Source organism: Aquarana catesbeiana, linkage group LG01, assembly GCF_042186555.1.
Source record: "Aquarana catesbeiana isolate 2022-GZ linkage group LG01, ASM4218655v1, whole genome shotgun sequence".
In the NCBI taxonomy this organism is placed as follows: Eukaryota; Metazoa; Chordata; class Amphibia; order Anura; family Ranidae; genus Aquarana; species Aquarana catesbeiana.
In genome coordinates this window covers 510,921,412-511,065,590 of record NC_133324.1, presented here as the reverse complement: position 1 = coordinate 511,065,590, position 144,179 = coordinate 510,921,412, and the positions used below count along the sequence as shown (strand labels likewise).

At 43.0% G+C, this 144,179-nt stretch overlaps 1 protein-coding gene across 1 annotated transcript; it reads left to right on the top strand.

Moving 5' to 3' along the window:
- The first annotated feature begins 63,410 nt into the window (after nt 1–63,410).
- SPMAP2 (sperm microtubule associated protein 2) lies at nt 63,411–136,789 on the top strand. Its single transcript, XM_073592200.1, has 7 exons — nt 63,411–63,552; nt 64,279–64,374; nt 117,089–117,135; nt 126,900–126,966; nt 127,461–127,587; nt 130,187–130,364; nt 136,436–136,789. The coding sequence occupies exons 2-7, from the start codon at nt 64,286–64,288 to the stop codon at nt 136,681–136,683; spliced, it is 756 nt and encodes a 251-aa protein (XP_073448301.1). The 5' UTR covers nt 63,411–63,552; nt 64,279–64,285; the 3' UTR covers nt 136,684–136,789.
- Nucleotides 136,790–144,179: the final 7,390 nt, after the last annotated feature.

Genomic DNA, 144,179 nt, shown 5'->3' with positions numbered 1-144,179 from the left:
TCTCCAGTGGAAATCCCCATCAGCTCCAACCCTAACCTTGTGGAAAAAATTAATTAATATCAACTTACCACTGTACAAAGCCACCTATTTAGCGAGAGGATGCCCTAGGTCTGGGATATTTGGGTAGAGGACCTGTCTACCAATACTGACCCTGACTCTCCTAATTAGTGGATTATGTTATAAACGATCAGGTGGACATGTATACTGTATGTAATTGAACCCACGTCCAACCCACACGTCTAATAATTGTGACTTCCATCTTATTACATGTGGCTTAAAACAACCCCTGAGCAGCTGATACCTACAATATTCTAACAATCTCAGTAGTTACTGGAGCATGTAGTTTTGTTCTAGTGCCAATAACGGCATTACTGTTAAGAGTTTTTTTTTTGGGTTGTTTTTGTTTTTTGTTGTTTTTTTATATATATGTTTATTTTATTATGATGTACTGTATTTTCCGGCGTATAAGATGACCTTTTACACTTAAAAAAATGGCCAAAAAGCAGAGGTAGTGTTATACGCCGGGTATAAAATGCAGCTGGCTGTATGTCTCCCCGCCAAATGTGCGGTAATACTGTATGTAGCTTTGGCTACATACAGTATGCACCACTGAGTCAGTCCCAGCTAGCTATGTATTCTATTAAAGAATACAGAGCCTGCTCAGATTGGAGTAACAACCTCTGCCAATCCGAGCAGGCTACATACAGAGAGGCATGGGCTGATGATGTTACAGCCTCTGCCAATCCGAGCAGGTGTTGTATTCATTAATAGAATACATCGCTCGCCGTGATTGGCTCAGGGTGGCTTGGCTCCAGCAAGAAGAAGGAAAGAAGGAAATAAAGGAAGTATGTAGCCTTGGAAGGGGGATCATCTTATACAGTGAGTATAGGCAAAAATTGTAGAAAAACAGTAAAATTAGGGGGTCATCTTATACACCCGGTAGCCTTATACATCGGAAAATACGGTATGTAGACCGAGCCTGGGTATGCCCAATAGGCTCTGTTTTGTATCTCAACTTGAAACCCAATAAAAAGAATTTTCAAAAAAATGGCGTTGGGATCCCCCAGGCCCCCAGGCACTATATACTCTGAACTGCAGTATATATACTATACAGCCCGCCCTATATATTCTGCAGAAAATTGGGTCTTGGGTGTTGGTGGTACCAGAACACTGTAAGTCCTCACAGTTATGCCCCGTACACACGGTCGGATTTTCCGACGGAAAATGTGTGATAGGACCTTGTTGTCGGAAATTCCGACCGTGTGTAGGCTCCATCACACATTTTCCATCGGATTTTCCGACACACAAAGTTTGAGAGCAGGATATAAAATTTTCCGAAAACAAAATTGTCGGAAATTCCGATCGTGTGTACACAAATCTGACGGACAAAGTGCCACGCATGCTCAGAATAAATAAAGAGATGAAAGCTATTGGCCACTGCCCCATTTATAGTCCCGACGTACGTGTTTTACGTCACCGCGTTTAGAACGATCGGATTTTCCGACAACTTTGTGTGACCGTGTGTATGCAAGACAAGTTTGAGCCAACATCCGTCGGAAAAAATCCTAGGATTTTGTTGTCGGAATGTCCGAACTAAGTCCGACCGTGTGTACGGGGCACTACTCTTGTTGGGTGCAGGAACGGGCCCTTCTGTGAAATATTATATCAAAAATTGTAATTACATGCCCCTGTTAAACAGGGGCAGAAAAATTGGGCCTTTGGTGGTGGTAGTGCCACAACACTGTAAGCCCTCACAGTTAGTTTTGTTGGGTGCAGGAACAGGCCCTGCGTTGAAATATATCAAAGACTGTAAATACATGCCCCTGTTAAACAGTGGCAGAAAAATTGGGCCTTGGGTGGTGGTGCCCTAAACCAAAAATATTGTTGGAAGCTAGCATCAAGATTGAAGAGGAATATGATAGTGAGCATAGGAAGTCTTCAAGGGATCCCACATCCATAGCAAATTCAATCAGTTACATCAGAATCAGGTGCTTGGTAGCTGCTGATCCAAGACTGATTAATTTTTATGAATGAGCCTATCAATGGAGTCTGTGGACAGGCACACTCTTTGATCCGTTACAAACCCTCCAGCAGCACTGAATGTGCATTCAGAAAGCATGCTGGATGCAGGACAGGTCAGTAGCTCAATTGCATATTGAGCAAGTTCTGGACAGTGGTCCATCCTCAAGACCCAGTAACCCAGTGGATACTCTGTTGGAAAGGTCTCCAAGTCTGCTCTTGCCCGTAGATATTCCTGCACCATGTAATACAAACCCTGGCGATAGTTGCTTGAACCGATCAGACCTTGGCACTGAGGAGTGTAAAATTGTTTAAAGGCATTGGTCAGCCGGCCACCTTCTCCATCACTCTTCCTCTGACTGAACGAAGCCTCATCAACACGTTGTCCCGCACCAGGAAATTGTAACCTCCCAGGAACTGGAAATGCATTGCACAAACCTTTCTTCAAGGCCTCCTGAAGATGTTTCATCCTCTATTCCCTCTGCAAAGGCAGGATGAGTTCTGCAACCTTACCCTTGTAACGTGGATCAAGAAGGGTTGCCAGCCAGTAATGACCCCTCTCCTTGATATCACAAATCCTAGAGTCCTTTCGCAGGCTTTGCAGAATCAGGGAGGCCATGCAGCGTAAGTTTGCAGAGGCATTTGATTCTGAGTTTCTCTGGGTCACTAAGGATCACATGATCCATAACTTCCTCCTCCCAGCCAAGTACAACTTCTTGGGTTTCTGGGGACTATAAACCATCCCTTGAAGACTGCTGCTGAGTGTTATCCTCTACATCCATGCTGACACAATCCTCCTCCTCTTCTTCCTGTGTGTTTGGCGGGCCCGCAGGAATGCTATCTGGATAAAGGGGGCCTTGAGAGGTAAGGAAGCCCTCTTCCTCCCACTGTTCTGCCTCAAGTGCCCTGTCCATGATTCCACGAAGAGTGAGCTCCAACAGGACAACTAGAGGGACAGTGTCACTGATGCATGCATTGTTGCTGCTCACCATCCCTGTGGTCTCCTTAAATGGTGACAGGACAGTGCATGCATCCTTGATCAGTAGCCACTGGTGTGGCGAAAAGAAGCCACACTCCCCTGACCCTGTCCTGGTGCCATACTCGCACAGGTACTCATTGATGGTCCTCTGCTGTGTGTGCAGCCACTGCAGCATTACCAATGTTGAGTTCCACCTGGTGGGCATGTCACAAATGAGGCGGTTGGTGTGCAGGTTGCATTCCCTTTGAATGCCAGCCAGCCGAGCACTGGCATTGTATGACCCGGCGGAAATGACCACAGACTTTTCTGGCCTGCCTCAGGAGATCCTGTAAGCCTGGGTACCTGCTCAAGAACCGCTGCACCACCAAAATCAGGAGGTGTGCCAAACATGGAACATGGGTCAAGTGTCCCTGTCGGAGGATGGAGAGAAGGTTGGTGCCATTGTCGCATATAACCATTCCTGGCTGAAGCTGGCGTGGTGTCAACCACCTCTGAGCTTGCCCCTGCAGAGGTGACAGAATCTCTGCCCTAGTGTGGCTCCTGTCCCCTAGGCAGACGAACTCAAGCACTGCATGGCATCTTTTAGCCTGACTGCTTGCGTAGCCCCTTGAACGCTTACAGAGCACCGCTGGTTCAGAGGACAAATCTGCAGAAGAGGCCATAGAGGAAGAAGAAGAGGAGGGGTGGAGGAGAGAGCTGTTGCAGAATTACCACTAGCATTTTGGAGGTATGTGGCGGAACAAGCTCCAACAACACTGAACCCTGTCCTAGTGCGTCATGAAGGAAAGGTAACGTCCCTGCCCATGCCTGCTGGACCATGAGTTGGTAATATGAACCTTACTGCTGACCACCCTGTCCAACGAGGCCAAAACATTGCCTTCCACATGCCGGTAGAGGGCCGGAATGGCCTTCCGTGAAAAGAAATGACGTTTTGGAACTTGCCACTGAGGTACAGCACATTCCACAAATTCACAAAAGGAGGCAGAGTCTACCAGCTGAAAAGGCAGCAGTTGCAGTGCTAGCAATTTGGCCAAGCTAGCATTTAGACGCAGAGCACGTGGATGGCTGGGACCGTATTTCTTTTTACGGTTCAGCAAGTGGGGTAGGGAAATTTGCCTGTTAAAATCGCATGGTGGTGTACTGCTAGCAGATTGGCTGCAAGTACTTGGTACACCTATTGCTATACCTTCATTTCTCTCAGTGCAGGTTTTTGAGAGGACTGGAGGTATAGTAGGGTTGGAGATCCCATATGAGGAGCAAGGAGAAGTCTGCCTTTTTCTTTGATGTGGGTCTTTCAAGTGCTGTTGCCAATGGACTGCATGACAGGTCATCATATGTCTGGTCAAGCATGTGGTGCCCAAGCGGCTGCTGTTCTGGTCACGGTTGATCCGCTTCAGACATAGGTTGCAAACAGCAACGGTGCAATCTGCTGCACACGTGTCGAAAAAGGCCCACACCAAGGAACTTTTAAAAGTCAGCGGGGAGTCAGCAGTGCCCTGCACCTGTCGAGCTCTGCAGTGTGATGCAATAGGGTGGCTGCCCTTAAGCTGCCCCCTAGAGGAGATCCTGCCTCGTTGGAGTTGTGCCTCCTCCTCCTCTCTTCTCTCAGGCAGCCAAGTACAGTCTGTGACCTCATCATCCCCTCCCTCCTCGTCACTGGAGCAAACTTGGCAGTATGCTGCAGCTGGGGGAACATGACTGCCAGTTTCTTGTCCTTCTGTGGCACTCCCTCTCGGAGGCTCATGTTACTTCCTTCCTCAACCTGGGAACCAACATCTGAGCCTTCAAATCGCTGCGTATCCTCCAGCAGCATGTACCTGACACTGTGGTAGAATAATTCTGGGGACTCCTCCGTGCATGATGGTGGGAATATGGAAGGAGTGACTGTGGACAAGGAGCCAGTGGAATAGGCTGCTTTGGCAGCTGCGTTGGAAGGCAAGCTACTCTAGGCCTGGGTGACAGAAGATGAGGAGGATGAGGACGGCTTTGTTATCCACTCCACCAACCCTTCTGCATGTTCTGGCTCAATAATACGGCCAGCAGCAGAAAAAAAGGACAAGTGTGCCCCACGGCCACCTGCAGAGAATGCACCATGTTCTCAACCACCACTGTTGACTGTAGACACAGAGGCTGCTTGCCCTCTTTTAGTGGCCTGTGAGCGTCTGCCTCTCCTTGGTGGCCTTCCGGACATGATGTATTTTTTGTTTTGCAACACCACACTAAACTGTATTAGATACTGTGTACACTGCCTGTAGTGTATTAGAAACTGTACAACAGCTGCACTGTATTGTATACTGTGTACACCACCAGAAGTGTAGTAGAAACTGTACAGACTGAATTAGATACTGTGTACACCACCTGCCTTGTATTAGAAACTGTACTATAGCTGCACTGTATTGTGTACTGTGTACACCACAAGTGTAGTAGAAACTGTACACACTGCATTAGATATTGTGTACACCACCAGAAAAGTAGTAGAAACTTTACTAAGGCTGCACTGTATTGTGTACTGTGTACACCACCAGAATGTAGTAGCAACTGTACACACTGTATTAGATACTGTGTACACCACCAGAAAAGTGGTAGAAACTGTACTTTTGCTGCATTGTATTGTGTACTGTGTACACCACCAGAGTGTGGTAGAAACTGTACACACTGTATTAGATACTGTGTGCACCACCTGCACTGTATTAGCAACTGTACAATGGCTGCACTGTATTGTATACTGTGTACACCACCAGAAGTGTAGTAAAAACTGTACACACTGTATTAGATACTGTCTACACCACCAGAAAAGTAATAGAAACTGTACTATGGCTGCACTGTATTGTGTACTCTATACACCACCAGAAGTGTAGTAGAAACTGTACACACTATATTAGATACTGTGTACACCACCAGAAAAGTAATAGAAACTGTACTATGGCTGCACTGTGTACATCACAAGAAGTGTAGTAGAAACTGTACACACTGTATTAGATACTGTGTACACTGCCTGCACTGTATTAGCAAGTGTACAATGGCTGCACTGTATTGTATGCGGTGTACACCACCAGAAGTGTAGTAGAAACTGTACAAACTGTATTAGATACTGTGTACACTGCCTGCACTGTATTAGAAACTGTACTATGGCTGCACTGTATTGTGTACTGTGTACACCACCAGAAGTGTAGTAGAAACTGTACACACTGTATTAGATACTGTGTACACCACCAGAAAAGTAGTAGAAAATATTGAGTAAGCACTGAATATATAGTCTATGCTATATGCAGACTGACTGTATATAAATATATATATATATATATATATAATATATATATATATATATATATATATATATATATATATATATGAAATACACTGGCAATAATGGAATAACCTGCCTGCTTAATCTAAATCAAGCTATCTCTCTGTCCACGCCAACAACACTACACACGGCTGCCGTGTAAGCAGCCTTATATAGTGTGGGGCGTGGACTTAGTGCCCCTGAGCCATTTGGCCAATTATGGCTCTCTTAGCAGAGCGCGCTGTGATTGGCCAAAGTATGGAGGTCGGGTGCATGCTTTGGCCAATCATCATACAGCAATGCACTGCGATCTCGCAGTGCATTATGGGGCGTTCCGTGGTGCTCACATTTTCTGCGAACGCCCCATATGTTTGGTTAGTTTTAGAACAACAAACACCCGATGTTCGAGTCGAACTTATGTTCGACTCAATTTGTGGGCTCATCCCTATACAAGTTTTTATAATTGGAGGGTTTTCCATGTATTAAGCAGAGCACACATTAATAATGCACTAAAGATGAATTTGTAAAGGATTTTGTTTACACCCGATCATGTTCTATGTTTTCAAAAAACATTTTATAATCTAAACTGTCTTATTTGAGCTTTTTGAATGTTTTGTGCTTGCTGTCATGTTTACTACAGTATATCAATCCAAATGCTTAGATGATAACTACATGAAAGAAAAAATTGCTATTTCAAAGGTAAACTACACAATTTTGAGAAAAAGAAGTTTGAATAGTTTGAAGCTTGAATACAAATATTAAGTTCCTCAAGAGGTGTATCCTTTTTCAAATATTTGAAGTAGATATGGGAACTAGACTTTTTTTGCGAGTATAAGAATAATACAAACACTACATTTAGCATACTTAGCTCTGTTGGAATTTAAGTTAGCAAACAGAACCTATGAAACTACTTTAGATATTGAAACAAGAAAGACAAAAACAGAACATTTCATAGCTCAACTCACCAACCAGTAAGCCAACTCACCAACAGTCTGCGTTAAAAACAGGGGTTTAGTTAGCACGCATTTGTAAACGCATGCATAAGCTGCAAGGCCTCTATACGACACCCCTGTGTATGCTTGAAGTCCTAACGCTGCTGAATTTATAAGCGTCTCCACAATGGAAGCACATGCATTAAATAGATCATATCGGGGACAGTGTGTCCCCGATATGGTCTGGGGACACACTGTGCACCTTTGCTGCCATTGTGCTCTTGCTGGGTGTCCAGTGTGCTCCTGTTCCTTTAAGGGGGATTGGGCTGTCTCCAGGCCCTCATCTATCCATTTAATGCATGTGTTTCCATTGTGGAGACGCTTATAAATTCAGTAGCGTTAAGACTGCAAGCATGCACAGGGTGCCGTGAAGAGGCCTTGCAGCTTATGCATGCATTTGCAAATGCGTGCTAACTAAACCCCTGTTTTTAACGCAGACTGTTGGACAGGTTAATTTGGTCAGTTGACTGGTTAGTGAGCTGAGCTATGGAATGTTCTGTTTTTGTCTTTCATGTGATAGCCCTTCCATGTGCTCCTTGCTGTGAAGGCCAGTTATAGGTGGGGGCAGAGGCCATTTGTTTGTTACAGATATTGAAACAAAGCCTAACACATTTTGATGAATTATATATACATTCAGTACAGTACACATGTAGAGAAATGGTAAAAAAAAAGATTTAAAAGAGAAGGTTGGGATTAAAAAAAATAAATAAATGATACTCACCTAGCTGGATGCAGCATTGATTTGATGCTGCATCTGTCCCCCGCCGTCCTCTAAGACTGAGAACTTAGCAATCAAAGACTGCTGAATGCTCAGTTCTCAGTCTTTAGTGAGCAGAAAGTCGGCCACTAGGGATGAGCTTCGAGTTTGAGTCGAACTCATGTTCGACTCGAACATCGGCTGTTCGCCAGTTCACCGAACAGCGAACAATTTGGGGTGTTTGCGGCAAATTCAAAAGCCCCGGAACACCCTTTAAAAGTCTATGGGAGAAATCAAAAGTGCTAATTTTAAAGGCTTATATGCATGGTATTGTCATAAAAAGTGTTTGGGGACCTGGGTCCTGCCCCAGGGGACAAGGATCAATGCAAAAAAAAGTTTTAAAAACGGACTTTTTTTGGGAGCAGTGATTTTAATAATGCTTAAAGTGAAACAATAAAAGTGTAATATTCCTTTAAATTTCGTACCTGGGGGGTGTCTATAGCATGCCTGTAAAGCGGCGCATGTTTCTCGTGTCCGACAATACACATAAAAGTTCATTGATAAAAACAGCATGGGAATTCCCCACAGGGGAACCCCGAACCAAAATAATACAAAAAAAATTAAGTGGGGGTCCCCCTAAATTCCATACCAGGCCCTTCAGGTCTCGTATGGATATTAAGGGGAACCCCGGCCAAAATTTTTTTAAAAAATGGCGTGGGGTCCCCCTCAAAATCTATACCAGACCCTTTAGGTCTGGTATGGATTTTAAAGGGAACCCCGCGCCAAAATTAAAAAAAATATGGCATGGGGTCCCCCCCATAAATCCATACCAGACCCTTATCCGAGCATGCAACCTTGCAGGCCGCAGGAAAAGAGGGGGGACTAGAGAGCGCCCCCCCTCCTGAACCGTACCAGGCCACATGCCCTCAACATTGGGAGGGTGCTTTGGGGTAGCCCCCCAAAGCACCTTGTCCCCATGTTGATGAGGACAAGGGCCTCATCCCCACAACCCTTGCCCGGTGGTTGTGGGGGTCTGCGGGCGGGGGGCTTATCGGAATCTGGAAGCCCCCTTTAACAAGGGGACCCCCAGATCCCGGCCCTCCCCCCTGTGTGAAATGGTAAGGGTACCCCTACCATTTCACAAAAAAAGTGTCAAAAATGTTAAAAATGACAAAAGACAGTTTTTGACAATTCCTTTATTTAAATGCTTGTTCTTTCTTCTATCTTCTGTCTTCTTTCTTCTATCTTCTATCTTCCTTCGGTTTCTTCCTCCATCTTCTTCTTCTTCTGGTTCTTCTGGTTCTTCCACCGGTGATCTTCATCTGCGGCGTCTTCTTCCCTTCTTCTCCTCAGGCTGCTCCGCATCCATGATGACATGGAGGAAGGCTCCCGCTGTGTGACGCTTCTCCTCTTCTGACGGTTCTTAAATAACGGGGGCGGGGCCACCCGGTGACCCCGCCCCCTCTGACACACGGGGACTGGACAGGGACTTCCCTGTGGCATTCCCCGTGACGTCAGAGGGGGCGGGGTCACCCGTTACGCATCCTTCATGGATGCGGAGCGGCCAGAGGAGAAGAAGATTAGAAGACGCCGCGGAGGAAGATGCCGGACGAGAACACCAGAGGAAGAACCATAAGAACCATAAGAAGAAGAAGATGGAGGAAGAAACCGAAGGAAGATAGAAGAAAGAAGATAGAAGAAAGAAGATAGAAGAAAGAACAAGCATTTAAATAAAGGAATTGTCAAAAACTGTCTTTTGTCATTTTTAACATTTTTGACACTTTTTTTGTGAAATGGTAGGGGTACCCTTACCATTTCACACAGGGGGGAGGGCCGAGATCTGGGGGTCCCCTTGTTAAAGGGGGCTTCCAGATTCCAATAAGCCCCCTGCCCACAGACACCCACAACCACCGGGCAAGGGTTGGTGGGGATGAGGCCCTTGTCCCCATCAACATGGGGACAAGGTGTTTTGAGGGGCTACCCTAAAGCACCTTCCCAATGTTGAGGGCATGTGGCCTGGTACAGTTCAGGAGGGGGGCCGCTCTCTCTCTCCCCCTCTTTTCCTGCAGCCTGCCAGGTTGCGTGCTCGGATAAGGGTCTAGTATAGATTTTGAGGGGGACCCCACACCATTTTTTTTTTTTTTTTGGCTGGGGTTCCCCTTAATATCCATACCAGACCTGAAGGGCCTGGTATGGAATTTAGGGGGACCCCCACGTCATTTTTTTTTTAAATTTTGGTTCGGGTTCCCCTGTGGGGAATTCCCATGCCGTTTTTATCAATGAACTTTTATGTGTATTGTCGGACCGGCAATTCATTAATAGCCGCAAGTAGTTTTAAATTACTTTTTTTCCTTTGAAATGTCATTTTGCTGTCAGACTGTTCTAAACACGGGAAACATGCGCCCCTTTACAGGCATACTATAGACACCAATTGAATAATACCAATACTACGTATCATGCAAACAGGTAACAAAATATAAAAGGCATGGAAAATTAAAAATGGGTTAAAAATATCATGAGCCCATGTTGAGGCGGGGGTTTAGAGTTGGCTGACACGTTTCGAGGATAACCTCTTCATCAGAGCCTTTTGAGAACCAGGGCGCAGTCTCTATATGCCAGTAGGCCAAAATATCAACATAATGGCTAGTTGGAAAAGACGGCCTGAAATGGGAAATACGATTTTCTGTGTTCCATACCAGTCCACATTCAAGCGTTCTAGGTGGAACAGAGATCAGAAAAGAAATATATATATATGTGTATATAAAATATAAACATGTGTGCACTTATGTACACATGCACAAGCACACACGTATGCACAAATAATGTAAGAAAATATATATGTATATATATATAGAGACAGAATTTCAGCTAGAAATACAGTATGGAGCACATGGCAAGAATTTGTAAAAAAAAAAAAAAAAAACGCATGATGGGTAAAAATGCATAAAACAATAAGTGAATCACCATTCCCCGCCCTGAGCACTTCTCACCTACCCCTGTCCCAATCTGCTTATCCCATCCTCTGCCGACTCGTCATTTCCATAAATTTTTTGTTTCTTTCCTTTTTTTTTTTTTTTATAATAATAAAATAATATTATTATAATAATTTTTCAATTTTTATTTTTATTTTTATTTTTATTTTCATTTCTATTATAACTATATATATTTTTCATTTATTATCATTATTATTATTATTTTTTTCATCATTCATTTTCACTTTTTCCTGTTTTCTTTCCATGCTAATTTCATCATCATTTTCAATTTCATTTTATTTTAATTTTATTTTCCCAACACACATCCCCCCTCCCCATCCCGATGCTCCTGTACACCTGAGTCGCCTGTGTGTGTGTGTGTTCTCATTCGTTCCACATGACACACACCAGACCGGCTCATAATTCTGCCAAGGACTCCGCCTGGAGCTCCTTTCGTCTCCAGGCACTGACAGGAGTCAGATCATGTGACCGCCCTTGGAGCGCACAACCACGCCCACCCGCCTGATGGCGTGCGTTCCATTGCCGGCCACACACACCCCCCTCGTTTCCCATTCATCCCATCCACTTGCAGCCCACGCTCAGGCCCGCCCCCACAACCGGCTTTTAATCTACAAGTAACCATCCTCGTTCTGCATTCCTCCTTTACCTGAGGCAGAGAGACTGCTGCGGACACACTCGTCTGCAGTATTCTCTCATGAGATTTTCACCCCCTTCCATCCTCCTAAAAACTGGACAGCACTTTCCCAGGAGGACACAGGTCGAAAAACCTCTCTTCCACCCAGCCCGTGACAGGTACACAGCCTTTCTATTCACCCAGCTATATGCCATGATGTGACTGCCTGTCAGTGTCCTGAGGGATCTCCCCCAGGTCACAATCCTGGTTTCCTTTAACACCATGCTTCCTCTCTCCCTCCCCCCTTCTTCAGGTCCACACCACCCCACAATCCCCTCTCTACAAATTGAAAGGAGAACACACACACCATCAACTATCACATAGGTAGGTGTGTTTTCACATAAGTCACCAGTTCGTCATCTCCCTACTTACCTTTCTCACTTACCAACATATATATGTCTTTCATACTAAAATAACATTTTTTCAAATAAACACTTTTGGGTCATACATGTATGTGTATGTATGTATATTTATATGTATATATATATATATATATATATATATATATATATGTATGTGTGTGTATGTGTATATATATATATATATATATATATATATATATATATATATATATATATGTATTTATGATATCACTTTCTTGTTTGTTACTTCAAGGTCTATCTTTGACCACTCATCTATGTTACTTCAAGGTCTATCTTTGACCACTCATCTATGTTATTTCTAGACACTAAATACCCTATCAAATTCCGATAGATATTGTTCCTTTACCAATTCTCTGTACACATATGTGCTTCCCGTCCATCAAATTCATTCATCGATCCATGTATTTACATTCACTTATTGTTTTATGCATTTTTACCCATCATGCGTTTTTTTTTTTTGCAAATTCTTGCCATGTGCTCCATACTGTATTTCTAGCTGAAATTCTGTCTCTATATATATATATATATATATATATATATATATATATATATATATATATATATATATATATATACATATATATTTTCTTATATTATTTGTGCATACGTGTGTGCTTGTGCATGTGTACATAAGTGCACACATGTTTATATTTTATATACACATATATATATATATATTTCTTTTCTGATCTCTGTTCCACCTAGAACGCTTGAATGTGGACTGGTATGGAACACAGAAAATCGTATTTCCCATTTCAGGCCGTCTTTTCCAACTAGCCATTATGTTGATATTTTGGCCTACTGGCATATAGAGACTGCGCCCTGGTTCTCAAAAGGCTCTGATGAAGAGGTTATCCTCGAAAGGCGTCAGCCAACTCTAAACCCCCGCCTCAACATGGGCTCATGATATTTTTAACCCATTTTTAATTTTCCATGCCTTTTATATTTTGTTACCTGTTTGCATGATACGTAGTATTGGTATTATTCAATTGCTTTTATTTGCTTCTAATTTCCTTTGAATAAATTTTATATGTTTTGATGTGAGCTATTGATCACGCGCCCTTCATCCATCACTCTCCATATAGCCTTACCTGACCACCCCGGGGTCAATTTCTGGGCAGCGGGACATGCAACACCATCTCTTTTAGCTTTGCTACAGTTCACAATACTACTCTTCTCAAACCCAAACAGACCCTCACAAGCGCAGGAGTAATCTTTCCTTGTCCACAATACTATAGACACCCCCTAGGTACGAAATTTAAAGGAATATTACACTTTTATTGTTTCACTTTAAGCATTATTAAAATCACTGCTCCCGAAAAAACGGCCATTTTTAAAAACTTTTTTTTTGCATTGGTCCATGTCCCCTGGGGCAGGACCCGGGTCCCCAAACACTTTTTATGACAATAACTTGCATATAAGCCTTTAAAATTAGCACTTTTGATTATTCATGTTCGTGTCCCATAGACTGTTCGCAAGTTCTGGTGCGAACCGAACAGGGGGGGTGTTCGGCTCATCCCTACCGGCCACTGTCAGTCACCGCCAGCTCTCTGCTCTGCCCCTCCAGCACTCACCTGAGTGCCTGGTAGGATTACCACTTTTTTTTCAAGCCAAACCCGAACACTTTAGCAGCGCACAGCATTTTTTTTTATTTTTAATATATACTATACGATTGCTATACACCTGGGACACTTTTGGGCACTCCAAAGAGAATAGTAATGCAGCACACATAGTGCCCTCTCACCCTCATGTCAGGTCCTGTTCCGAGACACATTACTGTCTAAATAATGTGTCCGGGTTTCAGATGGACTGAAACCCAGATACATGATCCAAGACCTGGACTGACCAGCTGAATCCCGGACAGGTGGCAACCCTAGTGCCTCGGCTGTTGAGGAGGTGGTAGAGGCTGGCTCAGGCTCTCAACACCACATTTAGAGGCTAAGCTAGCTGCTGGTCAGGCATCTGGGTGGACCCCGACATTAAAGTCAGGATCTCTCCAGGTACTGGACTGGCTGAGTGATGTCAGCTGACAAAATGTTTAGCTTTAGCCCATTGTTGGCTGAATATGGGTCACAGGTATGCAGAACAAAGTGCACTCCTGTGATCTCCAGGAGATGCAGGGCCAAAAGAGCTTAGGACTTCTTCTTTAAATGCAGTTCTTTGCTGCTATTTGAATAGGCTGCCCTACTACAATGCACTGTATGAAAAACAAAAAAATGGAGACCAAGCTCATCTAGAGGAAAGTCCTATAGGGCAGGTCTCGGTGAGGTGGGTAGTGACCCACGTCATCGAACACTAGACCTGTTAGTATAAACTTAGAAAAGAACCATTCCCTGTGTGTAGGCCAAGGCCACCGGGTGGCGATCCTCTGAATACAAAAGCATATATATTCAAAAAAGATAGGGACAAAGGTCCCAAAAGGTATTCTTCAGAAAGGATACAGAAATTGTAAAGGACTAATTTAACTTTATTATTGTACAAAAACAAATAAATACTTGCAAAAATACTTATCTAAAATAATGAAAACATTCCCAAATCCCTCCTCCAAACACATTTAATTAAAATTAAGACAAGAAGGTCTTAATGGAACACCAGTGTCCACAGCAAATCCAGCCATACACATCAGTCACCCATCTCACACACACAGTTCAATCTGATTGTTGTATATTTACCGCAGATAGGCCTGGTAACTCAATAGAGACAAAAGTCACTGTGATATAGATGAGATTAGCCAGCGGTGATTATGCATAGGAAGTTCGTGTGTTCCGCTCAGCATGTAACTTTCACTCAAACTTGTAAAGCAGCAATGCATATGGATTTCAAAATCGCACAATCTGAAAAGTGCAGGTCATTGGTTGCTATGTAAGTATGGATCACAATTGGTTAATCAGGGATAGCATCAGTCAAAGGATGTTCAACAAGTAACTTCCACTCAAACTTGCAAAGCAGCAATGCATATGGATTTCAAAATCGCATAGTTGAAAAAACGCAGGTCATTGGTTGCTATGTAGGTATGGATCACAATTGTTTAATGAGGGATAACATCGGTCAAAGGAAACAGTAACGGTATTAAGGCAGGGGGTTAACCCAATACAGCTCACCGTTCTGATGTCTTGATCCGTATGTCTGTATCCCCTATATTCATACAAATGGACCAGTCGCTCAACGATAGAGACTCATAAGTTACCGGATATACTCAGTCGTGGAGATATTAGATGGATCTTCCTTCCATTTGAAAACAAAAAATGGGTAATAGTCCTTCACAGACCTTCCTTAGAGTTGCTCTCTGTTGAGTAGTCCCAGGTCATCTTTCAACGAGTCATATATATAATACAGATGCTTGCCAAGTTGTCCTAATCACACCAACAAGTGGTTTAAGAGAAGGTTGCTGAGTGCTGGATGGTTAGTGCTGAGCCGAGATTCGGATGGGTGATCTAGGTTCGCCATGTGGATGGACAGGTCGATGTTCACATCACTGGAGACATGTGAGTATGTCTTACTTGCTTACATGTTTCACTTGTAACCCAAGCTTCTTCAGAGCCGACTGGTCCATTTGTATGAATATAGGGGATACAGACATACGGATCAAGACGTCAGAACGGTGAGCTGTATTGGGTTATCCCCCTGCCTTAATACCGTTACTGTTTCCTTTTTTATGCAGCATGCTTTTTTTGAGGAGGGGAAAAATATGGGACATCTCCTGGCTACTATTGCTAAATCTAAACACCATTGGGGATGCTTTAGGTCAGGGGTAGGCAACCTTTGAGAAGTGGAGATCTACCTGAACAACATGAAAGTGATCAAAGATCACTGGGGTTTGGCATCCATTTTTTTTATACTAGCAATGCCTAACTAAATAGTAGGGAAAAACTTAGAAAAATATAATAAAACAAATGTCACTGTAAAATTATACACTAATGCCCTGTACACACAATCGGATTTTCCGACAACAAAACCGTGGATTTTTTTCCGAAGGATGTTGGCTCAAACTTGTCTTGCATACACACGGTCACACAAATGTTGGCACAAAATTCCGAACTTGAGAACGTGGTGACCTACAACACGTACAATGGGACTATAAAGAGAAAGTTCAATAGCCAGTGCGCCACCCTTTGGGCTCCTCCTCCTAATCTTGTGTTTATCTTGTGTTAGTTTGGTGAGAGACGATTCGCGCTTTTCAGCCTCCTGCTTTTCAGTTCATTTCTGCTTTTCAGTTCATTTCTGCTTTTCAGTTTGTGCTTGTGGGTTCGTATCTGTTCTTCAGTGCGTGTTGTCAGTTTGTTTCTGTTTTTCAGTGCGCTCTATTTATAGTTCGCTTCTGTTTTTCAGTGTGTTCTTATCCGCTCGTTTCTGATTTTCAGCTCATTCTTCTCAGGTCTTTTATGATTTTCAGTGTGTTCTGTTAGTTCGTTCTGACCAGCCGACCGTTTTCAAGTCATGTTGCGGGTACGTACTCGTCGTAGAGTTTGTGCTGTGCTTGGGCTTGGTGTTGGAGTTCTTGCTTTGACCCAAGTCCAGTCTATGAACAGGGCGAGGAGAAGTTAATGGACAAAGAATTGGTTGCTCCAGCATGACCAATTCTTGCACATGCCTTTGTTGCGGGAGATCCAGGAGAATAATCCTGATGATTTCAGGAATTATCTCCGGATGACGGATCCCGTTTTTCACCGTCTGTTGGCTTTGCTGTCCCCTTATATTATGAAGCAGGACACCTGCCTGCGGCAAGCCATCACTCCCGGGGAAAAGGCTTGTCGCCACCTTGCAGTACTTGGCGACAGGGAGAAGTCTCCAGGATATTAAGTTCACGACTGGAATCTCCCCCCAGGCTCTGGGAATCATTATTCCAGAGACCTGTTCTGCCATTATTCAGGTCCTGCAGAAGGACTATATTAAGGTAAGTTATATTCTTTAACATCACATTCTATGTTATAATGTTTGCTAATGTATTGTATTTATTTCTTCATTCCATAATTACCATGCTTGTTAATATGCTGTGAATGTCCTCTTTGTCCTCATGCATGCTGTAAGCATTTAATGCTCCTTTTTTGTCCTTCATGCATATTTGCCTTCACTAACCTCCCCAGCATGCTATCCTGGGTCCATACACATCTAGCCTAGTCACTTAACAATGTATTTTGTCAGCTCCACTGTAGTGCTTACCCTAAACACCCCCTAAAATGTGTCTAAATGTTAATTTTGTCCTTAAATTCAGGCAGAGTGCAAAATGTTTTTTTTTGGGGGTGCCCAAACTCATTTGGAACCCTCCTTCCCCCCCAAATGCTAAGTCAACCAATACCAATACTCTATCTGCTGACTTTGCCAAACCCATACACACTATACCTACCTCTTTTGTGGTCATATTTATGGACGAATTCACCAAAGCATGTAGTGCAAGGGCCTGTCTGTACAGTGTGTATTCATATTTTTGGATTATGACACTTCTTACCTGTCCAGTGGGCTGCCAATAGTGTAAGTAAGGAGGGGCTGGCCAAAGTAACACACATTATTTATGCATTCAGCTCTCAATGAAGTGGAGAGGGTTACCTGTCCAAAACATCCCCCCCCTAAAATTTTTACAATGGGCCATCAGAGGGGGGGAGGACTCTGATAAGTGTACCTTATTCTTTTGTGTTTAAATAAATGTTATACTTATGTTGGCCAAGAATGTTTGTGTGTAATCTGCTTGCAATGATATGTGCAAAAGTACTAATTTTTTTTTTTTGACTCCACATTTTCCTTTAAACCCACAGGAATGGCAGACTGTGGCCTCCCAGTTTGCCCAGCAGTGGCACTTTCCCAACTGCGGTGGGGCAATAGATGGTAAACATGTCCACATCGTCCCACCCCCCAACTCGGGGTCATCCTATTATAATTATAAGGGGTATAGTAGTATTGTGTTGTTGGCGGTGGTGTTGGCGATGTATGAATTCCTCTATGTGGACGTGGGGAAGAATGGCCGAATGTCGGATGGTGGAGTCATTGCCCAGACGGAGTTTTACAGACAGCTCCAGAATGGCAGCTTGAAGTTGCCACCTCCAGAAGATAACGTGACGGGACTCCCATTCGTCTTAGTAGTGGATGAAACATTTGACCTGGGGGGCCATCTTATACGGCCGTTCACTATGAGGACCCTCAACCCAGACCAGAGGGTTTTTAACCACTTCAATACTGGGTACTTTCACTCCCTTCCTTCCCAGGCCAATTTTCAGCTTTCAGCGCTCTTGCACTTTCAATAAGAATTGCGCGGTCATGCAACACTGTACCTAAATCATATTTTTATAATTTTGTTCACACAAATAGAGCTTTCTTTTGGTGGTATTTATTCACAAATCAATTTTTTTCTTTGCGATATAAGTGAAAAAAAGAGGAAATTTAGAAAAAAAAATATTTTCTATTTTCTGTTTTTAAAAAAATCCAATAAAATCTAATTTTGTCATAAATTTAAGCCAAAATGTATTCTGCTACATGTCTTTGGTAAAAAAAAATCCTGTTAAGTGTATAATAATTGGCTTGTGTGATCACAGACATATGTACACAGATGATCATGTACAGATGTGCGCAGATGATCACTGACATATGTGTGCAGATGATCACGGACATATGTGTGCAGATGATCATTGAGACATGTTTTCGGTGTTACATATGTGGGAACAGGTGTTTTTACTATGTGGGGACATGTATGTGGGGACAGTATTTTGGGGACACTGCCAATCATAAATGCGCCATGTCCAGGTGACACGAGCGCATCGGGATTGCGCCTCTGCGAGGGGATGCGCGCGATCCCCCCCTCCTTCTGAGGGAGGTTCCTAAACATCCACTCAGAAGGAGGAAGCTCCCACCCGGCCACTGCACATATACGGCCGGGTGGGAGCTTCCTCCTTCTGAGTGGATGTTCAGGAACATCCCTCAGAAGGAGGGGGGATCGCGCACGTGCCCTCGCAGAGGAGCAATCCCGATGCGCTTGTGTCACCTGGTCGTTAATTACCGGCTGGAAAAAAAATAGTGTAGTGCTTTTAAAAAAACGTGACTTAACATATGTATCAAACAGAGGGTGATAAGCCCAAATGATCACTACTAAAAATTAAAAAATATATGCAGATATAGTGAACACTATAACAGATGCTAAATGTCCAAGAAAAAATCCAAGTGGAAAAATTCAGAATGTGATTCAAAATCTCAAGTGGAATCAATATATGGTTCGAAACACTATGTGAATATCCCAACCATGAACCAGGATATATAACTAAAGTGATAAGTACCACCACCGAAAACTGGGAGGCTTACTGGAGCGTTTGAACCCACAAGAGCATATGTTCTGTGAGTCAAACGGGCTTGTGTTCTGTAAACAACCAATAGGAATGGACACTGGAACCCTCAGATGGCTGGAACGGGAACATCCGGCTATCCCTGAGGTGGAAGATATCTATGCAGGTGTGTCTCATAAGAGACGGTGATCAAATGTCAATGGATGTAGTAAAGGTAGTTAAAGGGGGAAGAACAGAAAGGGCCACATAGCGTAATTCTGTTTGGGTACAAAGTAAATTTTAATGAAGCTGGAAAACTTACATTTAGCAGGTAAAAATCAGCACTTTTAAAAACAAATGGCGGCAGTGGAGTCCTTCCCAATGCGTTTCATTAATTACCGGCTGGCCAGAGCCAGAAGAGTGGTTGAAAATGCCTTTGTCATAATGGCCAGTTGGCTTCGCCTATTTCTCACTGCAATCAATATGGCGGAATATAAACTAAATCACATTGTGCTTTCATGCTGCATTTTGCACAACGTTTTACGCAAAAATTCAGCCAACTATGTGGCCTCAGTTGTGACTGAGGCTGGCTCACTGGACTCAAACATGACGGCACTTGAAGCTGGCCGTCCTGGCTTGCCCCCCCAAAGCACCCGCGAAGTACGGCAAAGCTATATGGAGTACTTTTCGGGTAGGGGGGCAATTGATATGCCAGATACAGTTTAAAAACTATGGAAAATAAATTTTTCATAAACTGAACTCATATTTCTTTTGATTTGCTGCTTGTGTTTCTTTTATCTGTCTCCTAGGTTCTCCAATGGCCTTTTTTTGGGGGCATCTTCTTCAATAGTGCAAACGTAACTTATTTGATATTTGTGGTGATAATCTCTTCTTCAGCTAACTATTATGTTGTGCTATAGGTCTGCTACACACACACAATGTTTTTGTTGTTAATGTATGTAATGCATTAATGATAAAAATAATCATCCTTTTCTACTCCATTAATTCATTGTTTGGATTCCCTAAAATGGCCTTATTGGGGCAAATTTTAGAGCACTGTGGGGGTTATTTACTAAAGGCAAATCCACTTTGCACTACAAGTGCACTGAAACTGCACTAAAAGTGCACTTGGAGTGCAAAGTGTATTTGCCTTTTGTAAATAACCCCAGTGTCAGTGTACCTACACCAACTTACTCCAAAAACTGGTATTGAGCATTGAAAGAAGAAGCCACAGATTGTTGAGTATAAAACATTTTACTCCAAGCACATTCACATGTGCATTATAAAAGTTTTTTTTTAACAAACCAACATCTTTGGTGTATAACATGTATGTGTGACAGCATATAGACTTTTTGTGGCTAAACAGGCATGTTTAAAACCATAACATCCACAACTCAGGAACTTACAAAGTTCAACTTTGATAAAGTGAAGGCAATATGAGACATTAGTATGTCAAAACTATGTTGATTTTGCCTTCATCAGATGGGGTCATGTCACCCCTGTAAAAAGCCAAATTTTGAAGATGCACACAAATTGGTACTCAAAAATGTGGATTTCCATCATGATCCCATGCCTAAAATGTGTGTCTTTTTCCTACATCTATTTTGATAGATGTAGGGAAAAGACACACAGTGTGTCAACATGTGCTATCTGCCATCATGGGATATCAATGTACATGTTTTGTGGGTGCAACCCCTTCCTCGCAAGGGGTTGCACCCACAAAACGCATACATTGATATCACATGATGGCTGATAGCACATCTTGACACACTGTGTGCATCTTCAAAATTTGGCTTTCAAATTACTTTAAAATTTTGATAAAAACGTAAAATAAAATATTATATTTTGGCTAAAACATCAATGATGTTGGTGAGTCTTTTTTCAACATCATTGATGCTTTCCTTGACCTTCTCTAATTCACGATTGCACACCATTATTTCGCTGATCAGGATCTGTGCACTTGCACTGTTGAAGTGAGTTTCTTCTTCCACAACATCCACAGCACCTAAAAAAAAGATACACACCATGTATAAATATGCAGGCATACAACTATTACCTGAAGCTGTGGTCTCAGACACTGACCTGTTGTGGTCACTATTTTGCCCACTTCCTGAACCTCTGAATCAACATCCTCACGGTGTGTGGGGATTTCCCCTTCTTCAGGAGTGTGGGGTTTGTGGTGTCCTCAGATGTCCCGATTTTTTCTCCCCTATGTGAATACAAAAAGGTATACTTAGCACACAGATATTTGAGGCAAGAAATAGTAATATGAAACATTGCTTGGAAGTGTCGTCAAATTGTCTGTTTTGGCAGAGTTCCAAGCTGAAGACATGATTTTTTCCCTTTCCAAAGCTGGAATACTTACCTGTTTTGTTAAAGTTTCACACATGGAGAGACCCCTAGTATCCACTGGAGCACCTGCGTGGGACACAATAAAAAGGGTGTTCTGGTGTCCCACATGAGTGCTCCTGCGTCTAGATGTGTAAACAGCTGCTGAGTGTCCTCTCCTTACACTGAATTAAGTTTGCATTTCATTATAGTTACAAACACATCTAGACAACAATGTACTAAACTTCTTTTCATAGAACTAGGCATGAACAAATGTAGTTAACCTGCATCTGCCAAAAACGTCATATTAGTGGTCGAACGAACAATGTTTAATACGAACGATTACTGTGCCCATGAACCTCAAACTTGCCATTTTAAAGTGTACAGCAGTAAAGAAAAGCACATGGAGCAGCACAAAAGTAATAATAATAATAGGAACACACAACAAATACTTACTTTTTAGAAGCAGTTTCCTGATCCTTCTGTACTGATCGTGCTCCCTCAAGTTCAGGTCTGACCAGCGTTTCCTCAATTGCTCCTTGGATCGTCGTACCCCAAAATTCCTGTGCAGACTTCTCACAACTTTAGTCATGATCTTGGCCTTTCTCACATTTGGGTATGGGTAAGGTCCATGCTTCCCATCATAGTCGGCCCTCTTCAAGATGTCCACCATCTCCACATCTCCACCATCTCTACAAAGGACATATTTGAGGCCTTATATCGCCTCCTGGATCGGGACGTTTCTTGCTCTGGCTTTCCTCCTCGTTGCTGCTCTCTGCATGCACCTGCTGTCTCTCCGCCATGTGCCCTCCCACTGCGCCGAAAGAGAAGGGACGGGGAATACACTAGAAAGAAGGTCAGGGACGGAGTTTCACGCATGTGCCGTTTATATAAAGCATAACAGGCGTGCATCGTACGTATGATCTGTGAACGGAGGAAGGAGTAGCGTAAGCAAACAAACAAACAAAGGTACAATTTTAACTTGGGGCATCAGTGGTTAGTGGCCTATACTTGTATATAGGCAATAATGAATCAATTAAATTAGATAAATATATAAATACACAATTATAAATATATAAATATATAAAGTGTCTCTTCAGTATTGCAGCAGCGCTGTGCACCCCAATTGAACAGGGTCTCTTTCTTAATCTAATTCAGAAAGTTCAAACATGGATCTGATAGCCAGAGTCCCACCAATAAATAATCAAGATGTATTCTGTGAGCGTAGTAATCCTTTCACCAAGCGATACACCACGTGCTGGGGTCCCCAATAAAAACTCACTCACCAGAAATCAGATCAATAAAAGCCTTGATTAATAGTAGTAAATCTGCATCAATATCCAAAGCGACCACCAGATGTCAGTATTATTCCCAGTAGTTCCAATAGGATATGTAGAAGAAACAAAAATGCTCACATAGCGTGATACTGCTAAACATCTTTATTTAAACCATCCAAACATCCCCTTAAAACCATGCATACCAAAATTTAATAAACATTGAGCAAAGATAACAAAGTGCACTGTGCCCGATTGTGTCCTCCAGTTGTGAAAACCTGTCAGGAGCACTCCCTGTGTGTAGCCACAGTCACACGCTTCCTGGTTCCTCGGTTGGTGGAGCGCATGAGTCACTTCCTGTGCGACACGTCCCTAACGTTTCGTCACTCTCTGGACTTCTTCTGAGGGCGTGACACACCAGAAAGGAGGCCGGTATTTATATAAGTGGCAGGCGGAACAACCAATCAGCAGAAGCAAACGTTCGAATGACTCACACATCCCCGCCCCTAATGTTAAATACTGTCAGCAATGCGCAACAATAAATATAAAAGTTTTCAGTAATATTTTGAGAGTGAATATTTTAATCAGTTTTAATGAATACCGAAAGTGTGCTTGCTCAGTGATAGCGCTGCGGATCAATGTCCGCGCCGCATACACTGAATGATTGCAGGTATTCAAGGTACTTGTTTTTTATGCATTAGGTCATCTTCCACTAGAACCGGTATTGTCATGCTTAATACGACCTGTGGGAGCAGAATGTCCAGATGATGTTATTTCACGCATTGCTGACAGTATTTAGCATTAGGGGCGGGGATGTGTGAGTCATCCGGACGTTTGTTTCTGCTGATTGGTTGTTCCGCCTGCCACTTATAAATAGTTAGTCAGGTTGAAAAAAGACACAAGTCCAACCAGTTGAACCATAAAAAAAAAAAAAAAAAAAAGCGTACAATCCAATATACCCAATACTATACCCACAGTTGATCCAGAGGAAGGCAAAAAACCCCAGCAGAGCATGCTCCAATTTGCTACAGCAGGGGAAAAAATTCCTTCCTGATTCCAGAGAGGCAATCGGATTTTCCCTGGATCAACTTTACCTATAAATGTCAGTACCCAGTTATATTATGTACATTTAGGAAAGTATCCAGGCCTTTCTTAAAGCAATCTACTGAGCTGGCCAGAACCACCTCTGGAGGGAGTCTATTCCACATTTTCACAGCTCTTACTGTGAAGAAACCTTTCCGTATTTGGAGATTAAATCTCTTTTCCTCCAGTCGTAAAGAGTGCCCCCTTGTCCTCTGTGTTGACCGTAAAGTGAATAACTCAACACCAAGTTCACTATATGGACCCCTTATATATTTGAACATGTTGATCATATCCCCCCTTATTCTCCTCTTCTCAAGAGTGAACAAATTCAGTTCCTCTAATCTTTCCTCATAGCTGAGCTCCCCCATGCCTCTTATCAGTTTGGTTGCCCTTCTCTGCACTTTCTCCAGTTACCCGATATCCTTTTTGAGAACTGGTGCCCAAAACTGAACTGCATATTCCAGATGAGGTCTTACTAATGATTTGAACAGAGGCAAAATGATATCTCTCTCTCTGGAGTCCATACCTCTCTTAATACAAGAAAGGACTTTGCTCGCTTTGGAAACCGCAGCTTGGCATTGCATGCTATTATTGAGCTTATGATCTAGCAAAACCCCCAGATCCTTCTCCACTATGGATTTCCCCAGTTGTACTCCCCCTAGTATGTATGATGCATGCATATTCTTAGCCCCCAAGTGCATAACTTTACATTTCTCAACATTAAACCTCATCTGCCACATAGTCGCCCAATTAGACAGTGCATTGAGGTCGGCTTGTAAATTGGAGACATCCTGTAAGGACGTTATTCCACTGCATAGCTTGGTGTCATCTGCAAAGACAGAAATGTTACTTTTGATCCCAGACCCAATATCATTTATGAAGATATTAAAGAGTAAGGGTCCCAGCACTGAACCTTGGGGTACACCACTGATAACCTTAGACCATTCAGAGTACTAGGGCGTACACACGGTCGGACTTTGTTCGGACATTCCGACAACAAAATCCTAGGATTTTTTTCGACGGATGTTGGCTCAAACTTGTTTTGCCTACACACGGTCGCACAAAGTTGTCGGAATTTCCGATCGCCAAGAACGCGGTGACGTACACCACGTATGACGAGACTAAAAAAGGCCGGTTCAGAACCAGGCGCGGCACCCTTTGGGCTCCTTTTGCTAATCTCGTGTTAGTAAAAGTTTAGTGAGAGACGATTCGCGCTTTTTCAGACTCGTGGCTTTCAGAACGTTTTCTGCCGTTCAGTTTGTGCTTGTGGGTTTTTATCTGCTCTTCAGTGCGTGCAGTCAGTTCGTATCAGAGTTTTCTGTGTGATTTTGCCTGCTCGTTGCTGTTTTTCAGGTCGCTCTTCACAGGCCTTGCTGTTCTTCAGTGCGTTCTGTTACTTCGTTCTGAGCAGCCGACCGTTTTCTAGCCATGTTTCGTATGCGTACTCCTCGTAGAGTTCGTGCTGTGCGGGGGCTTGGTGTTGGGGTCCTGACCTTGACACAAGTCCAGTCCATGAACAGGGTGGGGAGGAGTTCATGGACCAAGAATTGGTTGCTTCGGCGTGACCAGTTCTCTCATATGCCTTTGCTCCGTGAGATCCGTGAGAATAATCCTGATGATTTCAGGAACTTTCTCAGGATGACGGACCCCGTATTTCACCGTTTGTTGGCTTCGCTGACCCCCTATATCAGCAGGCAGGATACCTGCATGAGGCAAGCCATCACTCCGGAGCAGAGGTTGGTCGCTACCTTGCGGTATTTGGCCACAGGGAGAAGCCTGCAGGACTTGAAGTTCTCGACAGGCATCTCCCCCCAGGCTCTGGGGATCATTATCCCAGAGACCTGTTCTGCCATCATCCAGGTCCTGCAGAAGGAGTATATGAAGGTAAGATTTTTATCCTTTTATATCACATTTTATTGTATTGAATGTTTGCTAATATATTGTATTTCTTTCCTCATTCCCTAATTACCATGATTGTAATATGCTGTGAATGTCCCCTTTGTCCTCATGCATGCTGGATTTTTATGTAATTATTATTTTAGGTCCTTCATACATATTTGCCCTTCAATAACCTCCATAGCATGGTGTCTCCTGCCCCTATATTCACCTCATGTAGTCACTTAACAATGTATTTTATCAGCTCCATAGTAGTGCTTTACCCCAAACACCCCCTAAAATGTTTGGAAATGTTATTTTTGACTTAAATTCAGGCAGAGTGCCAGAGGCTTTTTTTTGTGGTGTCCCCAAATAATTTTTAGTAACCCTCCCTCCCCCAACTGCTAAGTCAGCTGATCCCAATTCTCTATCATCAATCATCTATCTGCTGACTTTGCCAAACCCATACACACTATACCCATCTATTTTGTGCTCAGATTTATGGATGAATTCCCCAAAGCATGTAGTGCAAGGGCCTGCCTGTATACTTTGCAATGGTACTGTTTAAAGTTTTTGTATCCTATTATTATTTTGATAGGTAATAGCAGAATGTCCAAATGTCCTCAAATGTGTACAGTGTGTATTTATATCTTTTGTATTATGACACTTCTTACCTGTCCAGTGGTCTGCCAATAGTGTAACTAAGGAGGAGCTGTTCCAAGTAATACCCTGTATTTAGGCATTCATCTCTCAATGAAGTGAAGAGGGTAACCTGTCCAAGAGTTCCCCCCCCATAATGTTAGAAATGGCCCATGAGAGGCGGGGGGAGGGGGAATATGATAGGTGTACCTTATACTTTGGCCTTGTTAAATTCCCCTTAATAAATGCTATCTGGAGGTTGCCCCATAATGTTTGTGTCTAATCTGCTTGCCATGTTTCTGTGAAAAAATAGTAATGTTTATTGTTTTTTCCTCAACAGTTTCCTTCCACGCCACAGGAATGGCAGACTGTGGCCTCCCACTTTGCCCAGCGGTGGGACTTTCCTAACTGCGGAGGGGCAATTGATGGGAAACACGTCCACATCGTCCCACCACCCAACTCGGGGTCGTACTATTATAATTACAAGGGGTTTAATAGTATAGTGATGTTGGCGGTGGTGTCGGCTAATTACGACTTTCTGTATGTGGACGTGGGGAAGAATTACCGGATGTCCGATGGTGGAGTCATCGCCCAGACGGAGTTCTACAGGCGTCTCCAGAATGGCAGCTTGGACTTGCCAGCTCCAGAGGACAATGTGGAAGGTCTCCCATTTGTGTTCGTTGCTGATGAAGCGTTTGCGCTGGGGGACCACCTGATGCGGCCATTCCCGATGAGGACCCTCACCCCGGAAGAGAGAAGAGAGGGTTTTTAATTACCGGCTGGCCAGAGCCCGAAGAATGGTGGAGAACACATTTGGAATCCTGGCCAGCCGGTTCCGACTATTTCTGACACCCATCCATATGGCGGAGTATAAACTGAACCATATAATACTGGCGTGCTGTGTTCTCCATAATTTTTTAAGAAAACATTCTGCCAACTATGCTGGCTCAGTTGGGCCTGAGGCCGGAATCCTACATCCAACAACACTGACGGCGCTTGAAAGCGGCCGTCCTGGCTTGCCCTCCCTGAGTGCCCGTGATGTCCGGTTACGATACATGGAGTTCTTTGCGGGTAGGGGGGCTATCAATATGCCAGACAATATGTGAAGCCTTTTTATAATAAAAAACAAAAGAAATTCTTGGTGGACATTTACTGCTTGTGTTTGTTTTAGCTGACCCTGACAGAAATGTTTTGAGTGCAGAAAATGTCGTGATTGTGTAACCTTATACAAAGCACTGTTGGCTGTTATTTACAAAATGCAAAAACACATTTCACTACAAGTGCACTTGCAACTGCACTGAACCTGCACTTGTAGTGCAAAGTGGATTTGCCCTTAGGAAATAACCCCCATTTTTGCATAAAACAGCTATTACATCACCCCAAAAGTGTTGTAGTGTTGAGACAATAATCCACACATTCTTGAGTAAGCCACTTTTTTATACCTGCACAATCACATGTGCATTTACCAAAGGTTTTTAAAACAAACCAACATGTTTGTTGTATAACAATTTTTGCAGTAGCATTATCAAAAATCGAAATATCAATTTCAGATAAAACAGGCCTGTGTAAAACCAACAAGAAAGCCAAAAAACTTGAACTTACAAAGTTCACATTAGGTAAAACCTGAAGGCTATATCAGACATCAGTATTTAGGAATTGGGTTTGATATAGCGTGTAGATGGGGGGAAATCACCCCTGGAAAAGCCAAATTTGGAAGATGCACACCAATTTATGAATGTCAACATGTGCTATCTGCCATCAGGGGGGATCAAGGGACGTGTTTTGGGGGAACAAGCCCTTCCTCAACGCGACTTTATAATTGAGGAAGGGGTTGCACCCCCAAAACGTGTCCATTGATCTCCCGTGATGGCAGATAGCACATGTTGGCACACTGTGTGCATCCTCCAAATTTGGCTTTTCTAAACATTGCAAAAAATGTTAAAATATTGAACCACAATACAAAAAGTGATTTTGTGGGGTTTAAATTCGCCCCAAAACATCAATGATGTTATTATTTTTTTTAATAACATCATTGATTTTTTGCTGGATGTTTTGCAGTTCGGCATTACACCCCATGATCTCCCCGATCAGGATCTGGGCACTTTCTGAAGTAAAGCGTTGGGGATCCACAACCTCACGATCACCTAAAAAGAGATAAAAAAAAAATAAAATAGGTCTCAAAAATCTGCCACCATCCATCTCGTTTACCTGAGCCTGTGGTCGCAGACACTCACCTGTTGTGGTGCCAATCTCCACCACATCTTCTTCTTCCTCCTGCTCTTCTTCATTTGGGGGTATTTCACCTTCTTCCATAGGTGGGGGGTCTGTGGTCTCCTCGGATGAGGGGTGTCCTCCGAGTCTTTTCTCCCCTATGTAAAACAAAAATGGTATAATTAGCACACAGATATTTGATGGCAGAACTAGAAATAGGAAACATTGCTTGGAAGTGGGGTACAATTGTCTATTTTAGCAGAGTTCCAAGATGTATATTTTTTATTGGCCTTTGTCAAGCTGCAATACTTTACCTGTTTAGTACAAGCTTCACAGATGGAGACCCCCCTATAGTATACACTGGAGCACCTGTGTGGCCCCCCTAATAAAAATGGTGTTCTTGTGTCCCACACTAGTGCTCCAGTGTCCAGATGTGAAAACAGCTGCTCAGTGTCCTCTCCTTACACACAATCTAGTTGGCATTTCATTCTAGTAACAAACCCATCTACACAAACAAATATTTGGCATCCAAGTAGGCCCAAAAAAAATGTGTGAAAATGCATATGGCCTAAACCAGGGGTGTCCAAACTTTTTTCAAAGAGGGCCAGATTTCATGAAGTGAACATGCGTGAGGGCCGACCATTTTGCCTGACTTTTAAAATTAAATGCAAATGAAATATTTTATGCAAAGTTTATTGCAAATGGAATACTATTCATGTCGTAACATTGATGACAATATATGATGATATATAATATATATATCTTCTCTTCTCAGGGTAACAATGAGCTCAGGCGTGTCATGTTTAAAAAAAAAATTATATATATATCTCTTCTTTAGTCTCTGACCAATCCCCAAGCACCTCTCGGTGTAAAGGATGAGCTTGAGCGTTTATTATTTTTTTAAATAATAATCTTTTCTTTAGCCAGCCTAATCCACCAGTGCCTCTCACTGACTGAAAGGATGTGGCCCCCACTTGGAATTTACATATATATCCATCTGTGCCCCCCTAAGTATATCCATCTGTGCCCCCCCAGGTATATCCATCTGTGGCCCCCCCAAGTATATCCATCTGTGGCCCCCAAGTATATCCATCTGTGGCCCCCCCCAAGTATATCCATCTGTGGCCCCCAAGCTCAAGCATGTTATTTTTTTTTACTGTGAATATACTCATCTTCTTTAGCTGAACAAATCCCCGAGCGCCGTGCTCATTGTTAAAAGTCGATGTGCCCGAGCCTGCAAGGAAGAAAGCTGACAGCGCACAGCGCCACCGCCAATCACAGGCACTGTGACATTTCCCCGATCTGCGGACTGCAGATGCAGAGATCGGGAATAGTCACAGTGCTTGTGATTGGCTCTGCGCGCTGTCAGCTTCATAGCGGCTCGGGCACATTGACTTCTGAACACGCCCAGCCACACCCCCCCGGCTCATCAACAATTAGCCCGGCGCTCAGGGATTTGTTCAGCTAAAGAAGATATATTCACAGCAAAAAAAACATAACACGCTCGAGCTTGGGGGGCCACAGATGGATGCATATGTAAATTCCAAGTGGGGGCCACATCAAACCGGAACGCGGGCCGCAAATGGCCCGCGGGCCGGACTTTGGACATGCCTGGCCTAAACAAAGGTGTTCTAGAGGCCGAAAGAAAAATGTTGGATACGAACGAATAATGGGCCCATGAACATTAAAGTTGCCCTTTTAAACGTTACAATTAATAAAAGCATATGGAGCAGAACGAACGGAATAAAGACAGAAAGAATAGGAACACAGCACAACTACTTACTTTTTTGCAGCACTCTCCGGATCTTTCGGTACTGCTCTGGCTCTCTCAACTTCAGGTCCGACCACCGCTTCCTGAGCTGATCTTTCGATCTTCATACCCCGAAATTCATGTGAAGGCTTTTGTTCACTTTAGCAATGATTTTGGCCTTTCGGATGTTGGGGTTGGGGTAAGGCCCATATTTTCCGTCATAGTCGGACTTCCTCATGATGTCGACCATCTCCAACATCTCCCCAAAGGACATATTTGTGGCCTTAAAACGTCTCCTCCTGGATCGGGACGTGCCTGGATCCGGGCTTTCCTCCTCCTCCTCCTCGTTGCTATAATTAGCATGCACCTGCTGTAACTCCGCCATGTGCTCTTCACCCACTGCGCCGAACGAAAAGGGGCGGGGAATAGACTAGAAAGAACGTCAGGGGCGGGCGGAGTTACACGCATGCGCAGTGTGTATAAAGCGTAACACGCGTGCGTATTACGTACGATCTGTGAGCGGAGGAAGGAGCATTGGACGTGCCGATCGTAAGAACGAAGGTAAGAGACAAACTTGTGCCTATACTGGTTCTAGATTGAGGCCTATATTGTAACAAGATTAGGAGAGTTTTGTCTGACATTAGGCTTTGTCTTGTGTTGTGTCTTGCAGTGAACATGGATATCTTAGTGAAAGACAATGACTTCATGTCAGTATTCATAGATATCTTAAGGGAGCTGCCCTGTCTGTGGGAGATTAACCACCCCCATTTCAAGAACCAAGCAAAGAGGAAGGCAGCACTGGTGCAATTGTGTGAAATTGTGAAGCAAGTGATCCCCACAGCAGACATCACCTATTTAAAGATATTAATTGGTTGCCTGAGGAGCACATATCTAAGGGAGCGCAAGAAAGTCCTGGATTCACAGAGATCCGGAGCAGCAGATGACATCTATGTCCCCAGGATGTTGTACTACGACAGGCTGCACTTTCTGGCAGGCCAGACTGAACCCAGGCCATCTCTCTCAAGTCTTCCTTCCACTCTTCCTTCCCCCCCGGCTGAGGCTTCTGACGCCCAACCTGGGCCTTCCAGGCAGCAACATGTGGAGGAGCCCAGATTGAGCCAGGTATAGCATTCCTCTAAATATTTCTGCTTGTCCAATCAATGATGTTAACTAGATGTTAGTTGGGAGTACTAATTTAGGATTGGGATTGATGAAGCAACAACTAAAACCATGTCCTTTTTTCATACACAGGGAAGTCTCAGCCAGGAGGTGGCCGGGCCGAGCCGGCTGGCTGATCTGCAGGTCCCTCCACCCCCCCTGAAAAGAGAAAGTGGCAGTAGGAGGAGTGCCCTAGAGGAGGCTGCTATAGGATTCTTTTGGAGGGCTACAGAGGTCCTGGGAGCACCCCACACCATGGAGGAGAACATTGCTGCCTTCATTGCATATAAAATGCAGAGGATGGAGAAGGGCCAAAAAGTCATGTGTGAGGCCCTCATATCGGAGGCTCTGGAGAAAGGTATGAGGGGCCAAATTACACCTCAGACATACCTTCGCGATGGTCCTCCTCCTCCTCCTGCAGGTCCTCCTCCTCCCCTCTCCTCCAGGTCCCCCCAGTCCTCCTCCAGGTCCTCCCAGTCCTCCTCCTCCTGCAGGTCCTCCTCCTCCTCCTCCTCCTCCTCCAGGTCCTACTCCTCCTCCTGCCACATCTCCAACTGCACAGCCACAGCCCGGAATGAAACGTGGAAGGAAGACCAGACAGTGATTGCCCTGGGTTCAGTCTGGTCGGCCAAAAGATGCAGCCTCTTGTGGTACCACAGCCTGGGGACACAGATGTCATCTGCTGCTATCTGGATCTCTGCAAATTCTTGACCAGACTGCCCTCCCTTACATATGGACTCCTCAGGCCACCAATTTTGATGTTCAAGAATTGATGTCTGCCGTGGGGGTCCCAGGCTTCGCTAATTTCTCATGTTGATCCAGTGTTGCCTCCCTCTTTGTTTGGTTCTGAGCCCTTAATAAAGGATTTTTGTTTGGAATTATACTCTCCTATGTGTTTTACTTCAAAAAGGACAGTTGGTTTGTGAGGATTCAGGTACATATCAAATATACAATGTGAAATGAACAAGGGACACCAACAACAAACAATCTCCTTGAGATTAAATAATAAAAGATATCAATGGTGTTGGGGTAACTTGACACACAAAACACACCCAAAAATATTCTGGAGTAAAAATAAAAATAACATTGAACAAAGATCAGCCTTGGAAAAAATCCAAACATTAAATTAAAAAAAAGGCTTAAAATCCAAAAAAACAAAAAAAAAAATTATAAAACTGTCAGATGTGACAACTAATAACAATATATTCAGGGAATCCCACTAAAAAAACACAAATCAAACTTTGTGAGAAGTGTGTGTGAATATGAGCAGCAAAACTACTTAATTCTTGTCACATTATAAAGAAGAAGAGAGTGCGCTGTATTAAACCATTTCTAACATTGCAGCGTGACGAAAGTGCTGTATCCATTGCGAACGCTAAGTTTACCAGAACGAGCTGTCCCGTCTCGGAATTTCTTCTGAGCATGCGTGGCACTTTGTGCGTCGGAACAGGCCACACACGGTCGGAATTGACGCGATCGGATTTTGTTGTCGGAAAATTTTATCTCCTGCTCTCCAACTTTGTGTGTCGGAAAATCCGATGGAAAATGTCCGATGGCGCCCACACACGGTCGGAATTTCCGACAACATGCTCCGATCGGACATTTTCCATCGGAAAATCCGACCGTGTGTACGGGGCATAAGAATCATTAACCACTACTCTCTGAATTCTGTCTTTTAGCCAGTTTTCTATCCATTTACAAACTGATATTTCCAAGCCTGTAGACTTTAACTTACACATGAGTCGTGTGTGCGGAACTGTATCGAACGCTTTTGCAAAATCCAAGTAAACCACGTCCACAGCCACCCCTCTATCCAAGGTTTTACTTACCTCTTCATAAAAAGAAATCAGTTTTGTCTGACAACTTCTGTCTTTCATGAACCCATGCTGTCTGTTGCTTAAAATGTTTTTTTCCAGCAAGAACTCATCTATGTGGTCTTTTATTAAACGCTCCAGTATCTTCCCGACTATAGAAGTTAAACTAACAGGTCTATAGTTACTTGGTAAAGACTTTTATCCCTTTTTAAATATAGGCACCATGTTCGCCCTGCGCCAATCCAATGGTACCATTCCTGTCATTAATGAGTCCCTAAAAATTAGATACAATGGCTTTGAAATTACAGAGCTCAATTCTTTTAGGATCCGTGGGTGGATGCCATCAGGTCCAGGTGCTTTATCCACCTTTATTCTGTCTAAATATTTCTGGACCATATCCCTTTTGAGCCATTGTGGATCATTGGGGGCTGTGTCAATACCACCCCCATTATGGACATGAGCTTCCCCATGCTCTTTTGTATACACAGAGCTGAAGAAAGTATTTAACCCTTTCATGACTAAGCCTATTTTTGAAATTTGGTGTTTACAAGTTAAAATCCGTATTTTTTGCTAGAAAATTACTTAGAACCCCCAAACATTATATATATTTTTTTAGCAGAGAATCTAGAGAATAAAATGACGATTGTTGCAATATTTTTTATCACACGGTATTTGTGCAGCGGTGTTTTAAACGCAAATTTTTGGAAAAGTGACACTTTCATGAATTTTAAAAAATCCAAACAGTAAAGTTACCCCAATTTTTTTGTATAATGTGAAAGATGATGTTACGCCGAGTAAATAGATACCAAACATGTCACCCTTTATAATTGCACGCACTCGTGGAATGGCGACGAACTACGGTACCTTTGAATTTCCATAGGCGACGCTTTAAAAAATTTTTTACGGTTACCAGGTTTGAGCTACAGAGGAGGTCTAGGGCTAGAATTATTGCTCTCGCTCTGACGATCGCGGCGATACCTCACATGTGTGGTTTGAACACCGTTTACATATGCGGGCGCGACTTCCGTATGCGTTTTCTTCGCTGCGCGAGCTCGCGGGGACAGGGGCACTTTAAAAAAAATTTTTTTTATTTTTTTTATTTATTTTATTTATTTTTGTACTTTATAAATTGTGTTTAAAATTTTTTTTTTTTTTTTTTTACTTTTATTGCTGTCACAAGCAATGTAAACATCCCTTGTGACAGTAATATGTGGTGACAGGTACTCTTTATGGAGGGATGGGGGGTCTAAAAGACCCCCCATCCCTCCTTTACACTTCAAAGTATTCAGATCGCCGAAAATGGCGATTCTGAATACTGTGTACTTTTTTAAATTCGGCGCCATTGGCAGCCGAGTAAACGGGAAGTGACGTCATGACGTCGCTTCCGCATTTACAAGAAGAAGGCTGGAACGAAGCCGCTCGCAGCTTCGTTCCAGTCCGCCCCCAGCCGCCGAAGACAGCGGAACGGACACCGGGCCTCCCGATCGCACGGGAGGCCCGGTAACAGCGGCGGGAGGCGGCGGGACGGGGGGGATGTCCCCTCCCGCTCCTCCGGTATAACAGCCGAGCGGCTTTAGCCGCATCGGTTGTTATACTCGGGTAGCCGATCGCCCGCTGAAAACAACGGTACCGGGATGATGCCTGCAGGTGCGGGCATCATCCCGGTATAACCCCGGAAAGCCGAGGCCGCATATATGCGTTCGGTCGGCGGGAAGGGGTTAATAAATTAGCCTTCTCCTTGTTCCCAGTCACCCACTCTAGATTATTTTGTAAAGGGCCTACATGCTCAGACCTCACCTTTTTACTATTAATATATTTGAAGAATTTTTTGGGGTTTGTCCTACTATTTTTTGCGATCTGTCGTTCATTTTGAATTTTTGCACCCTTGATTTCCTTTTTACATATTCTATAAATACTGGCCTCCTTTCTGGTGTGTCACGCCCTCAGAAGAAGTCCAGGAAGTGACGAAACGTTAGGGACGTGTCGCACAGGAAGTGACTCATGCGCTCCACCAACCGAGGAACCAGGAAGCGTGTGACTGTGGCTACACACAGGGAGCGCTCCTGACAGGTTTTCACGACTGGAGGACGCAATCAGGCACAGTGCACTTTGTTATCTTTGCTCAATGTTTATTAAATTTTGGTACGCATGGTTTTAAGGGGATGTTTGGATGGTTTAAATAAAGATGTTTAGCAGTATCACACTATGTGAGCATTTTTGTTTCTTCCATATCCTATTGGAACTACTGGGAATAATACTGACATCTGGTGGTCGCTTTGGATATTGATGCAGATTTACTACTATTAATCAAGGCTTTTATTGATCTGATTTCTGGTGAGTGAGTTTTCATTGGGGACCCCAGCACGTGGTGTATCGCTTGGTAAAAGGATTACTACCCTCACAGAATACATCTTGATTATTTATTGGTGGGACTCTGGCTATCAGATCCGTGTTTGAACTTTCTGAATTAGATTAAGAAAGAGACCCTGTTCAATTGGGGTGCACAGCGCTGCTGCAATACTGAAGAGATATATATAAAACACAAAGCGCTGTGATGCTAAATAGCTGATAATTACACATAAAACCAAGTGAGGCTGCTATCAAAAGAGAGTGTTTTCAGAGTCACTTAAAAAGAATAAATAATGATATTTGAAGCGCTTCACAATGTGCATGAAAATGAATATATAAGAATAAATATAAATAGTCAAATAAATCCAGCGGTGAGTAAAAATTCCTAAAAAATCCAGCAATCAAAATAGTGTAAAATTATAAAAAAATTATAAAAAATTAGTGACACCAAATGTGTAAAAAAATTCACATAAAAAATCCACATAAAAGTAAATATATAGGGATGTATTCAGAAGGTTCAATTATACAGGTGTAGAATCCTGATTGGTATAGAGCTTTTGATCACTAGCAAAGCTGTTTAAAAACACTTGCTTAACCACTTGCCGACCGGGCCATAGCCGAAAGACGGCAACAGCGCGGTCGGCTAGTTCTGGGTGGACGTCCATGGACGTCCTCCCAGAATACTGCTCTCGCGCGCCCCCTGGGGCGCGCACCCGAGAACTTCCGTGACCGCCGGGTCCAGAGGACCCGGTGCATCACGGATCACGGTAAACGGCCGCTGATCGCGGCCGTTTACCATGTGATCGCTCCGTCAAATGACGGAGCGATCACATGTCAACAGACCGGCGTCATGTCATGACGCCGGTTCCTCCCTCCCCTCTGTGTACCGATCGGTACAGTGCGAGGGGAGAGGGGGAGGGATCGGATGGCAGCACCGCTGTGGGCTGCATGTGTAGTGCACATCCATCCCTCCATGCTCAGCCATCCCTGCATAATACCCTACAATACTCTGCATAATACCCTGCAATACTCTGCATAAAACCCTACAATACTCTGCATAATACCCCGCAATACTCTGCATAATACCCTACAATACTCTGCATAATACCCTGCAATACTCTGCATAATACCCTACAATACTCTGCATAATACCCTGCAATACTCTGCATAATACCCTGCAATACTCTGCATAATACCCTACAATACTCTGCATAATACCCTGCAATACTCTGCATAATACCCCACAATACTCTGCATAATACCCCGCAATACTCTGCAATATACCCGGCACTACTCTGCAATATACCCGGCACTACTCTGCAATATACCCGGCACTACTCTGCAATATACCCGGCACTACTCTGCAATATACCCGGCACTACTCTGCAATATACCTGGCACTACTCTGCAATATACCCGGTACTACTCTGCAATATACCCAGCAATATACCCTGCACTACTCTGCAATATACACAGCAATACTCTGCAATATACCCGGCACTACTCTGCAATATACCCGGCACTACTCTGCAATATACCCAGCAATATACCCTGCAATATACCCTGCACTACTTCGCAATACTCTGCAATATACCCTGCACTACTCCGCAATACTCTGCAATATACCCGGCACTACTCTGCAATATACCCAGCAATACTCTGCAATATACCCCGCAATACTCTGCAATATACCCCGCAATATACCCTGCACTACTCCGCAATACTCTGCAATACCCCGCAATACTCCGCAATTTTTAACCAGTTCCCGCCCACAGTCATATGACGTCCTTGACTTTGAGCGGGGATATCTGAATGATGCCTGCAGCTACAGGCATCATTCAGATATCAGCTTTTTCAGCCGGCAATTCCCTACACCATAAGAATGATCATAGCGGCTGTTCCACTGCTTGATCGTTCTTATGGGAGGCGAGAGGGGACGCCCCCCCCTTCCCGCCACCCTCCGGTGCTTCTACCGACTCACCGCTACGATCAAAGCCAAGATCTTTTTTTTTTTTTTTTTTATTTCAGGCACAGCCTAGAGGTGAGATGTGAGGTCTTATTGACCCCATATCTCACTGTAAAGAGGACCTGTCATGCCATATTCCTATTACATGGGATGTTTACATTCCTTGTAATAGAAATAAAAGTGATCAAAAATTTTTTGGGGGGGGGAAAAAGTGTCAAACTAAAATAAATAAAGTAAAATAAACAATAAAAAAAAAAAAAAAAATTTTTTAAAGCGCCCATGTCCGTGTGCTCGCATGCAGAAGCGAACACATACGTAAGTCCCGCCCACATATGAAAACGGTGTTCAAACCACACATGTGAGGTATCACTGCGAACGTTGGAGCGAGAGCAATAATTTTGGCCCTAGACCTCCTCTGTAACTCAAAACATGTAACCGGTAAAAAATTTTAAAGCGTCACCTATGGAGACTTTTAAGTAGTGACGTTTGGCACCATTCCACGAGAGTGTGCAATTTTGAAGGGTGACATGTTAGGTATCAAATTACTCGGCGTAACTTCATCTTTCACATTATGCAAAAACATTGGGCTAACTTTACTGTTTTGTTTTTTTTTAAAGCACAAAACTGTTTTTTTTCCCAAAAAAACGCGTTCTAAAAATTGCTGCGCAAATACCGTGCGAGATAAAAAGTTGCAACAACCGCCATTGTATTCTCTAGGGTCTTTGCTTAAAAAAATATATATATAATGTTTTGGGGTTCTATGTAATTTTCTAGCAAATAAATTATTTTTACATGTAGGAGAGAAATATAAGAATTGGCCTGGGTGCTCCAGAACGCCTGAAGGTGCTCCGTGCATGTTGGGCCTCTGTATGTGGCCACGCTGTGTAAAAGTCTCACACATGTGGTATTGCCGTACTCGGGAGTAATAGCAGAATGTTTTTTGGGGTGTAATTTGTGGTATGCATATGCGGTGTGTGAGAAATAACCTTCTAATATGACAATTTTGTGAAAAAAAAAAAAAGAAAAAAAAAAATCTTGATTTTGCAAAGAATTGTGGGAAAAGATGACAATTTCAAAAAAACTCATCATGCATCTTTCTAAATACCTTGGAATGTCTTCTTTCCAAGTAGGGGTCATTTGGGAGGTATTTGTACTTTTCTGGCATGTTAGGGTCTCAAGAAATTAGATAGGCCATCAGTACTTCAGGTGTGATCAATTTTCAGATATTGGCACCATAGCTTTTGGACTCTCTAACATTCACAAAGACCAAATAATATACACCAAGTTGTACTTATTTTTACCAAAGATATGTAGCAGTATAAATTTTGGCCAAAATTTATGAAGAAAAATTACTAATTTGCTAAATTTTATAACAGAAACAAAGAAAAATTCATTTTTTTACCAAATTTTCAGTCTTTTTTCTTTTATAGCGCAAAAAATAAAAAACCCAACGGTGATTAAATACCACCAAAAGAAGGCTCTATTTGTGTGAAAAAAAGGACAAAAATTTCATAGGGGTAAAGTGTTGTATGACTGAGTAATTGTCATTCAAAGTGTGAGAGCACCGAAAGCTGAAAATTGGTCTGGTTAGGAAGGGGGTTTAAGTGCCCAGTGGTCAAGTGGTTAATTAAGGTGCTCATTGACCTTCATAGTAACAATGTGCTTTTTGCTTCTATTCACAACCAATGTGAGAATCATAAACAGGCAGATAAGAGAAAAAAACAATCATTGTGCAATAGTTAGGATACCAAGGTACACAGGCAAACTTCAATCCACTCACGTGTGCCTTATAATGATAAGGCATATGCAGGTTTTACTATAGCAGTCAGCCGCCTTAGACAGGAGCAGATTCAGTGCAGTACACTGTGTATACATCCCTATATATTTATTTTTATGTGAATTTTTTATGTGAATTTTTTTACACATTTGGTGTCACTAATTTTTTATAATTTTTTTCATAATTTTACACTATTTTGATTGCTGGATTTTTTAGGAATTTTTACTCACCGCTGGATTTATTTGACTATTTATATTTATATATTCATTTTCATGCACATTGTGAAGCGCTTCAAATATCATTATTTAATACTGAAGAGACACTTTATATATTTATATATTTATAATTGTGTATTTATATATTTATTTAATTTAATTGATTCATTATTGCCTATATACATGTTTTACTATTTAAACAGCTGCTACTAGTCATATAATCATTTATGTGCCGCACATACACCGTTAGAATGTTGTACTAAGCGCAGAGCATTGTTGTTTTTTTGGGACGGGCATATACAACATACATTCATTAGTGGCCTATACTGCTTATAGATTGAGTCCTATATTGGGACAAGATTAGGAGAGTTTAGCCTGACATTAGGGTTTGTCTTGTGTTGTGTCTTGCAGAGAAAATGGATAAATTTACTGACCCGGACCTCCTGCCAAACTTTATAGACAGGTACAGGGAGCTGCCCTGTCTATGGCAAGTCAAAAACAGAGAATACTCCAACAAGCTAAAGAGGAAGGCAGCGCTGGAGCAACTGTTGGAATTGGTGAAGCCGGTGTATCCCACGGCAGACATCAACTATTTGAAGGCCAAAATTGGTGGCCTAAGGAGTACATATAATAGGAAGCGCAAAAAGGTCCAGGATTCCATGAGAGCAGGAGAGCAGGAGCAGCAGCAGCAGCAGATGACGTTTATGTCCCCAGGCTCTGGTACTACGACAGACTGCGTTTTTTGTCAGACCAGACGGAACCCAGTCCATCAATATCTACACTTCCTTCCACACTTCTTTCCACATCAGATGAGGCTTTAGAAGTCCAACATGGGCCTTCCACCCAGGAAGAAGATGTGGAGGAGCCCAGCTTGAGCCAGGTATAGCATTGTTCAACATATTTCTTGTCAAAATTTGAATGATGTTAACTAGATGTTATTGATCACTAATTTCTGATTTAACAAAGTGGTTTACATATCAATAGACAGTAGTAGCCAAAAATGATTGGGACAAGAATGAAAAATGCTGGGGTCAGAATGATAGTCTTTTCTATTTGTTAACATTCAATTTGCAACAGTCATGAGCTCAAAATTGTGTGTGATTGATGACCAAAAAACTAAAACTATGTCCCATTTTCATAGACAAGAAAGTCTCAGCCAGGGGGAGGCTGTGGAAAGTCTCAGCCTGGAGGTGGCCGTGGAAAGTCTCAGCCAGGAGGTGGCGGTAGAAAGCAGCCTGACCGAATCCCAGGTTCCTTCCTTCCGCCTTCCAACAAAAAGGACGAGGAAGGCGAGGAACCTGGAGGAGTCAGTGACTACTTTGATTCGGCAGGCTACTGTGGTCCTCATAACAATCCCTGGTGGCTCAGAGTCCTTTGGCTGTGTGACGGCCAGTAAACTGGAAAGAATGGAGGAGGGACAACGTTTCATCTGTGAGGAGGTAATACTTGAGGCCCTAAACAAGGGGATGAGGGGCCAACTCACAAATAAAAGCCATGTGTGTGAGTTGGACCATACTCCTCCACCACCTCCAGCAACACCACCACTACCTCCAGCAACACCACCACCACCACAGCCATCCAACCCAACACAGCAGCCTGGAAGGAAGCATGGAAGGAAGTGTGGAGAGTGATGGCCTGGGTTTGGTGTGGTCTGGCAAAAGACGCAGGCTGTTGTAAGACTACAGCCTCGGGACATATATGTCATCTGTTGCTTCTCCCGATCTCTCGGAGTCCTGGACCGTATTGTGCTCCCTATTAAATGGACTCCTCAGGTTACCAATTTGGCCTGTCAAATAATTGATGTCTGCCCTGGGGTACAAAGGCTTCACCAATTCCAACTGTTTCTCCGGCGTTGCCTTCCTCTTTATTTTTTTATGACCCCTAATAAATTTTAAATTTTCATTTTGACAAATACTTGGCTATGTGTTTTACATTTCAAAAATACAATGTCAAATTAACAAGGGACACCAACACCAACCAACCTATTTGAGGTAAAAAAATAAAAGATACTAATGGTGTTGTGGTAACTTTACACACAAAACGAAAAAATATATTATGGAGATCACTATAAAAACATTTTTTTTTTTAATTTTTATCTTGGAGATCTGGAGAAATAAAAATAAAAAAAAGGAGATCACTATAAAAAATAAAAAAAAAGATTATTCTGGAGATCTTGATAAAAAAAACAAAACAAAACAAAAACAAAGATTTTTCATGAGATCACGAGAAATACTAAAAAATCCGTTTGTCAGAACTCTGTGTGAATATCAGCAGCATAGCAACTTCATTATTCTAGCATTATAAAGAAGAAGAGAATGCGCTGCAAAAATTTGCAGCGTGACAAATGTGCTATCTCCATTGCGAACGCTGGTTTTACAAGACCGAGCACTTCCATCTCGTACTTGATTCTGATCATGCGTGGACTTTTGTCCGCGGACTTGTGTACGCACGATCGGACTTTCCTGACAACAAAGTTTTGTTGTCAGAAAATTTGAGAGCCTGCTCTCAAACATTTGCATGCGGAAATTCCAACAGCAAATGTTCAATGGAACATACACACGGTCGGACTTTCCGACAACAAGCTCACATCGAACATTTCCCGTTGGAAAGATCGATCATGTGTACGCGGCATTAGCCTACCTTAACAGTGGACAGTGTCAGTCAGTAGGGCAGTGAATGGTGTTTGCAGTGTCAGTAAGGAAAAATACGGTGTCAGTAGAGCAGTGGACTTTGTCAGTAGGACATTGGAAGATGTCAGTCAGTAGAGCAGTCCCTTTCTCTGCATCCTCAGATGCATTGTACAGTGAATGAATGGGAAGTACTCTGAGGCTTCCTGTTCATTTACAAGCTAAAGCATAGTAAACACAGTTTACAGGAGGGGAGTCAGCAGTGTGGAGGGGAAAGGCACCTGGCAGCAAAAAGAAGTATTTACTAGAACTGATCTCCTGTATTTTCCTCTTGCAGCAGCTGAATGCCAGTGGGAGGGAAAGGAGGAAAAGCCAGCTTGCAGCTGCTGCAGGAGGAAAATAGGGAAGATCAGTTCTAGTAAATGCTGCCCCTCCTGTCCGGGTGTGACAAGGAGAACCCACGCCCCCTGGAGCATAGGCGAGGTTACCATTGTGACCCCTGCCACGCCTCAAGCTATGTCCATGCCTCTGGCCACTACAACTAAAGGTGGTCTAGTGGGGGGTGGAAAAATAGGGCTCAACTATGGGGTTTTACCCCCCATACCCCAAAGTTAAACAAGCCCTTACAGCCCTGAGCCCCCTAAAATAGTATTGCATAATTCACAGAGTTTTAAAAACTATTATGCCCAGTTCAGTCTGTCCTGAAGAAGTTAATGCAAGAGAGTCCAATTTTAGTACAGCACAGACCTCTTCTTAATAGGCGTGCTCACAGGGTGTGCCGGCTGTGCCCAGGCACACCCTAATCCCCCCATGCGCATTAGTGTTATCGTTCTGTGTAACAACTGGAACATGGGAAAGATCTCCCTCTTACCGGCTCTGCCATAAGAGAAGTGTTTATCCTTTTCTCTTTCACTGTGCCAGCAGGGAGATCAATGTGCCGGGGTCATATATATGTAGATACATACACATGCATGTGTGTTTGAGCTTAAGGGTGCACACCTAATGCATTAGGCTGCGTGCACCTATGCTCTTCTTCCTGTCTTTCAGCCACTGCTGGCACCGTTCCAGGTAATACTAGCAGGGGTGAGGTAGAATGCAGTTTAAATCACTCCCCATTATCCTGCAGCTGGAACTACAGAAGAGCTATAGGCTGATGCGGCCGCTTTCTCCTTGCGCAGCTGGTGCCAACTCAGCTGCAGTTGAAAAAAGTAGTCCCATTACTCATAAAGGACTGCACTGCGGGGGCGGCAAGCCGTGGTCACCTGGCTGCGATTGACTGGTAGATCGTGATCGATGGGTTGCCGACCCCACCTTAGGTAGTACAGTTATGTCTTCATTAGACATAGCCTTGGTGTTTCATTCTTTTTTTATCAACTTGTAGTAGTAGTTTCCTGTGAGGACTCTGTACTGGTGTTATTTTTTGACTCCATTGAACTAACAGCTATTTCCTCAACAGCACGTTCTATGTTAGACGCTCCTAATACATTGGAAGAGCCGCAAAAAACCCTTTCCGGGTTACCTAATACTAAGGCTCCCCATATTGATGGGTTACCGGGAAAAATATATAAAAAATATGGAGATATCCTGATTCCAGAATTGCTGGCTGTGGTCAATGATGCCTACGATTATGGCACCCTTCCTCCCTCTATGAATGAAGGAGTTATACTACTATTTTTGAAACCTGAGAAAAAAAACTTACACCAGAATTTTATCGACCAATTTCTGTTTTGACATTAGACATAAAACGTCTTGCAAATGTATAGCTATCTAAAATTATTGGAAATTTAATCCATCCAGATCAGGTTGGATTTATACTGACTAGATCTACTGCTCAAAAGTTTAGGAGGTTATTTCTCAATCTTCAAGTCTCATCTACAAATACAAATTATAGGGCTGTTCTGTCATTAGATGTGGCCAAAGCTTTTAATAATATAGAATGGAATTTCCTATGGCATACAATGCTTAACTTTGATTTTGGTCCCCGTTTATTCAATTTACTCAGCTCCTGTGACCCGGGGGTATTATCAGATACCTTTTCCCTTTCTCGTTGAAATTGCCAGGGATGTCCCCTATCCCATCTTCTTTTTGCTTTGGCCTTAGAGACACTTGCTGTTAGACTGTGCTGCGGCCGAGTTGCGGCCTGTGCAGCAGGGAGAAAGAGAGTCATTGCGAACTGGTGCATCCACTGCCAGCCACTTCTGGTCATTCAGCAGCAGTCTGGAGGCTGCTCTCATTACATCCATGCCAGATCCAGTGCCACCCCTTGAGCCAGGCTCAGCAGAGGCTTGCTATGGAGCCCTCATGCTACTTTCCAACACCAAAAGTCAGTGGGACTGGTGAGTGGGCACTTGCCCATCTTCATATAACAAAGGACACTGCATGCAGACACTCTCTGACTAAACTTGTAGGAGAACTTTGCACTACACCTACTCTTTACTGAGCAGCAAAATTTTTCCCCTGCTTGACAGGACATCACCAGCATACTTTACATCACCCTGCTTTTCAGGACACTTCAAGCAATTCATTAACCACTTGCCGAGAATGGCACGGGCAGGCAGAATCATGTACCTGTACGTGATCTGCCTCCCGCGGGCGGGGGGTCCGCTCGGACCCCCCCCGGTGCCCGAGGCGGTCGGCATTTCTCCCCGGGCGATCAGAGGTGAGGGGGAGGCCATCCATTCGTAGCCCCCCTCACGATCGCTCCCGGCCAATGGGATCTTTCCTCTGCTGCTGTATAGTAAACAGCAGCAGAGGAAGTGATGTCATCTCTCCTCGGCTCGGTATTTTCCGTTCCGGCGCAGAGGAGAGAAGACATCAATGTGAGTGCACAACACACACACATACAGTAGAACATGCCAGGCACACATTACACCCCCGATCACCCCCCGATCACCCCCCAATCACCCCTCCCCCCCGTCACACTGACACCAAGCAGTTTTTTTTTCTGATTACTGCATTGGTGTCAGTTTGTGACAGTTAGTGTGGTAGGGCAGTTAGTGTTAGCCCCCTTTAGGTCTAGGATACCCCCCTAACCCCCCTAATAAAGTTTTAACCCCTTGATCACCCCCCGTCGCCAGTTTCACTAAGCGATCATTTTTCTGATCGCTGTATTAGTGTCACTGGTGACGCTAGTTAGGGAAGTAAATATATAGGTTCGCCGTCAGCGTTTTATAGCGTCAGGGACCCCCATATACTACCTAATAAAGGTTTTAACCCCTTGATTGCCCCCTAGTTAACCCTTTCATCAGTGATCACCATATAACTGTTACGGGTGACGCTGGTTAGTTAGTTCATTTTTTATAGTGTCAGGGCACCCGCCGTTTATTACAGAATAAAGGTTTAGCCCCCTGATCGCCTGGCGGTGATATGCGTCGCCCCAGGCAGCGTCAGGCTAGCACCAGTACCGCTAACACCCACGCACGCAGCATACGCCTCCCTTAATGGTATAGTATCTGAACGGATCAATAGCGTCCCCAGCAGTTTAGGGTTCCCAAAAATGCAGCGTTGGCGGGATCAGCCCAGATACCTGCTAGCACCTGTGTTTTGCCCCTCCGCCCGGCCCAGCCCACCCAAGTGCAGTATCGATCGATCACTGTCACTTACAAAACACTAAACGCATAACTGCAGCATTCGCAGAGTCAGGCTTGATCCCTGCGATCGCTAACAGTTTTTTTGGTAGCATTTTGGTGAACTGGCAAGCACCAGCCCCAAGCAGCGTCAGGTTAGCGCCAGTACACCTCCCTTAGTGGTATAGTATTTGAACGGATCAATATCTGATCTGATCAGATCAGTACTAGCGTCCCCAGCAGTTTAGGGTTCCCAAAAACGCAGTGTTAGCGGGATCAGCCCAGATACCTGCTAGCACCTGCTTTTTGCCCCTCCACCCGGCCCAGCCCAGCCCACCCAAGTGCAGTATCGATCGATCACTGTCACTTACAAAACACTAAACGCATAACTGCAGCATTCGCAGAGTCAGGCCTGATCCTTGCGATCGCTAACAGTTTCTTTGGTGTTTTGGTGAACTGGCAAGCACCAGCGGCCTAGTACACCCTGGTTGTAGGCAAACCAGCACTGCAGTAACACTTGGTGACGTGGCGAGTCCCATAAGTGCAGTTCAAGCTGGTGAGGTGGCAAGCACAAGTAGTGTCCCGCTGCCACCAAGAAGAAGACAAACAGGCCCGTCGTGCCCATAGTGCCCTGCTGCATTCGCCAATCCTAATTGGGAACCCACCGCTTCTGCAGCACCCGTACTTCCCCCATTCACATCCCCAACCAAATGCAGTCGGCTGCATGAGAGGCATTTTCTTTATGTCCTCCCGAGTACCCCTACCCAACGAACCCCCCCAAAAAAGATGTCATGTCTGCAGCAAGCGTGGATATAGGCGTGACACCCGCTATTATTGTCCCTCCTGTTCTGACAATCCTGGTCTTTGCATTGGTGAATGTTATGAACGCTACCATACACTAGTTGAGTATTAGCGTAGGGTACAGCATTGCACAGACTAGGCACACTTTCACAGGGTCTCCCAAGATGCCATCTCATTTTGAGAGACCCGAACCTGGAACCGGTTACAGTTATAAAAGTTACAGTTACAAAAAAGAGTGTAAAAAAAAAAAAAACACAAAAAAATATATGAAATAAAAAAAATAGTTGTCGTTTCATTGTTCTCTCTCGCTCTATTCTCTCTCTATTGTTCTGCTCTTTTTTACTGTATTCTATTCTGCAATGTTTTATTGTTATTATGTTTTATCATGTTTGCTTTTCAGGTATGCAATTTTTTATACTTTACCATTTACTGTGTTTTATTGTTAACCATTTTTTTGTCTTCAGGTACGCCATTCACGACTTTGAGTGGTTATACCAAAATGATGCCTGCAGGTTTAGGTATCATCTTGGTAGCATTCTTTTCAGCCAGCGGTCGGCTTTCATGTAAAAGCAATCCTAGCGGCTAATTAGCCTCTAGACTGCTTTTACAAGCTGTGGGAGGGAATGCCCCCCCACCGTCTTCCGTGTTGAGAATGCAGCCGGTGATTCAGCCAGCTGACCATAGAGCTGACCAGAGACCAGAGTGGCTCCAAACATCTCTATGGCCTAAGAAACCGGAAGCTACGAGCATTTCATGACTTAGATTTCGCCGGATGTAAACAGCGCCATTGGGAAATTGGGAAAGCATTTTATCACACCGATCTTGGTCTGGTCAGATGCTTTGAGGGCAGAGGAGAGATCTAGGGTCTAATAGACCCCAATTTTTTTCAAAAAAGAGTACCTGTCACTACCTGTTGCTATCATAGGGGATATTTACATTCCCTGAGATAACAATAAAAATTATTTAAAAAAAAATGAAAGGAACAGTTTAAAAATAAGATAAAAAAGCAAAAAAAATAAAGAAAAAAACAAAAAAAAAAAAAAAAGCACCCCTGTCCCCCCCCTGCTCTCGCACTAAGGCGAACGCAAGCCTCGGTCTGGCGTCAAGTGTAAACAGCAATTGCATCATGCATGTGAGGTATCACTGCGAAGGTAAGATCGAGGGCAGTAATTTTAGCAGTATACCTCCTCTGTAAATCTAAAGTGGTAACCTGTAAAGGCTTTAAAGGCTTTTAAAAATGTATTTATTTTGTTGCCACTACACGTTTTTGCGCAATTTTAAAGCGTGTCATGTTTGGTATCCATGTACTCGGCCTAAGATCATCTTTTTTTATTTCATCAAACATTTGGGCAATATAGTGTGTTTTAGTGCATTAAAATTTAAAAAAGTGTGTTTTTTCCCCAAAAAATGTGTTTGAAAAATCGCTGCGCAAATACTGTGTGAAAAAAAAAAAAAAAAGAAACACCCACCATTTTAATCTGTAGGGCATTTGCTTTAAAAATATATATCATGTTTGGGGGTTCAAAGTAATTTTCTTGCAAAAAAAAAAATAATTTTTTCATGTAAACAAAAAGTGTCAGAAAGGGCTTTGTCTTCAAGTGGTTAGAAGAGTGGGTGATGTGTGACATAAGCTTCTAAATGTTGTGCATAAAATGCCAGGACAGTTCAACCCCCCCCCAAATGACCCCATTTTGGAAAGTAGACACCCCAAGCTATTTGCTGAGAGGCATGTCGAGTCTATGGAATATTTTATATTGTGACACAAGTTGGGGGGAAAAGAAAAAATCTTTTTTTTTTTTTTGCACAAAGTTGTCACTAAATGATATATTGCTCAAACATGCCATGGGAATATGTGAAATTACACCCCAAAATACATTCTGTTGCTTCTCCTGAGTACGGGGATACCACATGTGTGAGACTTTTTGGGAGCCTAGCCGTGTACGGGACCCCGAAAACCAAGCACCACCTTCAGGCTTTCTAAGGGCGTAAATTTTTTATTTCACTCTTCACTGCCTATCACAGTTTCGGAGGCCATGGAATGCCCAGGTGGCACAAACCCCCCTCAAACGACCCTATTTTGGAAAGTAGACACCCCAAGCTATTTGCTGAGAGGTATAGTGAGTATTTTGCAGACCTCACTTTTTGTCACAAAGTTTTAAAAATTGAAAAAAGAAAAAAAACATTTTTTTTTCTTTACTTTCTTCATTTTCAAAAACAAATGAGAGCTGCAAAATACTCACCATGCCTCTCAGCAAATAGCTTGGGGTGTCTACTTTCCAAAACGGGGTCATTTGGGGGGGGGGTTGTGCCACCTGGGCATTCCATGGCCTCCGAAACTGTGATAGGCAGTGAAGAGTGAAATCAAAAATTTACACCCTTAGAAATCCTGAAGGCGGTGATTGGTTTTTGGGGCCCCGTACGCGGCTAGTCTTCCAAAAAGTCCCACACATGTGGTATCCCCGTACTCAGGAGAAGCAGCTAAATGTATTTTGGGGGGCAATTCCACATATGCCCATGGCTTGTGTGAGCAATATATCATTTAGTGACAACTTTGTGCAAAAAAAAAAAAAAAATTTGTCACTTTCCCGCAACTTGTGTCAAAATATAAAATATTCCATGGACTCAACATGCCTCTCAGCAAATAGTTTGGGGTGTCTACTTTCCAAAATAGGGTCATTTGGGGGGGGGGTTGTGCCATCTGGGCATTTTATGGCCTTCAAAACTGTGATAAGCAGTGAGGAGTGAAATCAAAAATTTACGCCCTTAGAAATCCTGAAGGCAGTGATTGGTTTTCGGGGCCCGTACGCGGCTAGGCTCCCAAAAAGTCTCACATATGTGGTATCCCCATACTCAGGAGAAGCAGCTGAATGTAATTTGGGGTGCAATTCCACATATGCCCATGGCCTGTGTGAGCAATATATCATTTAGTGACAACTTTTTGTAAATTTTTTATTTTTTTTGTCATTATTCAATCACTTGGGACAAAAAAAATTAATATTCAATGGGCTCAACATCCCTCTCAGCAATTTCCTTGGGGTGTCTACTTTCCAAAATGGGGTCATTTGGGGGGGTTTTGTACTGCCCTGCCATTTTAGCACCTCAAGAAATGACATAGGTAGTCATAAACAAAAAGCTGTGTAAATTCCAGAAAATGTACCCTACTTTGTAGACGCTATAACTTTGGCGCAAACCAATAAATATACACTTATTGACATTTTTTTACCAAAGACATGTGGCCGAATACATTTTGGCCTAAATGTATGACTAAAATTGAGTTTATTGGATTTTTTTTATAACAAAATGTAGAAAATATCTTTTTTTTTTCAAAATTTTCGGTCTTTTTCCGTTTATAGCACAAAAAATAAATACCACAGAGGTGATCAAATACCGTCAAAAGAAAGCTCTATTTGTGGGAAGAAAGGGAAGCAAATTTCATTTGGGTACAGCATTACATGACCGCGCAATTAGCAGTTAAAGCGGCGCAGTGCCAAATTGTAAAAAGTGCTCTGGTCAGGAAGGGGGTAAATCCTTCCGGGGCTGAAGTGGTTAAAGAACTAGCTGAAGACTGAAGGCCTTCCTTTCTTCTGAGTAACTATACCATATCCCCCCCCCCTCCCACAAGAAATAAAAGGACTATCTACTGAAAAGAGCGGGTCTACAGATTTGAGGGTGATAACATTTGTATTGAACTAAATACAGGATGTATACAGTTCTTTGGGGATTTTGGTGTCATGGGACAGAAGGGAGTGGTCTGTCAAGAACCAAGTAGAATCAAGTTGTTGGTTCCGCAAAGTGTTTATATTATATTGCGATCAGTTATCATTCTTTGACTGTTTCTGCTGTCAGGGCTATTTGTTGTAGTAAATCCTTAGCAAGTGACGATTATATGTTACTGAATTTTGTTGCTAATAATCCTTCAGTAAATAAGATTCAATTGCTTTATTTGACTGCGTGTATTTCTAAGTATCTTTTGTCATCACAAGAATGTTGGAACCCAAAGTTTCAGAGGTGTCACAGGACTTGCAAGGTCAGGGCAATCAGTGGGGTACAGATCCTTTAAGCGGCCCTCATAGGGGCAGCGCTACACTTGGATTTGAAAAATATGCTTTCAGGGGTAGCTTTGATTTTGTCCTGAAATTTTGTGTTATCATAGTGTAATGTATTGTATGTACTCGTAAACGTTACTTTAGGAGACATAAGTGAGTTGTTGCTGCTTTAATTGTTTTGTGTTGATGTTAATCCTATTTTGATTTGGTTTCATTTCTTTTTATTGTCTTGTATGTTTTGTTAAAACTTTAGAAAAAATTTTTAAAAAAGAAGACACTGTAAGGATTGAAGGTTCATTTTATTTTTGATTTCATTTTATTATATTTCAAGTTACACAAACAAATCATAGGTTTTCTAATATGGTTTAGTCGATTTTACACATGGTTTATGCATAGTTTTTAAAGAGGTTGTAAACCCCCATAAAAAAACAAAACAAAAAAAACCCGCAAGACAAAAACATAATGAGCTAGTATGCGGTGCATACTAGCTCATTATGAAATACTTACCTTATAACGAAGCACTGCAGCAGCGCTCGCACACCGCTGACACAGCCGACATCTTCCCTGGTGTTTAGCCTGAGACGCGATGACGTAATTCCCACGCATGCCTGCGGGAGCAGCCGGTCACAGCACAGGCAATGAAAAAAGTCAAGTGCGGCCATTCCTTCAGAGTGCATGCACCAATGACATAATAGCCAGCGTATTTGGTTTTGACATGGCACTGATGAATTGTTGCAGCCCACACGGCTTGGAGTGGTCCTTATCGGTCAGTAGGGCCTTGTCTTTTCTGGTATGAGTTGGTACCAGTACAATAGCTCCCTTTTCTGTACTGCGAGAAATAAAGGAAATCTGCCCAGCTCGGACCGGCAAGCACTGTTGGAGGTGCTCCGATGGACTTGGAGGAGGTGCTTGCAGAATTCTAGGTGAAATATTTCAGGCAGGCTGGAGTACCATTTGTATTGGTCTCGGAAGGTGATAGGACCCCAAACTTCACTCCTGTAGAGAAGGATTGGGGTGATAACGCTATCAAAGATTCTAAGCCAGACTCCTACTGCTGGTTTTAGGTGGTACAATTGTCTTCTGATGGCATAGAAGGCTCTGCATGCCTTGTCTTTTAGTGTCTCTATGGCTGGCTTGAAAATTCCTGATGTGTTCATTTCTAGGCCGAGTTATGTGCAGCTGTTGGTTTCATCAAGCATGCTGTTTAATGTAAAGGAAGGGTTCTTTATTTGCTTTGTGTTCTTTCTTTGGAAGACCATGATTTTTGTTTTGCTTGAGTTGATAGGTAGTGCCCATGTGGCTCTGTATTTCCCCAGCACTTCCAGGCTGTCAAGTAGGCCTTTCTCTGTTGGTGACAGAAGTAGGAGGTCACCCGCATACAGCAGGAACTTCACCTCGGTGTCATGTAATGTTAGTCTAATGTCAGCTGCTGTTAACTGCTGCTAAACTCAGTATGGAAAAGCTGTTAAATGGACGTTTTTCACTGTCGTTTATCAGCTGTCAGTTTCCAGCATTCAGAAGAGGTTTTCAACTGCCTCGGCTCTCGTGTACATGAGGCCTTACTCTCACTTTTATAACTACTCCTTAGCAAAGGGGCCTTGTCTATTTCCCCTACTCTTTTGTTAAGACCTGTACCAACTTGTCTTTATTGTATCACATATCTACTAGTCTATTAATGAGGATGTCTGTTTGTTCCATTCCATAGAATCTGTCATCCTATCACAAATTCTTCTGATTTTAAATAATTGTCCTTTAGATATCACATTTTTCCATCTGGGGTGATGACAACCTAGCCTGCAAGATCTAGTCTTTTTTAGGTCACAGGGATCTTTGTATGCTAAAACTCACTTTAAAGATACTGACAGGATACTGTCAGTATCTTTAAAGTGAGTTTTAGCATACAAAGATCCCTGTGACCTAAAAAAGACTAGATCTTGCAGGCTAGGTTCACACATGTCTGTGCAAATTTCATCTCCGTTTTCACAGCGAATGTCCAAAGCAGCTGCTGTTGTGGAAATTTTATTAAGATGTATTTAATATGTATTGTCACAGTGTCTCCCAGTGTTAGTTCTCCTGCAGCCCGCTCTCAAGAGCGGGCTGGGGCAGACTGACGCCAGTTGAGACCCGTTTTGGTAGTGAAAAGCTTCTTGCAAGATGTAGAGAAGTATTTGCAGAGTGTGGATATGTCCAACAGCGAAGGGGCCCTGTTCAATGCACAGACGATAGTCTGGGGGGATGTGTTCACTCTGAAAATACATTATCGGTTATGGGGGAATGTGCGCTCGTGTCTCTTGTGTGTCTGATCAGCACATAGAGAGGCTATGGCGTGTTCCTGCAGATAATCTCCCATCCTCAGGAATGGTAGTATAATCCGGATAAGCGTTGTTCTCTGAACAATGCAAAATAAGGATTCACGCAAATGGTAAAAACGGGAGTCTTTGCGTGCGTTGTGGTCAGGGACAGTGTTCATGATTTCAAGGCCAGCCATGTGGCTTTCTTTGTCTAGCTGAAGATGATGGCTTACAGAGACAGGGGGTGGGAAATCATACACACTGCCACTGCCCAGACATGCCCATAATAAACTCCCCTAATCATTGTTCATTGGTTGAGATTTGTATTACTTCTCCTGTTTGAAGGAATGCCTGTGCCTGATTGGCCGATAGTGAGGCAACCAAGCTCTATTGTTATATAAATAAAGATTGCTCCCATTATCAGTAAGTCTGCCTTTGGAGCTAAGGATGTGAGGATGGTGGTCATGTCTGTTTTACTCAAGAAACAGGGGTTTACTAAGATGCATTATACCAAATGGCTGAAAGGGCACTTTATTAGTGCAGAAGACATGGATTACACGCAGCAAAGAGTGGAATTTCCACGACACTGCTCAGCGGTTCAGCTGTGATTTAGATGCGGTCCGGGAAGCCGGCCGCTACATCTTTCACAACGGATGATTCGTCAGCTGTAAGCAGGTTTTCCCTCTGACAGCTAAATGTGAAAAAAGGAACTTTGCCGGCATTAAAAAATTATAAAAAAAAAAACAATTGTAAAAAAAACAATCCATACCAGGCCCTTTCGGGTCTGGTACGAATTTTAAGGGGAACCTTTAGATCTGGTATGGATTTTGAGGGAAATCCCCATGCCAAAATGTAAAAAAAAATGGTGTGGGGTCTCCCCCAAAATCCATACTAGACCCTTTTCAGAGCATGCAGCCTGACAGGCCAGGAAAGGGGGGAGACGAGCGAGTGCCCCCCCCCTCCTCAACCATACCTGGCCACATGCCCCCAACATGCCCACCCCAAAGCATCTTGTCCCGATGTTGATGGGGACAAGGGTCTCTTCCCCACAATCTGCCTGGTGGTTGTGGGGGTCTGCAGGCAGGTGACTTATCAGAATCTGGATGGGGGCCCTCAGATCCCAGCCCTCCCTATGTGAATGTGTATTAGGTACATCGTACCCCTTCTCATTAACCTAAAAAGGGTCAAAAAGAAGTAAAAACACAGAGATGAGAACCCTACCAGGCCACATGCCCTCAACATGGGGGGAATGGGTGAGCCCCCCAAAGCACCTTGCCCCCATGTTGATGGGGACAAGGGTCTCTTCCCAACCACCCTGGCTGGTGGATGTTGGGATCTGTGGGCGGGGGGCTTAACGGAATCTGGAAGCCCCCCTTTAAGAAGGGGCCCCCAGATCCCGCCTCCCATGTAAATGGGTATCGGGTACATTTTAAAAAAAATTGGCAGGAGGGTCCCCTCCGAATCCATACTAGACCCGAAGGGCCTGGTATGGACCTGGGGGAGCCCATGCCATTTTTTTTTTGCGATTTATTTTTTTGCTGTCAATTTTTTTTTACATTCAGCCATTGTTAAGAACGTGGCGGTTGGCTTCTCGGCCTCCTGCTTAGCAACCAGCTATACACCGTGTTAAAATAAAATAAAAACCGCAAAACACATCAAAAAACGCATCATAAACACAACAGCATTTTTGGTGGCTCCATTGAAGTTTATTACCCGTAAATTGCGGGAAAAAAGCCCCCGACCCTTTCCAAAACCGCATGGGCCACAAAATGCATATGTGTTAACTTGTACCATAGGAAACCATGTTAAATGGACTGTAGTGCGTTTCTGCAAACTGCAAAACGCACTAAAAAAGCATAGGTGTGACCCTAGGGTGATTCACAGCAACCAAACTGCACTCATGTGTCTTTTCTTTCGACTGCCCTCTTAGTAAGAGGTGTGTACTGCTTACTTTGAGTTAATGTATTGTACTTCATACTCCAAACTGCAATTTTCAAAAGAAAAGGGGAGACGCTTACCAAAATACAGATTGTTCCACATGGTTAAACAACTGTGTTTAACCAGGAGCAACTGACTTTGGAGAGTGTAAATCAGGGGTGTTGTCTTGGGCCTAGGGGTGTTGAATATAATTGTAACATCGATGCATCGCAATTCGGGTGTCCACGATGCGGCATCGATGCTACGGCCGGCATAATCGATTGGTGGGTGACGTCATCTGGAGTTGCCCCTCCCCTCCTGGGAGAAGCGCCCCCATCATACTCTACAAGTTTTAAAATAACTGTGTCTTAACGAATTCCCTCTTATAATACATAAAGTGCCCCACTGTTCAAGTGTACATGCCTTTTAAAAAATATGCAGCGCTATGAAGCATATTTCAGACTGTTCCTCGGCACTCATGTGACTGCCCGGCGCACAGCTCTCCTCTCTCCATCTAACAGCTACACCATCCCTCTGCCTCTGATCCCAACATCCCTCTGCCTCTGATCCCAACATCCCCCCTCTGCCTCTGATCCCAACATCCCTCTGCCACTGGAGAAAAATTTAGTTTTTCTGACTGCTTGAATTATCAGATAAAAAGTTTTTAACCATGCACTGTAATCATGATGCATCGTGATGCATCATGGAATCGAATCGAATCGTGGACAGGATAATCGTAATCGAATCGTGAAGATGCGCACCCCTACTTGAGCCACACATAAAATACACTAACAATAAGGATAGATGATGAGCAGCAAAAGTTAATGATCACTGATATAGATAATGTACCTACCTAAAAATGTATATTTCATTTTTTTTAATAAACTAATGCTGGCCATACACTATTCGAAAAATTGGCCAAACCCATTTTCAAAAAACGAACATTCGGCATGAGAGCAAACGATAGTGCCATCATACCATCATGTAATGACCGATAAATCGTTCAGTGGACATAAATTAATCAATTTTTTGCTTGTATCTTTAATATACCTAGTGCAAACATTAGTGCACATTAACCTTTCAATTTATGGTTCGTTCCGCAGGAAATTTCCAAACTTGTCCATCATTTTTTCGTCTCAAAAACGTCCCAACGATTTTCGATTTTGTGCCCATTAACTGGCCAAAGAACGAACGAACTGGCCAAATGACCGAATTTTGGCTGATTTTTCGTATAGTGTATGGCCAGCATAACGCATCAATATCTGGTTTGATGGATGTAGTAGCAATTCTCAGAGAATTCTCAAGGTGCTCATCAGATATTTTGGTTCTAATTTTTCCCTTTGTCTGCTTCATTCTTGTAAACAGTTGCATACAAATATAGGTACTGCCAAAAACTGATGACATTAAAAAAGGCGTGATTGTGAAGAGCAGGATACTTTTCTTTGATAAGATAAAACGTATAAAAGTCCAGAAAAGAGAAACTGCTAAATTTTCCTTTGGCTGCATGTGTTCGCTAAGTGTAAACACATTTTTACAAAAAAATCCACAAAAATTTAAAATATTTAAGTAATACCGAGATTTTATGTTGGGCTATATTTATAGACGTCTTGGACCACTTATGCAGGTTGGACACCCCTGGTCTAAATAAGTTGGATTGGGGGGTTTTATATAGTGAGTAGCTCCCCTTTTCTTTCAAAAGTTACAGTTCGGAATTCTAAGAGTGGCCTGCAACTGCTGGGTGACTCCTCCTGGAGTCGAAGTTTGTTGAAGAGCCTAGCCTGCAGCAAATGATTGGATTTTGTTCTCTACTGTACTTTATAGTTGTTCAGATGTACTAAACCTGATACTTCAAAACTAAAAGACAAAATTAACACACAATGGTTTGTTTTTTCTAAATATCAAAAGGCTAGGTTGAGGAACCTCATTACAACCATTAAAGTGGTTGTAAACCCCTACACACTACTTTTACCTACAGGTAAGCCTATAATGCAAATATCAATATTGAAACTATAAACATGTAGCTAGTGCTATTAACAATTTGTTTAAGTTCGTGGGGCAGCCTCCACCCCCCTCCTTTGGGTCGAGGAATTCCGCTACTTGGGGGTCCTGATAAGGAAACACCATTCAGACTATATGGGGAAAAATCTGCTCCCTGTCTCCTAGCAACCCCTAAGTCCAAATGTTCGGCATGGGCAAGCCTACCTTTAAATCTACTAGGTTGCATTAACTTACTCAAGATGGTTATATTACCCAAATGTAATTATTTATTTAGGAATTGTCCGATATGGATACCCGCTAGCTTTTTAAAGGTGATAAACAAATGCATAGGTTCCTTCATATGGAGTGGGGCGATACCGCGGCTGGCCCGATCCACACTTTGGCTGCCTGCTCACTTAGGCGGACTAGCCATACCTAACTTTCAAGTCTTTTACTGGGCGGCGGTGTTGGTGGCGGTCCAATGGTGGTACCAGGGGTCTAGGGCTAATGCGGCAATCTGTCTGGAGGCAAACTGCCTGGGGTCACTAGCTGGGCTCTGCAGTTTCCCATACAGAAGACCGGGGGCAAATGAGATGAAACTGGGACCAACCAGGGTGACGTGGCGAGTATGGACTGCTGCCCGGCAATGTTTTCTGCAGCCGGATCAGCGGTCTCCGGCGCAACTTCTGTGGGGTAATCCTGCCCTGTCACACTTTCGCTCCATCCCAGACCCACAGCTGTGGACCAGATATGGTATCACAACATTAAATCACATTATGCCCCAGGGGGCCCTACTGCGGTTTGCGGACCTGAAGGCCAAGCATAATTTGCAAAACTGGATGGAATTTAGATATATGCAACTTAAACATGCCACCAGAGCTCAACTCCCCCGGCCGGTTACACTCAAGGCTGACCCCACAGAGGAACTTCTGGCCCCAGGGGATTTCACCAAGCCTCTCTCTACTCTCTATGGTGCACTACTAGGTAACGACTCCCCCAAAATTGAACGCTTATGGGAAACATGGAATAATGATATACCCTCACTAGATAGGGAAGGATGGGAAGACTGTTTAGAGTATGGCCCTAAATTAGTTATTTCCTCTAGAGATAAGCCAATACAGGTAAAATTCCTGCATAGGATATATTATACGCCCCAAAGACTTCACAAGATGTACCCAGACAAAGACCCCGAGTGTCCCAGATGTAAAGCACATGTAGGTACCTTTTTTCACATGTTCTGGGACTGTCCTATTATCTCCACCTACTGGACAAAGGTATTTAGGGAAGTAAACTCCAGATTGCAACTGTCACTTCCAATGTCACCTGAATTGGCACTGCTGGGGGTTCATGATGACGAGCAACGCTAACATCATTTAAAATTGCTAATCTCATACCTCTTCTTTTATGCCAAAAAAGAAAAACTTCTTAAATGGATCCTGCCGGACCCGCCCTCCACCTCCTCCTAGAGGGCACTGATTAAAGCTGCATTACCTATGTACAGGATTATATACTTGAACCGGGGCTGTCAGTGGAAATATGAAAAAGTATGGGCCCCATGCACCTCTGATTAGTGTACTATTGGGTACCATACATCCGAACATAAGTAACTATCAAGGTATACTAATGGACACCTGTTTAGATTGTAATTACTGTGTATACATATTTTTTGATTGTGAACTCTTGTTGCATATTGTAGCTGTACACTGTCCATTTAAACTTGAATGTGCACAAATGCATTCCATGTATTCTATGCCTATGGGTATGCTGTATACTCAACCTATCTGACAACAACTTGTTTGTAAAAAAACAAAAAAAAAAACAATTTAAGTTAAACAAAAGTCAAAAAACACATTTCTCCATTTACATGAAGGTCAGGTTGATAAAATGTTGTGGAATCTCATATTAGCCAATGTATTTCATATTGTATATATTGATTTGCATATATTTTATTGATAATAATTATTATTATTATTATTCATATTATTATATAGTAGTGGTTTTATCAATATTATTATTCAATAAGTAAAGCAACAATTATTAATCTTTTAATAATGTATACTGTGTTTTCCATAGATTTAGAAAGTCTTCATTTATAAGTGTTGAACTTTAAATGACCTCTGCTTTATGACAAGTACTTGTAAACAGGTGTTCTCGAAAATGTATTAAGATAGTCTACTGGATGAAAGTTCATTAGAATAGATTCAAGTTATGTAGAATGGTCTCAGACAGATAAGAAAACAGGTGGTTAAAATAATTAGGTGGAATACAGGAAAGTTATGTACAGAACATTAATTAAGTTTGACAGGGTCAAACAAAGGTCTGCTTGTGCCCTCATTAAAACTGTTAAAATACATGCATATAGTGAAACATATAAAACATCTGGTGGGGTTATTGAAAGTTAATTGTCTCAAAGTTGTAAATCTGCAAATCCTTAAAGCTAGTTAAATCTTATCAAGATAAGGAGAGTTTGATAACACAGCTGGGTGCCAGACTGTCTCTATACAGGTGTTTTTAATTGGACAAAAACAGTTATAAATCACTTTAATGAACATATAGGAATTTTGGGAATAATTAAGTTTGTCTGGTTGTAGAACAGGTGTCAGATTTATGGTTGGTTACTTTGATGTAGATCTTAGCGACCAATCATAGGTAAGAAAGATAGTTGAGATAAGACTTGTGAAATGGTATATAAATGCAAGCTCTGCAATTGTTAGACAGACAAGTCAGATAGGAGCTCATAAGGCTGAACTCTATGTATGCTGCCCTATTGCACGGGTCATAGAGGTCAGAACCAATGGGCAAGTATCTGTCCTAACTTGTCCCCTCGGACAAGTCAGATAGGAGCTCATAAGGCTGAACTCTGTGTATGCTGCCCTATTGCACGGGTCATAGAGGTCAGAACCAATGGGCAAGTATCTGTCCTAACTTGTCTCCTCGTACGAGTCAGAGAAGACTTCTTAACTTGTTCCAGAATGTGGTCTCAGGTGAATTTCCCTCAAGAACTTGGTCGAGCTGGAACCCAGAACTCTGTGAGGGGACCAGATGAACGGCAGATCGGCTGGTCCCTATCAGGTGAGAGGTTCCCAAGAATTGGCAGTAAAGACCCATTCTGGTTCAAGGTGAGAACAATTCACAATTGTTTAAATTTGGTTAGAGGATAAGAATATTTATATCTAATATGCATGCATTGTAAGAAACTGTATAAATTAGACCTGTATATTGTAATATTTTGAACATAAACCTGTATGTTATCAGCTGTTAATAAACCTGCATTGCTGAAGTTCTGCCTGGTTCGATACTTTACTATTCTACTTCAATAACCCAGCCAGCACAGAGTTCCCCCATACATCAGAGTGTGCGGAATGCCCCCTTACAGTGCAAGAGAACACTTCCATAAAGGGGAATGCTGCAGATCATGATCTAAAGGGGAACTCTGATATAAGGGGGGCTCTGGTGACCAGAGACCTCCTTACATCAGAGTCCACTGAGTTCCCTTTTACATCAGAGTTCCCACTTACATTAGGGTCTGCAGCATTGCCCTTTACATCAAAGTTTCCCTTCACATCAGCATCCACAGAGTTCCCCCTTGCACTGTAAGGGAGAATCCTGCAGACTGATGTAAAGGGAAATGCTGGGAACTCTAATGTGGGCGACTCTGGTGACCAGAGACCACCTTCTGCAGAGTGAATGCACTACGGTGGGGGAGGTCCTGATATAAAGGTGAACCTTTATATCAGTGCCCCCTTACATTATTGTGTTCACTCCCCCTTAGAACAGTGACCCCCCCTCAGACTGGCCTGGCGGCGCTGTCACTGAACTCCTCTCAGGTGCACAGTCAATCAGGTGCAAACCTCCTCTCAGGTGCTCAGTCAATCAGCTCCAGCTCGGTGGCTCTGATTTTATCCCATAGTCTTCTCTGCACAGTCCACACACGTCTGACTTCTCCCTTGACCCCCTTCCCGACAGCGCTCCCACTCTTTACTTCTATCCAGACTCCCCCCTCAGAGACTGCAGACATGATAAAAGACAAGAGATGGTCAGAGATTGCAGACATGATACAAGAGATGGTTAGAGGCTGCAGACATGATACAGGACTTCTGTCACCTTATTCTTCAATACTGCCCCCAATTTGTGTCACCTTCTTCTTCATTACTGTCCCCTCAGTTGTTGTTCCCCTGTATCACCTTCATATCCCCCAGTTGTCAGCTTCATGTATTACTGTCCCCCAGTTGTCAGCTTCATGTATTACTGTCTCCCTGACCCCCACTTGTCAGCTTCATGTATTACTGCCCCCCCCCCCCGGCCCCACTTGTCAGCTTCATTTATTACTGTCAACCGGGCCGCCACTTGTTAGCTTCATGTATTACTGTCCCCCCAACCCTCACTTGTCAGCTTCATGTATTACTGTCCCCCCAACCCCCACTTGTCAGCTTCATGTATTACTGTCCCCCCGACCCCCACTTATCAGCTTCATTTATTACTGTCCCCCGACCCCCACTTGTCAGCTTCATGTATTTCTGTCCCCCCAACCTCCACTTGTCAGCTTCATGTATTACTGTCCCTCACTTGTCAGCTTCATGTATTACTGTCTGTCCCCCAGGGCCCCAGTGCCCCAACTTGTTTCACCTTCTCCAACTCCAATCCGATTCCATTTCCTCTCCTCACCTTCTAATCTGGACTGGTGAGTGCTGGTGGTGGTCCACTGGTCCAGGCCAGGGCCCTTCAGGCAGTGAAAGTCAGGCACTGCGCCATGGATCTGAGCCAGCCCAGTCAACATTGCAGAATATCGCTGGGCCAGAGAAGGAGGGGGGACTCACTGGGTGGAGACTGGAGACAGAGTGAAGAAGATCAGTGAGTCCCTGGCTGCAAGTCACTCCGTCTGGGCGCTGTGGCCGGAAAAGGAGAAGAGGTGGGTGAACTCGAAGCGCAGCACTAGGCACAGGCCTCGCTCCTCTGGGCCTCACTCTGAGACTCTGATTGTGATGTCAATGGTTGCTAGACGCCAGGTGGGGCAGTCCTAGCAAACAGTTCCGGTAATCAGCTAGTAGGGTGGCTGTGTGTCCTCATTTCATTCCAGGACACTGTATTGTGTCCGGGACACAGGACACACATGTGAATTGCGGGATACTCCCGGACACCCTGCAGAAGGATGCGGCTGCTAACGGGAACATTGTGCCTGCTGTGGAAAAAGTGCAGGAATGCCGTTCCCATGCGTTCCTGCAGGACTCGAGGCTGTTTTAATTGGCCAGTACGGGATTATGAAGAAGAATGCGAGCAGGCAGGAAGGTTTATTTTATTTCAGAGGAGACCTTGCATGTCTTTTTTTTTTTGTGCTAAATTGCCTGCTTGCTCATAAGTTTTTAAATGTTGCCTTTAGTTCCACTTTAGGATTTAGTTTTCATTCATCCCCATATAGTGGTCATCTGAAATCTATTTGGTTGCTACAGCATACTGGACATCATTGTCCTCTGCTTTTAAATATAAGCAGCTAAGCCCAAAAGTTTCTTGTGGTAGAGTATATACTCACTGGGGTTGATTTACTAAAAGGCAAATAGACAATGTACTTTCCAAGTACAGTTGCTCCAGAGCTTAGTAAATGAGGTAAAGCTTCACTTTGTAAAGAATATCCAATCACATACAGGGAAAATAAAAAAACATTATTTTTGCTTGAGGAAAAAAGAAAGGGACTTTGGACTTTGTAGGCACAGTAACACCAAATATATAGCAAAAATAATTTATTGAAAAAAACACATATAAATAGAGCACCAGTTAAAAAACACAAATCACATAAATACACAAAGATATTCAGTAAAGCTGTTGCTATACAAAACCATCTAGATACATGATAACTCGGACACGAGGATGACCATCCAGAGTAGATACAGGTCCGAGAAAATGGCTGGATAGCAGATCAGCGGAAGGTTACTTATCATATACAAATCAAAGAAATGCTCAACATTATTTTTGCTTGCACATTATTGGATGATGGAAGTCAGAGCTTCCCTTCATTTACTAAACTCTGGAGAAACCACACTTGCAAAGTGCACAGACTATTGGTATTTAGTAAATCCACACCCTATTGTTAACAGTGTGTAAACGTATTCCATTGTGTCTGCAATGCATTTGAAAACATGAGCTAAGACCAAACCACACAAGTCATGGCAACCAAAGAGCAATTAACTGTTTGTAGTGCAAGCTAAAAAAAATAACCTTACTACAGTTATCATAAAGTTTAATCTCCAAAAAAATCTTGTCACCTTCTTAAAAAATCATATTTTTGGTGCAAATTTTATACCCACATCTTTTGTCTTGCAAAGGAGCATGCATACCAAAACTGTCACAAATCCAGCCTCTGTTCCTAATCATAAGTATATATAAATAGATTTGTAACAATGTACAAAGTACTGTATGTCTTCTTATTTAGTTTTCACCTAAATGTCATTTTGTTACCATATTTTGCTTGTCATGCCTATCCTGCTTTGTCACATGACACCCTGGTGCTCTCCATGTGACATTTATTAGTTCCCCTGGAAACCAGAGCATACTCAGTCTCTTAGCAACAGAAAAAGTGGAGAGAAGGCTAGACTGAGAACATGAGAACATCCAGGCACTGATGAATAGGGTAAGTTCTTGTACCATAAACATTGAGTACTTGTATATAGTTTATTTATGCAAATTGGTATTATGTGCGCTATGTTTCTTCTTTTTAGATACTGCCATAGAAAGCTCACTAGATGTCTGTCTGGCAAGTACATAAAGCATTGACAGATAAGGAAGTTACTGTGTAAATACAATTATTGAATGTCACAGACAGCTGAGCTAACAAAACAGGGTGATCTACATTGAGTTTAGGACATGTACATAAACTTTTCATTGCAATGTAAAATTAGGCACTACAAGGTGCCTGCACATTCTTTTTTTTTCTTCTTGTGCGTAGATTTAAAATTCATCTCCAAGTCAAAGCTCACACCTGCACAATGTTGTGTGCCTCTTTATTAAATTAGTAAGCGTTTGATGCCATGGTGGAGATGGTTTGCAGAGTTTAGACTTGAGGCTGCAGTCAAAATTTGAATGCTAGCACACCAGGGGTTGGGGAGCCCAGGAGATTTAGGAATACAATAGGAAAGGAACCTACTTCCCAGTGCCTGCGTATTATGCTGCTTTAATAACTTCACGGTAGAATAATTATCACCTTACAAAGTAATTATTTTTAGCTATAGAGTATAGGATATGTTACAAAGCAGCTCAGTTCCCCTAAGTGGCTCCTAATACCTTTTGTATAGGATTTATGCTGTCACATTAACCCTTTCTCCGTTTCTTCTAACTGGTTCTACCACTTGTCTTTTAGATTCAGTATGTGTGCAGCTCGGGTCTCTGGGTCTCTAGAAAGTAGTCTGGACATTCTTGCTCGACCAAAGGCAAATTTCCTGAAATACAAAGACAAGTGAGTGATAGACAATTAAGGTTTACTAAATGATATATAAAAATAATATATCTATATCTATATATATATATATATATATATATATATATATATATATATATATATATATATATATATATATATAAATAAGATAACATTGCAGCACAAGTTTAAAACATATTATTTTTTAAATTTATGATGCCCTTGCAGAGGTATCAATAGTGAGAAAGTGGTGGTTTTTGGTGCTTTTTCTTACATTTCCCACTCCTCTTGCAGTTACAGCCTATCCATGGAGCCATAGGTCTCAACACTTTTGTGTGCCTGGTTATTACCAAGAATATGGGCTCATTCAAACAGGCAAATAGGCTTGTCCTCTGTGCAGAGCTGCTGGCAGATGCATGTGCATCTACCTTGGAGCTGCATGCAAGCAGCCAATAGAAGTGGATGCAGATGCAGTGGCTGCACAGATACAATCGCATGTCAAAGTTTGACATGCGGGCAAGAGTAGGTGCACGGATCTGTGCACATGCATCTGCCAGCGGCTCTGAAGGAGCCCTAAGTCTCCACCTAGGCTATTCGGATCGAATACCTAGGCTATTCGGATCATGGACGGAATCGCCACGCTTATGCTTACTATTCCAGGACCGCGGCAAAACACCAAATACGTTTGCAAAGCCATTATTTCTTAATTGGAACCCCAAATGCGGGGCGATTTTTCTGCAATTGTGGAGCGAAAAAATTGTGCTACAATTGCAGCAAAAAACGCTACCGCAAACGCTTCTGGCTCTGTGCCAAAATTTGGTACATGAATTTCTTTTGGAGCCGAGGGAGGCCCATTCAAATGAATGGTGCCACTCCAGAATCACTCAACTAAAAAAACAAAACATGCAAGTATATAGTCTTACACTTGGGTAATTGCCAGCTTTCCTTTTTTATGTGCCTTTATGGTAGTTGTTGACTGTTTAATATCTACATGCATAGATGGGTCCGCCCAGCTGAGACACTGAACCTCTTTATGACTGGAGCGTGCTGGTGCCAGCTATAATAATGAAAATCTGAAGTCCTCTGCACAACACCCCCACCCCATACGCCGCAACTGTAATCCCCTGGTGCTGGTTCTGCTCTTCTGTTGTACTATAGTTTCCATTAATGGAAAGTGATCTGGGAATGGAGGACGGGTGGATGAATGAAAGGTCCACCTCCTCCATTCATAGATCAGTTTTATTGAAGAAAACTATAGTACAACTTATATGAATGGAGGAGAAAGGAGTGGGCATAATCAGCATAATCAGCCCTCTTGATAAGTTCCTGTCACAGGTACAACACTGGTATCTACCCCCAGAACCACAAGATTATGGCTGCGGAATATGGGCGGGGTCTAGAGAATTTTGTATTTCCACTATTACAGCTGGTACCAACACAAGGGACACTTTAGATTAGGGATCGACCAATATCGTTTATTCGTTGCCGATGTGATACCAATATTTTGGCCAGCTCTCCTGCAGATAGCCGATATTATTGGCCAATATTTTGTACATTGGAATTTTTCAGAAATAACACCAAATATTATTCAAAAATCAAGTATAAACTGAACATGTTTATTAAAAATTAAATATTAATGACTGGTTCTTCACACCATACCTGCATGAAAAATGATGTGAGAGGAAAACACACACAGATTTCAAAACTGGCATCTCTGTCTGCAGTGCACCATGATGCGATGAACGAGGTCTAAAAGTAAACAACTGCGGAAAATAAAGTGCTTGAAAAACAATAACTTCTTAAATGGCTTCCCAAAACATAGAACAAGTATAACTGACTGTTACTGTTGCATGCAGTGCAAAAAGCTAGACAGTGGACAGGACACACATCAGCTTCCATGTTTTACTGTCAAGAGTGATTGTCTAACATGCACAGCTGCACCAGATTCTGAGTGCTCCAATTTTAGTAAATCTGCCCCACTGCACTGCCAGTCTGACACTACTACACTTTCTTCAATACTCCCAGTTAAGTAGAACAATATTATAGTGCAGAAGGCATAACATTTCAGCAAGTAAACCTGTTAAACAGGTTCTGTTTTTTTCATATATTGCTGACACTTCACTGAAAACACGTTCACTTGGTGCAGATGAAGGAGGAGCAGAGAGGTATCTTCTAGCCTGAGAGGCAAGTCTTTTGTAGCGTGACTCATTTTCATACATGCCCGATTTTTGGACCCTCGTCCCGATTTAAGCTTGTCCCGATTATTTTTCAGGGATTTTGCTTTTGTCCTGGGAAAATTGGGAATGTTTTTGGCTAAAAACGGCAGCGGGCTACACAAGGATGGCCGCCGCCATTGCCACGAGTATTGTTTCCCCTTGCGTTCAGTGGAGAGGAGAGGGCAGACAATCGGCTTCTTTCTTCAGTGGCTACAGGGATTGGAGACCCTTCCCCTCTCCACTGAACACAACAGGAAGAGATTAGCCGTCGCCAACCCTCCGCCCCCCGTGGAGCAACATGTGACCGCTGGCTGGGGAGCCCCGGTCCTTCCATCACTGATGGTCCTGGTTCTCCCTGGCCTTTCCGTAGACAAGGCTCTCCAGCTTGGCCTAGGTCGGCCCCACATCCTCCCGCACCGCAGGTACTACATGCGGCATGACAGATCTTCTGGACACAGCTGCTACACGTGACCTCCAGACTGGGTTTCCAGCCTCCCCAGTATGTCGCTGGTGCCCTTCCATGCTCCACCAGGCAGTGTTTAGTGTAGTGGGTATTGTAGTAATTAGTGTAGTGTAGTGGGTGTTGTAGTGTAGTGGGTGTTGTAGTAATCAGTGTAGTGTAGTGGGTGTTGTAGTAATCAGTGTAGTGTAGTGGATGGTGTAGTGTAGTGGGTGTTGTAGTAATCAGTGTAGTGTAGTGGGTGGTGTAGTGGGTGTTGTAGTAATCAGCGTAGTGTAGTGGGTGTTCGTAGTGTAGTGGGTGTTGTAGTAATCAGTGTAGTGTAGTGGGTGTTGTAGTGTAGTGGGTGTTGTAGTAATCAGTGTAGTGTAGTGGGTGTTCTAGTAATCAGTGTAGTGTAGAGAGTGTTGTAGTAATCAGTGTAGTGTAGTGGGTGGTGTAGTGGTAATCAGTGTAGTGTAGTGGGTGTTGTAGTGGACAGTGTAGTATAGTGGGTATTGTAGTGTAGTGGACAGGTAGGTAAATATACTGTTCAGTATAGAAATTAGGTAGGTCAGTGTAGTGGACAGATAGGTAAGTGAAATGGTCAGTCTAGTAATCATGTAGGTCAGTGTAGAGGTTAATACAGGAATCGGGTAGGTCAGTGTAGGAATCAGGCTGGTAAGTACTACTGTAGGAAGGCAAGGTACTCAGGGAGTGCTAAAAGTCTGTAGGTTAGGGGGTGCAAATTTCTTGCCTTGCACCGGGCGCTGACAACCCACGCTATGCCACTGCTGCTGGGGGCACCTGATGTAAGGACGGACTCTTCTGGGGGTACCTGATGCAAGGAGGGACTCTGCTGGGGGCACCTCATGCAAGGAGGGACTCTGCTGGGGCACCTGATGCAAGGAGGGATTCTGCTGGGGGCACCTGATGCAAGGAGGGACTCTGCTGGGGGCACCTGATGCAAGGAGGGGACTCTGCTGGGGGCACCTGATGCAAGTAGGGGACTCTGCTGGGGGCACCTGATGCAAGGAGGGACTCTGCTGGGGGCACCTGATGCAAGGAGGGACTCTGCTGGGGGCACATGATGCAAGGAGGGACTCTGCTGGGGGCACCTAATGCAAGGACGGACTCTGCTGGGGGCACTTGATGCAAGGATGGACTCTGCTGGGGGCATCTGATGCAAGGACGGACTCTGCTGGGGGCACCTGATGCAAGGACAGACTCTGCTGGGGACACCTAATGCAAGGACAGACTCTGCTGGGGACACCTGATGCAAGGACGACTCTGCTGGTGGCAGGCGACGTGGCAGGTGACACGCTCAGGGGTCCCACTGATTCTGCATTATGGTGAGTTGAATGATTTAATTTCATATTACAATGTAATAATAGAAATAATGCGTTTCAATCATCCTGACACCATAACAACCATGGTGCCGGGTTGATTGAAGCGATAATACCAGGTGTTTGGAGTATCTTTATCTGCTGATTGTTAAACTCTGGGATACACATATTTCTATTGTGGTGTAGGATCTGGGGTTGCTGTCCCTCCATCCCTCTCCCCCCTTTCCCTCTCCATCCCTCATTTATCTCAGACTCTAACCACACCCCCTTGAGCCATGCCCATTTAAGCCACGTTCACTATTTTACGTAAACCACACCCATTTTTCGCCACAGCGAGCCACATTTTTAGTTTTTCTCTATGTCACGCTTACAAACGCATGCCCCCATCCCTAATTATAATGCCACTCCGCCTATAGCCAAAAAAAGTCCCTAAAAATTTTTTTACAATGTTGGCAACTATGCATTTTCTTTCCACCACTAAAGTGGATCACTACTTCTTCTATCAATTACTGGTTCCTTCAAATAGAGATGAAGTTCATCATTCAGGCTGATTATTGATGCACATTCAGAAGAATCCTCCGCATGGGGCCCCAATAACATGCTGAACATGGCATCATGGCATCAGAAGATTCTCTTCTGCTCGTTGTCTTTTTTGACATTTGTCTGTTTTTGTAGCATCCTGCTCTTCCACATTAGTAACATGCTCTTCACTTGACCTTTCGGCAGGAACCTCCAGCAGCTCTTGTTGATCTTCTGTCAGCCATTGTTTTTCCTTGGCTAATACATCATCAGAAGAGAAAGCATGATGCTTGTATTGAGGATCCAAAAGACATGCCAGCACAATATTTTTATTCTCTTCATGCTTCTCAAAGTGTTTGGTGAGGCTGTCCTTCGTGACCTGCCTTAATGTTTTAATACCACAAGTGCACTCTCACACATGGGATGACAGATGAGTTGTAATCACTCACCTCTAGTGTCACTTCCCCTATGGGGAGGAGGGTCTCAATGACATTGGCTACAATGTCCCACTGATCAGCAGTAGGGATGAGCCGAATACCCCCCAGTTCGGTTGGCAGCAGAACATGCGAACAGGCAAAAAATTTGTTTGAAGGCGCGAACACCGTTAAAGTCTATGGGACACGAACGTGAAAAATGCAAATTTTAAGGGTTAATATGCAAGTTATTTTCATAAAAAGTGTTTGGGGACCCGGGTCCTGCCCCAGGGGACATGTATCAATGCAAAAAAAAAATTTTAAAAACAGCCCTTTTTTCGGGAGCAGTGATTTTAATAATGCTTAAAGTGAAACAATAAAAGTGAAATATTCCTTTAAATTTCGTACCTGGGGGTGACTATAGTATGCCTGTAAAATGGCGCATTTTTCCCGTGTTTAGAACAGTTCCTGCACAAAATGACAAAAGTCATCTAAATCTACTAGCGGCTATAATGAATTGTCGGGTCTTGGCAATACATATAAAAGTCATTGGAAAAAACTCCATGGGATCCCCCCCAGTCCATTACCAGGCCCTTTGGGTCTGGTATGAATATTAAGGGGAACCCCGAACCAAAATTTAAAAGAAAAATTGGGAGGGTCCCCCTAAATTCCATACCAGACCCATAAGGGGAACCCTGCGCCAATTTTTTAAAATAAAATGGCGTAGGGGTCCCCCTCAAAATCCATACCAGACCTGAAGGATCTGGTATGGATTTTAAGGGGGACCCCGCACCAAAATTTTTTAAAAAATGGCGTGGGGGTCCCCCCAAAAATCCATACCAGGCCCTTTATCCGAGCACGCAACCTGGCAGGCCACAGGAAAAGAGGGGGGGCGAGAGAGCACCCCCCCCGGAACCGTACCAGGCCACATGCCCTGAACATGGGAGGGTGCTTGTCCCCATGTTGATGGGGACAAGGGCCTCACCCCCACAACCCTTGCCCGGTGGTTGTGGGGGTCTGCGGGCGGGGGGCTTATCAGAATCTGGAAGCCCCCTTTAACAATGGGACCCCCAGATGCTGCCCTCCCTGTTTGAAATCGTAACGGGTACATTGTACCCATACCATTTCACAAAAAAAGTGTCAAAATGTTAAAAAACCACAAGACACATCTTCGGACAAGTCCTTTATTAAAAAAAAATAAATAAAAATGTCCCACGAAGTCCATTCATCTTCTTCTCGCGCTCTGCCGACGGACCGAAAAAAATAAGAATAAAAAAGATCCGCCTCTATGGGAAGCACCCGCCTTATGACACTTCAGCGCATGACAGCACCCTCCCTATGTTGAGGGCATGTGGCCTGGTACGGTTCAGGAGGGGGGGGCGCTCTCTCGCCCCCCTCTTTTCCTGCGGCCTGCCAGGTTGCGTGCTCGCTTAAGGGTCTGGTATGGATTTTGAGGGGGACCCCTATGCCATCTAAAAAAAAATTGGCGCAGGGTTCCCCTTAATAACCATACCAAACCTGAAGGGCCTGGTATGGAATTTGGGAGGACCCCCACACAATTTTTTTTTTTAATTTTGGTTTGGGCTCCCCTTAACCGCTTCAATACAGGGCATTTTCACCCCCTTCCTTCCCAGACCAATTTTTAGTTTTCAGCGCTGTCGCACTTTAAACGACAATTGCGCGGTCGTGCGACGTTGTACCCAAACAAAATTGACGTCCTTTTTCCCCACAAATAGAGCTTTCTTTTGGTGGTATTTGATCACCTCTCTGGTTTTTATTTTTTGCGCTATAAACAAAAGAAGAGAGACAATTTTTAAAAAAAACACAATATTTTTTACTTTTTGCTATAATAAATATCTCAATTTAAAAAAAAAAAAAAACTAATTTTTTCCTCAGTTTCAGCCGATACGTATTCTTCTACATATATTTGGTAAAAAAAATCGCAATAAGCGTATATTAATTGGTTTGCGCAAAAGTTATAGCGTCTACAAAATACGGGATAGATTTATGGCATTTTTTTAAAAAATTTATTTATTTATTTTTTTTTACTAGTAATAGCGGCGATCTGCGATTTTTTTTTCGTGACTGCGACATTATGGCGGACACATCGGACCTTTTTGACACATTTTTGGGACCATTCACATTTATACAGCGATCAATGCTACAAAATTGCATTGATTACTGTATAAATGTGACAGGCAGGGAAGGGGTTAACCACTAGGGGGACACAAGGGGTTAATTATGTTTCCTAGGGGAGTGATTCTAACTGTAGGGGGAGGGGACGCACAAGGGGAGGAGACCAATCAGTGTTCCGCTGTACTGGGAACACAGATCGGTCTCCTCTCAACTGACAGGACGTGGATCTGTGTGTTTACACACACAGATCCACGGTCCGGCCCGGTTAACGGGCAATCGCGGGTACCCGGCGGCAATCGCGGCCGCCGGGCACACACACCGGGTCCCAAGTAATGCCGCAGGCACGCACGCCCCCTAGACGGCCGGGAATCCCAGGACGTCATATGACGGCCACCCAGGATGGGACGTCATATGACTATGGCCTGGTAATGAAGTGGTTAATATTAATACCAGACCCAAAGGGCCTGGTAATGGACTGAGGGCGATCCCATGCCGTTTTTTTCAATGACTTTTGATTGTATTGCTGAGACCCTACAATTCATTATAGCCTCTAATAGTTTTAAATGACATTTTTTCCTTTAGAAATGTAATTTTGTGCAGGGACTGTTCTAAACATGGGAAACATGCGCCCCTTTACAGGCATACTATAGACACCCCCAGGTAAAAAATTTAAAGGAATATTTCACTTTTATTGTTTCACTTTAAGCATTAATAAAATCACTGCTCCTGAAAAAACATCAGTTTTTAAGACTTTTTTTGCATTGATCCATGTCCCCTGGGGCAGGACCCAGGTCCCCAAACACTTTTTATGACAATACAATGCATAAAAGCCTTTAAAATTAGCACTTTTGATTTCTCCAATAGACAATTCATTATAGCCGCGAGTAGTTTTAAAGGACTTTTTTCCTTTAGAAATGTAATTTTTGTGCAGGGACTGTTCTAAACACGGGAAACATGCGCCACTTCACAGGCATATTATAGTCACACCCCCCCCCCCCCCCCAAGTACGAAATTTAAAGGAATTATTAAAATCACTGCTCCCGAAAAAAGGGCAGTTTTTAAAACTTTTTTTGCATTGATACATGTCCCCTGGGGCAGGACCCAGGTCTCCAAACACTTTTTATGACAATATCACGCATATTTTAAGATGAAACAATCAGCGCCACAAGTAAAAAATATTGTGACGTTTAAATAAGATAACCTAATAATAAACGTGCACACCTGCTAAACATTCCAAGTGGTACACCACACTAATTTCAAAATAGATAGTAAATATACAAATGTTTAAAAATATATATAAATATAAAGTGCAAATCTCTAAAATAAATAAATCCTACATATAAATGAATAGTCCATAAAATGAAAAAATGAAGAAATAAAACATGAAAAACTCTTCTTGTGATCAGTGTATCCACACAATTCCACCACAGTGATTGTTTGTCCTCAAAAGGAGTGCACACCACCACCAGTAAAAATGCGCGCTCACCTCCCAGATGAGTCAAAACTCATATGCGGATCTCCCCACAAGCTCTTTGCTCTCACTTCCTCTTCCCAATTTTAGAGATTTGCACTTTATATTTATATATATTTTTACACATAGCGCTACAAATACCATGCATATAAGCCTTTAAAATTAGCACTTTTGATTTCTCACATAGACTTTTAAAGGGTGTTCTAATTTGCCGCGAACACCCCAAATTGTTTGCTATTCGTTGAACAGGCGAACACCCGATGTTCAAGTCGAACTTACGTTTGACTCGAATATTGGGCTCATCCCTAGCCAGCACTAGGACAACTATATCCTCCATGTTCTCCTGAATAGATGCTCAGAGCTCTCTTCTGTTCCAGCATTCTTTGAAGCATGTGAAGAGTTGAATTCCAACATGTTGGAACAGCCTTAGGCTGTTTTTGGGTAGGCCAAAGTCTGCCTGAATGCACCTTAGTCTCTGCTTGGCAAGGACTGAATGGTGGAAATGGCCTGTGCACCTCTTCAGCATGCCAATTATATCTATCAAAGCTCTTTGGCTTGACAGACCATCATTTACCACAAGTTGCAGGGTGTGTGCCATGCAGCTGAGGCCTGACACTTCAGCAAGCCTCATTCCTTTCACCATGTTTGCGCTGCTGTAATGAAGCACAAGCATCACTCGGTCTTTGTTTATTCTCGTCTTTATTCTCCTGTTATTCTGTTTATTCTCCAGTCTTCAAGCATGCCTAGAAACATTTTTCTAAAGTACTCCCCAGTGTGGGATCCTTGCATCACCTTTGTATTCAACACTAATTGCCTTTTTGTCCATCCGCTGTCAATGAAGTGGCATGTAAGACTAATTAGTGACTCTGTTGGTCCTGACCAGTAGTCAGTCGTGAATGAAAGTCAGTTGCCAGCATTCTCTGGTTGCAGCATAGCCTTTACTTTCTCAACTACTTTTTGGTGAATCTTTTCTTGTATTTTGGTTCGATAATACTTTTCACTCTTCAGTGGGTACCTTGGCTCAGCTATGGACATCAACCGCTGAAATCCAGAGTCAGACACCATTGTAAATGGCTGGTTATCCATAACCATCATCACCATCATTTTGTGCAGTAAGATAAAAAGCCTTCTGTGTGTAGCAGCCCCCCTAAAACTTACCTGAGATCCCTCTCTGTTCAGCCGTCTGAGATTCTTCTTCCTGATTGCCTGAGACACAGCAGTGGCGCCATTGGCAAAGTCAGCTAGCCAATCAGGGGTAAGAGGGGGCGGGGCCGGGTCAGGCTCCATGTCTGAATGGACACACAGCTGTGACTCGGCTCAGGTACCCCATAGCAAGCTGCTTGCTGCGGGGGCACTGAACAGGAGGGAGGAGCCAGGATCACAGAGTGACTCGAGAACAGGAGGATCCGGGCTGCTCTGTGCAAATCCACTGCAACAAGGCAGGTAAGTATAACATGTTTATTTATTAGGAAAAAAACAAGACTTTATAATCACTTTAAAGCGGGATTCCGGCCAGCTAGAACAAAATTTTAAAGTCAGCAGCTACAAACACTGTAGCTGCTGACTTTAAATAAGTAGACTTACCTGTCCTGGGTGCCCACGATGTCGGCCACCCGAGGCCAAACCGTCCCTCGGCTCTCGGGTCCCGGGACCACCATCCTAGGTAAGGGAAACAGGCAGTGGAGCCTTGCGGCTTCACTGCCAGTTTCCTACTGCGCACGCGCGAGCGGCGCAGCGATCTGTGAATGGCCCCGTGGTGTTCTAGGAACACACACAGTTCCCAGAAGACAACGGGGCCGCTCACCGAGGAGAAGAACACGCCGGGGAATAGGAAGACGCAGATCAGGAAGACTGCCTAGCAACAAGGGTTTAGGTAAGTATAAAATTATTTTTTTTCCAAATGTTTTTTTTTTTTAATTTTTTTAGGAATTTTGGTGGCATTTTTATTTCCAGGGTGGCCCTCCGCTTTAAGAACAACTTATTTAAAATAGTTGGTGACTGCTTGGCAACCAGAAATTGTTGAGACATTAAACGCTTTGGTGAGGAGTATGTAATGCAGAGTACAGCTAACAAGATCCAGCAGTTATGGCTTTGTAATGTTCAACATATAGTGTAAAGTGCACTGGTCAGCATTATGTATTGTACAGAACTACTTTTTGAGTGGAGCAGTCAGAAGCTCCAATGTAATGTAGAGCACAGCTTACAAATTGCAGCAATCATGACTATGTAAAATATTACACAGTATAAAAAGTGCAGTGTTCAGCAGTATTTAATATACAGAACTACTTACCGAGTACAGCAGTTAGGAGTATGCAAAAACAGAACATCTTACAGAGTGCAGCACTAAGGCGCAAAATTGCGCTGAATTGCAGCTGCGGGGGGGGGGGGGGGGGGGGTTGAAGCACCTGATTAGAGCCATAGGCTCTAATAGGTGCCAAAAAAGGTGACCTGCGAGCGCCATGCTACTCGGCTGTGTTAGAAAACACACTAACACTAAACTAACACTAAACTGCCTCTCCGCCAATCAAGTGCTCGGATCTGTTACCCGTCACCTGATTGGCTGAAACAATAGGCGCTGTGATTGGACACCAGGCATCCAATCATAGCAGAGGACGGGAAGAGCAGACGGGAGAAGACATCGAGGAGCTGTCCCACCGAGACAGGTGAGTGCAGACGGCGGGCTAGCGGGAGGCACACTGGCAGCATTTGATATGGCACAGTGGCTGCACAGTGGCTGCGTTTGATGGGGCACAGTGGGAGCAATTGATGGGCACAATGGCGGCAATTGATGGGCACAGTGGGAGCAATTGATGGGCACATTGGCAGCAATTGATGGGCACATTGGGAGCAATTGATGGGCACAGTGGCGGCAATTGATGGGCACAAGTGGATGCATATGATGGGCACAAGTGGCTGCATATGATGGGCACAAGTGGCTGCGTTTGATGGGCACAGTGGCTGCGTTTGATGGGCACAATGGCTGCATTTGATGGGCACAAGTGGCTGCATATGATGGGCACAAGTGGCTGCATATAATGGGCACAAGTGGCTGCATATAATGGGCACAGTGGCTGCATTTGATGGGCACAGTGAGGCTGCAATTGATGGGGGGGGTTCAGTATTTTTAAGTTTGTTTGTGCCCCCCAAAAAATTTTGAGCACCAGCCGCCACTGGTCAGAAATGTAATGTAATGTACAGCACAGCTTACAGAATGTTATAGTTAAGGTGTATGTAATGTAAAACACAGCTTACAGAGTACAGCGATCTGAAGCACAGTTTGAATGAGGCTGAGATCCTGACGTCATCCATTCCGTTTCTCCAGCTCATCCAATCAGAGAATGCCTCGTAATAATTGAATAAAATACAAGATGGCTGAATGGTGGAGGTCCCAAGTGAGCAACCACCTGTGTTGTTTGAGCAGTACCTGGAAGAGATCAGCGCTGGCCATATGTAGCATAAACGACATACTTCTGCATCTGCAGTGCCCCTCTGGATTTCAGAAGCTAAGCGTTAAGCTTGCCCAATAAGTTATTAAAAACAGATAATTCCTGGAGTTCGGCTTTATAGGAAAACAGAATATTTTCAATAAGCCCACTTTTTGAAGAATTTGCATTAAAACTGTTTTATTCTTTCATGTTTTAAATTATGTAGATTAGCCACTTGGGGCTCATCTCCCAGTGTCCAAAAAGCTTACTTCCTTTACCACCAGCTGAGTTGAGCCTACCAATAAGCCCCTGCATATTACTTTGCCACCACTTGTGCTAAAACGGTAATAAACTCTTAAAATAATAGCCAGCCCCCCTGCAGGTTGATGCCATGTGCTAGTATGCACCACATACTAGCACATTATGGTAGACTTCTCTTTTAAACTGATTCCTTCAGCAGTGAGCTGTCACCGCTGCAAGGCTTCCATTTTCACTCGGTCTTTCTTTCCGGGTCCGTGCTCTCCAGCCGTGTAAATAGCCAGGCTACGATATTCATTGTATCTACAGATAAGACTTATAAGCTTACCTGTAGGTTCAAACAAAAGGTGCAAGTCTACTACCACTAACCACTTAAAGAGGTGTCCCCCCCGAAAAATTAAAAGTCAGCAGCTACTGCTGCGCTTTCTAAATGGCCCAGTGGCGGAAGAAGGAAGAGGGGGGCCAAACTTTCGAGGGACAGTGCAGCGGCGCCGTCTCCAGAAGTGGGGAAGGGGCACCTGTCAAAAACAGGTCCCCGTTCCCCCCCGAAAGGTGCCAAATATGGCACCAGAGGGGGGAGGAGACAGATAAGCGGAAGTTCCGCTTTTGAGTGGAACTCCGCTTTGTGGACAAAGTCTATTTCTGACATTTGTTGTTTACAAGTTAAAATCAGTATTTTTTGCTAAAAAAATTCTTAGAACCCCCAAACATTATATAACATTCTATATATATATATATATATATATATATATATATATACATACATACAGTGGGGACGGAAAGTATTCAGACCCCCTTAAATTTTTCACTCTTTGTTATATTGCAGCCGTTTGCTAAAATCATTTAAGTTCATTTTTTTCCTCATTAATGTACACACAGCACCCCATATTGACAGAAAAACACAGAATTGTTGACATTTTAGCAGATTTATTAAAAAAGAAAAACTGAAATATCACATGGTCCTAAGTATTCAGACCCTTTGCTGTGACACTCATATATTTAACTCAGGTGCTGTCCATTTCTTCTGATCATTCTTGAGATGGTTCTACACCTTCATTTGAGTCCAGCTGTGTTTGATTATACTGATTGGACTTGATTAGGAAAGCCACACACCTGTCTATATAAGACCTTACAGCTCACAGTGCATGTCAGAGCAAATGAGAATCATGAGGTCAAAGGAACTGCCTGAAGAGCTCAGAGACAGAATTGTGGCAAGGCACAGATCTGGCCAAGGTTACAAAAAATTTCTGCTGCACTTAAGGTTCCTAAGAGCACAGTGGCCTCCAAAATCCTTAAATGGAAGACATTTGGGATGACCAGAACCCTTCCTAGAGCTGGCCGTCCGGCCAAACTGAGCTATCGGGGGAGAAGAGCCTTGGTGAGAGAGGTAAAGAAGAACCCAAAGATCACTGTGGCTGAGCTCCAGAGATGCAGTCGGGAGATGGGAGAAAGTTGTAGAATGTCAACCATCCCTGCAGCCCTCCACCAGGGCTTTATGGTAGAGTGGCCCGACGGAAGCCTCTCCTCAGTGCAAGACACATGAATGCCTGCATGGAGTTTGCTAAAAAAACACCTGAAGGACTCCAAGATGGTGAGAAATAAGATTCTCTTGTCTGATGAGACCAAGATAGAACTTTTTGGCCTTAATTCTAAGTGGTATGTGTGGAGAAAACCAGGCACTGCTCATCACCTGTCCAATGCAGTCCCAACAGTGAAGCATGGTGGTGGCAGCATCATGCTGTGGGGGTGTCTTTCAGCTGCAGGGACAGGACGACTGGTTGCAATCAAGGGAAAGAAAAGATGAATGCAGCCAAGTACAGGGATATCCTGGATGAAAACTTTCTCCAGAGTGCTCAGGACCTCAGACTGGGCCGAAGGTTTACCTTCCAACAAGACAATGACCCTATGCACACAGCTAAAATAACGAAGGAGTGGTTTCAGAACAACTCCGTGAATGTTCTTAAATGGCCCAGCCAGAGCCCTGACTTAAACCAACTTGAGCATCTCTGGAGAGACCTAAAAATGGCTGTCCACCAACGTTTACCATCCAACCTGACAGAACTGGAGAGGCTCTGCAAGGAGGAATGGCAGAGGATCCCCAAATCCAGGTGTGAAAAACTTGTTGCATCTTTCCCAGAAAGACTCATGGCTGTATTAGATCAAAAGGGTGCTTCTACTAAATACTGAGCAAAGGGTCTGAATACTTAGGACCATGTGATATTTCAGTTTTTCTTTTTTAATAAATCTGCAAAAATGTCAACAATTCTTTGTTTTTCTGTCAATATGGGGTGCTGTGTGTACATTAATGAGGAAAAAAACGAAATTAAATGATTTTAGTAAATGGCTGCAATATAACAAAGAGTGAAAAATTTAAGGGGGTCGTAATACTTTTATATACAGATAGATAGATAGATAGATAGATAGATAGATAGATAGATAGATAGATAGATAGATAGATAGATAGATAGATAGATAGATAGATAGATAGATAGATAGATAGATAGAAAGAGATATAGATATATATAGTTTGTTTTATAGCAGAGACCCAAGAGAATAAAATAGAGATCGTTGCAATACTTTATGTCCCACCGTATTTGTGCAGCGTTCTTACAAACGCATTTTTGGGGTGGAAATAGACTTTTTTGAATTAGAAAATAAGAGAATAGTAAAGTTAGCCCATTTTTTTTTGTATAGTGTAAAAGATGATGTTACGCCAAATAAATTGATAGCTAACACGTCATGCTTTAAAATTGCACACGCTGGTGGAATGGCGACAAACTACAGTATTTAAGAATCTTCATAGGCGACGATTTAAAGATTTCTAGATGTTACCTTTTTAGAGTTACAGAGTAGATCTAGTGCTAAAATTATCGCTCTCGCTCTAACGATTGCGGGGATACCTCACATGTGTGGTTTGAACACCATTTACATATGTGGGCGCGACTTGCATATACATTTTCTTCTGCGAGCAACCTAAGAGGGGCGGGGAGCTTTAAATTTTTTTTTTTTTTAATGTATTTTACTTTTTATTTTTTGTTTTTACACTGTCCCTTTAAAAAAAAAAAAAAAAAAACATTTTTTGATCACTTTTATTCCTATTACAAGGAATGTAAACATCCCTTGTAATAGAAATAAGCAGGACAGGGCCTCTTTAATGTGAGATCCTTTTGAGAAATGTCCTTTTATGTTTACACATAAAAAAAATGGGCCTTTTAAGACCAGAGGGCAGAAGTGACGTTTGACGTCACTCCGGTCCTCCAAGGGCATAGAGTAGAGTGGGGGCCATCTTGTCGTCACTCGACTTCTTGCCCGTCACTCCACTGGATCGGATCGGCTGCTGACCTCTCCGGTAAGGAACCACAATTTGACCCCACTAACAATTGGGAATCAAATTTTGATCCATGTACAGTATATGCAAGCTAGTTGTATTGATCGGCTGGAAAATTTTCTCTCGATCAGGACCGCCAGCTAACGCCGACAGTGCTGATCAGTGTATCCTGACAGCAGGGAAATCTCCCCGCTGTCAAAATACAATGACCCAGCAGGAGGGATTCCCCCTTCCACATGGAGTGTGTGGATGGAGGAATCAAGTAATTTTCTTTTGTTAAGCCCGCTGGTTGAATGAAAAAAAAAATGACTGGTGTATAGCCAGCCTTAAAGGAACAATTTTATTCATGTGAATTGTGTGACTCAAATCACCAAATAACTGTTTGCTGTTATCAGTGGGCTACTGTGTGATGATTGTGTGTAGCCATGAATGGTCACAGGCCGATTTTCGGGAGATTTCAGTCGCACAGCTTGTTGCTAAATTCTATATTAGGTTACTTGAATTTCCCAGAGCTTTGTGTTTATACAGTATATTGTATTTTTGCACATTACACTACTTGACTACACTGCAATGTTTTGGCTGCCCATTCATTTCTTGTTTTTGCACTGTTTGTTTCCCTAACAGATCCAAGTATTTTAACCCCGATTGTTTCAGAATTGTTCTTCGTGCCATTCAGCACTAATCACATTTAAAACCTACACTGTTAAATATAAATACCAGCCATTGGATTGACAATAACAGTTATTATTTGTTGCCAGGTACTTATTATTTCTTATTATTTGTCATTTAATTACAGCTTATTAATTGCAGATCCCCTAAAGAGCATGATAAGGCTGTAATTACAGGTGACCCTTACTAACAAGCATTCGAAATGCCAGCATGCTGGGAAAACCTGTAATTACTGTGTCACTCTCTTGTATACCCATTCTTCATCAACCCCCACCTTGTTCTCAGCAAACCCAGGAGCTCTCAAATTGCTGTCAGCACTGGTCACCAATAAGCAACAAAGTAACTTTTACAATAGCATTTGTTTACTCCATTTATTATAGATGCAGCCTGGAGTCAGTTAAAGGAGAGCTATGATCACAGCACACATTTTCATTTTTATAAAATCATCATTGTAATATCAATACAAACAATTGTTATATTTGACAATCCAATATGAATTTACTTGAAAAATCTTCTCTTTTTGTGTTGTGCCTAGGGTTGCCACCTTTTCTTCAAGCCAAACCCAAACACTTTATTGGCCTGGGACACCTATGGGTACCCCAAGGAGAGTAGTATTGCAGTGCGCATAGCGTGCCGCAGCGAACAGTGGGTGTGGCCAAATTGCTCTTGCTGACATCATCGCCCTGCCCCCCCAGTGATGCTGGAACTGCCACCAGACAGCCGCCTGCAGCTTCTGGGCGGCAACAGATTTGTGTGTGACTATCTTGGTTACTTGGGGAGCCACAACCCGGTCTGAATAATGTGTCCAGGTTTCAGTGCGCCTGAACCCGGACACGTGATTCAAAACCCGGACTGTCCGGGTGAATCCCGTACAGGTGGCAACCCTAGTTGTGCCTGTCTGCTGGCCATCTCTTTACACAACTTCCTGGGCTCCCTGCATGCTTTATAGCTTCGCCTCTGCTGTTAACTCTCTATTTATAAGGACTAAATATCCCATGGTACCTTGCTGCCTGCAAGCAGTGATTCCTAGGGACGTATATAAGGCCATGGTATAGGGTGGCCCAAATTCCCCCCAGAGTATCCACAGCACTTTCCTTCTTACATGACACAGCCGAGGAAGAGCTTTTCCTCACTTTGAACTACCTGGTCCGGTAGATGGATTTCATGAAAGGGGGAGAGCTGTGCTGATGTTGGGGGAGGGAGAGATCTGTACCAGAAGAAGCTGTACTGGTGGGGGGGGGGGGATTGTACTGGTTGGGGGGGACTGTACTGGAGAGATCTGTACAGGTGGTAGAGGATCTTTACCAGTGGGAGGGGAGATCTGTACTGGGGGGAGATTTGGGCTTTAAGAGAAAGGTATTTTTTTGTTGTACTCTGCCTACTGACCTGTGTGTTATGCATTCCTGAACCCTGCACTCATTGTGTTACAAAGCCTGTTACATTTGCTTGTGGCACAGTAATTAAAAAAATGAGCGTACAAGAACTGTGTTATATGTCATGTGTGAGTGGGCTACAATTTTATGCCTCTCCCATTATTTGTGCAATTTTGCCACAGATTTGCCTCAGTGCGCTCAGTTTGCCACCTACTTATCTTACTCTGGGTGCTGATGGCAGAAGCAACCCCCAAGAATAAAAATTATCTATAGCCCTGGTGATTTCTGTACTGACTCGGCCTCCTGAAACTACATTCCTGAGCATCTCCTGTAGTTCAGACAGGGACACAGCAGGCCCCATTCACAGGGCATATTAAATACTCGTGGCACATAATTGAAGCCCTTTGATGAAGTCACATGAGCAGTGACGCAACGCGTCAGTGAGGAGCCAGGTGTCGTCACTTCCGGTCGCGACCGAGACCGGAAGCACTCAGTTGTATTGCTGTTCTTCGTTTTTTTATATGTAAGTTACTGCATGTGCTGGATGTTAATAAAATCTTTTTAATTACTACACATTGGAGCCACCCTTCTTCTATTTTACTATATGCCCTCACTGCTGAGCCCGAAGATCGAAGGTGTCTGCTGAATATCAGAAGGTCGATTGTTTTGTGGAAGTCAGTGTCTCTAGTTGATCTGAGCCCAACTTGGCCCATAGGGGCTGGGGGAACGGGTGGCACACTGCCGATAGGGATTGGATGAAGTGGACATTGATCGTCCTTTTTGCACATCGATTGTTTTTTGCACTTTGCCGTTTTGTTTTACATATGAACTGTTTTGAAGATACTGTACACATTTTGTTGGATATTGTATCACATCACTGTTTGGGATTTATTTATTCACTTAGCCCCGGTTCACACAGGGGCGACTTGTCAGGCGACTTAGCCGCCTGACAAGTCGCATCCCGTTCTGTACTACGGAACCGTTCTAATAGGAGCGACGCAAGTCGCTCCGACTTAGAAAAAGGTTCCTGTGGTATTTTTGGGGCGACTTCAGGCGACTTGCATTGACTTCTGTACAGAAGTCGTTTTCCAAGTCGCCGCTGAAGTCGTGTGCAGGTCGCCTCGGTGAGTCGACCTGCAAGTTGTGTTGCCCCTGTGTGAACCGGCACTTACAGCAATCTATTAGCGGATTATTTTCTGGACACTCATTGGCCACTTATTTGGTCACCTAGGTTATTGTTTGAACTTTAAAGATTTATTTTGTTTTTATATTGCAACAATATTGTGTTGATTTATTTGCTAAATTTTGCACATTATTATTAGGCTTCATTATTATTCATTATTATTATTATTATTCATTATTGCCTTTGATCACTTTTTGTTATCACCGCCAGGTGATTGGATTTGCACATTTATTATTTATTTCTTATAACTATTGAAGATTCACTGATTTATACTAATTAGGTTAGTTAGCGCCACATAATTTATATTTTTATTCTATTTCTGCTGTGTGGAAACACTTTTATATGTTGGCGGCTTCTCCTTTTTACCTTTAGTATTATTTATTTATGTGGTTTTACCCCCCTTTCCGCTACATAATTTTGAGGATGTAAATGTGTGGGATTCTTCACAAAGCAAGTACAATTACAATATGGTAATGAATATATGATTTAAAAGTTTGACTATAGACACCCTTTAATATGTATCTATGGTCAAACTTTAAAATCATTAACCGCTTGCAGCTAGCAAGGTACCACAGGATTTGTAGCCCTTGGAAATTGAAAGTAAAGCCAATGAATGAGTAGAGTGAAAGCTATAATGCCTGTAGGGAATCCAGAACTTTGTGGAACGAGATGGCCAGGAGATAGGCAGCACTCACAATATGAAAGGAGATTTTTCAAGTAAGCTTAAATTAGATTGTCAAAAAGAACTATTGTTTGTATTACTAATGGTCATGTTACAAACTGAAAGTGTATGCAGTGACTATACTGTAGATTGTAGAACCCCTTTAAATATACAGTATATAGCCTACAGTGATGTAGAACCTTGACACCCCAGATGTTTTGGAATTACATTTCCCATGATGCTCATGCACTCTGCAGTGTAGTTGAGCATCATGGGAAATGTAGTTCCAAATCATCTGGGGTGCCAAGGTTTGTCACCACTGTCCTAGGTCGTATGACAACTGTGAGTTAAATGTTTATATATCCAAAGCTAATATTTTATTTTAAAGTGATACCAGTGGTTTTAATTACCCTCCATTTTTTAAAACATCTTGTAGGATCTTCAAACCATTAATATTATTGTTCCATACCACTTATATGTATTTTTTCTGTTGTTGTAATAAACTACATCAGGTTATTATTGTGCTGTAGTATGCTTATTCCTAGTGGCGGTTTAGACCCACTACAACGTATTTGCTTATGTGATGTGGTATTTTCCACTACCCCTCTCTTGTTTAGCACTAGTTAGTTCAGTTTTATCTAGGCCCTCCCTGTTTCTTCCATGTCCCCTCAGTCAGCATTAGTGCTTCACAGAGACGGGACTTAGGAAAGTCATTGTTCTCTTACACTTCAAAAAACTGGTAAAAATCTTCTGTACTACAGTTATGTGAAGGAAAATTGCATTGGATGCATTTTCTGTGTCTTATTGAAGAGTAGGGATGAGCTGTCGAACAGCAAACAATTTGGGGTGTTCGCGGCAAAAAATGTTAAAAATGACAAGAGACAGTTTTTGACAAGTCCTTTATTTAAATGCTTCTTCTTTCTTCTATCTTCCTTCGGTTTCTTCCTCCATCTTCTTCTTTTTCTGGTTCCTCTGGTTCTTCCTCCGGTGTTCTTGTCCGGCATCTTCCTCCACGGCGTCGGTGTCTTCTTCCCTTCTTCTTCTTGGGCCGCTCCGCATCCATGATGGCATGGAGGGAGGCTCCCGCTGTGTTACGCTTCTCTTTTCATCTTCTTCTCTTCTTCTCTTCATCTTCTTGTCTTCATCTTCTTTTCGGGCTGCTCCGCATCCATGATGGCATGGAGGGAGGCTCCCGCTGTGTGACGCTTCTCCTCTTCTGACGGTTCTTAAATAACGGGGGGGGGGGCACCCGGTGACCCCGCCCCCCTCTGACGCACGGGGACTTGACGGGACTTCCCTGTGGCATTCCCCGTGACGTCAGAGGGGGGCTGGGGTCACCCATTATGTAACCCCGCCCCCTTCTGTGTATTGTCGGACCGGCAATTCATTAATAGCCGCAAGTAGTTTTAAATGACTTTTTTTCCTTTGAAATGTCATTTTGCTGTCAGACTGTTCTAAAAACGGGAAACATGCGCCCCTTTACAGGCATACTATAGACACCCCCCAGGTATGAATTTAATGGGATATTACACTTTTCTTGTTTCACTTTAAGTATTATTAAAGCGGGATTCCACTGTCTCTGATTTGTTGTTTTTTTGGCACAATGACAAATATTAAGATTTAAGAATAAGTAACTCACGTTTTCTGATTTTAAAGATCTTTGCTGTCCGTTTTCTCCATAAAAAGAAACTTATAAAATATGCTCATCACGGTTTTCATCTTGCCTGTGGGCATGTGAAGCCCACAGGCATCCTCTTCCGGGATACGGTGCTGCTGATCGACCAGCATGCACCGCCCGTTCTATTCACGATCTCGCGCATGCGCAGTAGAGGGAAATCGGAGCGCCGTCAACAGCTTCGGTTGCCATCACAAGAAGCAGCGTTGTAGGAAGTCCCACCCCGTTGTGATAGCCCTCAGCGCTTCCTAGTGCCTCCTGGGAAATGGTGACACACATCTCCCAGGAGCACTAGCGAACGGTGGAGCAGAGGGAAGTGACGTCTTAAGCCCAGGCAATAGAAGAGGCAGATTTCGAGGGACCACATAGCAACAAGAAAAACAAGGTAAGTGAAATTTTTTTTTTATCCAATTCATTATTTGTGCTGGATTTCCAGCACAGTAAAGCATTTTATGTTTTATGGGTGGAACACCACTTTAAAATCACTGCTTCCGAAAAAAAACAGCCGTTTTTAAAACTTTTTTTTGCAGTGATCCATGTCCCCTGGGGCAGGACCCAGGTCCCCAAACACTTTTTATGACAATAACTTGCATTTAAGCCTTTAAAATTAGCACTTTTGATTATTCATGTTCGTGTCCCATAGACTTTAACAGTGTTCGCGTGTTCGAACAAATTTTTTGCCTGTTCGCAAGTTCTGGTGCGAACCAAACAGGGTTGTGTTCGGCTCATCTCTATTGAAGAGTTAAGCTGGGTGGCAAAAAGTCAGCAGGTGACCATACTGTCTGGACAGACTGGGTCTAAGGAGGACTGCCACATCATAAAGTGGCATTTGAAACAGAACAGATCTTGACTAATACACCAGCAAACCTCGACCAGGTGTAGCAAAAAATGTGAAGATGTTAGGGGAGGACAAATCCCATTCTTGCCCTTTTTTTGGGCTTTTGAACCACTGTGTGTTTTTTATCATTTTCTTTTACATATATTTACAAATATTTTATCTCTGCATTGTGTAAAAAGGCTGTTTTATCCTGTATGCACAGATCCTCCCCCTCCTGTGCTGTCTATCTGGGGAAAACCAGCTAACACAGGCAGAGTAGCCAACCTGCACATGCTCAGTTGTGTCTTTTATGCTGGAGAGAACAGTTACTTGTTTTTAAAGATAGCCAGGTCACATGATATTGACATCACACATGTGGGCGTGTATACAGCCTACAGTGAAAATCTCCTCTTTCCTGAACTCTCAGCAGTGGAGAAACTGTGCAGTTTATCATGTAACTGTGGTATATAGATCATCCAAAAAGGTATATAGTGGCAATATTTTAAAGTAAAAAGAAGATTTATAAGCTGTGGGCACTGTGGGGGGGCGGATGAACTATTTTCATATTACTGCGTTTAGTAACACTTTAGAGTTAGAGTAACAATTGCTCAGTGGGGGGAGTTTGGGAGGGGAGGGTGGGATGGAGGTGATGGGTAGAAGGTAAGGGGAAAACCACTGTTATTTTGCCTAAGAATATAATCAAGGTCAGAGCCACATAAGGCCCCGAAGGACGAGGAGGATTTAATTATTAAGTCTGTGCAATTTCAGTGCAAAGTACTTTCAACTTTTTATCCTTTCAACTTTCTTCCACTAGTAACAGATGCTTGCACTTGGCTTCAGTGGGTGACTTTTAAAGGCTTTAAGCATCTTAATCTTTTTTAACCACTTCAATACCAACATGTTTATTCATTTCCAAAATATTGTTGCAAAAAAAGAGATCACCCTGGGGTGTCCACTTTCCAAAAAGGGGTCATTTTGGGGGTGTATTTGCTGTCCTGGCATTTTTACTTTAACAGAAAGTAAAGAGGATTTTTTCCCCAAATATTTGTTTATTTTCTTTTACATATTAAAAAATGTAAAACCCAGCTGTTATTAAACACTTCAATACTGGGCATTTTCACTCCCTTCCTGCCCAGGCCAATTTTCAGCTTTCAGCGCTGTCGCACTTTGAATGACAATTGTGCGGTCATGCAACACTGTACTTTCACACAAATAGAGCTTCCTTTTGGTGGTATATATTGAAAAGGAATTTTTTTGCTAACTAAATGAAAAAACACAGAAAAGTTTGAGAAAAATTAATTTTTCTTTGTTTCTGTTATAAAATATTGCAAATGAATAATCTTTCTTTATAAATATAGGCCAAACGGTATTCTGCGACATTTCTTTGGTGAAGATAATCCAAATCAGTGTATTTTATTTGGTCTGTAGGAAAGATATAGAGTCCACAAACTATGGTATATACTGTTTATCTAAAAATCAATCAGTCCTGATGTACTGACAGCCTTTTTATTCAGCCATCTCATTTCTTGAGGCCCAAAAACATCAGGACAGTATAGGTATTACCCAAATTACCCCTTTTTTGGAAAATAGACAGTCCAGGGTATTTAGTAAGCGGTGAGTTTATTATTTTAAAAATTAGGATATTAAAAAGTTTTTTTCACAATTTTTTTTTTTACATACTGTCACCAGTGCAGTACAGCATCATCATATACCTGGTGTGGATGTGATCGAGGACACTGACTGGTGACAACATGTAACAAAAAAAAATAAAAAATAAATGTTTTGGTTTTTTTTTATGATTTTTTTAAACACACTGTGACCAGAGCAATACAGTGTTACCATAATAACACTGTAGTGCTCTGGTGAAGTGAACAGGATTTTTATTTTTTTTTACACATTACCATTGCTTATACCAGTGAATTTCACTGTTATAAGCAACCATTTTTACTGAATGAAATGGATTCATTCAGTTTTTACTATTGTGGTTAGCTGTGATTGGCCACAGCTAATCACATGGTACAGGTAGGCTGTCATTGAGCCCTCTCTGTACCATGTGATCACTGTGACCAATCACAGAAATCAACACAATACTATATGATGAATCTAAGCCATTTATCGTGTACAATTGTCATGTGATCTGCTGTGTTTGGTCAAAGGGATCACATGGTACCAGCATACACTGATCTGTCATCCGCTGTGTCCCGTGGACACAGAGGGTGACAGATCACACCACAGCGCAGCCTGTTCCGGAAGGATGTCATATGATGTTAAATACCACCAGAAAAAAATCTTTATTTATCTTAAAAAATGATATAAAAATATTTAAATAGAATGTTCTATGAATGATTGTCAGTCCATACTATCACAGGACTGAAAATTTAAATATGGCCTGGTGTAACATGCAAGTCCCCAAAATATTGGGCAGTTGCAGCCTCAGAACCTGGGTACCCTGCAAGGGGTACAAAGCAAGTGCTTCAGATGCCAAGCAACTGTGGATGCTCAGAGGGGATTTGACCCCATTATCTACACCCCTGAATCCACCAGCCCCTTTGTCTCTACTGCATTGTGTAGTGAATTCGGGACTTGTGGAGGGAACCACAGCATGTAGTAGAGGATCGGACATCTGATACACCTGGTGTTGTCAAAGTATTGAAATAATGCGCTGGAAGCTTGTTGTTTGTAGAAATAGCTTTCCTTTTTGGAGAAATGTCATAACATATCTTACAGCATGTCTTTATTGTGGAACAGGAACTGAATACAAACAAGTGCACTGAACTAAGATGGTACATCCTGTCATATCATAGAATACACAAACTATAACTATATTTCTACAGCGCCACCTGCTGCATAGATGGGTATAATGCATACAGTATTGTCAGTTTATTAGCAACCATGCTGTTGTTCTTTCCAACACCCCTTCTCAACAGCATGTGCTTTGTTTAATTACATTCAGCTTCTTCTGGAAATAATTATGATGTTCCTTCAACAAAGGCTTGGTGAGTGCATCGGCAGTCATCTCCTCTGATGGGCAGTATTGATTGTCAATAACACCTTGCTCTTGATTGTCCCTTAGTAGGTGATACTTGACATTGATGTGTTTGGTCCTAGGATTGATCCTTTCTGAGTGCGAAAGCTTTATACATCCCTGGTTGTCTTAAAAAATGGGAATTGATTTTGATATCTCTATCCTAATGTCCACAAAAAGTTGACAAATCCATATTTCTTCTTGACAAGCGTGTGCTGCTGCAATGTACTCTGCTTCAGTTGAAGTTAGAGTGACAGTTGCTTGCTTTCGGCTAGACCAACTTATGGTTCCTTGCCCATACTGGAAGATTAATCCACTTGTGAATTTGTGGCCTGTACAGTCTCCCGCCCAATCAGCAGCCACATATCCGACCAGTTTTGGATTGAATGTTGCTGGTAACGGTAACTTCATCTGAATTGTTCCTTTGAGGTACTGCATCACTCTTTTTACTGTGTTCTAGTCATGCTGATAGGGAGCTGAAACTTTCCTGCATAGTATGCCCACTGCTGCGGCTGTTTCTGGTCTTGTCACAGTGGCAACATATAGCAGCTTACCGATTGCTCTGCGATACGTGTCATTGTGTGGTAGCAAGTTTTCTGCTTAATTGTTCTTTTGATAGCCTGGTTTCATAGGAGTTTTCACTTCCTTTGCATCTTGCAGATAAGGATGTATATCCATCTGTCTTCTTAATTCTTGAAGTAGAGACAGGGGTCTGCTTTACTTCTTGAGAATCCCTCTCTGGTAAGGACTTTGTTCACTTTTTCATTCCACATCCTTGCAGATTGCTTAAAGGGCTTGTAAAGGTTTGTTTGTGTTACGTACCATGTGGTAGAGTCTGACTTTGTAGAAGGAGACCTCTCTTACAGCCCTGGCTCTGGAGCCACTGAAGTGGGAACAGTAGACTCGAGAGCGCAGTGAGGTAGGAATGCCTGTTTGTGGTGTAGGCACGGATGGATGATGAGCCACCAGATAGGTCCGGATGCTGATGTCAGCGGTGGCAGGTGCCGGTCAGCGACCTGGAATCTGGCAGGTACAGACTGGAGCAGAGTGAGACAAGCCAGGTCAAACACAGGTAATCAAATAGAACTGATCAATAGGCTGGAGCAGAGTGAGACAAGCCGGGTCAAACACAGGAAATCAGACAGGTAGGGTTGAGGCTGAAGCAGTGTCAGATGAACAAGTAGAGGTCGGCAACAGGGTGTCAGCAAGGAAGTCCTTATAGCAGGGTCAAGGCAAGCCAAGGTCAGCGTTGGAGAAATTGGGTAAGTCAAACAGAGCCGGGTAAATACAGGTGATCAGAAGGCAGGTACAGGTTTAGAGGAATCACTAGCTACAGATCAAACAGCACTGCACTTGTGCATCTGCTGTCCTTTTAAAGGCCCAAATAACGTCTAATGCGTGTGCACAGAGACGCGTCCGGCGCGCACCTCCGTCTTGTCACAGCAGATCCCTGAGTTTGTTTTTTTAAACAACAAAAATGTTATACTTACCTCTTCGGTGCAAGGGTTTCTGTCCTGGCTCCTCCCCACATCGAGTGCCCCCTCGGAGACCCGCATTCCAAGGGGGCACTCATACGCGCGCGCTCTCAAGCTTTTTTTTTTTAAATAACAAACATGTTATACTTACCTCCTCTGTGCAAGGGTTTCTGTCCTGGCTCCCCCCCGCATTAAGTGCCCCCTCAGAGACCCGCATTCCAAGGGGGCACCCGCTGGGGGGTGCGCTCCCGAGTCTATTGTCACAGAAATCAGGACTCAGCCCCGCCCCCCGGCTCCAGTGTCACTAGATTTGATTGACAGAAACGGAAGCTAATGGCTGCTGCTGCTATCAATCTATCCAATGAGGACCCGAGACAGCGGCTGGAGCTGCTGGGCTCATTCTTGTCGCTGGAAAGATCGGGTTCAGGTAAGTAAAAGGGGGGCTCTGGGGGGCTGCTGCACTACAGAAGGTTTTTCACCTTAATACATAGAATGCATTAAGGTGAAAAACCCCTTTAAGACCATAGATGCTCTTCTGAAGTTTACACACAAGGTTGTCTCCTTGCTCAAACCCTGGTGGTTGCTCCATGTAGAGATCTTCCTTAATGTCTCCATATAGGAAAGCAGTTTTAATGTCTAGGTGTTTGACTTGCATACCCTTACCTGCTGTAATGCTAAGAAGTGCTCTGATGGTGGAGTGTTTCATGACGGGAGCAAATGTTTCATCGTAATCTTTACCAAATTGCCTGGCTTTGTATTTGTGGATATTCCCTTCTGCGTCTTTCTTTATTTGAAGAGTCCACTTGCTTCCTATAGTTTTGTGGTTAGGCGGGAGCTTTGTGAGTGTCCAGGTTTTATTTTCTTGAAGTGACTTTAGTTCTTTTTCTGCTGCCTTTCTCCATTTATTGGCTTCATGTTTTGGCAGTTTCTCTATGTCTTCCCAGGATGTTGGTTCAAGTATGCTGTGTGCTTTGACAGTGTATGACAGCTGGTGGGGTGGTATCCCCTTTGTAGTCCGAGTGGATCTTCTAACTTTTGGCAGTTCAGCAGGATCTGGTAGGAAACATGATTTAGGCATTGTGAGTTCCACCTCTTGTTCTGATTCCTGCACAGATTCACTTTGGTTGACCTTTTCTTCTGGTTTGCTTGGCATATTCACATCACAGCTTTCAGAGATTGGCATTTCTGATGATGGGCTCTCATCAAAATAAACACTATTGTCACTTTGTAAGTCTTTGGGTGTAGGATTCTGCAACCCTTATGCCGCGTACACACGATCTGACTTTCCGTCAGAATAGACTCCGACGGTCTTTCCGAAGGAGTTCCGCTGAAACAGCCTTGCCTACACACGATCACACCAAAGTCCAATCGTTTTGAATGCGATGACGTACGACGGAACTAGAAAAAGGAAGTTCAATAGCCAGTAGCCAATAGCTGCCCTTGCGTTGTTTTAAGTCCGTTGGACTAGCATACAGACGAGCGGTTTTCCCGATAGGAACTGATTCCTTTGGAAAGATTTGAAACATGTTCTATTTCTAGGTCCATCAGAATTTTAGAAAGAAAAAGACAGATGAAGCCCACACACGATCGGAGTGATTCCGTCGGACCTATTCTGCCGGAAAGTCCGGTCGTGTGTACGCGGCATTAGTTTGTTTACTGTAACCTACTAGAATGCCCTCTTTGGCTCTGTTCTCCAGCTTGGATCGCTTTTCACTTGGAATATAGGCATATGTTTTACATCCAAACACTCTGATGTGCCCTATGCTAGGCTTTGATCCATGCCACATTTTGAATGGAGTACTTTTAATGGCTCCTGAGGGTAGTCTGTTATGTAGGTAGGTTGCAGTCGTGACTGCTTCTCCCCAGTACTTGTGAGGTAGGTTGGCATCCGACAGCATGCACCTGGCCATTTCTGTAAGAGTGTGATTTTTCCTTTCTGCTACATCATTTTGTTCAGGATTATATGGTGTGGTTGTCTGGTGTACTATTCCTTGTCTCTTCAGATATGAGGCCACTTCTTTGCTTATGTATTCTGCCCCATTGTCAGTGAGTATTGTTCCTGGTTTCTGTTGGAATTAGACATGGCAACAGACTCTTGAAGTTTCTCTTATGTTTCATTCTTGTGCTTCATCAGATAAGTGGTTGTGTACCTGGAATAGTCATCAATTAAAGTCAGTAGATATCTGTTTCTGCCTGACGCGGGAGTTTTAATTGGACCACATACATCACTGTGTATGAGCTGCAGGGGGTGGGTGTTTTTTCTTTGAGAAGCCTGTGGAAGGGAAGCCCATGTGGCTTTTGCTTCGATACAGCATTTGCATTTCATGAGCACTTTGCAAGGCATTATTGTCAAATCTTCTGATAAGCCTCTCTTTATAATGTCCTGTATAGCTTCTGGACTTCTGTGCCCCAGACACCTGTGCCATAAGTGAATAAATTTGCTTCGTAGGTCATTAGAGACTATATTGGCTTGCTGGTCTGTGGTGATGGGCCTGTATAAGTGATCATCCAGTTTTACTTTTGCGAGGAATCACTTATTATTGTGAATTGTGCATTCATCACCTTGGAACTTAACTGCGAGACCGTTGTTTGCAAGACTTTTCACTGATAGAAAGCTGTCTTCTAGTTCTGGAACATACAGCAATTTCTTTAGAAGTATACTCTGCTTGCCTTGTGGTGTAATGCAGTTCAGGAAGCCCTGGCCTTTACCTTCTGAGGTGATGCTTTTCCTGTTTGCTAGGAAAACTTTGTCTTTTGCACTGTAATCAATGTTTGTGAAGCAGGTCCCATTGCTAGTCATGTGGCTTGTCGCTCCTGAGTCTATGCACCAGCCGCGTGGCTTGCTGCTCTGTGTCACATTAACGGTGCCACTCCATGACGTGTCTTCAGTTTCCTTTTTGATTGCTTTGACTCTTTCTTTTGTGGATTGCCTTAGCTTTCGCTACTCGGCTTTCCAGATAGAACAGTCCTTTTTTAGGTGACCGGTCCTTTTACAGCGAAAACAGGTTCTGCTTTCTTTGTGCCTTTGTACATCTTAAAGCTTTGTCATCATGGAACGTATTTTATTTCCTTCTATCATATTCATCAATTTATGTGCCTTTGACATATTTCAGTGTAAGCTCCTGCTCGGGTCAGGTTTCTAAAGCGTTAATAAGAGCAGTATAGGTCTCTGGAAGGCTGCAGAGGAGCAAGGCAACAATATGGTTATCTTTGATGTCCTCTCCAATGGTGCGCAGCTGCTCTATGATCTCTAGCATAGCTTTCAGGTAGTCACACATGTAGTGATATGATATGCTGGCCTTCTTCTAGTCTCATCTTGTATAGCTTTCTTAGTAGAAATAGCTAGCTGTTTAGACTTGAACGCTCATGCAGTTTTTGTAATAGAGTCCACATACCTTTGGCCGTTTTCTCTATTCTTATGCGGATAAGCTGGTCATCTTCCACTAATAAGCTTATAGTTGCCCTTGCCTGTCTGTCTTTTCTATCCCAGTCCTCTGTCTCTCTGTTTGTGGGTCTGTCTGTTATTAGCACTTACCACAAGTCACCCTTACCTAGAATAATTTCTAGTTTAAACTCCCACAGCTGGTAATTGGCATTGTTCAGCTTTTCAATTGCAAACCTCACATCTAAACCAATTGCCATGATGTTTCAGCAGCTTGCATACAGTACTCACTGATTTGCAGAATTATTTCCAGTGCCTGGGTGCTGCAGGGTTTGCTGCTGGGTTATCCTCTCCAATGCTTCTGGGTTCTGCTCGGGACCTGGGACCCATAACCTGTTGTCAGAGTATTGCAATAATGTGCTGGAAGCTTGTTGTTTTTATGGAGAAATATCATACCATATCTTACAGCATGTCTTTATCATAGAACAGGAACTGAATACAAACAAGTGCAATGAATTTAGATAGACGGTGCGTCCTGTCATATCATAGAATACATGAACTATACACTATAATACTATAGCGCCACCTGCTGCATAGATAGGTTTAAAGCATACAGTATTGTCAGTTTATTAGCAACCATATTGTTGTTCTTTCCAACCATGAAGTGTGTCTGATATGTATATTCTGTCAAGAAGCTGTGGCTCTTGAACAGAGCAATATCAGGGGGATGGGCAGGGGTACATATATTAGTTCTATTCTTTTGCAGTTGGCAAAATGTATTATGTCACATGCTTCTCCAAAATGGTAAGTTGTGTACAAGCTTTCCAATTAAAGCAGTTTTAAACCCAAATGCAAATATTTATCATATTGCAGCTTAACAATTCTTAGATGTACTGGCTGAATTACACTCACCGGCCACTTTATTAGGTACACCTGTTCAGGTGATTGGTAACACCTCATTTACACTACAGCTGCTAAATGGAAGTTCAGGAGCAGTTGGGCGTTTTTTTCAGCTCTGGTCTTCTCATGCAATTTTCTACATCTTCGGAGCCTCAGCAACATCAGGAGCATTTCCTCACACATGCTCATGATGGGATCCATAGTAAAAAGCACACTGCTCTCTTCTCCCACAGAATGGCTGAAATAGTTAATAATTTACTTGTTTTTCATGCATTGTGGGCATTTGGGAGAGTCTCCTGAGGTTAGATTTAAAAAACGCTTCTAACCTCAAATGCTCATAACTGCTGCTAAACTTGCATAAATCCAATATGTAAAAGCAGTAAAATGGACAGTTTTCATCGTCAGTTTCCAGCTGCCAAGTTTCCAGTGTTCAGAAAAGGTTTTCAACTCCCCTGTGTACGTGAGCCCTAGCCCTAATCAGTTAATCACATGGCAGCAACTCAATGCATTTATTCATCTAGACATGGCGAAGACAACTTGCTGAAGTTCAAACCGAGCATCAGCATGGGGAAGAAAGGGGATTTAGGTGACTTTGAACGTGGCATGGTTGCTGGTGCCAGACGGGCAAGTATTAAAAAAAACTGCTGATCTACTGGTATTTTCACGCACAACCATCTCTAGGGTTTACAGAGAATGGTCAGAAAAAGAGAAAATATCTAGTGAGCGTCAGTTGCTTGGAGGAAAATGCATTTTTGATGTCAGAGGAGAATAAGTAGACTGATTCAAGATGATAGAAAAGCAGTAGTAACTCAAATAACCACAGAACCTTGAAGCAGATGGGCTACAGCAGCAGAAGACCACACCGGGTGCCACTCCTGTCAGCTAAGAACAGGAAACTGAGGCTCACAAACTTGGACAATAGAAGGTTGGAAAAACGTTGCCTGTTCCGATGAGTCTCGATTTCAGCTGCTACATGCAGATGGTAGGGTCAGAATTTGGCGTAAACAACATGAAATTCTGGATCCATCCTGCCTTGTAGCAACGGTTGAGGCTGGTGGTGGTGGTGTAATGGTGTGGAGGATATTTTCTTGGCACACTTTGGGCCCCTTAGTACCAATTGAGCATTGTTTAAATGCCACGGCCTATTTGAGTATTGTTGCTGACCATGTCCATCCTTTTATGACTACAGTGTACCCATCTTCTGATGGCTACTTCCAACAGGATAATGCACCATGTCACAAAGCTTAAATCATCTCACTACTGGTTTATTGAACATGACAATGAGTCCAATGGCCTTCAGTCATCAGATCATAATCCAATAGAGCACCTTTGGGATGTGATGGAATGGGAGATTTGCATCATGGATGTGCAGCTGAAAAATCTGTAGCAACTGCATGATGCTATCATGTCAATGTGGACCAAAAACTGAGGAATGTTTCCAACACATTGTTGAATCTCTATGCCACAAAGAAATAAGGCAGTTCTGAAAGCAAAAATGGGTCCAATGGGTGTAGTTTTCTTTTTTAGACTTTTTTTTTACTTTTCCAAATGTATCAGTTACAGTGATGAGAGGTGTGTTACTGGCCAGATCACCAGGGGAACAAAGGAAAAAAAGCCTAAGAAAGGGGTTTAATACCACTTTAAGTAAATTTCATGTAACGTTATTACAAAAATAAAGGGCTTAAACTTATTTCTTAATGAGAAAGGATATGGATAGGATAGGATAAGGATATGTAGCAAAATAATAAAAAAGTTAAACCAGTATGCATCTCCTTATTTTTTTTTATTATAATTATTTTTATAGACCAAGTGGGAATTTTTTTTGTTTGTTGTTGTTTAGAAAATCTATGCACTTGGTTTTGGAACATTCACACAGATATGAAATTCCTTTGTATTTATATTCCCCACATGGCAACAGGAAAAATGTAAACATAAAACAGTAATGCATAATGCAACAAATCAATAGGTATAAGGTATTAGTTAAAAATTACTATTCATAGGGTTAGTTTTTTTACTGCTCTGCCATACAATATCAAACGGTACCAGTCAGACAATACATTTTTTTTTCTGAAACTATGTAAGTTGCAGCATGTGTTTTATCATTTTTCATACTAAAGGTATTCTGTGACCATGTGTGACCTATGAACCATAAAAAACTTAAATTTTTTAAGAATCAGAATGCTGTAAGACTTTACAAACGACTCCCTAACCTTTTTTTCCTTTAGGCTGGGTTCACACTAGAACGCACCAATTTCAGCCTGGATTTTTGGCTGAACTCGGACCTGAAACGGACCAAAAGATGCACAGGACTCCTGTGCAATTTGCACCGGAGCCGCTGCGGAGATGTATGAACCGGCTTCATAGAGAGCTGGTCACAATCTCCTGTTATGCAAATTGAATGTAGGGAAACCCGCATCTAATTCGCAATAGTGTGAATCCAGCCTAAAATGTACAGAGACTTTGGGCTCAGTTCACAAAGTTGACACACACAAATAAGGATTTTTTTCAAAAAATGTTATTATTTTCAGCTGAATCCAATGGCGCTTGAAAATCAGTCACGTGGCTAAAAAGAAAGATCCTTGTGTTGAAGCCTTGTGTATAAAGCCTGTTGGCCTACTGCACTTGGCCTTTTTAGGGCTCGTCTATGCCCCATACACACGATCGGAAATTCCACCAGCAAAGGTCCGATGTGAGCCTTTGGTCGGAAATTCCGACCGTGTGTATGCTCCATCGGACTTTTGCTGGCGGAATTTCTGCCAGCAAAAGGTTGAGAGCAGGTTTTCTATTTTTCCATTGGAAAAAGTTCCTATCGGAAATTCCATGCGTCTGTATGCAATTCCGACGCGCAAAAAAACATGCATGCTTAAAATCATTGCTTCGTATGGCACTTTCCTTTTCTAGTGCAGTCGTACGTGTTGTATGTCACTGCGTTCTTGACGGACGAAAGTTCAGAGAACTTTTGTGTGACCGTGTGTATGCAAGCCAAGCTTGAGCGGAATTGCGTCGGAAAAACCATCCAAGGTTTTTCCGACAAAAATTCAGATCGTGTGTACAGGGCATTACACTTGCTTCAACTTTAGCACACAATAATGCGCCTACATCTTCAACATGCTTTTTTGATGTGTTTTTGATGCTTCTGTAATGCTTCGGTGATGCTTTTTTGAAGCTTTAATGGAGCTTTGCAAATGCCCTGTGTATGTTGATTTTCTATTTAGTGTAAATGAGCCCTTACTGTCTGATAGCTCCTGAATTTTGTGACAGCTGAGGTATTTTCATTTTTTGCTCCTAAGCTATTTAAACAGTTAAAAACATGGGGGGTATCTGCGCTACCAAAACAGCTAATATCCAATACAGAATAGAAATCAACCAGCACAATCTGTTTGTTTCACAAATAAAAGCATAAAAAAAGTCCACATGTGGTGCTAGAAAAATAAAACAGTCCTTAATAAAGAAAGGTAAAGATGAAATCCCAGCACCAGCTTCAGTGTGTAATATCAGCACCACAGTGACGATCAAATCTCTTTACCAGAAGGGAAGTGGTAACAGGCATATACCAAGATCTAATCAACAGCTCCCACTCCAATCACTTCATGAAAAGCTCACACCGTAGTAGCTTGTTTTAAAGGCTTGCATCAAACACCATTAATCACCTCTCTGGATGGGAAAGTCGGCTAGGTCTTCAGGTAACCTGGCTCACTCGTGTAATCACTCACAATCATGAGGACGATGTCACGAATAAAATAATAATGATGCAGCACATAGTGAGGTCCGTATGAAATTGTTAAAACAATTTATATAGTTTGTACTTACATCAAAGAAGTAAAAACATTAGCGTGTATATATTCATGAACTGCCGTGGCTCTCTGCGTGCTTGTGTCTCCTATGCTCGACTGACGCCTTTCGTCCAATGGGATATCGTCACAGAAATGGCCTTCCCACACAAGCACGCCTATTTATGTAAATTCCGGGTCTAGCAGAAATCGTCGGCTGGAATGCATCACATGACATTTTCACATTGCTGGAGGATCCCCATAATTCATAAAAAATTATATTACTGAAAAAGATAATACGTTACTAAAAAAAAATATATATATATATATATATATATATATATATATATATATATATATATATATATATATATATATATATATAATGCATTCCTAAAAATCTTCAATATGGACCATAAAGAGAGCATCCAGCAGGTGAAAATACCCCACCTAATGGACATTAATAGAGCTACAACTCACTCTACATGGAAAAAAGGCATATTAAAACATACTCGTTAACAGTGAGAAACTAAATTAAACATTTACTTAACCATTGTTAGTAAAACAATTTACATCCCAGTTCACATTTAATTTGAAGGAAACGTAACATTTTAAATCATAAATCCAGTGTGTCTCCAATTGTGAAGTCTCCCTTCTAACAAAACTCCCCCTCCAATGGGGGGGGGGGGTGAATCTATCAATAGCAATAAAGGTAGTACCTGCTGGATTTTTATTGTGGAATTCCAGATAGTGTTTCAAAATACTATGTTTGGGAAATTCCTTTTTAATGTTGGCTACATGTTTCTTGATCCTGACATTCATGGCCCTGATAATGCGGCCAACATATTGTAGGCCACAAGGACAGATCAACATGTAGACAACATTCTGGGATGTACAGTTGATAAACGTTTTAATGTCATACACCCTAGATGTTACATGGGATCTAAATGGGCACATTTTTTCTGTCCTGGACTTTATTCAGATGACATATGGCACATTTCCGGCATGGGAAAAGAACTTTTAATTTTTGAAAAAAGGAAACCCTATTAGGGGCATCCAAAACATTAGGTGCAACCTGAAGCCTCAAAGGTGGAACACCTTTGAAAATAACTTGAGGGACGGGGGAGATGGGCGGAGCCTAGCAGAGCAGACATGCATTGTTAGAGCTCCGCACCGCTGAGGAGAGAAGAGAAGGACAAAGCGGAGCCTGCAGGCTCAAAAGGTATCCATTTGAACCTTTTTGCCCCAGGGAACAAACTGTGAAAGTTTGGGCAGGAAATATGGTACTGGGAGGAAACCGTGGCAGAAATAAAAATCACCTCACAAAGAGCTCACAGGCACTCACTGCAACTAAAGCAGCTCCAGTCACCTCACAAGATACAGCATCAGGGCGCTCTCACAGACAGAAAATGTCACAGCAAGACTCTCCATTTGAGTCAGATACAGAACAAATCCTCTCACAAACTTCTCCACAAGCCTCCTCAGCATCCCCAGTAATATTATTACAATTTGAAAAGATGCTTCATAAGGCTTTAAAACAAACCTCAGACCAAATAACAAAAAGCCTAACCAAAGAAATAAGAGAGCTGGGAAACCGCACCGCAGCCTTAGAAATAAAAATGGATGAAATTGAAATTACAACCCAAGTAAATATAACAGAATTGGAACAATTAAAAGAAGAGAATTTAATACTTCAAACTAAGCTCGAAGATTACGAAAATAGAGCCAGACGTTCAAACTTGCGCATAAGGGGAATACCTGAAACTGTGACAGACCTGCAATCTACTATTACTGCTCTATTACAAGAACTAAAGCCAGATATCCCTATTGAACGTTTAGAACTGGACAGAGTACACAGAGCCCTCACAGCCAAAAAGAAAGATGGACCCCCACGTGATATAATCACAAAATTTCATTATTACAGAACGAAAGAACAAATACTAATTGCTGCAAGAGAAAAAAAGGAACTTAATTTTCAAGGACACAATTATCAAATTTTTGCTGACCTATCCCAACTTACTATTACTAAAAGACGATCCATGAAACCCCAACTAATGGAACTGCAACGCCATAACATTATGTATCAATGGGGCTTCCCCTTTTCAGTCAGATTTAACTACCAAGGTACAATTTACAGAAGCAGATCAGCAGATGAACTACAACAAACCCTTTTAAAATTAAATCTGACAGAACCCACAAGCAGCAACTCTCCCACACGCAGAAGAATGGCATCATCTTCACCTTCAGGCAGCACTCAGAAAATTTCAGAACAAAATGGGAATCATCATTCTTACAAAAGAGGCCGTTATGCCACATCATCCATGGACCAAGAAGATTCAATGGACTGACATCCTAATTCCTGATATCTCCTTATTTATTATACTAAGGGATGGTTCTCTATAAAAAACCTGTATTTATAACTGAATGTAACTGCATTCTGATAGTCACACACTGTGTGGGATCATGTTACATTCCAGTTATATTTCTTATTACTTCTGATTCATATAGCCTTAGAATATATAAGTGAAATAAGGAAATTCTTGTTCAGTTATATATTATCAGGTAATAACAATAGATTTATTACTTTTTAGGACAAATATGTTCAATAATCCAGAAGTAATGGAAGTTTTTTCTTTCTTTTCTTAAAACAAATATATTATTACCTAACTAGTTCCTAGAATTATGTTTTTGTTTATTCTAATCTGAAGCAATACAACCTCAATTTTATGAGTTAACATATCTAAACAGTTACATATGAATAAAATATGTAATTGTTTACTCTAAAAGGGTTAAAATCCCAAAATAATTCAAACTATCTTCATCAATACCAAAGTTATTAACAGTACCTTTCTAACTGAATTATTTAGCCTAGGGCAAGACTAACCATATACAACCACCCTGGAATAAATAATTTCAACAAAAACTATATTCTGCACTCCAATTAATGAAACATCATTTTGATGTCTTTTGACATAGCCCTTCTCTCCTGTAAGCAGAAGATCCGTGTACCCCCATTAGCCCTCCTCATTCTCCCAACCATATTATGTGGGAGTGTGACGAAGGCACTTATTCCCCTGAGAGAGATATTTATTCTCTTTCACGGGTAAATTGTGATTACTTGCAAAAAATAATTTATACAATGTATCATCTAATCTCATATGTTTTTTGTTTACTCTTTACTCCAGAATTCACTGGTTTCTTTTCTATCTATTCATCTCTTCAGTCCACACAGGTTGATCTGCGCAGTCAGCTCTGCATAACAAAAAGTAAGTCAAAACTATTTGATCTGTTGCCATGGCACCACTGAATATACTTTCCCTGAATGTTCAGGGAATAAATGTCCCTCAAAAAAGGACCAAAGCCTTCCGTACTTTCCATAACAAGAAGGCTTACATAGTATGCCTCCAAGAAACACACTTCACCAAAGATTCTACTCCAAAATATATTTCTCCTTTTTATCAACAAATTTACACGGCTTCTGCCTGTACCAAGCAAAGGGGAACTCTAATTGCATTTCACCGATCCACACCATTCACCTTATCATCAGAAATTAAAGACCCAGAAGGTAGATACCTGATACTCATGGGTTATATAATGGATACAGCAATCACGGTGATTTCCTACTACGCTCCTAACAAACAACCTACACCATTCCTCTCACATATATTACAAGTGATTAATACACACAAAATAGGAACAGTGATAATGTGTGGGGATTCGAACCAGGTCCTCCTCCCATTTCTAGATAAATCACCTTTTACACCATCCAAAATAACCTCTAGATTACCTTTTTCTCAACTTCTTTCCAAATACAATCTGGTAGATTCGTGGAGAGAAAGTAACCCAATGAAAAAGAAATTCACTTATTTCTCGCACCCTCATCAAACCTTCACCAGAATAGATCATATTTTTCTAACAATAGGAATGATACCAGAAATTATTGCATCAGATATAATTCCGATTCCGTGGTCTGACCATAATGCAGTATACACTACTATAGCCTCAGCCATACCAAAAGCGCATGACCCAATGTGGTACTTACCGGACATAATGCTCAAACACCCACTACATCAGATGGCCATTGAACAAGCTTTAAAGGAATACATATCAATTAATAATACAACAGACATCTCCCCAATAACACTGTGGGAAGCTCATAAGCCTGTCTTGCGTGGTACAATACAAAGACAAATGGCACTATTTAAACGGGAACGCAAAAATCTAGCAAAAAAACTAGAACTCAATTTTAATGCAGCCTACATATCATTTCAAGATAATCCATCTCAGAGTACAAAATCTCATCTGGAAAAATCTAGATTGGAATACGATCTATTTCTCACTGAGTCAGTTGATAAATCCCTCAAACGCTCCAAACACAATTTCTACATGAATACAAACAAACCAGGTACATATTTGGCTCGGGCATTAAATTCAACTAACAAATCTTTCAAACCAATACGTTTGAAATTATCAAAAAATGTTTACACTTGTAATCCAGTTAAAATAGTCCATAAATTTCACTCACATCTCGCAACTTTATACAAGACAAACAATGAATTTAATCCTACAGAGGCTGAATCCTTCTCAAAAATAACCTTACCTGAGTTATCTCAGAATCAAAAAAGCAGTTTGGATGAGCCTATAACTATAGATGAAGTTGCTAACGCCATAAAAGACCTAAAACTTAACAAAAGACCAGGCCCAGACGGCTACTCGGCTTTATACTATAAAACATTCTCAGAAATACTCTCTCCCATTCTCACTGAAACTTTTAACAAACTTCTAGATGGACATTCTTTTCGGCAAGAAACACTTATGGCAATTGTTTGTATGATCCCAAAACCCCTTTCTGATGATACTTTCTGTGTGAATTATCGCCTATCTCTCTGTTAAACCTCGATATTAAATTATTAGCAAAAATAATAGCAAAACACCTCAATAGCATTATAGGAAAATTAATACATAGAGATCAAGTAGGCTTCATGCCAAATAGACAGGCAGGCGATAATATACGCAGGGCAGTGTTATTGGCACATATTGCTAAAAAACGGAAAATCCCTTTATGTTTTCTATCTCTCGATATTAAGAGGGCATTTGACACAGTATCCTGGCAATATATGCAATATTCATTACAAAAATGGGGTTTTGGACCCCACTTTTTAACATGTATCAAAGCATTATATAATAAACCCAAAGGCTATATAAAATATGCTGGATACAAATCTGAAGCCTTTAATATCGAAAGAGGTACCCGACAGGGTTGCCCATTATCTCCCTTATTATTTTCCCTTATACTCGAACCCATGGCCCAATACATCAGAACAAACCAAACTATAACTGGCATTGAAGTAGGAGGTATTACACACAAATTATGTATATTTGCAGACGATATATTACTTTTTCTATCATCACCACAGGTCTCTGGTCCTAACTTATTACCAGCTCTTGATGGATTTGCAGCCCTATCCGGCCTTATGATTAATCCTAAGAAATGCCTAGTGCTTAATATTTCACTCACAAACATGGAATTGATCCCGGCTAGGGCTGCACTCCCATTCACATGGGCAGAAAAATCAATCCCATATCTTGGAATTCATTTAACAGCATCTCATTCTGACTTATTCTCAACCAATTATCCTCCTGTATTAAGACAGATCACAAATCTAATAAAACAATGGTCGCAACTTCCTTTATCCTGGATAGGGAAGATTAATGCAATCAAAATGACTATTCTACCCAAATTGCTTTATCTATTCAGAGTCCTCCCTATTCCAATTCCTTCCTATTTTTTGAGAATAGTACAAAAAAGAGCAACTTCGTTTATATGGGGCTCTTCTAAACCACGTATACCTATACACACACTACATCTTCCCAAAAATAAAGGAGGCCTGGGATACCCTAATTTTACTAACTACTACAGAGCAGCACATTTGGCCAGTCTGTCCAAATACCATGCAAAACAGGAAATCCCATTATGGGTATTTATAGAGGCTTCAGAAAATGACCCTCTATTAATATCAAATTTATTATGGCTTGATCCTAAAGACCGCTTTAAAATTCATAATCCCATAACTAAACACTTCTTATCTCTCTGGGATAAACTAAAAACCAAATATCAGTTACAATCTCCACACAATCCTCTCCTTTCTTTTATCAGAAATCCGGTCTTTTATCCGGCATGGATCTACCCAAATTCTTTTAAAGCTTGGACAACATCAGGCATTCAGACACTAAATGACTTCATAGCATCTAAATCATTCCTTTCATTCCCATCGCTTAGAGAAAAATATGATCTACCAAACTCTGAGATATTTAGATACCTCCAAATCAAAAATTTCTATACACCATTCCTAAAGGGGGATACACCATTATCCCAATTATCCATTTTTGAATCAATCTGTACAAAAGATCCATTTGCTAAAGGTACAATTTCATCACTTTATAATCAATTATATGGAGTAGCAAATCTTAATAGACCCTCTTACGTTCAGAGGTGGGAGGAGGACCTGGGACGAACTTTAGAAGACACGGACTGGTCTAACATATGGCTCACATCTAACTCATCTTCACCCAACATCTTAGCACTGGAGACAAATTATAAAGTCCTAACTCGCTGGTACCTTGTACCCGCTAGAGTGGCAAAATATTCACCTAATACCTCAGCTCTTTGTTTTCGAGGATGCCCAGAAATAGGCACATATTTACACATATGGTGGACGTGCCCAGTAATCCAAACCTTCTGGAAGGAAGTCTTCGTGATTGCATCTAAAATATTAAAAAAAATAATACAACCAGATCCATATTTAACTTTACTTAATCTAAAACTGGAATGGTTAACACTCTCTCAATTCAAACTTATGATCCAACTAATAACGGCTGCAAAACAAACAGTGGCCAAGGCATGGAAATCTCCTACATTGGTACTAGCAGAAACAATTCACAGAATGAATAATACAATGTCCCATGCTAAGATGGTAGCCATCGATCAAAAACAAATTCCAAAATTTGAAAAACTTTGGCATCCTTGGATAAAACAACAGTTCCTGTCAAACTTCAATGACTCTGTCCTGTTGCCATGGTAACAGATTAAATGACTTACAGAGACACCCATTCTAAAGCTTCAAAGAGAACTAAAAAGAATAATAAACTGACGAGCGGGACAACCTTGTGGACCATACCTCTACCTTTCAACCCTTTTTCTTCTTTCTCTTTCCTTTTCTCCACCTTACGATTAAAGCTCGTTATCAGAATTTGTTTGACCTATATACACTCTACTTGTAAACAATATGTATAGTAGGTATAAATCATTTAAATACCTACAAAAGTAACTAAGGAAATGATATATATCTTTAATTTAGGTTTACGTGAACCCAATGTTTAATATTTGAAATTTCATGATATTTACCTATATAAACCCTACTGTAAAACAATGAGCTTACTTTATAGATCCTTGTAAACTTACTTTATGTATCTTTATAACATTGTATACTCAATAAACTTCTTTTGACAAGGAAAATAACTTGAGGGCGGTATGGAAGAACCAGACCTAGCAACCTATCATTTTTCAATACCCTTCAGTGTTTAGACATAATTTTTTTTAAATCATAATATAGGTGGGAGTATGTGGTTACAAATGAAAAATTATGATCATTCTGATTTGCCTTAGGTTTTAAAGTGTCACCCAGCATTACATTTCTCCATATTTCCCACTTCTACGGTAACCTTATCTAGTTCCTCAGATCTATAACCCTTATCTATAAACCTTGTCTGTAGAAGGAAGGCCTGTTCAAAAAATTCATTCTTAATAGTACAATTCCGCCTAAGTCGGATGAATTGGCTCTTGGGCACTGATTTTAGCCACATGGGATGATGGCAACTCCCCTGCCCAGTAAGGCCGATCCGGTCAGTACTTTTAAAGTATGTTGAGGTAATTGGAGAACCTCCCCTAACCTCGATATTAACCAGTTACCAACCGGCCCATAGCCGAATGACGGCTGCAGGGCGGTTGGATAACTCTGGGTGGACGTACTATGACGTCCTCCCAGAATTCCCCTCCCGCGCGCTCCCTGGGGCGCGCACCCGAACACATCCGTGACAGCCGGGTCCAGGGGACCCGGCGCATCACGGATCCCGGTAAATGGCCGCTGATCGCGGCCGTTTACCATGTGATCGCGCCGTCAAACGACGGCGCGATCACATGTAAACAGACCGGCGTCATCTGATGACGCCGGTTCCTCTCCTCCCCTCCTGTGTACCGATCGGTACACAGTGAGCGGGGAGGGGGATGGATGGATGTCTGCAGCGCTGTGGGCTGTATGTGTAGTGCCCACAGCGCTGCACAGAGACATCCATCCATCCATGCTCAGCCATCCCTCACTACTAATGCTGTGCAATACTCTGCAATACCCCCACAATACTCTGCAATACCCCCACAATACTCTGCAATGCTGTGCAATACTCTGCAATACCCCCACAATACTCTGCAATGCTGTGCAATACTCTGCAATACCCCCACAATACTCTGCAATACCCCCACAATACTCTGCAATACCCCCACAATACTCTGCAATGCTGTGCAATACTCTGCAATGCCCCCACAATACTCTGCAATGCTGTGCAATACTCTGCAATGCCCCCACAATACTCTGCAATGCTGTGCAATACTCTGCAATGCCCCCACAATACTCTGCAATGCTGTGCAATACTCTGCAATGCCCCCACAATACTCTGCAATGCTGTGCAATACTCTGCAATGCCCCCACAATACTCTGCAATGCTGTGCAATACTCTGCAATGCCCCCACAATACTCTGCAATGCCCCCGCCATACTCTGCCATGCCCCCGCCATACTCTGCCATGCCCCCGCCATACCCCGCAATACCCCGCCATACTCCGCCATACCCCGCCATACCCCGCCATACCCCGCCATACCCCGCCATACTCCGCAATACCCCGCCATACCCCGCCATACTCCACCATACTCCGCAATACCCCGCCATACCCTGCCATGCTGAGCCATGCTCAGCTGTACTCGCCCTCTGTATGTGGCCAGGCTGTGGAAGTCTCACACATGGGGTATCGCCGTACTCAGGAGGAGCAGGAGAATCTATTTTGGGGTGTCATTTTTGGCATGTACATGTTATGTGGTAGAAATATTGTATAAATGGACAACTTTGTGTTAAAAAAAAAAAAAGCGTTTTAACCACTTCCCGCCCGCCGGCCGTCATACAACGTCCTTGACTTTGTGCGGAGATATCTGAATGATGGTTGCAGCTACAGGCATCATTCAGATATCAGCTTTTTCAGCCGGCGATTCCCTACACCATGAGAATGATCATAGCAGCTGTTCCACTGCTTGATCGTTCTTACGGGAGGCGAGAGGGGACGACCCCCTTCCCGCCGCCTTGCGGTGCTTCTACCGACTCACCGCTACGATCGAAGCCAGGATCTTTTTTTTTTTTTTTTTTTTAATTTCAGGCTTCCCAGCCTAGAGGTGAGATGTGGGGTCTTATTGACCCATATCTCACTGTAAAGAGGACCTGTCATGCCATATTCCTATTACAAGGATGTTTATATTCCTTGTAATAGGAATAAAAGTGGTCAAAAATTTTTTTTTTTGGGAATAAAGCAACAAACTAAAATAAATAAAGTAAAATGAACAATAAAAAAAAAAAAAAATTTTTAAAGCGCCCCTGTCCCTGTGTGCTCGCATGCAGAAGCGAACGCATATGTAAGTCCCGCCCACATATGAAAACGGTGTTCAAACCACACATGTGAGGTATCGCTGCGATCGGTAGAGCGAGAGCAATAATTTTGGCCCTAGACCTCCTCTGTAACTCAAAACATGTAACCAGTAAAAAATTTTAAAGCGTCGCCTATGGGGATTTTTGAGTAGCAAAGTTTGGCGCCATTCCACAAGCGCGTGCAATTTTGAAGGGTGACATGTTGGGTATCTATTTACTCGGCGTAACTTCATCTTTCACATTATGCAAAAACATTGGGCTAACTTTACTGTTTTGGTTTTTGTAAAGCACAAAACAGTTTTTTTTCCAAAAAAAACGCGTTAAAAAAATTGCTGCGCAAATACCGTGCGAGATAAAAAGTTGCAACGACCGCCATTGTATTCTCTAGGGTCTTTGCTAAAAAATCATATATAATGTTTTGGGGTTCTAAGTAATTTTCTAGCTAATAAATGATGATTTTTACATGTAGGAGAGAAATGTCAGAATTGGCCTGGGTGCTCCAGAATGCCTGAAGGTGCTCCCCTGCATGTTGGGCCTCTGTATGTGGCCACGCTGTGTAAAAGTCTCACACATGTGGTATCACCATACTCGGGAGTAATAGCAGAATGTGTTTTGTGGTGTAATATGTGGTATGCATATGCGGTCTGTGAGAAATACCCTGATAATATGACAATTTTGTGGAAAAAAAAAAAAGTAAAAAAAAAACCTTGATTTTGCAAAGAATTGTGGGAAAAAATGACAACTTCAAAAAACTCACCATGCATCTTTCTAAATACCTTGGAATGTCTTCTTTCCAAAAAGGGGTCATTTGGGGGGTATTTGTACTTTTCTGGCATGTTAGGGTTTCAAGAAATGAGATAGGCCGTCAGTACTTCAGGTGTGATCAATTTTCAGATATTCGCACCATAGCTTTTGGACTCTATACCTTTCAAAAAGACCAAATAATATCCACCGATTTGGGTTATTTTTACCAAAGATATGTAGCGGTATAAATTTTGGCCAAAATATATGAAGAAAAATTACTAATTTGCAAAATATTATAACAGAAATGAAGAAAAATGTATTTTTTTACAGATTTTTCGGTCTTTTTTCTTTTACGGCGCAAAAAATAAAGAACCCAGCAGTGATTAAATACCACCAAAAGAAAGCTCTATTTGTGTGAAAAAAAGGACAAAAATTTCATAAAGATACAGTGTTGCATGACTGAGTAATTGTCATTCAAAATGTGAGAGCACCAAAAGCTGAAAATTGGTCTGGTTAGGAAGGGGGTTTAAGTGCCCAGTTGTCAAGTGGTTAAGGTAAAAAAAAAAATAATTTTGGTTTGACTGGCCTCAAATTGCAAAGAAATGCCCAAAAGGCTGCTATTGAGCTGCACCATGAACGTCTCAAGCGACGTCAAGTCGCCATCCGACAGGAGGAGGTTGTCTATATATCTCCCCCAAAAGACTAGTTCAGGTTTCCTGTTGGTAAAAACAACGTCCTCCTCCCACTTAGCCATGGATTGCTGGATTTATGATTTAAAATGTTACGTTCCCTTTGGATTAAATGTGGACTGGGACGTAAATAGTTTTATTAACAATGGTTATGTAAATGTTTAATTTAGTTTCTCACTGTTAATGAGTATGTCTAATATGCCTTTTTTCCATATAGAGTGGGTGGTAGTTCTATTAATGTCTATTAGGTGGGGTGTTTTCACCTGCTGGATGCTCTCTTTATGGTTCATATTGAAGATTTTTAGGAATGTATTATAGGAATGTATTATATGTACATATATATATTTTTTAGTAACATAGTTTCTATTTTAGTAATATATTTTTTTATTACTATTGGGGATCCTCCAGCAATGTGAAATAGTATCCCCTTATAATTATCTCCGGGAGTGTGAGCACATATGAGATTGTGGGAGTCTCTTGCTTTCCACCTCTTAGTATGTTTATTTCCTGTTCTAGTCGGGGGGAGCGCAATTGCGGTCACGTGATGCGTTCCAGCCGACGATTTCTGGTAGATTCGATACCCAGAAGTTACATAAATAGGCGTTCTTGTGTAGGAAGGCCACTGCTCAGATGATGTCCCATTGGACGAAACGCGTCAGCCGAGCATAGGAGACACAATCACGCTAAGAGCCGCGGCGGTTCATGAATATATACATGCTAATGTTTTTTCTTCTTTGATGTAAGTATAATCTAAATAAATCGTTTTAACAATTTTATATGGGCTTTACTATGTGCTGCATCATTATTATTTTACTGGTGACATCATCCTCATGATTGAGAGTGATTACATGAGTGAGCCAGGTTACCTGAAGTCCTAGCCGACTTTCCCATCCAGAGAAGTGAATAATGGTGTTTGATGCAAGCCTTTCCAACAAGCTGCAACGGCGTGAGTCTTTCATGACTGAAATGTCTAGGTTTCATGCCTACCTAGACATTCTGGGGGGGTTTACTTAAACTGGTGAGCACAAAGTCTGGTGCAACTGTGCATAGTAACCAATCAGCTTCTACGTTTTATTTTCAAAGCTTAAAGTGATTCTAAAGTCTCGTTTTTTTTCTATTAAATTAACAAACATGTTATACTTACCTGCTCTGTGCAGGGGTTTTGCACAGAGCAACCCCAAGCCTCCTCTTCTCGGGTCCCTGGCTGTAGCTCCTGGCCCCTCCCTCCTGTCAAGTGCCCCCAAAGCAAGCAGTTTGCTATGGGGGCACTTGAACCAGGCTGCAGCTCTGTCTATCCTCTGTCATTCAGACACGGAGCTGTGGTTTGGCCCCACCCCCTCTGTCTCCTGATTGGCTAACTGAGTTTGATTGACAGCAGCGGAAGCCAATGACACTGCTGTGTCTGAGGAGGGAGAGTCCCGGACGGACGATTCACTTGTGAACATCGCTGGATAGAGATGGGGCTCAGGTAAGTATTGGGGGGCTGGGGGGGCTGCTGCACAGAGAATGCATTAAGATAAAAAACCTTCTGGCTGAGTTCACACCGCAGCATGGAGTGGCTCACAGCAGGGGTCCGGTGCACCCCTGTTCACCGTTTCACAGTTTCAGATCCGATTTCAGTCTGAATTTTTGTCTGAACTCGGACCTGAAACGGACCAGAAGAGGCACAGGACTCCTGTGCAATTGACACCAGAGCCGCTCCGGAGATGTGTGAACCAGCTACATAGAGAGCCGGTCACAGTCTCCCAACATGCGAATTGGATGCAATTTAACAAGCTGAAGTTAGAAGTTGATTGATTACTATGCACAGCTGCACTTGATTCTGTGTGCAACAGTTTTAGTAATTCTCCCCTGTGTGTGCAGTTTTTAAGTTTGCAGAAAGCACAAAAGTCCATTTAACATGATTTTCTATGGTACACATTCACATGTATGTGATTTTGTGTGTAATAGACTTCAATGGACCCTCACCAAAAATGCAAGTGTTGTGTTTTTACATGCGTTTTGCGTTTTTTTTTTTTTGTCTTCATAACAAACTGATTATAGTTGGTTGTTAAAGCGGAGTTCCAACCACATTATACACTCCTGACCATCCAACACTAATGTGTACCCTTTAAACTAATTGGCATTTTTTTTTTCTTTTTTGGGGCCACTTACTTAATTTCTTTTTTCACCTCCTCCTTAGTGGCCATGGACCCACACATCATTTCCAGCTTTGCAATGTCTCCTGGGAGATGTGTCATCAATTCCAGGGGGCAATAGGCAAACCCGACCTACAAGCTGTTATACTGCTCGTGCCGCACTGCGCATGCACGAGATCAGTAGGTGCATGCTGGGTAGCCAGCATGCACGGAATCCAGGAAGTAATACACTGCGGCTTCAGATGCCCACACAGGAGATGGCTGCGGCTTGCTGGGACTTTCTAAAGTAAGAAAACAACACTGCACATACACAAAATGGCCCTTAGTTTACAGGATACCTTTAGTAGATTACACTAAGCATCAATATTATAGGGATATGTTTATCTAAAAAGTTACATTTCGGCCGGAATACCGCTTTAAGGTTCCCCGCTGACAGCTGAGTGTAAAAACAAGAATTGGTGGTGTTCTATTGGATGGTGCCCGCTATCGAGAAGTGCCCGGGACGGTGCATATGCGCCATAGGGAGCATACCTATGATCAGCTGTTGCGATGGCGAGACGGCGCCTGCGCACAATAGCCAACGGAAGACATTTTTGTGTCAGATTGTGCCCCGTGCTGCCGAGGCGTGTTCATGACGGTGAGGGGCAGATTAGTACATGATGGGGGCGGAAAATTAAATCATGGGCAGTGCTGCAAAACACATCTTTTTCTGCTATTCTTCCTGGACGCTTGCGGGGCGTGTTTAGCCAACTGAAGGGCGTGTTTTTCTATCAGAAAAATATGTGTTTAGCAGCACTGCCCATCATTTAATAATCCGCCCCATCATATACAAATCCGTCCCTCACCGACATGAACACACCTCGCCAGCGCGGGGCACAATCTGACACAAAAATTTCTTCCGTTGGTTAATGTGCGCAGACACTGTCTCACCGTCACAACAGCTGATCGTAAAATGTTGTGGTGCTCCCTACGGCGCATGCGCGGAGCATGCGTCGTTCGTCCCAGGCACATCTCGATAGCAGCCACTATTCAATAGAGCACTGGCAATAAAAAAATCTGCAAAAAAACTACATGGGTCCCTCCCAATCCACACCAGGTCCTTCAGGTCTGGTATGGATTTTGAGGTGAACCCCACACCTAAATTTAAAAAAGAAATGGCATGGTGCCCCCCCCCAAAATCCATACTAGACCCTTTTTTGAGCATGAAGCCCGGCAGGTCAGGAAAGGGAGGGGACGAGCGAGTCCCACCTGAACCATACCAGGCCACATGCCCTCAACATGAGGGGGTGCTTTGGGGCAGGGGGGCTTAGCCCCCCAAAGCACCTTGTCCCCATAATGATGGGGAAAAGGGCCTCTTCCCCGACAACCCTGGCTTATTCAGGATCTGGAAGCCCCTTTAACAAGGGGGAGCCCAGATCCCACCTCCCCTATGTGAATGAGTATGGGGTAGATAGTATCCCTATCCATAGTACCCCTATCCATGGCGGGAGCCTTTAACATGAGCGGAGCTTTTTTTCTTTTTTTTCTGGTCGGCGGTGGCATCGCTTGTTGTGATTGTCAATGGATCTACACCGGGGGGACATTTTTTTTTTATTTTTTAATAAATGACTTGTCAAAAACTCATGCTTTACTCACTTTTTACACTTTTTTGGTGAATGGGTAGGGATATTATCTACCCCATACTCATTCACTTAGGGGGGCGAGATCTGGGGGCCCCCTTGTTAAACCCCCACAACCACCAGCCAGGGTTGTGGGGAAGAGGCCCTTGCCCCATCAACATGGGGACAAGGTGCTTTGGGGGGGCTGAGCCCCCCTGCCCCGAGGCACCCCCCCATATTGAGGGCATGTAGCCTGGTATGGTTCAGGAGGGGGGGCTTCTTGCTTGGCCCCTGCCTTTCCTGTCCTGCCAGGCTGCATGCTCGGATAAGGGTCTGGTATAGATTTTAGGGGGGACCCGGCGCCATTTTAAAAAAAAATTGCCATGGGATTCCCTTCAAAATCCATACAAGACCCGAAAGGCTTGGTATGGTTTGGGGGGGACCCCACACCATTTTTTCCTGATTTTCCTATTGCCGGCAATTCTTGTTTTTACATTCACCTGTCAGCAGGGAACCCTGCTGGCAGCTGATGACTCATTGGTTATTAAGGATGCGGCGGTCGCCTTTTCAGGTCCACTCCTTAACAACCAGCTATACACAATTTGTTATGGAGAGAAATAAAAAAAAACACAAAACGCATCCAAATGAAGTAAATATCGAGAAAAAACAGTCAGTGCAAAAACACCACCTAAGATAATCTAAGCAGCTGAACACTAAAGGCAAATATATAAACCCTTTCAAACATGTAAAAAATAAAAACAGTGCAGCGCTAATAAAATGATTTGTAAACTAAAACTATAGATGCATGACATAAGTCCATATAATCTTCTGTTACCCTCTACCCTCTTCCCAATAGCAATGGGCTCCGCTATGCGGAACCTACTATGTATCCTTTCTGCTCTGACAGCTACCACTACTGAGTGCAGACTGCCTTAAAGAGGTGCCCAATTTTCCATCCAAGATTCCATCCATAGCCACTTCTTGTGGTGAATGCCTGTGTGACCCATCTGTTAGCTCAGGGGTCCATTTTACAAGGTGAGCGGTTTGGCTAGTAGGTGGTGGGAGCACGGAATAAGGAGCACTTCAGTATTTGCATGAAGCACCCTTATCACCTCAGATGATTTTTCCTCTCTATCAAATCTAGGTTCACTTTCTTCCTAACAGAAGATTATATGGACTTATGTCATGCATCTATAGTTTTAGTTTACAAATCATTTTATTAGCGCTGCACTGTTTTTATTTTTTATTTTTTAAAACGCATGCAAAAACACATGTTCAAAAACGCACCTTAAAAATGCATCAAACGCAACCACATATATGTGAACTTAGGGTTAGAAACTGATTTCCCACTCAGAGAAACTGCCTTAACAACTGGATTTCATTGCTAATTTACATCATCTATCTCCTTTTATTGGTCAGCTAGGCAATCCCAACCTGAACCTGATTTAAGATTTCAGCTGGTCTGAAAGTATGATGGACAAATGGCAATTACACATATGGCTATTGTAAAATAATTGGGAAATACGTAATCATGTTCACAAATTTGCAATGTTGCTGATGTAAATCAGCTCAACATTGGAAAGTTAACACTGTCAGGTCTTTATTGCTGTCTGTGTTCCCATTAGGAAGATACATGTAATAAATAAATACATTCTCTCAGTTTGTCCTGGAGACCATTGTTACTGGCACTGAAAGTGAAAGAGAAAGCTAAATTTTAATTAGGTTGACACCAGAACTGGAAATAGTGAAATCTTTTAGAGGGAATTAAGCCATGTACAATTCTAGGAGTAGAACTGTACACATGCACATGTGGGGCTGCTTTTGCTGGAAACTAGCCATGCTGTCTTGCTCCATCTCCCTGACAGCTCACTAGGTAAAAAACAATGGAAAAAAGCCTGAAAAGAGAAAACGCCTCCCTGCTCCCATATCCCCTGCCCCCCCCCCCCCCGCACTTATTTTGCTGCCCTTTTTTTATATGAGGCTTTTTTGTCTTTCATTTTATTTTATGGTTAATTCAAAGTCAGTGGCTACTTTTATCTGCTACTCCATCCATTATGGCTGTTTTTCTTGCTACAAGGCTTCTCTTTAGAAATGTGCTTTTGTTTCAGGTAGTAGTACAATCTGCTCTTGGAGCTGCCTTATGGTTGCATCATTCCACTGCATCGCTTCAAAGGAACAAAAAAGTGCAAGAACATTGTGCAACTAATCCACCTCACAATTTTTCATTCACATTTACCACACATTTCTATCCCCATAGATAAAATAAATGTTAGGCATACCCCAGTTAGGCTTATTACCTTGATTCAAAACTGTCTCATTGCTGGCTGATTTTACACTGTTATTTCCTCTGCAGTATACTAATTTGTAATAGTAGTAATAAAGCCCCAGTGTGTGATCTTTGTCTCTAGTAAATTTTGACCTTAGCCTTGCCTATTAAAATTGCCCTGCAGCTGGCCTACACCGCTGTATTATCTGCAGTATCTTTTTTATTGTAGCAAAACACCTGCTGGAGTCTCCGGTACATTTTAGCTATATCTCCCTCAATAAAAAAATGTTGTGCTGCTGGGCAATTTTACACTGCTGTATCATCTGGGGTCTCTTAATTCTTAATGAGAGCTTGGTAGAAATTGGAAGTCGCAGTACAGTTTTTGCAGTGAGAACAGGGATGGTCACAGCAAACTACTGAACATTTTCTATTTGCCAGTCATAACAAGCCTATGCTATGCGTGATGACAAAGTATGGGGTCTATTTATAAGACATTTGCTTTGCGATTGTCTCAAAAATTGTGCAAGTTTAATGAACATTGCTAGTAATGTTTGTAATATGTGTTTGTTAGTTTCCTTGTTGCCTTTCACTGCCTGAATGTAAAATTCCCTAAAATTTGGTCCTAACAGGAAAATAGCTTTAAGTACCTTTGACAGCGAGAGTTAACATTTATCAATAGAGACTAGTCGAACACTATAGGCTAAGAATATTCAACCAGCAAGGGAAATAATATGAGGGAGACTTCTGCACTGTGTACAGTCTATAAAGAATATTGTGTAAATGGCCGACCAAATGGGTGTTAGGCCAATAGAACCTCCAGCTGCAGTGTGAAGTGAAATATTTAGCAGTGGTATTATTACCACTGCTAAATGTGACAGCTTTCTCCTAGTCGATTATCAAGAGCATTTAGACCAGCATCAGAGCAATGTCTTACTGCATGAGGCTACTGAGGGAGCGATTCCATAGGAACACACACAGGCATCAGTTTTAAAGATCCTTCCACCAACAATAAGGGGTTGATTTACTAAGGGGTTTGATTCTATATTTGACTGTTTCAAATACACAGAAGAATATATGTTCATTTTTGCTTCCAGGCCATCTGTTTACTGGCAAGACAAGCCAAAAATGTCTCCTACTTGTGGTAAGTCAAGTGTTTGTTATCTTCTCCATTATCGATCTCTAACTCCATGTTATCCATCTTTAACACACTTGTATCCCTCTAGGATGTGCATCTTTCTGCACATGCACAAAAGACAGCATATAAAAGGGCTTTATGTCAATATAGCTAGATACATAATCTAAGCACATTGAGGCTGACTTGCTAAAGAAATAGAGGACAATTACTTAGCAAAGTACGTGTCCACTGAGATTAGAATGGAGATAAGCTTGGGCGTCCTCCAAACTCATCTCTAGCCAAACTCTGAACTCATGTTCCTTTTTTATTCCAGTGAGCTGCAGGATGTGTCATTGCCACTTCACAGTTCACGTAAACAAAGAGGTAGGGTGCTGACTGGGAATGACCACAGCTCATTGGAGTAATGACGTCACTGTGGTTACCCAATGAAGATGGCCAAAGACCAGCATGCTGGCCTCAGAATGGGATAGGTAGCATTGAAGGAGAGGTAAGTTTAGCTCCGATTTAAGGTGTCCTTTTATGAAACTGTGGTAAAATACCGCTATTCAGTTCTCAGGCATTCTCAGAGGAGATCGCTCTCCTCTGAGTGCCTGTTTATGTTGGTCTGTAGCTCGCTTCTCATGTTGAGTTGAGAAGCGATCTACAAACGCCAGGAACTACTGAGAACGGCTCCTCTCACTGTAATCTCGCGTGATGTAGCGGGATTACAGTAATAGGAAGTGTAAAATACTAAAGTTGAACACGAATCAGCACACATTATTCCCCAACATATTAATAAAATAATAAAGTTAAATTCCCCCTACACAATATACATTAACCTAATTATTAAAAAACATTGTTTTTATCAATATTTAAAGATCATACATGTGCCTATTTAAATGTGAATGGTGTATAGTAAATGAATATAATCCACATATGTAATGCAGCTATACACCATTCATAAAAAAGGAAAATACATCTATAATCATTAAAAAATAAATTTAATAAACTATACCAATATAAATATTTATTAATAAATTAAAATAAATTAAAATAAAATATATTTCATAATTGATAAATACCCGTATAACTGTAATAGAACATGCCATGGGTAAAACCATATTTCAGGGTTTACAAAATTTTATTTACTAATAAATTAAAAAAAATAAAAATGATATAAAAATGACATTAATAATAGCATTTAAATGCAGGTAGAATAATATATATACATATATATATATTTATATATATATATATATATATATATATATATATATATATATAAAAAGAATCGTTAACAGTTATTTACAATATATATATATTTTATGTCAAACAAACCCCCCTATATCTCACATTTTTGAAAATATTTTATCATATCTTTTCATGTGACAACACTGAATAAATGAAACACTACAATGTAAAGTAGTGAGTGTACAGCTTGTATAACAGTGAAAATTTGCTGTCCCCTCGAAATACCTCAACACACAGCCGTTATTGTCTAAACCGCTGAAAAGAAAAGTGAGTAGACCCCTAAATGAAAATGTCCAAATTGGGCCCAAAGTGTCAATATTTTGTGTGGCTACCATTATTTTCCAGCACTGCCTTAACCCTCTTGGGCATTTTCTTTTGAAAGGAAATGCTCTTTTTATGGAAAAAGTTTTTCGTTTGTTCTTGTGAGGAGACAAATGCACCTGTTAACAATCAGCCGTTCCAACCACTTTAAATGATGAAAATTGATTAGTTGAAAACATGTTACTAGATGTGGATTAATTGATTCCAGCCTGATTGAATATAACTAATTATCTTGTGTGTATATATACCATGTGATGTATGTAACCAATTGCAATCATACGATTGTGAGAAAGGGCGTTATCTGTCAAAGCCCGAAACGACGCAGCCAGCTGCATCTGGTGTTTGTTCGATGTCTTTGATACTCATGTAATTTATTACGGAAATAAATTATTTGTGCAGCAATGCCTGCTTTTCGTTTCTATACATATGTATATACACTATAATTTCCTAACCTGCTGGTTTTGAGGTGTGTAATGGTGGGGAAGATGTGCTCTGACTGTTCGGTGAAAGAAAGAAGTTAAAAGACTTCCTGCGTTCTCCAGAATACTCAGTCAGCTTTGCACTTCTCTCTCTGATTCTCCACCTCTGAGATGGTGAATCAGAAAGTAAGAATTCTGCCACAGATTGCCAGTGAGGTGCTGAGATTGCACCTTCATACACTAGCCGTTTCTGTGACAGTCAGTTACAGATTCTCACTGTGCTGCAATAATCAGTGGAGAACATGTTCTCCGCTGATTACCTCAGTTTCATACACTGGTAATGACCTGAGATAAGCGGCGAGACTTGGGATCGCCGCTGATCTCAGTTTCATAAAAGGACACCTTAGTGTTATTTCTGTGGTATATTGTGGCCCTAGCAGGGCTTTAGTTACACAATAAGCTAACCTAGACACACCAGCATAATGGCATCTTTTTGCAAACTTTCATCATCACCTTTTATAATGCTAGTTGCAATAATTATAGCTATTCAAGGATTTGATTTATACTCACTATTTTATGTTGTGCAACTGTACAGACCAATAAACAAGAAGGAGAGTTGCTATTTTATGACTGAACTACAGTGAGTGGTTTGACTCTTCTAAATATCCCCTGCACCCCCTTCCCCTTTTCCTAAATCTAGCCACAAATGGCCAGAAATGCTAAGACGATTGAGACAAGTGGAATAAAACAAGAAAAAAAAAATGCCAGTTTGCCTTTTCTAATCTTGCTGACCTAGACACTGGCCCACAAGTGCCATGACTAAGGGATGTGCCATATTGTGAGGCTCCTTAAATTAACATTACACTACCCACAAACCTTTCTCGCAAATGACCAGACGACACAATACTCACTTTTTTGGAGTCGAATGGCCATAGCAGCCTTTTTATTACAACAAAATAAAAATTTCCAAACATATAACTTAATGCATATAAAACAATTTTAATAACATTAACCAATATACATCTTTATCAACTTTTTTGATCTAGAGATCTTTGAAGGCCAAGTATAAATTCCACAAACTAGTTGTATCGGTACACCCATGAAAAGGCCCCACGCCGTGCATTACGCAAGCTCAGGGACAACCAGCTACTTCCTTCCAGATACAACCATTAAATCCCATTCTAAGGGAAAGGTCGCCCATACCTCCGTATGGGCCCAACCCTCTCCCAAAACTCCATTATTTTCAGCACCACCTTCAAAGACCCCATAGACCTCCCGCTGCTACGACATGAACAGAAAAAACCCTCCTTAACCTTACAAAACCCACAGAAAACACAAATGCCCAATAAAATACCCCAACTAATCCTCCATCCAACACCTCAAACTTTAATTAAAAAAGGGGAGGGAGGGCGGGAAATTACCTCTCCCCCAGGACTTTCTCTCCCTACTGCGTGCCTCACCTAAAGCTCTTCCCCCCAAAATTAACTAAAACTCCCCCCCACTGTCCTTCCCCCTGAAACCTATGCCTCCGCCTCACTGTCCCCACCCCAGTCATGCTGGCCCTCCCCCAAGTTTCACATGTCTCCAGGCCATTACTTGACTAAGGGATGTGCCATATTGTGAGGCTCCTTAAATTAACATTACACTACCCATCAACATTTCTCGCAAATGACCAGACGACGCAATGCTCACTTTTTTGGAGTCGAATGGCCATAGCAACAAAATAAAATTTTCCAACAATTTCCAAACATACAGTATAACTTAATGCATATAAAACAATTTTAATAACATTAACCAATATACTGTACATCTTTATCAACTTTTTTGATCTAGAGATCTTTGAAGGCCAAGTATAAATTCCACAAACTAGTTGTATCGGTACACCAATGAAAAGGCCCCACGCCCTGCATTACGCAAGCTCAGGGACAACCAGCTACTTCCTTCCAGATACAACCATTAAATCCCATTGTAAGAGAAAGGTCGCCCATACCTCCGTATGGGCCCAACCCTCTCCCAAAACTCCATTATTTTCAGCACCACCTTCAAAGACCCCATAGACCTCCCGCCACAGCACACACACGTGACACCTTACGTGCGTGTCGCCCTCCACACCCGAACCGCCCGCTGCAAACCATCTTGCAAACCCAGCTGCCACAGGTCAATACCTATAGCATTCAGGTGCACACCATCTGAGCGTAAAAAACGCCATGTTTCCTCCTCCAAGTCCCGGTGGCAAACCGCTAAACCCCCATTCCTTATAAAAAACTTTGTGACCGCTTTATTCACTTTGACCCAGGCTCTGTTCAAACCTGCAACAGAGCGAGCCAAACGCCACGCCGTTCTGGCCACAATATCCAACCATACAAAAATCGTCTCTGGGAAAAATGATTGGAGCCGCAGCAAATCAAATTTGATGTCCCTGATCAATTCCCTGGCACACTGTAAACCCAGGTCATTACCCCCCACATGCAATAAAACCACATCAGGGGGGCGGTCCAATCTAGCGAACCTTTGCATTTCCGGTACCACCCTGGACCACAGCATGCCCAGGAATCCAATCCATCGCACTATCCCTTCCTCCCCCGACAAACCCAACAACCTGCCATCCTTCCTAACATCTGCCCTCCTGGCCCGCCAATACACATACGAGTGTCCAAGTATCCACACCAGGCAGGTTGCTGAATCTGAAAGAAAAGAAACAGAAAAGAGGGATAGGGAAAGTTAAAAACACACCATCCTGTTCCCCAATAACTGACCCGCTTGCAACCTAAAATGTAATAGAAGAAAAAATTGGGGAGAGAGAGAGAGGAGCCCCAACAGTAACCCCCCAACCCCCCCCCCCCCCCCCCGTGACATAAAAATTCTCCCTTTTTTTTTTTTTTTTTAATTGTTACAATAAATTTGGTCGAACGTATAATTGAAACCTCGATGATTCCCAACGTCCAATACGCTGTACCACCTTATCATCCAAACCCCGCCGTACCGCCTCGGTAGCCGCACCGATGCGAAACGAGTGAGAAGAATAATTTTTTGCCTCCAAACCCGCAGCCCCCAAACATTTTCTGAAAACCGCTTGAAATTGAAAACGGGACACAACTGTCCCATCTTCATGACGGAAGAAAATCCCCCCGCCGCTCGGCCTAATTTTGCAAAACTCCCCCACAGCCACCACCGGACATATCGGGGAGCCCGGAATCAACCTCAACTCCACCTAAGCCCCTTTTCCCAATTGATCAGTCTTGGATCTTCTTAGGAACACCCCCATCGCATCCCCTTGCACCCACACATCATGAACATCCAGACCCCCGTCCCCTTTTTTATTCCTGCTCACCAGCTCACCCACCCGAAAAAGCCCCGAAAAAAGCCAAGGTAAACACGGCCCGAAACAACACCCACTCAAAACAAGACACACAAACCCTTTCCAACTGTTCCACTACCTCCCCCAAAACCACGAAAGACACTGGGCGTCTGGTATCAGCTGCCGTTCGACCAGCGCGATATCTACGCATAGCACGCCGAACCATAAAAGCCTTAGTAGCATCTCGTTGACCTGCCAACTGAAACATAAAGGCCAACCCAGCCAACTTACGGGACATAGAAGCCAATATCCCGCTCTCGAAATTCCGACCTATAAAATAAAGCAGCATATGCACTCTACCTTCCTCATCCGCACAGTCTCCTACCTCTCGCACCAAATCATCCCATTCCAACCACACCTTGCTGTATGCCTGCCAGGTAGCTGCAGAAACCGAACTACGGATCAATAATTGCTCAGTGGCAAAACGACGCTCCATAACCTCTCGGGGCAAGGAATCCCATGTGCATCCGCTTCCGGCGCCAGTTGACGAAAACTGTCCCACTGGAAACGAGATAACACATCAGCCACTGAGTTATCAATGCCCGTAACATGCACAGCAGTCACAAAACAGTTAATACATAAACAAAGCAAAACCAAATAACCTTACAACCGTCGGGGACGACGCAGTATTATTATTGATAGCCTGTATCACCCCCAGATTATCGCAATGAAAACACACACGGCGATTCCGAAATTCTTCCCCCCACAGCTCCACTGCCAGCACTATGGGAAACAGCTCCAACACCGCCAAATTGCAAACTAATCCATCCTTCCTCCAGGATTCCGGCCATTCCCCAGCGCTCCACCTCCCTTGGTAAAAAACCCCAAATCCTCCAGAACCTGCCGCATCCGTAAACAATTCCAAGTCAACATTGGAAACTACCCTTTCCAACCACAGAGAGCGTCCATTATAAGACGCTAGAAAAGAATCCCACACCTTCAAATCCTCCTTTAGATCCAGCCCGAGACGAATGTAATGATGCGGAGCACGGATACCGGCCGTGGCTGCCGCCAGGCGCCTGCAGAAAACACGCCCCATGGGCATGAGGCGGCAAGCAAAATTCAACTTGCCAAGCAGGGATTGTAAAGCTCGAAGCTGAATCTTCCGAACCCTTAAAGCCCCAGCCACCTCCTGCCTCAAACCTTCCAGTTTGTCCAAGGACAAACGGCACTCCATGGCCACCGTATCAATAACGATACCCAAAAAACACAACTCCGTAGCTGGACCCGCCGTCTTATCTTCTGCCAACGGCACCCCAAAATTTCAAAACAGATGTTGAATTGTGTCCAACAGTGACACACATACCGTGCTCCCTGCAGGCCCTATACACAAAAAAATCATCCAAATAATGGATGACGGATGACAGGCCAGACACATCCCGAACTGCTCATTCCAAAAAAGAGCTAAACTGCTCGAACAAAGAACATGTGATAGCACACCCCATGAGCAAACACCGATCAACAAAAGATTGACCCTGCCACCGACATCCCAACAAACGGCAGCAATCAGGGTGAACGGGCAAGAGGCGAAAAGCAGCCTCTATATCCGTTTTCGCTAATAAGGCCCCTTTTCCCAAACGCTGAACCCAGGCGACTGCCGTATCAAACGACGTATAGGACACCATACAGAGGCCTGGATCAATAGAATCATTCACTGATCCCCCCCCACGGGTGGGACAAATGATGAATGAGCCGAAATGTATTCGTCTTCTTCTTGGAACAACACCCAAAGGGGATATAACCAAATCGGGTACCGGCGAAAACTCAAACGGGCCGGCCATCCGATCCAACGAAACTTCTTTCAACAATTTTTCCGTAACTACCCCAGGGTGTTCCTTAGCCGACTTTAGATTATCCGCCATCGGCGGAATCACCTGAAGCCAGCTATGCAATTTGAACCCCTCCGTAAACCCTAACTCCAAAAGCGCAGCCGCATCCCGATCAGGATAACGCCTTAGAAAAGGAACCATCCTTTTTACCATCAATGGCGTCCTCCCTTTTTCCAACATCCCCACCTTTTCCACGTCCCTGTTTAAAGCACCTGGGACTGGGAATGTGAACCCCCACACGCGGAACACTCATGCCGGAAACGACACTTGGCTCCGAACTTACATGTGCCTGCATTAAATTGCAGCAGAAACCCATGCGACTACCGGCCGGTTGTCCGGCAGCGCCCGAACCCCCGCCCCACCTTGAAAGGGAGGTACCGCACTTCTCGGAGAGGACATAAGCTTCATCCAAAGACTAATGTCCTTATGGTCCCACCGCAAAGCAGGGCAGACCGCCTTCCTCTGCCTGAACTGCTCATCATAGCGCAGCCAAGCCGTCCCCCCATACACCCTTTGTGCTTCCCCGATTGAATCAAGGTAGCAAAAGAGCGGCGAGCAGTTTTCCGGCGCTTTTTCCCCAATCACGCTCGCCAAAATCGCAAACGCTTGCAACCAGTTTGCAAACGTGCGTGCAATCAATCTGTAACGCCACTTTTCCTCCTCCTCTTTTTTGCTCTCGTCAGGTTTAACTTTGTCCAAGTTAAACTTTTCTAAGGGGAGCAAAGAGAAAATTTCAACATACTCACCTTTCCAAATGCGCTCCTTTACCTCAGTCTTCAAATGAGCACCCAAGGGGCCCTCAAAACAGACGTACACTTCGCACTTGGCGGCGTCCGCCAAGTGCACCCCATCTAAGCCCGCTGTCCCTTTTCCAACCGCCACAACATCACTGGCCGCCGCCGTTGCACCCGCCCCCACCACCAGCACTGCCGGCGGGACCACCGGATTGGCCACCCCTACAGCATTTGTACTTCCGGCCAACACCTCAGGGGCCGGCCCAGCCTGCCCTGCACCAGGCCCCCTGCAGCCCATGCCGCCACAGGGGAAGCATCCGCTACCGGCCGTGTACCAGCCTCACAGCGCGCCAACACCTCACGCAACCCCGCCAACAAAGTGTGCACCACCCCCACTTCACACGCACCCGGTACACCCACGGACAGCGAACCACTACCCTGACCTAAACCGCCAGCACCAACCACTGGACCCACGGCTCCCCCAGTACCCCCGTCCCTGCCCCCCGAAGCCCCCTTGCTAAGGACAGGAGAAGAAAAAGAAACAGAAAGGTTCTCACCTGGCTGTTGCTGCCGCACCGGACATCCAGCCGTGTCGCCCGTTCCACATGCCGCCTCTTGGATCGTGCTCTCCTCCTGTTTGTCCAACTCTCCCTCCGACAGACTGTCTTGGGAACTCCCGGCCCCTCTGTGAGCAGTGTCTGTAGGCCGCACCGTCGGATTCCTCGTCGCTGCCGAGCACCCTGTAGTGACGACCTCACCATGCGCCGCACCAATCTGCATCTCAGGTTCCCGATGGCTGCCACGCAGAGCTGCAGGCCAGGCAGAAGAAGCCCGCTTAGCCGCCAATCCGGACCGCACATCGCCCTGGTCCCCACGATGCCGCTGTGCTATATCTGCCGTCCTCCTCCTCCCTCTCCCTTCAGGATTACAGGTCCCGGCTGATCCATGTGACTGGCCAGCACCCGTTGAGGCATCTCTCCCCCGCCGAGCCGCCCTCCGCTCAGGTGTAGAACCCAGAGAGGCGGCCGCCATCTTTCTGTTATCCAGGGGGGGGAGCAGGGCCAGCCGACAGGCTCCCCCCCGAGGCCGCCATGTTTGAGGATTCCTCCTGGCCACTCCACCATCCACTGCCTGCTTCTTCTTGGCAGGCGGCGCCTCCTCCTGTACCGCGCCGCCGCTCCGATCCCTGGCACACTCCAGCGGCGGACTAAAACACTCAGGAGGCCTAGACCTCCTAGCACGTGACCGCTCCGGAGGAGGGGGGCTGACGGGCGCGCTGGAGGGTGCCTGGCTGGGGGCCTGCAGCAAGCTAGAAACTGTAGCCTGCAGCCAGTCAGCACCTCTCGCCGCCGTCTCTTCCCACAACCGCTGAAATAGCCGCTCCAAGTCCCCCATGGTCAGTGCTCTAAAAAACTCGGGATCGCAATCAGAAATTACCTCTCCCCCAGGACTTTGTCTCCCTACTGCATGCCTCACCTAAAGCTCCTCCCCCCAAAATTAACTAAAACTCCCCCCACTGTCCTTCCTCCTGAAACCTATGCTTCCACCTCACTGTCCCCAACCCAGTCATGCTGGCCCTCCCCCAAGTTCCACATGTCTCTGGGCCATTACTTTATAGTAAATCCAGCCCTGGCCCCAGGCAATAATTACTGAAGCCCTGTATGCAAACGGTCCAAATGTATACATGCACTATGCACACCTTGAAGTTTTTTCTGCTTTTACCTACATTTTTTGACTAAATTAAAATACATTTGAAGCTTTGGGCAGCAGCCTGTACATAGCAGATGTGTTGACAGAAGTGATGACTAACAAAGCTGTAAATATGTATTTCCACTAAAAGACAACATGCCAATCTCCTTTTATTATTTGTTTTCAACAGGTCTGACAGCAAGACAGGAGGAGCTGGCAAAGCACAAAACAGTGAGCAATATGTATAAAGAAGACAGGTAATACGAACAGCCATGGGAGCTGGATAATGAATTTAGGACAGTGTGGCTAATTTACTAAAGGAGTTGGGATTCTTCACTCAATAAATTGAAAAAAGATTGACTTTAATTATTCAATTGTGTGAACAGCAAGTTCCTGTGTTTTTTTATTTTTATTTTGGCTGAACATGATTGGGTATTCAAAATTTGCACAGCTATAATTTATCGAGTGAAGATTCTCAACTATTTTGGTAAATCTTTGTCAATGTGTCAAATTGCTATAGCTGAGTTACAAAGGAGAGATTGTAGTGCTTTATGACTGAGAGACTGGGTGATTGTTAGAAAATATGTGTGTATTGAATATTGTTCCGTTCAATAGAGATAAGTTTGCACCATCTGTTACTGCATTTGAGAAGCTTTCTTGACATGCATAGAATGGTGGATGAACATATTTATAGGAAAGGAGATCTCTGGAAACAAATTGATACTCTTATTGTATTTTTTTTTTTTTACAGACCATCTCCTATTTGGCCTGTTACCCCAAAAGCACTGCAAGCTGTCCCTTCCCCACGAGTGGAGAGACTTGCAGAGCCAAAGAATGTTAGTCAGTACTGGATGGAAGACCGATCTGTATACAGTATTGTAAGTGCATGGTCTACTAGCATTTTATGAAATATAGGCTCAATTCACAAAACTTTATCACCAGGATAAGGATTTTTATTTTGAGTTTTGACTGTACATTAGGAATCTATCAGCTGTAACATGAACCTTATCCTAGTGTTTTTAGCTTTGTGATCCCTATATGCAGGGCTGGATTTCTAACACCAGACACTGCAAGCCCACAACTTTTGGCTCCATAAGAAACTTCCAGGATCAGATCTTTTATTTAGGACATTTCCTGGTTTTCCAGGTCTTGACCTCTTCACAACCAAGGTCAAAACAAATCTTAACGCCCAAACCCAATTTTACAGCTTTGACATGTGTTAGTATAACTTTACATATCTACAAAAATTAGGAGATCACCGGGATAACTACCCCGGGACCCTACAATGATGGACTATAACAGCCACAGAATGGAGACAAAAAATATAAGTTCTTTATTATCAAATAGATTAAAAAAGGATTTTTTTTTTTTTAAAGCAAGAAAAGTATCCCACTAGGGGAAAAGCATTCACATCCAAAATATATAGCATAAAACCAATATCAACAATTGAGAACAATACAGTCCATACAGTAGTATAGATTGATGCTGTCTGTCTGCACATTCGACACAAACTTGGCTTCTTCAGGACCCAGACAATGACAGATTTAAGGGTTACCTAGAACAATACATTGTTAATAACATGCTTGAATGATTACATGATTTGAATATATAATGCATCATGTGCTCCTACCAATGTGACCCAAGAAAGGACAATCCAGCCCAAGCACCTGGGGCAGGCGTAGAAGTAATCGACAACCAAAACAACGCTGAAGATGTAAAAGGACAGCCGTCCTGGGTAAAGAAATGTATCATATAAATAAAGAACCAAATTGCAATATATATGTATACACATGGTGAGCAGGAGAGTGAGCAATCGACTTACTACATTTGCTTGCTCACTCTCCTGCTCACCATGTGTATACATGAACTTGCATCAAAGTTGCGCCGAAGTTGCACCAAAGTCATACCATGTCGCCTGGAAAAGTCGCACTGTAAATTGCGTGACTTTCAGGTTGCAGCAGTGTGAACCAAGCCTAAGACCCCATTCACACAGGGACGACTTGTCAGGCGACCTAGTCGCCTGACAAGTCGCCTCCCGTTCTGCACTATGGAGCCGTTCTAAGGGGAGCGACGCAAGTCGCTCCGACTTAGAAAAAGGTTCCTGTACGACTTCGGGGGCGACTTGGGGCGACTTGCATAGACTTCTATGCAGAAGTCGTTTTGCAAGTCGCCCGGGCATTCGTTTGCAGGTCGCCTCGCTGAGGCGACCTGCAAGTCGTGTTGCCCCTGTGTGAATGGGGTCTAAAGCTGGCCATACACTTATAGATTATCTGCAGATTTTCTATGGTTAGATGGAAAAATTGCAACACATTTCTCCATGTTCGCTAAACTGTGTGGATGTAGGAATCTCCCACTTTTTCCATCTAACCATAGAAAATCTGCAGATAATCTATAGGTGTATGGCCAGCTTAAGGGGTTGATTTACTAAAACTGGAGCATTCAAAATCTGGTGCAGCTGTGCATGGTAACCAATCAGTTTCTAACTGCAGCTTGTTCAATTAAGCTTTGGCAATAAAACCTAGAAGCTGATTGGTTTCTATGTACAACTGCACCAGATTCTGAGTGCATCAGTTTTAGTAAGGCTGGCCATACATCTATAGATTATCTGCAGATTTTCTATGGTTAGATGGAAAAAGTGGGAGATTCCTCCATCCACACAGTTTAGCGAACATGGAGAGATCTGTTGCACATTTTCTATCTAACCATAGAAAATCTGCAGATAATCTATAGGTGTATTGCCAGCTTTACTCTCCCCCTTACTGACTCTAACTGGCACACTGTGATTGCTTTATTAAACCTGGAGAGTGCAAAATCTGGTGCAGCCCTGCATAGAAACCAATCAGCGTTCAGTTTTTTTTTAATAAGGTAAAGATAAAAGATAATTGGCTACCATGCACAGCTGCCCCAGATTTTGTACTCTCTAGTCTTAGTAAATCAACCCCACTGCCGCTAACACTCACTAAACTAGATCACTAAACTAGATCAAGCCCCCTCACTAAAGGAGAAGTCTGTTGTCTCTTTTCCTTATACAGGGAACGGTTATAGAATGAATGAACGCTATGATAGCAAATTACAGCGATCATGTGATCGAGAGCCTGTTCTTCTGGCTTATTAGTATGAGACCCCAAGCTATGACTGACAGTTTGGTCTCAGTGCTGGGAGTTTGTAATTGAGTACAAGCAGAGGAGCACATACTGTATATCTGGTGCCCAGGAATAAAGCCCACTAGATGTCGCATATATGTGTTATGCGGTCATAAAGGCTCTACATATTGTGATAATGTGTAAATAACCTTACATAAAATGACTATTCCAACTAATGGTGAAAACTAATATGCGATCAATACAGGGAAAATCTGCCTTTTTGCCTCTGCTGGCTATAGGTACATGCCTAATAGTAAATCCAACCTAATTACATGTTATATTGTAAATTTAGAATAATCACTTGCAGCCATTGGTGATTCCATATTTGTTACAGGTAACTGAAGAAGCTAAGAGAGCTTCTGCTAGTGCACGCATTGTTCAGCTAGCCAAGCCAAAGAACCATACAGGCAATGTGATGCCCAGCAGACCAGCAAGTCATCAAGATGAAGAAAAAGAAAGCCCCAGATCTAATAAAACAGTGACTGCTTCAGCTAGAACAGAAGAGTTAGCAGGTAATGTATATATTAATAGACAGAACACATCCCAGCATTGGACCGGCATTCTGTCTATCACAGGCACGGGTCAGGAGGAGGCGGGGCTGTGTCGAGCAGGGTGGAGACAATTGTAATGTAAGCTGTAACAGCGTGCTATCCTGCTCTGTGATCCGGCAGCTCTCCTCTTTCTCCAGTCATGCATTCCTCTGGCCAAGTGAGGCTGCAATAGTGGGCACAGTGAGGCTGCAATAGTGGGTACAGTGTGGCTGCGTTGAGGGGCACAGGTGAGGCTGCACTGATAAAGTTGTTGGTAATATTTATTTTGTAACTTAATTCTGCATAAAACATTTAAGTGTCATTTCATGAGATAATTTATTAAGGGCGTGTTTAGGAGCAGAATTAGGGGCGGGGCAGGGTAGGGGCTGGGCGGGGCACTGGTGGCGAGTAACCCTTAAGACCTGGCTAGTAGCTCAGGACTTGACATTTTGAGTCCTGAGATATATATATATATAGATTGCGCTCTCCTCCCCTACGCTCTAGCAGTGGGCTGTCCTTCAGTGTCCTCACAATCGATGCAGGGTTATGGGCCATGCATTGGACATTTGACTTAAAGGAGAAGTACAGCCAAAGCTCAATTTTCTAGCACAAAATACTGATTGTTACATGTAAACATGTTACATGTAAAGTTCCAGAAAAGGCTTAGTCTTTAAGTGGTTAAAGCCAAACTAAAGGGAGGATACTTACCTTCCCAATGCTAGCGCCAGCATCTTCTTCTGTGTGCCGGGTTTTGGCCATCTTCATTGATCACCGCAAGATAAGCTCACTTCTGCGCAAGCACAGTAACACACAGCATAGGCCTGGCCAATGTAAGGTGAGCTGTGCATGCGGAAGCTCAGGTTACAGTCCAGGGATCACTGTGACCTAGAGGGCTGAACGGCCGCACTCCGCTTTGTCGGCGCTGCCCATTGATTTCAATGGGCAGGGGCGCTTTAGGAACGGTGTATACAACGCTCCTAAAGCTCCTGAAAGAAGCTGCTTACAGGACTTTTTTGAGCGTCCTGCCAGCGCACCACTCCAGTGTGAAAGCCCTTGGGCTTTCACACGAGTGAGAAGAGAGGCGCTTTACAGGTGCTGTTTTTCGCGCCTGTAAAGCGCCCAGTGTGTAAGGGTAGAAAATTGAAGAAAACAGCTGAATGGCCGCACTACGAATGAACTGGCTATGATTAAGCATCTATATTGATGTGAATTGCGTTAGCCATCTGTACCTTTCATCACCATGGTGTAAGAGATTTTGGATCTTCTACACTGTTTTGCCACGAATAAAAGGTGTTATTCGGCCGTTCAGCTGTTTTCTTCAATTTTCTACACCATTGCAGAGCCTGCACCTGAAGTTGTGAGTGGGGAGGGCAGTTATTAGAGACACCAACACTCTTGGATCAGCATCGCTACCTCATATCAGTGTTAAAGGGGTCTAAGACTGGACAATAGCCAACCTTACTAAGCAGTGTTCATAAAAATTGGAAGAAGGAAAAAACTGAAATCAGGTTAGAATTTTCTAGAGGACCTGGTAAAACTGAATTAGGGATGTGATTGCATGCTAGGGGCAACACATATAGTTTTTCCTTTTCCTGTCTTTATAATTTTGGCAACCATTCATGTCAATGGCAGGCTGTACTCTGCAGCAGGGCTGCCTGGGTAGACAAAATACTCCAGCAGCTACGTTGAAGGGGCTCAGACACTTGTGTGTAAGAATCCCTTATATGTTTGCTCTATATTTTTTTTATTGTATTATTATTTTTTGGACTCAGTTTCATTCAGCTTCTACAAAAAATTTAAGCTAAGATATTAGCCATAAACATTACCAGGCACAAATAATATTATATTGGATTAATCTCTTTTATGTACCGTATATACTCGAGTATAAGTCGAAATTTTCAGCCTTTTTTTTTAGGCTGAAAGTGCCCCCGTCGACTTATACTCAAGTCACCGCCATCTGCCTACATGATCAGCGTGTCATGCAGACAGACGGCAGCCAGCGTATGATACATTACATTCGGCGGCCATTCCACTATTCAAAAGCCGTGCCTCCTCCTCGTCTGTGATAGGCAGAACACTCCATTTCCCAGCAGGCAGTGTACAGCCCATCACGGACATTCTCTCATCCTCGTCCATGGTATGGGGATGAGAGAATGTCCGTGATAGGCTGACCGCTGACTACTTGGAAATGGAGTGTTCTGCCTCTCACAGACGAGGAGGAGGTGCGGCTTTTGAATAGTAGAATGGCTGCCGAATGTTATTTTTGACACGCTGATTGGTGGATGCAGAGCAGCACACGAAGGATGAAGATCGCCATACGGAGGCTGCAGATCGGCACATGGAGGCATGCACAGGACACAGGTAGGCTGCACAGGACACAGGTAGGCTGCACAGGACACATGCACAAGACACAGGGACACATGTACAGGACACATGCACAGGATACAGGTAGGCTGCACAGAACACATACACAGGACACATGCAGGCTGCACAGGACACAGGGAGGTATGCAGCTGCAGATGGGCATTGTTGACCCTCTTTTTCCACTTACAGTAGCTGTGCATTTCTCACCCTCGGCTTATACTCGGGTCAATACGTTTTTCCCAGTTTTTTTGTGGTAAATTAGGGGCCTCGGCTTATATTCGGAACAATCTATACTCGAGTATATACGGTATATATCTTAAAAAGCATTGAAACGATTACACATTACATTTAAATGCTTTCATGAAAAAGACTAGTTATGAAATACTATATTATAACAGTTTGTACAATTAGCCATCTATATGGGTGAAGTCAATCAAGCATCAGTGACACTGTTCCTTGTATGCAGACCCGCTGAAGCCAATATCAGCCCAGCATATCTTTGCATTTAAATCACTACGCAGTCACACAAGCATGAAAAAGTTATTTGTGCATGTTGGAAAGCTATTGCAGATATGACCCCTACTAGTCAAGATCGTGCTAGATGTATGGCTGAACCCTTCCTGTTTTCATGTAAAACAGGAGCACAGAAACAGGAAATTACATCATAACCATGTAGTGTAGCATCAGTGTAGCATCCAGTTTTTTATTTTAGATCAGTTTTAAAGGGAATCCCTACTTAGGTTTACTTTAACTCTGCCATGGGTAAAGAAATACATCTAGTGCTTCTGGGTATGAGGATCATGTGGCTTAATGTCAAGTGGTAGTACTGGTGCTTTGCAGTGGTGTAGACATTTTTTTTTCCGTGGTGGTCAGTTCTCTTAAATTATAAGGTTTGGAGGCACTCTTTGACACCTAGAGGAGAAGAATAAGGAGGCACACATAGTGAGTTGCAGTGAATTGTCTAACATTGAGAGGACCTTAACCTAAGTACAGAGTACAGGAATAATGAGTATGTAATGTACAGAGTGCAGGGGTCAGGAAAGGGTAACACAGAGTGCCGTAGTCAGGTGTGTGTAATGAACATAGGGCAAGGGTCTGGGTCAGGAGTATGTAATGTGCGTAGTGTAGGGGTCAGGTGTATGTAATGTACATATTGCAGGGATCAAATATATGCAATGTACAACATGTAGGGTTCAGGAGTGAGTAATGCATTGGGTCAGGCGTATCTAACGTACACAGTGCAGGATTCAGAAATATATACAGTACAGCCTAACTCACAGCCTATAATTCTTTATCCCCACCACCCCTTCGTGCATAACACAGCAGTACACTCATGGTATATACACATAGACATATACACACACATTGTATACACACATACTGTATTCACATATATACAATAACAATATTTACTCACACACAAAACAACTTGCCCCTTTGGTGACATAGCTGACTGGCAGGAAGATGTGAGGGTGCTGAGGAGAAGCAGCATGTAGGGCCATGCCCTGTTTAAGGATGCCCTCCTCATACAGTATCTCACAAAAGTGAGTGCACCGTTCACATTTTTGTAAATAATGTGTTATATCTTTTCATGTGACAACACTCTAGAAATGACACTTTGCCACAATGTAAAGTAGTGAGTGTACAGCTTGTAGTGTAAATTTGCTGTCCCCTTTAAAAAACTCAACACACAGCCATTAATGTCTAAACTGCTGGCAACAAAAGTGAGTACACCTCTAAGTGAAAATGTCCAAATTGGGCCCAATTAACAATTTTCCCTCTCCGGTGTCATGTGACTCGTTAGTGTTACAAGGTCTCAGGTGTGAATGGGGAGCAGGTGTGTTAAATTTGGTGTTATCGCTCTCACGCTGTCATACTGGTCACTGGAAGTTCAACATGGAACCTCATGGCAAAGGACTTTCTGAGGATCTGAAAAAAAGAATTGTTGCTCTACATAAAGATGGCCTAGGCTATAAGAAGATTGCCAAGACCCTGAAATTGAGCTGCAGCACGGTGGCCAAGACCATACAGTGGTTTAACAAGACAGGTTCTATTCAGAACAGGCTTTGCCATGGTCGACCAAGGAAGTTGAGTACACGTGCTCAGCATCATATCCAGAGGTTTTCTTTGGGAAATAGTGCTGCCAGCATTGCTGCAGAGGTTGAAGGGGTGGGACATCAGCCTGTCAGTGCTAAGACCATACGCCGCACACTGCATCAAATTGGTCTGCATGGCTGTTGTCCCAGAAGGAAGCCTCTTCTAAAGATGAAGCACAAGAAAGCCTGCAAACAGTTTGCTAAAGACAAGCAGACTAAGGACATGGATTACTGGAACCATGTCCTGTGGTCTGATGAGACCAAGATAAACGTATTTGGCTCAGATGGTGTCAGGCATGTGTGGTGACAACCAAGTGAGGAGTACAAAGACAAGTGTGTCTTGCTTACAGTCAAGCATGGTGGTGGGAGTGTCATGGTCTGGGGCTGTATGGGTGCTGCCGACACTGGGGAGCTACAGTTCATTGAGGGAACCATGAATGCCAACATGTACTGTGACATACTGAAGCAGAACATGATCCCCTCCCTTCGGAGACTGACCTGCAGGGCAGTATTCCAACATGATAATGACCCCAAACACACCTCCAAGATGACCACTGCCTTCCTAAAGAAGCTGAGGGTAAAGGTAATGGACTGGCCAAGCATGTCTCCAGACCTAAACCCTATTGAGCATCTGTGGGGCATCCTCAAACGGAAGGTGGAGGAGCGCAAGGTCTCTAACATCCACCAGCTCCGTGATGTCATCATGGAGGAGTGGAAGAGGACTCCAGTGGCAATCTGTGAAGCTCTGGTGAACTCCATGCCCAAGAGGGTTAAGGCAGTGCTGGAAAATGATGGTGGCCACACAAAATATTGACACTTTGGGCCCAATTCTGACATTTTCATTTAGGGGTGTACTCACTTTTGTTACCAGGAGTTTAAGCATTAATAGCTGTGTGTTGAGTTATTTTGAGGGGACAGCAAATTTGCATTGTTATACAAGCTGTACACTCACTACTTTACATTGTAGCAAGGTGTAATTTCTTCAGTGTTGTCACAGCAAAAGATATAATAAAATATTTACAAAAATGTGAGGTGTGTACTCACTTTTGTGAGATACTGTATGTGAGCTAACTGAAAGCAACATATTGGCAGACACAGACAACAGGCAGAAGAAAAACATGGGCGGCAGCAACCTTGGGACGCACCAGGCAAGAGAATCATGGCACATGCCCTGGGTGTCCCGCCTGACCCCTATGCTGCAGATGCTGGGGGATTTTGAACCCCCTTATGCCCCCTGTATTTATGCCCCAGGTACTTGGTCATTGACCGCTTAGGCACTAAGTTCTGTCACATGGGGAAAAAAAGAGAATCCTCAAACCTGTGTAAGCTCCAAGTAGGTGAACAGAGCAGCGTGGGAGCAGAAGAAAAGTAAGTATAAGCAATCTCTTGGGCTGCTGAAACCTGCTGGGCTCAAAGCATAGTTTCATTTAAGGATCATCTTCTTTATATTTATTGAAACCTTTCTCAGTGTAAGGATTTCATGGAAAAATAAAAAAATGGGGTGCAAGTCGGTAGAATACAATTCTTTGATAAAATATATTTTTAAAAAACATACACTGTAAACATTTGTTGAAATAGCATTTTTTTTTTCAGTGCCCAAAGGAGAACACTCCCAGTACCAACATGATCTCTCAGTCATACGTCATGTGTCTGCATCTGCCCTCCAAGCTCAAGCCTCAGACAGAGTCTGCCAGCTTTCAAAACCAAAAACTCGAAAGTCTCTCTTTGAGGGATATGATCCCTACAGAATTTCACCTGCAGCTAAGCATGCTGAGGCCTCTCCACGTATTGTTGAGCTCTGCATCCCCCCAGCTCGCAGACAACGTCAAAAGAAAATCTAAAACATTTACTCTGTTGTCTCAAAAGCAATTCATAGTTCTTGTTTGCTGGTTGTCTACATGGAAGTTGCATGTAAAATATTGTGAAATAAAATTTGGCAAAACTGGATATCCACCTAAAAGTCTGGAAATAAATTAGTAATACAGCACTTAAAGTATAAGTAAACCCCCCTTTTGTTTTCAGCCAAGGAAGCTACCGTCTTTGCCTCTGTTTAATCTACAACTGCCATGATGCTGCTCATGTGATCAGTTATGACACCAGTCATTGGATGGTTTGACAGTTTGGTTGAGAGCACAAACAATGGGAGTGTTACATTTCCGGCACGTGCCAGAAATTAAACAGTTTTTTTTAAACTAGTAAATGGATGGGTTTACTTCCGCTTAAGCAATTAGATAGTACCATAGAAGAGGAAGGAAAAGACTGGAAATGGTGTCCAGGAAGGCACAGAATTCTGACATGGGAATGAAAATTTACTACTGGAAAAAACACAGCCAAGCAATGTACGTGATGCTTTTTTGTAAATTATACTAAAGCGTCATTTACACTTGCAGATGCAGGTGGGGGGGCATAAAAATGGGTGGTTGAGCCACCTTTTTATTGCTCTCTTTAAGCTGCAAAGGCAGTCGAACGGGGGTGCACATGTCACATACAAAATTATCACTGTTGTGTTCAGTGGGTAGTACTGCCGCTGAATACAACCCATTCAAGTAAATGAGGCACACCACACCGTGGTTGCAGCCCGTTTATAGGGTTAAGACAGGAGGTGAAGAGGCGACATATCACCTCCCCATCATCTGACACCCCTGAAATGCAATCCACCACAGATGGCTGGGGGGCAAGTACTGCCACATATGTAACCCTATCATTACAGTTCATCTTTCAGATAAAGGCACATATTCGACAGCACACCAAGGATCCTCAAATGTCGCCCAAAGGTTTTTATAGCAGAAAGATCACATCACGAGAGCAAGTGCAACGTTTCGAAGCCTCGCAGGACCCCTGCGAGGCTCCAAAACATTGCACTTGTTCTTCTGATGTGATCTTTCTGCAATAAAAACCTTTGGACGACATTTGAGGATCCTTGGTGTGCTGTCGAATATGTGCCTTTATCTGTGATGTTTCCACTAACCAACTGGTAGTCACTTCAGCACCCACTATCAATGAGCCTTGTTCCCAGGAACGTGTGCGAGGGGAATATAGACAAGAAGTTCATTTTTCAGGACAAGCTTTAAGGCTCCATTCACACTAATGCGTTTTTTTATGCATTTTGCAAAAATGCATGGGATTTTTTTAACATGGGTTCCTATGGAACATGTTCACATCAATGCATTTTTGTACCTCTGCGTTTTTGGAAAGGGTCAGGGACTTTTTTTCGTGCGAAATGCAGTGTTTTGCATGTAATAGAATTCAATGGACCAGCATCAAAAACGCAAGTACAGCGTTTTTGCAGCGTTTTTACAGTGTTTTTGCTGCGTTTTTGACGCATTTTGTGTTTTTGGCGGGTTTTTTTATACAGTCTAAAAACTGTAAAAAAACACGCAAAACGCGGCAAAAACGCTGCAAAAATGCTGTAAAAACGCTGCAAAAACGCTGCTCAAAAACGTGGCAAGCATCACAAAAAACACTGCAGAAACGCTCAAAAGCAACATGCATAGATGTGAATGGAGCCTAAGGCTCCATTCACATTAGCACGTTTTTTGATGCATTTTGCATTTTGCAGAAATGCATGGGAATTTTTTAACATAGGTTCCTATGGAACATGTTCACATCAATGCCTTTTTGTACCTCTGCATTTTTGGAAAGGGTCAGGGACTTTTTTTCATGCAAAATGCAGCATTTTGCATGTAATAGAATTCAATGGACCAGCATCAAATACGCAAGTGCAGCGTTTTTGCAGCGTCTTTACAGCGTTTTTGATGCGTTTTGCGTTTTTGGCGTTTTGTTTTTTTTTAGACTGTATACAGTTTTAAAAAAACGCAAAACGCGGCAAAAACGCAGCAAAAACACTGTAAAAATGCTGCAAAAACGCTGCTCAAAAACGTGGCAAGCATCACAAAAAACACTGCAGAAACGCTCAAAAGCAACATGCATAGATGTGAATTGAGCCTTAGGCCTGATTCACACCTGTGCATTTTAGTGCTTTTTGCATTTTGCAGATTTGTGTGTAGCTAAAAAATTGGGGGGATATTTATTATATCAAAAAGTAAAAAATGTTTTTTTTTTCAAAATTGTCGTTCGTTTTTTGTTTATTGCACAAAAAATAAATATACCTTAGAGGTGATCAAATACCACCAAAAGAAAGCTCTATTTGTGGGAAAAAAAGGACGCAAATTTTGTTTGGGTACAGCATTGCATAACCGCACAATTGTCAGTTAAAGCAACGCAGTACTAAATTGTAAAAAGTAATGGTCAGGAAGGCTATAAAATCTTCCGGGGCTGAAGTGGTTAATAAAAGAATTGTCAAAAACTTGTGTACTGTGTCAGGAACAGTGTCATTACTGGTTTCACCTGCTGGTGGCACTGTTACGCTCAGCACCAAAGGGTGTAATTCCAGTGGCCACCAGCGTGTGTCTCCCTGCCTGGACTACAGACCAGCTATCAGGCACACCTGTTATGAGTCTGCTGGTCTATATAAACCCGCACTGAACTAAAGCTCATTGCTTCAGAATTCCTCTGCTAGCCCTTGTCCCTGCTTTTGTTCCTGCTTGTTCCAGTTTGTTCCTGGACCCTGTCCTTGAGTCCTGTTCCCTGTTCCCTGCTCCTTAAGGTCTGCTTCCTTATACCTGGTTTCTGTTCCCCTGTTGATTTGTCCCTGCCTTGTTTATTCCATGTTTGTCTCCTTGCTTGTGTATATGCCTGTGTATATATACTAGTTAGTGTATACCTAACCCCTCCCCTACTACCATCTGAACAAATCTTGCACTTCATCTCTCATTGGAGTATGATAAAATAACTTCTCAGGAATACTCAAATTGAAATTTAATACACTGTTTTGGAACCAGGAATCCATATGGTAAACAGACTGTATCCTCTGTTTGTTGTTTCTATCTTGAAACATGTGTAACGCTACATGAACAACACATTTTAATAATAATATAAATGCTCTCTGCCTACACCCACCCCTGAGGAAGGAGATACACACTCCGAAACGCGTCGGGTGCAAGAGCATTCTTCAGCTGTGTATATAATGTCTGGTATGCGTTCCATGTAACTTTTGTTACACCACTATTGTGTTTTTAACATTTGAATTGAATAAACTGTATTTTTACTACTACATTTTTAATCTTGTTTACGTGCCTTAAAAGTCCACCTTTAGGGGGCCCCTTTTCTTGTTTAGTTTCATTACTGGATGTGGCACAAAAAATACAGCAAGCCGCCGTTCTACAATAGACCGTGTAAACAATTTACTGACGTTCTTGACAGTGTCCATGGACACCCTCCCAAAATTGGATGCCCGGGGCTCGGATGGAAGGGGGGCAGGGGGACCCATCATGGTTTCTTGCACCGGGGCCCTGAAGGTTCTAGTTACGCCTCTGATATGAATTGGTATATCATTTACCTGAGGGACCGCTGTTGTGACAATTACTGTAGTAATAACCGCTACCACTGTGATTGCTGCAGTCTTCCAGTACCAGTGTCAAATGACTTTTCTTCTGCATATAAGCACAGGAGGTCACTTGGACAGTATCCTCTCCATTTTCAAAATGTCTAATGCCCCGTACACACGGTCGGACTTTGTTCGGACATTCCGACAACAAAATCCATGGATTTTTCCGACGGATGTTGGCTCAAACTTGTCTTGCATACACACGGTCACACAAAGTTGTCGGAAAATCCGATCATTCAAAACGCGGTGACGTAAAACACGTACGTCGGGACTATAAACGGGGCAGTGGCCAATAGCTTTCATCCCTTTATTTATTCTGAGCATGTGTGGCACTTTGTCCGTCGGATTTGTGTACACACGATCGGAATTTCCGACAATGAATTTTGTTGTCGGAAAATTTTATATCCTGCTCTCAAACTTTGTGGGTCGGAAAATCCGATGGAAAATGTGTGATGGAGCCTACACACGGTCGGAATTTCCGACAACAAGATCGTATCACACATTTTCCGTCGGAAAATCCGATCGTGTGTACGGGGCATTAGAGTCCTTTCACATTGGGGCTGGCGGGTGTCGGCGTTAACGCGGCACTATTTTTAGCGCTGCTTTACCATTGTTTTAGCGGTGCTATTCGACCGCTAGCGGGACGTTTTTAACCGCTGCTGCTTTTAAATAATGCTTTTAACCCCTGCTAGCAGCTGAAAAAGAGTTAAAACCACCCGCAAATCGCGCAGCGCTGCCCCCATTGTTTTCAATGCGCAGGGGCGCTTTAGAAGCGAAAGATGCGGCTTGCAGGACTTTTTTTACCATCCTGCAAGCGCACCGCTCCAGTGTGAAAGCCCTCGGACTTTCACAATGGAGAGACAGGAGATGCTCTTTACAGGTGCTATACATGTGCTATTTTTAACCCTGTAGCGCCTGTAAAGCGCCTCAGTGTGAAAGGGGTCTAAAGGTATTGTCTGGACAAGGAGGAGAGGCGGGGCAATGAGTCACACTACAATTTTAGTGTCACGTGAGCTATTTGCATAAATTATTGCATGTGATAATTTAAAGCAGTATTAAACCCAAAACCAAATGTAATATACTGCAGCTTACCAATCTAGATGTGGTGGCTGCGTTATTTCTATTTTTTTAGGCTTCTTATTGCATCTATGGCATGCAATGCCAAGCTGCTGTAAACAAAATATTGGCATACATTAAAAAAGGGATTAACAGCGTGTCCAAGATGGCAGAGTGAGTGGACGTGCTTCTCAGAGCTCTGCTGCCTAATAGATCCTGATACCCATCTAATTGGTCATGCACGCCCTGTGCTGATCTTAAATAGCAGGGAATGCCTTCTTGACCGGCCGGTCGAAGCAAAGGGGGAAAGAAACTCAAATTCCCCCCCGAAATACCGCCGGCCACCAGCACCTACAGCCGGAGGCCAAGCGAGCAGACGCCTCGTGCCAACATGGCGTCGCAGACAGACGCACAAGTGGGAACTGCTTTCTCTGCCCCAGGCATTCCGGAGGTCATGGAGGTGATCGCCACATGTCGAACAGCTGTTGCTTCGTGCCAGGCGGCCCTGACCACAAATATTGAGGAGGTACAGATGGATGTGGGCCTCATCAGGCAGGACCTGGACAAAGTCCGTTCCAGGATGACTAAGGCCGAGAATCGGATGGGACAGGTTGAAGACGCAGTGGGCGACAACACCAGCGTGATTCGATCGCTGCAATCCAGGGTGAAAATGTTGGAACACCGTGCCGAGGATTCCGAGAACAGGTGCCGCCGGAACAACATCCGGATTGTGGGACTGGCAGAAGGCATCGAGGGTAAGAACCCCACTGTGTTTGCAGAGGAACTTCTCCGCTCCCTGCTCCTGGCCGCCCACCTGTCCCCCTACTTTATGGTGGAGAGAGCCCACAGACTGCCACCACAACCTGGCCCGCAAGGCTCTCCTCCTACTTTTATTATGTGTCTCCTGAACTTTTTTTTTAACAAGTAAAGAAATATTTATTTCGATTTTTACAGTACAAGCGATGCATATACACAGTTGTTCACATAGGTATTGTTACATGATTTGTCACAGAACAAATGGGCTACACAATTGAACAGGAGAATGATGTGCAGGGGTGTCAAGTTACAGCACATTAGAATATGGGTTCGGAGATAGTAAACTTCAGCAATACTATTTGAGGAGGTCCCGGGGGAAGGGAGGGGGGGAGAAGGGGGGGGGAGGAAGGGAGTGAAGGGAGGACCTCATCCAATTTGCCAGTTTCACAGAATTCAAACGTCGACTAGACACTATTGCAGGGCAGGTCCAGCAACTATATCTTGGTGATCATCGACTACTTCTGTACCCCAGGCATCTATCCATCCCGACCATATTTTGTCAAATTTGCCAGGGCAGTTTCGGCTGGCATAGGTAAGCTTATACAATGGCATTACTGAGTTCAGCGTTAGATGCCATGATGACACCTTGGGAGGCGTAGCGTCCTTCCAGTGAAGGAATATCTCTTTACGAGCATAGAATGTAGCATAATTAAAAAATAATCTAGTATATTTACCTCTTGCCCTAGAGTCAAAAACATTGAGCAGCATTAGCTTGGGGTCTGATTCCAGTTCCAGAGTGGTAACCCGGTTAAGGGTGTCAGCTATCTCCGACTAGTAGTATCCGAGGCGGGGACATGACCATATCATATGAAAGAAGGAGGCAGAGCTCTGACCACATCTAGGGCAGGCCACTGGGGTATTAGGATTCATAATTGTTAACCGTTTTGGAGTATAGTAGGCTCTGTGGAGGAACTTGACCTGCATAAATAGGTCTCTGGCCGAGATCATATTAATGACCAAGGAAGATACACATGTCTCCCATTCCTCCTCTGACAAATCTGGGATGTCTAATTTCTACTTAGCTAGGGATTTTTCAAGTTTCTTTAACAGAGTAATAGAAAAGTGGAAATATAGGGAGGAAAGGGGTTTATCTATGGTTTTGGCTATAAGTAGTCCCTCCACAGAGTCTGATTTCAATATGAGTTGTGCTGGGAATTGTTTCCTATACGCATGTTGAAGCTGGTAGTATCGAAACAACATCCACCCCGGTAGTGAGTAGGCACTTTTGAGATCAGGGAAGGACCTCAGCTTACCCCCGGTAACTATATGCTTCAGTTTAACTATACCCTTTCTTGCCCAAACCTGGGGGTCTGGAACGGTATTCATGTGTGATAGGTTGGGAATACCCCAGAGAGGAGTGTGGGGAGAGAACGTCTCAGGGAAGGCAAAGCGTGCTCTGGCTTTATGCCATACATTGATGGTTGTGCGCATCAGCTCCGTGATGCCAGGGTGAGATCTCGCCCCCCTAAATACCATGTTGCTGAGGGAGGAGTATGAGCCCATTATGGCTGCTTCGAAGGTCACTGCTGGGTTGTCTTGTAGTTGGGAAAACCACCATCTGACCATCACCAGGACGGCCGCCCAGAAGTAGATCTGAAAGTCTGGAAGGGACAGGCCTCCCTGGGTGACAGGCAGCTGAAGGGTAATAATGGCCAGTCGTGGCGTCCTACCATTCCAAACAAAGGAAGATATTATGCTTTTTAGTTTTGCGAAGAATGAGGTCGGAGGGATCAAAGGGGCATTTCTAAAAAGGTAAAGGAATTTGGGGAGATAGACCATCTTAAGTTTACCCTACCCACTGGTGATAGGGGAAGGGTCCTCCAGGCTATACATTTCTGCGAGAAGTTTTTAAGTAATGGTTGAAGGTTCAGTTCATAATATGAGGATAATGGCGTCCCAATCCTTACACCTAGATATTTGAACTCTGATCTCCAGTTTAGTGGGGTGCCATTTTAACCTTAATACCCGAGAATGATCCGAATTCATCTATTATTTGTAATACTGGTGGGAGGGAAGAGA

Coding starts and splice junctions, on each gene's coding strand:
- SPMAP2 (XM_073592200.1), top strand. CDS start 64,286: ATGTGTGCAGCTCGGGTCTCTGGGTCTCTAGAAAGTAGTCTGGACATT. Junction 117,136..126,899: donor AAAAATGTCTCCTACTTGTG/GTAAGTCAAGTG, acceptor TGTTTTCAACAG/GTCTGACAGCAAGACAGGAG. Junction 130,365..136,435: donor TAGAACAGAAGAGTTAGCAG/GTAATGTATATA, acceptor TTTTTTTTTCAG/TGCCCAAAGGAGAACACTCC.